The 102182-nt window shown below is 33.3% G+C and overlaps 2 protein-coding genes and 2 pseudogenes across 2 annotated transcripts; 2 read left to right on the forward strand and 2 right to left on the reverse strand.

Annotated features, from left to right (window-relative positions):
* The first annotated feature begins 19275 nt into the window (after positions 1-19275).
* On the forward strand, positions 19276-22242 carry LOC128189839 (uncharacterized; annotated as a pseudogene).
* A 244-nt stretch (positions 22243-22486) lies between these two features.
* LOC128186676 (ATP-dependent DNA helicase RecQ-like) lies at positions 22487-27115 on the reverse strand. Its single transcript, XM_052856519.1, has 5 exons — positions 26788-27115; positions 25731-25965; positions 25293-25636; positions 24945-25202; positions 22487-22605 (listed from the first exon to the last, which is right to left on the reverse strand). The coding sequence occupies exons 1-5, from the start codon at positions 27113-27115 to the stop codon at positions 22487-22489; spliced, it is 1284 nt and encodes a 427-aa protein (XP_052712479.1).
* A 14313-nt stretch (positions 27116-41428) lies between these two features.
* On the forward strand, positions 41429-42232 carry LOC128188210 (uncharacterized; annotated as a pseudogene).
* Positions 42233-44955: 2723 nt separating this feature from the next.
* Positions 44956-91340, reverse strand: LOC128186677 (uncharacterized). The gene is made up of 11 exons (XM_052856520.1): positions 91040-91340; positions 90167-90403; positions 88429-88551; positions 83514-83568; positions 80700-80771; positions 78653-78747; positions 71250-71405; positions 70819-70935; positions 68669-68785; positions 68210-68302; positions 44956-45579 (listed from the first exon to the last, which is right to left on the reverse strand). Exons 2-11 carry the CDS (start codon positions 90381-90383, stop codon positions 45008-45010), a joined length of 1617 nt encoding a protein of 538 aa, XP_052712480.1. The 5' UTR covers positions 90384-90403; positions 91040-91340; the 3' UTR covers positions 44956-45007.
* Positions 91341-102182: the final 10842 nt, after the last annotated feature.

A 102182-nucleotide genomic window follows, 5' to 3' on the forward strand; every position in this document is an offset into this window, starting at 1 on the left:
CGCAAATGTTGTTTCCATTGTTCAAATAGGGAGTATGAAAAATAACTTACAAGATCTTGCAATGAACATTTTTCAAATTTGTTTAGAATATAAGATTGGTATTGAAATTGAATGGATACCAAGAGAACGCAATGAGCAAGCAGATTATTTGAGCAGAATTGTCGACTTTGATGATTGGGGTATCGTGAAAACTGTTTTTGATGACCTATCACGGGAATGGGGTCCGTATGATATTGATTTATTTGCTTGTGATTACAATGCAAAGGTAGATAAATTTTGTTCCAGGTATTGGAATCCTTTTACGTATGCAGTTGATGCATTTACTATTAATTGGACAGGTTGGAATGCATGGCTCGTACCGCCATTTTATCTTATTCCAAGAGTTTTGGAGAATTTGAACGAATGCAAAGGATATGGAACATTAGTAGTTCCGCTATGGGAATCATCAGCCTTTTGGCCAATTTTAATTTCTGAAGTTTACAGGTCACATATTGTAGATTGGAAGGATCTTCCAGTAGCAAAGGAGTTTTACACACGTGGTAAACTCGGATCTGGTATTTTTGGTAAAGAAGATTTAAAGTTTAGAATGCTTGCATTTGTTTTTGATTTCAGAGTTTGATTTCAAAATTGTTTTTCGGCAGTTTTAAATTCTTCAAAATAAACAAATTTATTGATTAATTGGGAATTATTTCCCATAAACTTGTATGAGAAATATCAGGCAATTTGCGTTATGTTGTAATAGAGATAAATATTTTATCACTATTGATTTTACTGAAGTTTCTTTCACCACATTTGTGGTTTGCCATTTGGCAGGTTTGGTTTTTTATCAAACTGATATTTTCATTTCTGAAGAAAATGTGCTGAATATCTTAATTAAGCTGATATGTAGATATAAATATATGTATTTTTATACATATCCGGTAGATAATTTCAAAGCGAAAAAATATTTATTGGTTTACAAATTTGTTTTTTCAGGTATTTGAAAGAGATTTGATTCAGTTGCCTTCAAAGTTGCGTGAAAAGGTGTATGCACTTCCTGGGATTATGCAAGCGTCACGAGCGGATTCAACTATAAACAAATATTGTAACAGTTTCCTGAGATTTAAGAAGTGGGCAAAAGAACAAGGACTCAAGGAAAGTGAATTATTTCCTTCAAAACCTTTACATGTATCTATTTAGCATGCTTGGTTCAACGGGCAAACTCTCCATCCCCTATTGTTGACGCATTCTATGGAATCAAATGGGCTCATGATCGTGTGGGATTCAATTCTCCGACTGACAATCAGTTTGTTAAAAACATTATGGAAGGTGGGAAACGTATAGTGGCAAAACCTGTTCAAAAGAAAGAACCAATAACTGTTGAAAATTTACGTTGTATGTATTTGAAACTGTTTGAATGTAATAATCTTTATAATCAAAGAATCATTTGTATGGTCTTGTTGGCATTCGCTGGATTTTTACGTAGCAGCGAACTCATAAATATCAAGAGATCTGATATTCAATTTTTACCTGATCATATTGAAATATTCATCGAGTCTAGTAAGACTGATATCTACAGAGACGGTACAAAAGTTGTTATAGCAAGAACATTTTCATATATGTGTCCTGTTTCTAATTTTGAATGGTATCTTCGTTTAGCTGGGATTCAAGACGATTCAGAGGAATATGTATTTTGTGCTATTTCGAAATCGGGAAGTGGTTACCGGTTGCGTACTCGTGAAAAGCCTCTGTCTTACACCAGGGTTCGTGAATTATTCATCGAAGAATTTACAGGAATTGTAGATAACATAAAAGTTTATGGACTTCACAGTTTGCGGTCAGGTGGAGCGACTGCGTCGGCAGTGAGGGGGATTCCGGACAGGATATTCAAGAGACATGGACGTTGGCGTTCGGAATCTGCTAAGGATGGATATGTCCAGGATCCGCTTAGTGAACGTTTAAGTGTTTCCAAAGAACTTGGTTTATAATAGTTGTAATCATGTTGTTTATTGATTATATTGTATCTTTTTGTATTGATTTTTCTGAATATATATGAAGTTGGATTACGTTATATCATATACTATATTGATAGTAGCATTAGTTCCCCTTTCTTTATATTTACATAGCTGCAGCGTGTCGTTGCTAATTCCACACAATGTGTTGTTTTTTACTAGTATCATAGTATTCAGCTTTCATTTGGAAAGTAATGAATGGATTTAAAGGAGAAATATGATTTCTTTCGTTTGAGGGACGAATTAGACAGAAATCAATTTCTACTTGTTATAATAATGAATTAACTATCCGGATATATAAGGTTTTCATTCGAATACCTGTTTGTGTCACCTGGTTCTTAAGAACCGGTTTATTAGCAATGCTATATAAAGAATTGCTCAGGTGTTAAATACCAGTTTAGGACGACACGTATACAGCGGAAAGTTTAAATTTTCAGAATTGTTTTATTAAAATAAATAAATCATGTGATCCAGTTTTATGCCATAATTATGTGTGTGTACCTTTAATATGCCAAATATTAAATAGCTGCAGCGTGTCGTTGCTAATTCCACACAATGTGTTGTTTTTTACTAGTATCATAGTATTCAAATTCATTTGGAAAGTAATGAATGGATTTAAAGGAGAAATATACCGGTTGAGATATTTACGGTTGGTTGCTTCCCGAACGAGGCATTCAGGCTGCACGGACTTCAAACTGCATGAACTACATATTGTAATAAATTGTTTGTAGTAAGAAATATAAAAAAAACAATCAATGAAATACAAAGTATATTTATTCTTTGAAAGGATTTCCCAGGTTTACTGTATAATTTGCACAGACAGTAATGCTTTACTTCGCAAGCACATCGAACACGTGTATCGTTCATACAGAGTGAATAACGTCTGCATCTTTTTGAAATCCCCGGTTGCACTACATCCAATACAGTAGATAAATGATAATCACAGTAAATCCAAGAAAGTAACAACGTTTCTACAAAAACGCTCCGTTTCTAAAATCAATGCGATCATTGACATTGCTCGATCTGCCACAGTGTGTGGTTTGCGCATGTGCGATGTTATAGTATACACAGGAAAACGGTCCACAATTATCTAGGAATTTTATAAGTATCAGCGCCTGGATTTCAGTCTGTCTTGTTTCGTCGTTTATTGGATATATCTTGCCAGTGCAGTGGTTGTCATTTTATTTTTCTTCAAAACGCGTTTCTACACGTCTTTTCGTCCAAGGTAACGTGTTCGGGTGTATGAAATTCCTGAATGCGGTGAAGCATGAATAGTGCTCTCAGCTTTATATAGGGGGTGTGTAGCGATGAGTAGAACAATAGAAATCGACAACTAATATGGCGGTAGTCGGAGATAAAAGAGAAATAATGCGTATTTATGAATTCATGTCAGCTTTAACGTGTTTCACTTTCCCACCCGTTTGTTTATTCGGTCAGTCTCTGTTAATTCGTTCGCCACGTGCGACCGAAAATCTTGTGTTGCTTCAGTGCACACAGCTCAGAACATCGAAGGTTGCTTTTACTACAATGGCCAATTGTTAAACAATAAGACTATTATTCGAAGTCAGTCCAGGGGCGGATACAGGATTTGTAGTTAGGGAGGGGCGTGGATAAAATTACTGAGGCAGGGGGTCTAGGGGCCGCCTTGAGGCCCCCTATGGGTCCAGGGCAAAGCCCTGGTGGGGGCCCAGGGGGCAAAGCCCCCGGAAGCTCCTGGGTTTTCGTGTATTTTGAAGGTAAAACCAGACTTTAAAAAATGGTATTTTTTTTTAGTTATGTACACTTTTAAAGAGACAGTATGCGCATCTTATCGAAAAATCGACTTGAAAATTTTTTCCGATCGGGTTCGGTATTTTTGTACTACTCATGAATGTATAAACTTTCAGAAAATTACAAAGTTTTCCATTAAATAAATCTAATTATTTCATTGAAATTAATAATCACGTAAAACCTATCACATATTTCCCCTTGGTGCTTACTTCATTTACACAAAAGCCTATAACATATATATAACAATTTGACACATACATGTTTTGTTACTTATACCTAATACATGTACTGGATTAAAAACAAAATATTTTAGGCATTTATGAACTCCCAAAATTAACCAGGTTATCAAAGTTACAACAATCTAGTGATGTTACGGTATCCGACCCCCTATTAGCTGTTAGAAATATCTGATTCATCAAATCTTCAATATTCTTATATTAATAAAATAATCTAATATTTACCTAGAAAAAATTTCAAAATGCAATTATACATTTATCTTCGACCAGCTTTTAAATAATCAGTAATTTTTGCTTGCATCGCATCAGAGAAATGACAGCTCAGTCTACATTTGAAACAAAACTGCTGGGATTTCCAATCGACCCAAGTTCAGGGCATGGGGAATTTGATGCAGCCACCATAATGAAATGACCAGCACTGCTTGTTTTAAACAGTTTAATTGGTTTGTTATCAGAACCTGTCAACATGCATTAGGATCAGATTTTTATAGATGTTTATAGAGCAGCCGAATTACAGTCCGCATAGCACAGCTGGTGTATCAATGAGGTGCAACATTGGGTCAGGCATAATTATATATAAAGTGAAACACAAAATGCTTACTTTTCTATGTAAAATTTATCAAATCATCTACAGTCATGCATACTTTGAAAATTTTAGAGGGGGGGGGGCGTGCGCCCTCCACGCCCCCTCTTAAATCCGCCAGTGCAGTCATCTTCACATTAAAGGTGTGCGATCGTAATATAATCTGAGAATGTGAATAATAAATTAACCTGTTGAACACGCTAAACTTCTACAGTTATAAACAAAATGATTTATAATATTTTATAATTTAAAGTTTTAAAGTCAAAGGAAATCTGTTCTTTGGATTTGAAGTTATGAAATACGACTACATTATGCAATGCAGTCTGTCTTTGAAATCATAAAAGTACTGCAAGTGTCGACAGATTTTCTATTTCTTTGAAAGACCATGATAGTTTACTTGACTTACAGACTATAATATAGCGACATATATACTTCCCAAAAATATACGTGCTTCTCAAAGTTACACTTAAGTGAGATGGATGTGTGTTATTGGGGATTTTATTAATTGCTAATTGTATGAAAATTGATAAATATAAACTTTATATTGAAGTTGTGTAGTATTAGGTTTAAATGCAATTTAATTTACTTACAAGGTTAGCTACAACCAGTGGAATACTAATTTTAGGTAAACAATGATTACCAAATCTATTAAAATACAAGATAACTAGTTTCCAGAACTATATTAATATGCATGTGTACATGAAGGTTGCACCCTCATTTGTATGGCTGTAAATGAGGAGGTAAAGGTGTATCGATGTAGATACAATGTATGACTGTACATACGGATTCCGGACCGTGGCTACAGACGATAACCATTGACAGTTTTTCAATACATCTATGCGCAGTTTTATCTAGAAACTGACCAGTTTCATAACTTCAGATCTTCTAATTTCTCTAACAAGGACTGTTTAATTCCTTCCCAGAATTCCAATTTACGCAAGCGCAATTGAAGTTTGATTCAATTTAATTAGTCAACCAACTGACATATAGATAAGGATTTTGCATTTTATTGCATCGTCGAGAGAAGTATTACTAGTATTCATTTCTGTATTTAAGGTTATTAAATTCCATGTTACCTAGCGGTGTCTCTATGAAACGGCACCATTACATGTAAATGTTAGATGCTCACTTTTGCATAATTTCTGCCGCTCATCTTTGTTAGCTGATTATATTTTGGATGTCCAAGTCTACTCGTATCATTAAATAATATCAGATGACACACATTTCCCAAAAGCAAAGTTCAGAGATGCCATCAATTTTGACTAATTGCTAAATTTTGACAGCACGCAACAATTCAATTTCAAACTTGCACATAGTCTTAAAAAATTTAGAAAGATCTAAATGCAGACCGGTTCTTTTTTTTTTAATACAATTCCTGTCATGAATCATGAGTACATGCCGTATATAGCAATGCTTGCTACCCTTTAAAAAATTAACTCGCCATTAAATATCTCATTGTTTAAAGAATTTTTGAAACGATTACACAAACTGTGTTCGACAAATAGTTTTCCTAAAACATTTTCTTCTTGTTTTTTTATACAGGCTTTCAATCACAACACGTTTTTTTTAACAAAAGCAGAACTGAAAATGTTGGCATTATAACCGTTTGACACCAAATCATATATATATCGGCACCCATGTATCTTGCATGTTTCAAAGATTCCCTTCGCACGTGAACTGGTGCACAACAAATAGATTTATCTTTGTCAGATCGACCCGTTTATCATATGTCCAACATGGCTGCTTTAAACAAAGAACTTCGTCAAACTTCCGCCAGAGTTCGTTTGTACCAAACCAAACTCTTCCATGCAGGCATTGTGGGATATGTTATTCTCCCCAAATCTCGCGAACTACTTTTGTACGAGAAGAACGTGATGAAACAACAAAATAGGTAAACATAATGTTGGTGATGATAATGATGGTTAACATCTTTCATATGATAATTTTCTAATTTACAAGCAAGCTGCTGATTTAAAAAAAAAGTTAGCAATCTCTTTATTTTCAATCTGAACTGTCGATTGGGGATTCATTTCGAATTTCTTCTAAAACTAGTTTCGTTATTGCTTGTAACATATTAGAAGTAGACAGTGAAAGGCAAATTTCCAAAAGATAAAATGATTATGATACATGCAGTTGCATAAGAAACATTAATAGCAGATTTACAATTGCTTAAATTCTGCATTATCCTAATATTTTAATGAAAAAAAAAAACAAACCAATTTAACAAGAAAATATATATGTATTTCAGACTGACTCATGATACGTGATGGCAACAGCCCTCTCAAGATGGCCAACACCAACACTCCTCTCAAAACAATTTTCAGATGTGAAGGAAGTCAGTCTCTAAGAACGGAACCGCACTGCTTCATATGTCTACGTTCCCCATGAGGGAAATTAAGGAATATAGTAACTAATGTAGCTCTCCCAGATAATAACCCAATTTTGAAAGACATAAGAAAATGTTTAAGGTATCCGATGTACAATTGACCAAAAAATGATGCCTGGTAAGGTATATATTCAATGTACTCGTTTGATAGGTAAGGATATGTAGTTTCTAAAAATAGATGTTTTTCCCGCCAAATCACTATGGGGAAGTAACTCTAGCTCTGCAAATCACGCATGGTAAAATACTACTTTTCTTTGACGAAAACATGTGTAATTATTAATAATATTTATCAAATAAATATTGCTAACATATTTAAATAAAAATAAAGTTTTTAAATAAATTGATTATTTTTATCAATATCTTTTTTTATTTTTGCGAATTTTTTTTTTACAATGACCATGACGACTCACACGATTTTTAACCCCCCCCCCACGTTAGCCGTCGCATTCATAATCCAACGCATATTCCCGTTACCTGGTAATTTTCTTTTACGATTGAGAACTTGTAATTTTAGAATTAAATATCTAAATTGTTCATTTTTTTTTTCATTCAGCAAAATGTTTGCACAAAAAATATTGTTACTAATACAACGAAGTCGTGAATTTCGGGTCACATCAGGTGTGTAAAGCGTTACGAACAAAGCGTGCAAGAACCGTGTGAAATGTTTTATAAGAATTCATTCCAAACCTTTTACTCGTAGAAAACAATATATATTGTGTTATCTTATGTAATAGGGTGCATTTTATGATAATTACATTCAGGCATATTATTCATATTTCATCATCAACATCATCATCATCGTCCTATATTCCATATTTTACATGTACATATTTAGAAACAGAGTACTACCCCTATAACTCCCTGTCTTTTATGCATCTATCAAGTAATCATTACTTAATTACCTTTTCTAGTGGTTTCTAATATTTTATAGCCCTAAGTCATTTCACCTGTATGGTCACTTACACACATGTGGACAGGATCAGGTGGTTTACTTAGCCAATAGTATGTTTTTATGATTTTTTCCCGCTTTAACTGAGTAGCCTTTGTGACAGACCAAGGCTAGTATTCTTAGGAGTAAGACCTAATTTCTTCAAGAGACGATTTCACTTATTTATTTATTTCATCAACACATTTGAAGCAGTCAGTTATAGTAAGTGTTCTATTTTTTGGTATTCTTGAACTTTAATAAATAATTTAATAGATAATAATGATATTTTCTGTTAATTGGTACATTTGGCTAATTCTACTTTTTGAGGTTATAATACCTTATTTATGAAAGAATGTATTTTATAAATTATCCCAGTAATTCGTAGTTTTGATATCTAAACTATAGTATCTGATTTCTAATATATGTGAAAGGGTAGTTAATGTTGCCATATTTAATACTTGTAGTTAAAGAGTACCATTCTCAGAGTAATCAGGATTGTGCATGAAACCTTGTTCCATAAACAGGTGATCGTTGCAAAGTTATATTTTTATATTTATTATATGTATCTTGATAAAATGTAATCTACAAAGGAGTTACATTGAAAGTATATGTTTTTATTTAATTAAATATTGATATTGATAAAGATGTAGAGCATATTTCTATATTTTTGTAAATTGTGTTCAAGGGCAGTAACTCTTCTTGACACTGAAATTATGATCAGAGTTATCCTTCTTTACAAATAGTTTGATTAGTGAACTCTGAGCGTTAATGTATTTCATGAATATGTATTTGAATATGGTTGTATATTTTTATGCTGAAACTTATTGTAAACATTGATCCTTTTTATGCTGATATCTATGAATTATATTACAGGGTTTAAAGGTTTAAATCCTTTAATCCTATCCATGTATCCGAATAAATGATCGAAGAACCCTTAAGTGGACTTGTTTAATTCTTGGGACAACCCACTATCACATTTGGCGCCCACGTTGCATTCGGATACCAAGGAGATGGGGACCACACATGAAGCTGACTGATGTCTACAGATTCTTATGGTGGAAAGCCGAGGTCTATACAGATTGAACACTGGACTCATGTTTTGTGACTCTTGAATCCTGACCTGTTCCAGATTCCAGACTCCGGAGCCATTCAACACCTTGAGTTAACAGACAGCAGACAGTGCAACCTTTTTGATCATGTGAGTGACTAGAACATTAAGAAAGTGATTCATGCTTTGATGACTGTTTAACTGTCTGTCTGGGTGTCTGTAGTAACTTTCATTTAATCATTGACATTGCATTGAGCAATTGATTGATCTCTAGATCTATTTGATTATTATCAAATATAGACTTTTGGTATTTCATGTTTCTATGTAGATAGTATTTATTTTCAATATTTGAATTCTGCCAATCATCATCAGTTTTAAAATCATCATTCATTTTTCATTGCCATAAATACTTGCAATTTTTTTTATATGTAGAGTTATTGCCCTTTATACAGAGCAATTCATTATTGATTTTTGAAATATTTTGTTGAAATCAATTTGTGATTTAATTTTTTGAATTAGCTTTAATGTAGCAATCTAAAAGTAAGACATTTTTTCAATAATTTGATAAATTTTTATATTTTTTTCCATTGACAATTTATTTTTGACATTTAATTTTTTTTTCTCTCTCTGACTGCATTCATTTTTGACAATTGCATTTTGAATCGCATATCCATTTTGCATTTGAGTCCTACATAAATTTTTTTCTTTGGTTTAAACCTGATAAATTATTTTTTCAAACATTTTGATAATTACATCAACATTTTTCATTTACACACTCACCCATTCATTCTCCCTTTCATCCACTCATTTTATGCATGTAAAGCACATGCATCAAGGGCAGATAATCTTGAAATGAATACTATATGACTATTAACATTTACTTGAATCATTCATTTGAGTGAACTGTGAACACTATGCAGTGATTTTCAAGGAGACGCTGAAATTCAAAAGATATAACTGTGAAATTTAGTGAAAAACCACAAAATTTGTGATTTGCATATAAATATTGTGAATTGTGTACCAACTGAAAATTCAGCATGGGAGACAAAATTTCTGAGGAGGAAGGAAAGAAAATTATTGAAGCATTTGAAGCTTTGAAATTAAAACCAAAATGCGATACACCAGAAGATCTCAAGAAATGGCTGGAGGAGAAGTCGCAACTTGGAGCAACAGCGAAAATAAAAACTGAGAAAACTGAACAAACAGATGAGACAACTAAACAATATATGAACTTTCCAAGGATTTCAACATTTTCTGGATCGCCAAGAGGAGAAACAAGTTATGAACTATGGCGCTACGAAATCCAATGTTTACTCAACGAGAAAGTATATAGACATGATCAGATTCTACAAACCATCCGGAGATCAGTGAAAGGAGAAGCAGCCAACATCCTCATGAGACTCGGACCAGGAGCAACAATAGATAGCATCATTCAGAAAATGAACTCCATCTACGATACTATTGACAGATGTCAAAGAATACTTGGACAATTCTATAGTGCTCAACAAGAGGAAAATGAAAGTGTTTCTGACTGGGGATGTAGACTTGAACAGATCATAAATAAGACTGTGATGCATGGTGAAGTTCGACATTCTCAAGTTGACAATATGTTACGTCATGCATTCTGGGATGGACTATGATCTGACTTGAAGGATATATCTGGATACATCCATGATAAAATTCTGTCATTTGATGAACTTAGGTCAGAACTAAGAGCAATTGAACAGGACCATGAGAGAAGAAAAGTAAACAAAGGAAAGAAAACTGGACCAACCGTTATGAGTGTTACTCACGAAGAAGATGAAGCTTCCGGTATGGATGACATCAAAGGGATGCTACTCAAATTAACAGCTGATGTGCAACACCTGAAAAATGATCGTCTACAGCAACCTCAGACTCCATATCATAGAAACTTCTTCCCTAGAAACAATGGAGCATGCTTTCAACATCCAGTTGTACCTCGTCCACAAGTACCCATACAACAACAACAGTTTGGACAACAACAACAAAATTCATTCAGAGGTCAACAAGGAAATTACTTCCAAGCAAGACAACAAAGACCTGGACGAAGTTCAATGGGACCTAATGGACTAACTATATGTTACAGATGTGGACAGGAAGGTCACGTTCAGTATGGATGTCGAGTGAGAACAGATCATGTCAGCAGACCGTTAAACTACAGAGGACTAGCATCGAGAGGCAGACGCTAGGCCACGGTCAACCAATACAGAGCCTCACTGATTTACATCAACAAATACCAGGACTGATGGGAGAACAGAATATCATACACGTCAACATCAATGGTGTAGATACCGCAGCTTTACTTGACACTGGAGCTACAGTGTGTACCATCAACACTGACTTTTACAATTCTTACCTACAAGATGTTCCACTCCATTCGTTGGACGATATTATTAAAATCAAATGTGCAGACGGAGAGAACATGCCATACTTAGGATATATCAAAGTAACTGTCAGCACTGAAGATATTAGTTCACCAAATACGAATGACTGTCTTATGTTAGTTGTACCGACAACTGATTACAGTAAGAAAGTTCCAGCTTTAATTGGTACAAACTTTATTAAGAATATCATGAACTGTGTGAAACAACAAAATGGCGAAAGATTTCTGCAAAATACCCAAATGAAAACACCATGGTACTTAGCATTTAGATGTGTCGCTCTACGAGAGAAAGAACTTAACCGCAATAGAAACATTCTAGGCATTGTTAAATCAGCAGAGACTTGTAGTATAATCATACCACCAAACAAGGAAGTGACAATATCTGGATTCATAGATAGACAGATACCATACCAACCTGTTTGTGCAGTACTTCAGAAAACTAGTGGATCTGTTATACCAGATGACCTTGACATTTCTCCATCTTTAGTGTCGTACAAATACAAAGACAACTATGAAGTAGAAGTCAACATCAGCAACATCACTACAAGAACTGTCAAGATACCGCCTAAAGCGTTGTTGTGTGAGCTACATCCTGTACTTATTGAAGATGTTCAACCACAAACCACTATCCCTACAGATTCGGAAAATCAAGATGTAATGAATTTAGTGAAAATTTCATCAACCAATCTGACACAAAATCAACAGCAATATGGATACAGAATATTGGAACAAAACAAAGACATTTTCTCGACTAGTGATACAGACATTGGTCACAGTAATAGAGTACAACACAAGATAAACATAAATGATGAAGTTCCTTTCAAGCAAAGACACAGGAGAATCCCGCCATCAATGTTCCAAGAAGTTCGAGACCATCTACAGCAATTATTAACATCAGGAATCATAAGAAGATCAGAATCACCATGGACTAGTAACGTCGTACTGTGTAGAAAGAAAAACGGTGATCTGCGCATGTGTGTCGATTATAGACAGTTAAACGCAAGAACAATTAAAGATGCATATGCACTTCCTAGAATAGAAGAAATATTAGACTCTCTTGGTGGAAACTCATACTTTTCTGTACTCGATATGAAGAGCGGATATCATCAAGTTGAATTGTTTGAAGATCATAAACAAAGAACAGCATTCACAGTAGGACCTTTGGGATTTTTCGAGTATAATCGCATGCCATTTGGTTTAGCTAACGCCCCCGCAACCTATCAACGACTCATGGAAAACTGTCTAGGAGATCTAAATCTGAACATTTGTTTCATCTACCTTGATGATCTTATAGTATTTTCAAAAACTTTTGAAGAACACGTTAAAAGACTGCAAAGCATATTCCAATGTATCAGAGAGAACAATTTAAAACTTTCACCTAAAAAATGTCAATTTTTCATGGATAAAGTGAAATACGTAGGTCACGTAGTTTCTAAAAATGGAATCGAACCAGATCCAGACAAGATTGAAAAAGTTGTGAATTGGTCTAGACCAACCAAACCAGATGAAGTAAGACAGTTTGTTGGATTCGTTGGTTATTATCGACGTTTCATCAAAGACTTCACAAAGATTGCGAAACCATTAAATCAGTTGATGCCACCCACTTCACAGAAGAGCCGGAAGAATTCCAAAGCACCGCCATCTTGGGAATGGGGAGAAGATCAAGAAATATCATTTCAACAACTCAAGAAACATTTATCATCACCACCAATATTAGGATTTCCAAATTACAATGAACCATTTGAACTTCATACAGACGCCTCTTTGTTAGGACTTGGCGCAGTTCTCTATCAGCTACAAGACAACACAAAGAGAGTAATAGCTTATGCAAGTCGAGGTTTAAGCAAATCTGAAAAACGTTACCCTGTACATAAACTGGAATTTCTAGCCTTAAAATGGAGCGTTTGTGAAAAATTCAAGGACTATCTCTATGGACAAACTTTTAAAGTTTATACAGACAATAATCCTCTAACTTATGTTCTCTCAACAGCCCATCTTGATGCAACAAGCCAACGATGGATAGCAAATTTAGCATCATTTAACTTTGATATTATTTATCGACCAGGAAAATCTAACAACGATGCAGATAGCTTAAGCCGTTTACCTGGACTGACAAACCAAAACCATGAGAAAACTTGCAACATCTCAAGAGAAGCAATCCAATCCATTTGCAATGCCATTAATGTGTCACCTTACGCAGAATGTCTTGCCATAGATTGTGAATCTATAAAAGAAGATTTGACTCACCCAGAAGTTTATGAAGAAATAGACATCACTACAGCCCAATACAATGATTCAGTTTTGAAATTTTGGTTTCCATACATTAGGAGCAAAGTCAAACCATTCAGAAAAGAGATGCCAACATCTCCAGAACATATGACAATATACAGAAATTTTGAGAAGCTAAAAATCATCAATGAAATTATATACAGATAAACTCTTGTCCAGAAAAAGAAGAAGTATCAACTACTATTACCATCATCGTACATACCAACAATTCTGAAATCACTACATGATGATATGGGTCACCCTAGGAGAGATAAAACAACATCATTGATACAAGACCGATTCTTCTGGCATAGAATGACAGTTAACATAGAGGAATACATTAAAAAATGTCAAAGATGTATATTGAGAAAATCACCTGAAAACCACAGAGCACCTCTTGTAAACATCGAAACTTGTCAACCTTTGGAACTTTTGTGCTTAGATTTTCTTACCATAGAAACATGTAAAGGAGGTTACGAAAATGTACTTGTCATCACCGACCATTTTACCAGATATGCACAAACCATTCCAACAAGAAATCAAACCGCAAAAACAACAGCTGATGTTTTATTTAATAACTTCATAATCCATTATGGAATACCAAAGAAAATCCACACCGACCAAGGAGCAAATTTTGAAAGTAACCTTATCAAAGAACTATGTGAAATTACTGGTGTGATGAAATCAAGAACTACACCTTACCACCCGATGGGAAATGGACTCTGTGAAAGATTCAATCGAACTTTAATCAAGATGTTAGGAACTCTACACCCAGAACAGAAGAAAGACTGGAAGAAACATATTGGTCCGATAGTTCACTGTTACAACTGTAGGAAACAATCTTCAACAGGACAGACCCCATTCTATCTTATGTTCGGCAGAGAACCCCGACTACCTATTGACTTAGCTTTTAAAACAAATCCATATGAAGATAAACAGACAATGACTCATTACATAGAGAAACTTAAAGAAAGACTTGAAACATCCTACAATTTGGCACAACAGAATGTAAAACAATCTCAGATAAAACAGAAACATTTTTATGATAGAAAAGTAAGAGGGGCAACACTCAAAGCAGGAGATAGAATTCTCGTCAAAATAGTGTCTTTCACTGGAAAACACAAAATTGCCGACAAATGGGAGAGTGAACCGTACCTAGTACTTTCACAACCAAATCCTGATATTCCTGTTTATAGAGTTCAGCGAGAAGACAAATCAGGAAAAGTACGAACTTTGCATAGGAATTTATTACTTCCTTTGAATTTCATACCACCAGAAAGAATCGACATATTACCAAAGCCAGTACCAAGAAAGAGGAATTTGAAAAACAAATCAGAAGAGCCAACTCCAACCGACCCTGTTAAATCAGACACAGACAGTGATGAAGACATGGACTTCCCACATGACGTCATACATGTTCCTGACACTGATGCTGAGAAGATCTTGGGAGAAGATGTTGGTGACATGGATGCAGGTGATATTTTGGAACCTGTCCATGAACCACATATCGCAGAAGAGGACTTCTTACATGATGCAGATGCAGACGCAGATGCTGAAGAAGATGAAGAACAACAGCCGGCTGATCGAGACGCTATCCAGCATTTGGATACGAATGATGAGGAGGAAGATGCAGAATCCCAGGAACTTGAAGATTCACCAGAACCTCAAGTCCGTAGATCATCAAGAGTTAGAAGAAAACCAACATGGATGAACACAGACCAATTTCTCGTAAATCAACACGTAGCAGAAACAAGTTGGAGAGACAAAGCTGAATTTCTTCTGAAAGTAACTAAAGAACCAGCTTTGAAAGACCATCGTGATAAACTATTGGATGGACTTTTAAAAGTTATTGTGAAATAGACTTTCATATTCTTTTAAACCAGCAAAATGATGGGACATCATTTTCAAGCAGGGGGGAGAGTGTAATAGGGTGCATTTTATGATAATTACATTCATGCATATTATTCATATTTCATCATCAACATCACCATCATCATCCTATATTCCATATTTTACATGTACATATTTAGAAACAGAGTACTACCCCTATAACTCCCTGTCTTTTATGCAACTATCAAGTAATCATTACTTAATTACCTTTTCTAGTGGTTTCTAATATTTTATAGCCCTAAGTCATTTCACCTGTATGGTCACTTACACACATGTGGACAGGATCAGGTGGTTTACTTGGCCAATAGTATGTTTTTATGATTTTTTCCCGCTTTAACTGAGTAGCCTTTGTGACAGACCAAGGCTAGTATTCTTAGGAGTAAGACCTAATTTCTTCAAGAGACGATTTCACTTATTTATTTATTTCATCAACACATTTGAAGCAGTCAGTTATAGTAAGTGTTCTATTTTTTGGTATTCTTGAACTTTAATAAATAATTTAATAGATAATAATGATATTTTCTGTTAATTGGTACATTTGGCTAATTCTACTTTTTGAGGTTATAATACCTTATTTATGAAAGAATGTATTTTATAAATTAGTAATTCATAGTTTTGATATCTAAACTATAGTATCTGATTTCTAATATATGTGAAAGGGTAGTTATTGTTGCCATATTTAATACTTGTAGTTAAAGAGTACCATTCTCAGAGTAATCAGGATTGTGCATGAAACCTTGTTCCATAAACAGTTGATCGTTGCAAAGTTATATTTTTATATTTATTATATGTATCTTGATAAAATGTAATCTACAAAGGAGTTACATTGAAAGTATATGTTTTTATTTAATTAAATATTGATATCGATAAAGATGTAGAGCATATTTCTATATTTTTGTAAATTGTGTTCAAGGGCAGTAACTCTTCTTGACACTGAAATTATGATCAGAGTTATCCTTCTTTACAAATAGTTTGATTAGTGAACTCTGAGCGTTAATGTATTTCATGAATATGTATTTGAATATGGTTGTATATTTTTATGCTGAAACTTATTGTAAACATTGATCCTTTTTATGCTGATATCTATGAATTATATTACAGGGTTTAAAGGTTTAAATCCTTTAATCCTATCCATGTATCCGAATAAATGATCGAAGAACCCTTAAGTGGACTTGTTTAATTCTTGGGACAACCCACTATCACACTTATCCTTTTTTAACAAAAAAATTAAGTCAGTTTTAAAATGGAGACTGTCGATAAAGTCTGATTACGATGTTTCCGTATCGGTACAATTGTGGAATGCACAATACATCAACATGCTTTACGCAGTTATAACAAAATATGAATCAACCATAAATGACGCTGTGATGTTGTAATTAGCATGCATTTTTTACACGATAATATTGTGTACAAATACCACATACAACATGCATCGGACATCGGCTATCTGGCTGAACCTGTCAATCAAATCTCGAGTATTTGGTTTCATTGGATGGTGACGCGCCTCTTTTATGTAAACAGCAAAATGAAACGAATTGACTTTAAAGCAGTCAGAATCAGTATCTAATAGTATTATTTGAATGATATAAAATCCAGCGATTTTGAAAAAGTAAAAAATGTACCGTTCATGCGCATACATGTTATATGAAATGCGAGAGAAGAAAATTGTTTGGAATCCCGATTAAAAAATAAATCAATGATTAGAAATTTCATTATTTGACTCTTGTTAACTTGATTTACGGAAAATAACAAGGAGATGTTTTAACACAATAATTACAATAAACGTGTACAAGCATTTTAACCACGAAATCCGTATGCATGGTACTTATTAAAAATAGTTAGTAGGAAATACGCCGTTATACAAATGTTAGGTCCGAAACACTCTGTATGTATAATGAAATTAGGTATACAAAAAATTGAACAAATTGAATAGGGCCATACGATTAACAGACTACCCCAATGCAGGTTATGCACAGTCACAATATCTATGAAATCAATGTTTAAAACGACCTACTCAGTATTTTACGACGATATACGTGTCACTGACTTGTGTACTGCAACTTTTACTCTATAAATTAGGATTTTTTTCTTCACGTTATTGCAAGAGCGCCGCGGGAAAAAAATAACGTCATACAACGGCAAATGACGTTAAGCTGCTACAACGTCACAATCAGCGTAAGGGGGAAAAGTTAAAATAACTCGTTTTAAAATTAAGAAAAAAAATATTGCTTGACTTTATGCATCAATTGTTTATTCTTTATCGTTTATTATGTCAGATCAAAAATAGTGCGACTTTTTGAAAATTTATTTCAAGCTCCGTAATCTACCGAGCTCATCCCGGAAAATCCCGAGCTCTCTGGCTCAATTGTACAGCGGATACCTTAAACATGGATTCCAATTCACAGTTCTCAATTCATGAGTGTAAGATATGCTTGACATGTAAGAGACATTTAGAAAATTGTGTAGAATTTCAGAATAAATTGAATGAAGCCATTGATAGAAAATCAACCTCAACATGTTCAACAAAACGAATGGCGTTTTCTCAGACTCCTAGTTCTTCGAAAAAGAGAATGTCAGTGATGCCAGCAATATACCTGCCAGGAAAGTCAACTGTAAGAAGAAAAAGAAACTTTTTTTAGAACTGGATACTGATGTACAAAGTGATGTAAAGAAATCTGACATGTGTCAATCAGATCATAACTATGGAAGTTTTGCATCACCAGTTGATATGGCACATATAAACTCAGTAAGAGCTAAACAAGAACTCTTTTGCAAGAAAAACCACCAGGATCAGTGTTATTCCGCAGATGATTTTTTCAAGAATAAAATATTACTGTCTGAAGTTCAAAAACTGATTTTGCTAGAGACTGAAGTCGTTGCGGACAAGTTATGCTCTCTCAGCATTCAACCTGGTCCATCAGTCCTGAGAACATTACAACATCCATCTTCCTTAAAATCAGAGGATATTTTGCATAAATGTCTGCTTGAATTTCAAAACTGTTTTCCATTTGTTTTTAGAGTTTTTCAGACATTAGCATCTCCATTACATGCTGATCAACAGAGAACTAATACATGTACATGTAATTCCACAATTGCTATGATGTATGCTATGGCCATGAATAGGAGAAATAAAGATTTGTGTGCCATGCAGAAGATAAACACTTGCATTGCCCTTAGATTTCACGCAGGCAATGACCTCTTAGATATCTTCAACAAGACTAGTATTACCCTTTCTGCAGACAGTAAATATACATTTGTGGACAAAATGGGAGATTTAAACACTGAAGGCATTGTGCGAAGTGTTCAGATGGGAATAGGAGGGAAAGTCACAGTTGATAATATTGATGGAATGACCATAGCAAGAGATGTTAGACTTACTGGAGGTAATAAACATTATCATTACACTGCATCTACCTATTACCCTGATCGTGCAGATTTGACAGATCTTGAAGAAAGCACCACACCAACACCTCCAGAGGAAATTAATTTTGATGTATTCTATCTCAGTGCAGAAGAGGAGAGCAGGTTAAAAGAAATGTATGGTTATATGGTATTTAATACTCAATCCATTTTTAATGTGTGTAAGTCAGATGTTAATTTAAAAGTAAGAAAATGAAAATGATTTTCAATGTATTCATCTCATCTTTATCATACGAGTACAGTGTAACTAAAATTTATTACCGGTATTGCTTATTTTAATAATATTAGAGGGCAACATAGATTTACAATAATTTCCATTTAATTTTTGATCAAGGTGGGTCGAACCTTAGTTAAATATTTCCCAGCTATGGAATGGATGGAACCATGTATCCCTTCACACATTCCTCATCAGTATAGTCAGCAGATGGAAAGCAAGTCACAGATATTTCCCCTTAAGGTAATCTTTTTAAGATTTTCCAATACTATAATTATCAATTTGTCTTGAAGAAAAAGTTATTGTTTAAAAAAAACTATATACATGTATGTTACTTACATATACTTACATATGTGTATACATGATGTTGTTTAATGTTTCTTGTACACAAATGTTATGAGATAGCACATTTAAAATCAACAAGTGAACATGTAGTAAACCACTAAGTTTCATATCAAGCCGAGTATGAATCCTTCAGATAATTCTTCAAGATCCCAAATATTATGGTGGTTGCATTGAGGTATTAAACGAATTAAGTAGACAATTGATGAATTCTTATGAAAAAGCTGGAAGACGTAAACACCTTTTAATGATTTAATTCGTTTTTGGTTTTTTTTCTTTTATGGATTTATATTTTCTATAATATGTTTGTTGCTGTTTTAAGAGGTTGGTTTACATGATTATTACTGACACCGTTTGAACAAATGTTTACTAGATTCTCTGATCATTGTTCTTTTATAGTTATATGAGTTATTTTGTTCATTGTATTAATTGTATTGTTGAATGGTTATGTAAGAAAAAAAATTTAAACACATTTTGGAGATCTGTGGTACAAAATATCTAGTGCAATTGCTGGAAAATTTTCTTTGATGTGTGTATTGATGAATTCTTAATCAAATATGTTTTTATTTAGGAGATGAATTTGAAACAGTTAAAATAACACTTGGAGGAGACCAGCTTGTTAGAGTAAGGATGAGTGGGGCTAAAGATCTCCTTGCTGGGGCTCACACTGCAGCTGAAAGAATGGAAATATTTGATCCTGTTGTAGAAGAACTCTTCCATGTCGAACAGGATTATCTTGAGGTTAGTTCTACTGTTGTTTAAAAGGGCATGGTCATGATTTTGGTCAAAAATTATTTTTCCGATTTTAATGTTTACAGTGCTTCAGTAAGGCATTTTTAATAGGCAACCAAAATTTGAGTTATAAGCGAGTTACAGAGCTTACAATTCTTTGCTATGTAAACAAAGCTTTTGTTTACATTTTGAATGTTGGAGTAAAAATTCCAGTTTTAGACCTAAAATGAATGTGTTATAAAACGTTAGGAACTATTTATTTATGCTTAAAGTGAATATTAAGAAGATTCTAGACAAGTCAGCTTGAAAAAATTTTTTACTATGTAAGCAAAAACAGGGCACGAGCCTTGTTTACATGACAAATAATTGTGAGCCTTGTATCTTGCTTATAACTCTATGACTGACACTCAAATTTCATTTGATCGTTAGATATACATTTCTAAAGCATAGTAAATATTGATAACAGAAAAATTGACCAAAATCGTGACCATGCCCCTTTAAACACATATTTGCCTATTGTACTACAAAATTAACATTTTAAAAAGGATTAAATGTGAGAATTCTATCTGTAGAAATTGTTCAAACGATTCTTTTCACAAAAGACTTCACGACAGGAAGGAAGTTTGGCTTTCTTTAAATGTCAGCTGAGGAGGACCAACGTAAATGGTCAAGTAAAAGGAGGGTTCCAGGTAGGTATCATATGTTGTTTATTGACATCGACATTTGATTCTTTCAAGATTTTTCTCTTGAATCAATGAATAGCTAAAGATGAGCAAGTATTCTGAGTTTTATGATTCTTGCCTATCGAAAGCTCGAGTGGGACTAAAAGCTTAGTGGAACAGAATTTTCAAAGACCTCACTGATTAGTCTTTAATCAGGCATCTTATTTGCATGATTTATATAAGCAATGAGCCCTTATCAAATTGTGAAATTCATGAGTTCAAACTCTAGTGTGGGCAGAGTTTGTGATACATATATAATAATACTTTTGATATCTTTTTTAGGCACACAGCGACTTTATACACACAGTTGGTGAAGCCTTACTTATTCAGCTATGTATGAAGAAATTTTCAATGGACAGCCTAGAGAGTGAGCCTGTCATTCCAAATTTAAACCTGCCAGAAAACATCTGAAACACTCACGTTAAAACAAGAAAACCTCTCTTTTGGAAGGTTGTTCAAGAAGTTGTCAATGAAATATTCATGGAATTTCATAACCCAGGATGTTTGCCTCCTGTGCACTTGGATTTTGAGGATACTTCTGTGATTATTCCCAGAGAACAACTCTGCAAAAATGGCTATGTAGACCTGAAAATGTCAACTGGTGAAGTTTACAGAGTATTTAATTCACATGAAACCACAGATGACTTGCAGAACTACTCCATACAATTACTTATGTGGTATATCCATTTTTGTGAATTTCAAGATGGGATACGAGAAGGGGACCCTTTCAGAACCAACATTAACTTAAAAAGAATGATTCCCTTCTTTTACACTCATTCCGTTCGGTCCAAGTATGCAGTTGAGTGTATAGATTATATCCTCAAAACAGAAGCCATGCTGCCAAAACTCACAGCTATGAGAGTTAGACTTGGTAGTTTCGTTAACCCACATGGAAAGAAGGGGGGAAATAAGCCAGCTGACATGCAACAAGAAAATAACATTCTTGTTCTTAAAGATGTCATAAAAGGTTTAGGTGCAAACAAAACAACCAAAGCTATGGAACGTGCATCTGCAGCAGCCCCTGTTGTAGCAGAAACTGTAGAAAATTATATGAGCAATATTCGGTGCATATCAAGGAGTGGAAAACAAAGTACAAAAGACAATTTGGAAGATGTGACATTTCTTGTTCAAATATTAGGTGGAATAGACCCATTTAGTGTCATTGACAACCGTAAGATGAATTTTTACAATAGTTTCAGGAAAAATCCATTCTCATCTATATCTTCAGAATTTCATTCCCATCTATTCAAAATAGTTGAGCGCTTGAAAAGATGTCAGAACATTGACCTTGAATACTACAACCAGTAAGGATTATTTAGACCCATTGGCCTCTTGTATAAATACTTATTATGTTAACTTTAATCTGAAACTCTATAGCAAATAATTGAACTTATATTACCATATAACTTAAAAATCCTGTTAAATCTTCAATATGTTATATTTGCATCTTTGAGACATGAATGAATTAAGGTTATCAAGGCAAGCAGTACTGTAATTTGTACATTAATAAAGATTTAGTGGTAATCTTGTGTCACTTTAATATTGCATCATGTTACAGTTCACAATCAGAGCAACAGCACAAAATTTCACACACATTACAACATTTACATTTTTTGGTTCCCTCTACTGGCTTGTAGTCCAAATGCTGTAGTAGTTGAAAACGCAAACATGCACAGGGCGAAAAACCTTCTTTAAGCAAGTCCTTAAAGGTGGCTTAAAGGTGACTTAAAGGAGCTTAAAGGCTATACAACCTTTAAGCCGCCTTTAAGTCACCTTTAAGCGAGTGCTTATAGGTCCTTAATGTCCAAACTTCTTTAAGCTACCTTTAAGCCACCTTTAAGCATCTTTAAGTGGCATTTACGCTCTCTTTACACTGCCTTTACACTGTCTTTAAGTGGCCTTTAAGTCAATATTGATCAAGCTGAACATTAAAACATATATTAAATGCAAAAGCTCTTTTATAGAGATGGGAGGGGGTCATCCGAGTGATAATATAATTTCCAAGGAAGGGGGGGGGGTGTTCCAGGCGGTTTTAATCGTCGCTCCATTAAACACAGATCGCTATCATCAGCACCGCTCTGATGGACACAGATTGCCGTTATAAAATTCTTTATAATTTTGTGGGGGTTTCAAAATTATTGTAGGTATGAGCGCAGTCTCTGTATCTTAATATGTGCATAAAACTAAATAAAGTATGTTTGTTTCCTATTATAAATTAATCGGTGAAAAAAATCTCTCTCTCTCTCTCTCTCTCTCTCTCTCTCTCTCTCTCTCTCTCTCTCAGTTCATCCAGTTATTAAACAAAATAAAGATAATGAACCAAAAATGCATGATTTAATTTGTTACTCGGTTTAAGGTTTGTATTTTTTTTTCAATTTTCATTATTTCTAACTCTAGATCTGCTAGATACATGTTAAAGATGAAAAGACTCTCAACTGCCTTTGTTATATCGGGCAGGATATTACTGCTTTGTTTGTCTAGACATAGTTTTGTTCGTTTGTGTATATCTAATTAGAGTCTATTGTTTGTCCAACTTAAGAAAACCCCTGGAACTAACACAGAATATACAAGATATACACAGCAGTTGTGTCGTGTGCCCAGGTGCATGTTTGTGTATATCTAATTAAAGTCTATTGTTTGTCCAACTTAAGAAAACCCCTGGAACTAACACAGAATATACAAGATATACACAACAGGTGTGTCGTGTGCCCAGGTGCACGTCAGGGTTTCTAAAGGCGTTGAATCTTAGTATGTACGAGTATACGATAAGTCTAGTGAATAAAAGTTAATTTACATTTGTAATTCATTTTCAAAGTATTATTTCCTAGCTCTGGGTTTCAAAGATGTTACGTCTACAAATTAACGATACATGTATGTAAGAGTAAAATCTTGAGGCTAATTAATTAATGTACCGGTGATCATAAATAGGGGTTGATTATTTAAATATATGTATAAGGGTAAATATGTCAAATATACCCGGCCTGGCACATCATACAATTGTATGTACAAGTCATTTGCAATTGCCACATGCAGTAAATACATCACCGGTAATTGGTAATTTTGTTTGTTATAGAATTGATAGTTTAAAAATCATGTACATGTACATACAATTACATGTAAATATTTAAACATATTGGAACGGCGCCGCGATCATGAAAACAGGGAATTGCGGGAATTTGAACAAATACCCTAATAGTATCAATGCATTTAATAAAAGAAATGATTTCATTTTCTTTCTTACATTTTTATAGCTATAAATTAGATGAACGTATATCTACTCGGTTTAAATTTATTAACTAAGAAAGCCTACTATAGTGAACCTAACGGTTTCCATTTAGGTATAATATATTTTTGTTCACTGAAGACCAAGTTCTGTATTTCATTCTAAATACATGCATGCATGTAATTTATAAATTAGATATAATTGATTGTTACAAACTGAATGGTTTGTCAAAATCTTTTCAAGTAAACACATTCAATACAGTGATTCAATATCCACTGATATATAGGATATAAAAACACTCATGAATATGTAAGTTGCCGTGGCGCAGAGGATGTGTGGTGATGCTAGTAAACTTAGGGTCCCGGGATCAAATCTCGCCGTGGCCGGTTTTTTTGGTTTTTTTTTTTCATTTTTCTTTCTAGAACAAAAACCGTTTTAATACCTTTTCTTTCATAAAGTTAATACATTTTGTTGGAAATTAAGCACAATATTGAATTAAATTTTTTTTAATGGCTTAAAGGTGGCTTAAAGGTAGCTTAAAGGTGGCTTAAAGAAGTTTGGACATTAAGGACCTATAAGTTGTCCTTAAAGGTGGCTTAAAGGTGGCTTAAAGATAGTCTTTAAGCTGCCTTTAAGCCATCTTTACGCTTTCTTTAAGCCACCTTTAATCAATACTTATAGCTTAAAGGTAGCTTAAAGGTTGCTTAAAGATCGTCTTTAAGCTACCTTTAAACACCTTTAAGCTATCTTTAAGGAGGACTTAAAGTTGGTCATTCATCCTGTGATGTATCTGTACTTATGCAGTATTGGCGCATTGAGTTTTGCATGCCAGGCCTGTTGGTCCTTACATCTGTCTTATTGACAAACAAAATAGCATCCGCTGGCAGTCCATCTCGTCCCGCGCGGCCAGTTTCTTGTAAGTACTTTTCAATGCTGGTGGGACATTTAAAGTGTATGACCTTCCGTACAGCAGGAGCATGTAAACCAATGCCAAGGGCTACAGTGGCAAGTACTACACGAATAACTGGCTCGGATTTGCTGATTTCTGATATGATGAAATTTTTCATTTTATCAGGGTAATGAGTATGGTGTTGTGCATAACATCGATTCTCTGGAGACTCGACTCCTAACTTACTTTCCAAAAACCTATATCCATACCTAATTGATTCCAGATCAGTATAGATGAAGGTGAGAGGGTAATGTCTCCTGTCCTCTTGTAGACCAGTCACAATGTCTCCCAGAATTTTGTCCAGATCGTCCTCTTGTCTTACACTCGGGAGTCTGTCATACTTATAATACTTAATGTTTGGTCTGTCTGGGTTTTTAGAAATAAACAAAGGATCTCTTAAACCAAGGTTTTTAACTAAGTTCTCTTTAGTTGATTGGGAAGCAGTGGCTGTTAAAAGGGACACAGGTACCCTTGGGAAAATGCCCAGCAATTCTTGAATTCGGGCAAAATCCTTCCGAAAGTCCTCACCCCTTAAAGAAAATTAACGTTTACAATTTAGCATGTGTAGAGGCATTCCAAAGGAAAATAAGTTTCTGATTTGCAAATGCTTTCTTTATATCATACCATTCATGTATCATGTGGGCCTCATCTATACAGATGCCAAACACATGATCATGCAAAATTTTGCTGTGCAAAATTTTCCTTCCTTCTCTTGAAGAAAGGAAAGCCTCAGGATGTGCATATATGAGCTGGTATTTCCCCGCTGCCACATCATCTATTGAGACTTTCGTCTGTATATTCCCAACGTCTTCAGCAGTGTCATCATCATTGTCACCTTGCTCATCGTCATCCTCAATATCTACAGGATGACAACTTAATATGCTCCTATTTGTTTGCGTATCTGTATTGTGTACCAAAAAATTGTCTAATCTGGCAAAGTGTAATATTGCACTGCATAAGTTATATCAATCGTACTCTAATATTGTTGATAATAATTTGAGGCATATAGTTTTTGTCCTATGATGTCCTTTATCAATCTTTTCATCATGCATCCATCATACTTAAAAAAAATAATTTGAGAATATGGTGCTTAGCTGTTCAGTGGAACCCTCGGACATAAATAAAGTTTTATCGGACAACTGGGTGCATTAGCATTTACGGTTACACATGCAGGTTTAATTGATAGAATAAGTAAATATTTGGCCTCTTAGTTTAAGCAATTCTTGCTGTAAGTTGCACTTCAGACTGCCCCCAGGATTTGAACCTGGACTTCCTCAAAGCCAGCCAAAAGCAATTGCTAGGAGCATGAGGTGTGCTGACCAATTACACTAAGGCAGTCTGTAAAGTACATTTATTTACAACAAAGAATTAAGGTGTGAATAGGCATTATGCACTAATAAACTTTTTAGAAATGAATTACTTTAGAAATGGGAGTTGGTGATTTATTAATCTGTTAAAATTAATCTGTTAGAAATTAACAAAATGTAACATTCTTGCAACATTTGGCTGAAAAAATCTAGGCCTAATTCTTCTAATCTAATCTCATTCTTCTAAATTTGTCTGTATAATCTTCAATATTGATCAATACATATTTATATATAATGAATATGTAGATTTAAAAACATGACTATTTTGATACCAAGTCTGGACATTTATGAGAACAACATTGGTAATTACAAACCTGTCCCCAGTGCAGGTTTTAGCGTGTATGTTGAACCATCTCTCCCTGTGATATCTAAAAAACAGGCTGAAATCCCGTTTTCACAGAGTTTTCTGACCTGGTCCTTCATGATTGCGTTCAGAGGAGATTTTACAAGGTCACACGCCATAGGGTCGTCAGAAAGAAAGGGCATCAGCTGAAATGTGATACTTTTCCCAAATCCTGTTGGAAGAAGACACACAATGTCCTTTGACTCCATAAAAGCACGAAGTGCAGTTATTTGTTCTGGCTTTAACTCGTACGTGATCCCAATCTTTTGTTTAGCTTTTGTTAATCGGTTGAAATCCATGGTTTTCGTTGAAGTGAAAGTAGAAAAAACCCACGTGTTTTGTATAATATTAATGAAGTGAAGTAGATTAAAAACACTAATTTTGTATGATTGACCTGTCTTTTTTATAAAATATACTTATGTAAATAGTATTTTCTACCTTATTTATACAATCTTTTGAGTTTTAATACATGGAATTAAGACCGATATGTACGCACTTATTTTTTTCCGTAAATTGTCCGTGTTGTAATCGCGGACGTACATTATCTCTTTTCGGTATGCGTTATGCGGTACATGGTAGTGTCTCTGTGTGCAAAGACGCAGAGGACTATGGGTAGTTTGAGAACTTCGTTTTAGAAGGATGGAATACCGAACCCAAAGTTATAAACTGATTGAATCACGCATTTCCTTTATTATTATCTTCGTAATAACTCAGATTTGAATCAGAACTAGCTCATAATATTTGCAGTTTATATTTTCCTTTCGATAAGGATTATTTATGCACAATTACTTTGAATTTGACTCAGTAGTTCTTGAGAAGAAGTTTTTTAAAATGCAACCCTTTTTTTTTTTTTTTTTACAGTTTCGAGGTTTTCTCTGCTTTGAATAAAAATCGTAATTATTTCATTTTTTTTATTTTAAAAAATTGATTTAAATTTGCTTTTCCATAAGGATGCTTTGTGCCAAATGGTTGAAATCGGCTAAGCAGTTTCAGAAAAGAGAATCAAAATGTAAAAAGTTTAAAGACGGACGACGGACAAAATGTGATCAGAATAGCTCACTTGAGCATTCAGCTCAGGTGAGCTAAATATGACTAAAAATTCGTTTAGTTACATATATCAGGCACGGAGCAACAGGGGGGGGGGGGGGGGCTGGCCCCCTCCCCCACTTTTTCTCGCAGCAACACGTTTTCTGAAATTAACATATAAAAAAATCGGATTATCATGGAGTTGCCCCCCCCCACTACTTTTTAAGGAGTATGTAAGAAATTGGAATGAAAATGAAGAGTGAAATTGAAAACGACGGGTCACAGCCCGCTTCGGCGAATTTGTTCCTCCAGTAAATATTTCAGCTACATAAATACATATATATTTGTTTGAATTCAAAATGATAATTCGTTGTTAGTAATGATAATCCAACATCAATTATTACTTGCATTGTACATGCACCGTAATAGGTAATGTGTAACAACTTGTTCCGTTGCACCGTTCAAATACGGCAATCTTTTTTAAAATCAGGATTACATCATGTACACACGTGCATGGTGAACAGCCCTTTACTTGAAAACTCTTGCTCTTGCTTATTACATCCTATATAACATTTTCATCAATTGTAAATGTGAATGTTGACACATTAAACATGCATTTGTTTATCTTTTTGTGAAAAATCATGTAAACAAGACTCATGTCCTGTTTTGTTTACATAGGTGCAATATATAAGTTAAAACCTTTTTTAAAGCTGACATTTGTATCTTCTTATTCATTTTAAGCATATCAATTTAACAGTCCCAAACGTTTTTAAACACATTCATTTTAGGTCTAGAGCTGGGATTTTTACTACATCTTTCAAAATGTAAACAAAGTCTTTGTTTACATAGCTCTGTAACTCGCTTATTACAAATGTACTCAACAAACGCCACTCAAATTTTGGTTGCCTAATATGCTTTCTTTGGAAATTCTTTGGAGATGAAGGTGACGACATTGCAGAAACAAAAACAAACATGTAACCCGCGGGTTATGTCATTTTTTCTGCAATGGTCGCTACTTTCATAACCAGCATGAATCATCAAAGAAAGCATTGTTTATGTTTACAATTATAAATATTGAAGAAAACAGATACTTTGCTCTACAAATATATGTACAATATTGATACGAATATTATATCAATTGACTGAATGATACCTCCCCGGATAGTACTCTTATTATACTTTAATATTACTTGTATTACATGTACATTGTGTTATTTCATTTCTACGTCTATTTACGCTTAAAAAATACAATTATAAATACTGAAGGAAACAGATACTTTGTACATTATATATAGATGTATGATTCATTTATACCGCTGAATAGCATTACTGATCCAGGGGGCCCTGGCACCCCAGGTGATGTATATCTAGAGAGCCTCTGAGGAGGTATTATCTCGCATCCAAATGTATTGTTTAATAAATACAATTTTTTAAAAAGTTTACATTTCTTTAATATTAATGAATTAATTATTTGTATAAAGTAAGTAAAATTCACTAAATTACTGTTAATGTACATCAGTAAGTTACCTGAAAAAACCCAGCCAAATTGTTTCCTATGGGAATCATCATGATCATTTCGCGCAGTCCGGAATTTTACTTGGGTCGCTGTAGGTTTCGATCAATCGATAAACGGAGGCAGATTTCATTCTGGCTGTTTCTATAGAGCTATGAATTAAGGTGGCTCTATACACCACTTTTTGATGACACAGTACGCAAAAAAGTAAATCTGGAAGCATGCAATTCCGGTACTGGCTGATTTAAACTGAGGCGAATTGTATGGGAACCGCTCTATTGAAAAATGTGTTAAATGAATAGATTTAATTTGATAATTGGAAAATTCATTACTTACAAGTAATGTGGTATGTGACACCTTCACGTTGTGTGGTATTATTTATCGAAATAAACAATAAAATTAAGTATAATTTTTTAAAGAGTTTCTTAACCATCATCGATATGTTGCACCGTAGCGCAGTGGGTTAGTGGGTTCACTACAAACCAGTAGGTCATGAGTACGATTTCCGCTGAGAACAACAACTTTTTTTACTTTCCAAAAAATTCTAAAACGTATTTTTTTATTTAATATCGTGAAAGAAAATTCGTAACCGGTGAAAATATTTCAATCATAATATACATGTACTTTAATGCACATTAATATCGACACATAACGAGGATGAGAGTTTCTCTCAGGTCGGGATACATAAATCCTATTAGCCTAGTCAATGTTCCTTTTATTTAGTTGACTTAGTTTTGCATTAAAGCGAATATATTCACTTATACAGGGCAAATTCTATAATGAAATATGTATGTATTTATCATTCCAACATTATATTTAGGAAACTCAGAAATGAAAAGTCCTCAAGGTGTTTGGGCCTTCGGACTTAATAACGATAACCCTTACCTAATGAACCTAATGAACTTTTATACAAAATAAAATTTAAAATATATTTTGTGTTTATTTGCAATGGTTTTCATTTTTTACGTCACATTTATTAAAATACATTTTCTTATAACATCAAGCAACTTTTTCAGAAGATTTGTCAACAGAGTAAGAAAATATGAACAATTATGTTTTGGGGAAATACTAAAAAAAAATTGCAATAATAACATTTTTGAATGTCAAGAAGTGTAATAATTTTTTTATGTGTCCGAAGGAAATATCCATCATATAACAAACACATTTCTCTCAATTTGTTAATAGCTGTCTTTTTAAAAAATATTTTACAAAAACACGAAAAAACATTAAAAAATTCTTTTAAAATACCTATAGGGTCCCTTTTATCATTTTAATATTTGATAAGTATATGTTTTGTGGTCTTCTATTGAGATTTGGAATAAACTGTGGGTGTATAGAGCCACCTTAACTATAAGTTTCCGTAAGGATTGTTTGTCACGTAACACGAAACAGGGTGGACGTACTTTCCCGGCTCTCGTGTTTTTTGACAATTTTTGCCAACTATCGTTTTTCTGTGGGGTTTAAAATCTGCATGAACGACACAGGAGCGTTTTTGGAAAATGTATATATGTGTCTGACTTGCTGCACTTTTGTGATTTTCATTTTGTGTATTTCTTGTATTCATCTACCTGTGTACATGTACCTGGTGAACACTCTTTACCTGGCACAGGAATAGCCGACTGCTTTCTGTACGCAAGGAATCTAAATCCCGTCATGGGTGAACAGACAGAAGACCATACTATTTAACCGTTATATTTTTATAAGACTCCGAGTACCAATGCTCAGATAACGCTAGGATAACGGACTACGAGCTCATGGTATGTGTTTCAAACATAGTCGGAAATTCACTGCACTGTCTGCAGCTCGACCGAAACTTGTGGCGTGTCTACTTAAGGGACGGCGCAAGCCGAGAAAACTCCTAACAGAAGGGATCTGTATTCAAAACGTTTCAATATCGTTTTTGATACCAACCCCTACACTCGGGAAATCATAGCCCCACAGAAAAAACCTTAAACATTATGATATGTGGTCTCCCCCTCTCTGTAGATGATTCGGCTGTTTCTGAATTACTTGAAAAAATAATTTATGAAAAAATTCGCCACCCCATCACTAACAAGATGACGAGTGAATTAAACGGAAATCGTTTTTTCTATATTGAACCCTTTAATGATGGGAAATATCTACCCAGAAAAAATTACTGTGCTGGTTTGCGCTGTCAGATATTTCAGCGGATACTCACTTGCACCCGGTGCTGGGCTACAGACCACACCTTGAGATACTGCAAGAACGTCCCTCGTTGTAAAGTATGTAAACAGGAGGGTCACAAACCTGGAGACAAAAAGTGCCCCTCGTATGAGGCACAAAGTAATATGTCATCGCTTTTAATGGAGAAGACAACATCTTATCTAATTTCTCTCCCATTGAATTGATCATTTACGGGTCGCCTACAAATCAGCAGAACATACTTTCCACTATGCAAAGGCTGTTAGATGCGGAGACCTGGATGCGGCAAAACTGATCCAGGAAGCCAAAGATGCCATATCCGCTAAAAGAATAGGAGACAAAATAAGGCCCAATGAACAGTGGACCGATACCAAAGAATCAGTCATGACTGAGATAATAGAAAATAAATGTATACAGGTGCAGATGTTTCGCGAAAAGTTGAGATCAGTAAAAAAAAAGACACTATCTTCGCCGAATCAACTTTCAACGATACATGGGGCACAGGTATTAATAAAGAGGGTAAATAAAATACTAAGATTATCTCTTGGCCTGGAAAGAATCTTCTCGGGCAAATTATCAATAAAATAAGCAAAAAAAAAAATACGTAAACGCAAGAAAAGTGACCAGTGGAGTAAACCAAAGCAAAAACAGCAACCAAAAGTGAGCGCACGAAACAAAGGGACATTGCGCAGATGCTTCGTGACCTCTGTCAACAATCCAAATCCGAATCTTTGTCAGGAATCGACGCCTCCACGGAGTCTGATTTGGAGGATCCTGCAAAAGGCAAAGGTTAATCGAACTTTGTTGTGATCGGTGTTTTTGCAAATTTGGACATGTGCTGTCACAGAATTCTGAACGAACAATGGACTGGAATAAAATGATACGTTATATATATTTACATGTAGATAATCTATTTATACAAGAATAGAATTCCTGGGTCCCCCGCCGGTCAAGCAGTATACTAGTATCGAGTCTATCGACCAAGGCTGATTTAGGAACTTGACCAAGGTATTAGTGGTATAAACATTTGGTATACATTTAATGAAAATCCGTCAAAATTTGTAGGCATGAGAGCGCTTACAAGGTCAATTTTTTTTATAAAACGGAGTCATTATTGTGGTCAAAGTCCCATAACTCCAACAAAAAGTATCGACCAATGCTGATTTTCGAACTTGACCAAGGTAATAGTGGTATAATCATTTGGTATAAATTTAATGAAAATCCGTCAAAATTTGTAGGCATGAGAGCGCTTACAAAAGTGTGACGGACGGACGCACGGACACACGGACACATGGACGGACGCCCGGCATTTCTATGTCCCCGCACCGCGTTGCGGCGGGGGACAAAAATACGAAGATAATATTTGTTATGTAATACTGATTAGATGGAGAAATTAGAATTTATTTCGGTTAATGTAAGGGGGTTAAACACTCTCGAGAAACGGAGAAAATATACTGATGGCTTAAAGAATGTAATACTGAAATTATTTTGCTACAAGAGACACACTTTTTAGAAAAATACGAATCACAATATAACCTTAACTTGAAAGGTAAATCCTTCCATGCCTTTAGTGATTCAACATTTAGTAAGGGTGTGTCTAAAGAAAAGTTAAACACAAAAGTAATGAATGTTAGAAAATCAAATGATGGGAGGAGAATTTTGATTAATCTTGAACTCGATGGAAATGTGTTTACAATTGTTAATATATACGCACATAATGATGTTTCTGCAGGGTGTGAAGTTTTCAAAAAGCTAAAATACTTTATATCAATGTATCGTATGAATGAAAATATTATAATTTGCGGAGATTTTAATTGTAAAACGAATAACCTCGCTGATAAAAGTGTTCGTTATTTAAAAGATTTGATAGATCATTTTAATTTAGATGATATGTGGGAAAAGCTAAATCCAGAAATGGCAGGTTTTATTTGGTGTGATGCCAAAAACGATCCAAAGAGTCGAATTGATAACGTATTCATAAACACATCGTTTCATTATGAATTAACACGTGTTAAGGTTGGGAAAATCCCTGGAACTCACTCAAACGGAAACAGAATGAGGGATCACAGATTTTTAAAATTCTTATATGACATTGATAAAACAAAAAGAGGACCGGGATGTTGGAAATTAAATGCCTCTTATCTCGAAAATGAAATAACAAAAAAGGAATTATATTCAATATAATACATAGCATAAACACTTCTTTAAGTCCAACAGAAGCATGGGAATTTATTAAGAGAAAAGTTAAAGATTACTCTATTAATTTCGCAAAATATGAACAAAAATTTATCAAGTAAAAATGAAATCAATCGAGCTCGAAATAAGCGAAATCGAAAAAGAAATTCTGAATATTTTAACTATAAAAGGCTTAAGACATGAGAAGCAGATCTAAACGCTATATATGATAAAAAATCTAAAGGAGCTCAAATAAGATCAAATATTAAATGGATTGAAAAAGGAGAGACAAACTCCAAATACTTTTTAAGCTTAAAAAACGTAATCAATCGTCGAATAATATTAAAGAAATAAAAACAAAAGATGGTTTGAAAATAAATAAAGCAAATGCAATTTTAGGAGAAATGTATCGTACTAGAATTTTGCTCAATACGATATTTCAGTTAATTTGATCCTCGGGACCTTGTTCGTCCTTGACCAGACACCTGGCGTTATCTGTGCCACGTTATATAACCCAGAATTCTCTCCTCCTCAACCTGGGGAGTAGCCCTTTCCCTGTATAAAAAGAGGAGGCAAAAGACAGCTTCCAGTTGACTACTCCTTTTATTCAAGTTTACTAATAAAACATTCCAATCAAATTCCACAATATAATATTATTGAAAGTTAATTACAATAAACATTGATTACAAAAACTCTGAAAATAAGATATTATATTTACTTGAACCTTCTGAATCATTTTTGTTAACTTTTATTAAAACCGCGCAAGTATCTTAATATGATCTTACCTGTATAAAAAGAGGAGGCAAAAGACAGCTTCCAGTTGACTACTGGAGAGCTGCTTTCCCCGCACCTCTTTTTTATACGCACGGACACTACCTCCGATCTCCGGACCTTATAAGTAATTAAATGCGATTAAGTGCATACTAATGATCTGACGCACCGTGGTCAGTAGAAGCGTTTTATTTAGATTTCTGACCCGGCATCGACAGGCTCATCACTGGACTTAATAACACATTTCTCCATGAACATAAATAGACATACGTTATCTATTTACCGCATGTCCTTTAACCAATTTCGGTAGAATTTCCGTTATGATAAATTCCCCCTACTAACAAAAAAATCTTGTCCTAAAGATTCCGTAAATAGATTTTCCAAATAAAAATGATCAAGGTCAGGAAATTGAACAGTGTCCGGATGATATTTTAAAAACTCTGATTTGTGTAAAACAATCGTTGCCCTGAGCATTGCCCTTGGCACATGATAAATAAGGTGCCAGAAGGGTACCGTCCCACATAATGCACACGGCGTGTCTGCGTTAATTTTGTCGAGACACTGCCTGTGCACCCGTGCAAAACAGCATTCGGTTGTTGCACACAGCTGTGTTGCTGGACAACCAAACATACACACAGCACAATGAATGTTAAACCTATCATCAGTAGGTTGATCATACCAAGATGACCTTAATTGTTCTCTCACCGATTTTTTTTAATTTATTTTTTCTAAATCGCAGAGTTATATATCCATCATCCAAAATTAAGTCGAATACGAATTGCTTAGGTAATCGATATAAATGGGAAACTTTTACCAAATAATTATTTGCAATCGGTGAAAGGCCAAAATATTCAAAATATAAAACGAGTAAGTCAAAGGTTGTTCCTTTACTAAGTGTCAACGTATATTCCTCTAATAAGGTAAAAAGTAAATCAAAAAAAAAAAAAAAATCAGCGAATGTAATCAACTGTTGATAGATATATTCAGTTTCACATTCTAAGTGAACATCACAGTAATAAAGGAATTTAGTTAATTTCTTTATAGTAATATATTTTGGAATAAATCAAAAAGTCTTTGAATTATTACAGGGTGGGTGATTGAATCGGGGATAGATGTATGTAAAATATCCGATAACAAAATAATGCTAGTAAAAATATACAAAACGAAAAAATTGAGTCATATTAATCTGAAATAAATGAAATTTCTAAACTTTATAACGATGATGCACAATTATTAGAAGTATTTCCTTATGAAGAATGTAAAAAGGCTGAAAATAACATGAAAAAGGAAAAGTCCCCTGGGTTAGATGGTCTCCCAAGTGAATTTTATCAGTGTTTCTGGGATAAAATTGGTCCTATTTTAAAGCAAAGCAATTAAAGATTCCTTTTATAAAGGCGAATTATCATTTTCACAAAGACTTTCTTTCATATCACTTATTCATAAAAAAGGTGACAAAGATAGCTTAAAGAACTATAGACCGATTAGTTTAACAAATACTGACTATAAAATTATTGCGGTTTTTTTTTTGGGCAAAACGACTACAAAATATACCATTTAAGCTAATTAAAAAAATCAAACTGCATATATAAAAGGCAGATATATCGGGGAAACGCTAGGTTAATACTTGATGTTTTTGAATACCGTGAAACAGAAAATATCGACGGTTTATTACTTTCTTTAGACTTTGAAAAAGCATTCTACTCAGTTGAGTGGAATTTTCTGTTTAACGCTATACAAAAATTTAACATAAGTAATAATTTTATAAAGTGGGCAGATATCTTATACACAAATCCAATATTAAAGATGAAAAACAATGGCTGGCTTTCTAAAACATGCCCAATGACAAAAGGAATTCGACAAGGGTGTCCACTCTCTGCCCTATTGTATCTCTTCGTCGCGGAAATTCTATACATCAAGATAAACTCTAATCAACATATAAAAGGAATAGCAATTAGAAAAACTGTGAGATAAAAAACATTCAACATGCAGTTGATTTAAGTTTAGCTTTAAAAATTGAAACCTCAATGGAGCACGCTCTTAACATACTTGATGAATTTTGTGAAAACGCAGGATCAAAAATAAATATAAATAAAACAGAATGCATACTATTAGGAACTCTAAAAAAAAACCTATATAATGAGTTTTCGGTATTAAAATACAAACAAAGCAGTCAGGTGTCTAAGAACTTTTATTGGCCACGATAAAGAGGAATGCTATAATAACAATTGGATGAAAATTTACCACGATATCGAAAAATTATTTGAATCTTGGAAAAGAAGAAAACTGACTTTATTTGGTAAATCATGTATAGTTAATACACTTGCTATATCAAAACTTACATGTGCTGCTACAATATTTAATTTTCCTGATACAAATATTTACAGATGTAAACTTTTAGATATGTCTGATAAAAAACTTGCAGAATTTAATTAACTATAAGCTTTTGAACAATATTTTTTCTAATAATGTATATTTGAGTAAATGAAAAAAAAACCACAATCTCTCTGCAAGATATGCCATGTAAATGAAACATCAAAACACTTAATTTTTTAACGTGAAGTCCAAATATGGAATACATTGACTCATTATCTTAAGAAAGATATAAAATGGAAACATGTAATTATTTGATTTTTTCATGAACATAATAGAAAGGTTATATTTTTTCATACACTAATTTCATATGTGGCATACAGGATTTATCAATATAAAATGTACTGTCATCTAAGTTTCTTAGATGAAACAAACTGCATGTACAATATACTTCGTCATGTCAAATCCTCAATTGTATTTTATTCTTTTATTTTGAAAAATCTTAATTCCGATACACATTACAAGCTTTTCAAAATTTCATAAATATGATTTAGATATATCAATGTAGTAGTGATTTTTATTGTGTTGATGCCTTATAACTGTTAGTTGATTGGATGTATAGATTTGTGATATAAAAGGATGAAAATAGAGGTAAACGTACTCGGTAGATGTAAATATTTAAACAATAATGTGCTTTCTTTGGCCATTCTTTTGGGATATGAAGGTAGCAACATTGCAGAGAAAAAATACGCGGTTTATGTAATTTTTTTCTGCAATGAATGCTACCTTCATAACCCACATGGATCATTAAAGAAAGCATTTTATTGTTGATATTAACATCTTTCTTTTAACTTATTATATATTGATTATTAAAAGGAAGTAAAATTCACTAAATTACTGTTAATGTACATAAGTACATGTACATTATCTAAAAGAAACAGCCAAATCGTCTCCTGGGAGACTTTGAGTCTGATATCTCATGATTATTTCGTGCAGGCTGTGATATTTCGTAGGTCGCTGTAGGTTTAGACAAATCAATAAACAGAACGTGTCAATTCCAGTCCTGTCAATTTCTTGTCAGTTTCAGCCGCTGTAGATTTCGACAAATCGATAAACGATGCGTGTAGATTTCAGCCTGGCTATTTCTATAGAGCTAATAATTAACTTTTAGTATAAGGTTTCGTGAAAAAAGAGGGTATTATACTTGGTAGATGAAAATATTATCCAATGAACGACGAAACAAGACAAATTGAATTCCAGGCACACATATTTAAAAAATCCTTGATAATTGTAGGCCGTTTTCCTGTGTATGTTATAAAATGGCACACGCACAAACAACACTGATGCAGATCGAGCATTGTCAATGATCGCATGGATTTTAGAAACGGAGCAATTTTGTAGAAACCGATGGAAACGATGCTACATTGTTACTTTCTTGAATTTGTTATCATTTATCCACTGTGTTGGATGTAGTGCTGCCGGGATTTTCAAAAAAGATACAGACGTTATGCACTCAGTATGAACGACACACGTGTTCGATGTGCATGAGAAGTAAGGCAGCACTATCTGTGCAAAACAATACGAATACCTTGGACATTCTTTCAAAGAACAAATATATTTTGTAATTTATTGATTGAAGTTTACTTTATTCTTTATTACAAACATTTTACTACAATGTTTTGTTCATGCATTTAGAAGTCTGTGCAACCTGAATGCAACGATTGGAAAGCAACCGACCGTATCTTTCTCATCCGGCATATATACACCAATGGCAATAGAGGAGCGATCGAAACTACATGTAATATGGCTACCATGCAAATCTGTTATAAATTTATGTCAGCTTTAAAGGTGTAATATCCATCTGCTATTAATTTTACCATATCTTTTTTAAAAAAAATTCATATTGATTTTCATGAAAGTCAATATCAATAGATTCAGATGAAACAAAATTGAAGTGATGAAGCGCTGCTAGATTTTTAAATCAAAGTACTGAAGAATTGACGGGAGTTGATTTTGTCGATGTTTTCAATGATATGTTATTTTGCATGACAAGTACATGTATACGTAGTTTCTAATTTGAATTACGCATATTTTTATAATATGAATTTTTGAACTTTTTCGACTAGAATGTCGAGAAACCTCCATATGAATCATGTTAAATAATATTTAAAGATAAAATTAATTCAATCAAACTATGTATCAGTGGTAGAAATATTTCTCGAAAATTGTATGGATCCAAGCAATATTGAACTCAAGTCTCGTTCAACCAAACGCTCGGCTGACACCGTAAATCTCCGACAAGGGTTTACGGAGACAGCCGAGCGTCGAGTTGAACGAGACTATATTGAACTCTGGCGTAGGAATACATACGACTACAAAAAATATTTAAAATGTTCGTACCATCTAAAATCTGACTATTTTTAAGGTATTTGTAAATAAGTTTCCTTCAAAAACAATGCTTTAGAGAATTCATCAATTATTTTCAAGAACTAAGTCTTGTCAGGAGCAATGATTTGTGCTGAGGTCCAAACACTGTTTCACTTTCGGTTTGTCCGAGTGACTGCATAGGAGAGTTGATTAAAAATAATTGTGAGTTAACAGACACAAAGTGAGATTATTTTCTACAGAAGTTATCTCTCTTATCAGAGGGATATTCCACCTACCTCACTGGCTATTTAGTTAGCACAACATTTACAAAAGTCGCACATACGTACTATTCTTTGTCGATATATCAACTAGTTTCGTCCTCGATCGTGTCTCCTTTCATCATAGTTATACCCAGTTTCATATTCTAGCGATCTAACTCATATTAAAGCCAGTTTTAACGAATCCTGCTGCACAGTGAATGGTATCACAAGCAATCGCATGTATATCCTTTTCGTTTTAAATTTAGCTGGTTTAGATTTCAACTTTCTGTTCGTGTTTTACAGCATTATTGTAAATAATAGTATTTTTGTAAATTGTGATGTTATTTTTATGCCAGTACCGAAAATAATAGTCTAGTCCTAATATCATTGTAATTCTAATTTTTGAGTATTTATGAGTACTTAGCTGATCTTTTTTTTGTCTACTTTAGCCAATCAAAGTTCGTTTAGTCGCACGATGTTTTGACTACGTCATTTTAATTGTCAGCTGTCAACAAGTTTGTAAATACCACAATCACTGACATTTTGTCATATATGCGGAATACCTCAAGGAGGGGGTTGGTATCCCAACAGCTATCATAGGGCATCTACTTAGACGTCAACCATGGCCCTCTCGGACATCCTTCAATGATGATGTCGTGACTGTGAACAAGCAGCTCAAGTCAGAGACTGAAAAGCTTCAGGGAATTCATTTTTGGTCTCAACGTGGTTCCTGGGCGGACCTGACCTACCTGGAGAGAGATGGGGTCCACATTGAATCTGGTTCTCGCCACATGAAGAAATACCTCCACAACATTAGAATAGCTGTCCTTCAAAATTCAAGATAAGCAGTCTGACATATTTTTATTATTCTATGAGCTAAATTGCATTCATAGTGTTCAATATATTCACAGGCATATGCATAGAATCTATAATTAGCTGGTAGGTGTATAAAGAATGTTCATAGTTAAAGCTGTTGAGTCAAAAACAATGTCCTGTAAAAAATAATGTGCAACCTCATGGTTATTTTATTTAATTTTTTAGGAGTAAATTGTTATTTTATCTAATTTTTCTAGAAAGGTAATTGTTTAAAGTTATTCTAAATATGCACATGCTTAGTCATATGCAGAGCCACTGTCATGTTTTTTCTCTTTCCATATGCAGAGTCGCATGTACCGGTACTATTTTTTCCTGTTCAAATGCAGAGTCATGTGTACTATTTTACTGGTTGACATGCAGATACGTGTGTACTATTTTTCTGATGCACATGCAGAGTTGTGTGTTCTATTTTTCTGGTTCACATGCAGAGTCATGTGTACTACAGTATATTTCTGGTTCACATGCAGAGTCGTGTGTACTAATTTTGGTTCACATGCAGAGTCGTGTGTACTAATTTTGATTCACATGCAGAGTCGTGTGTACTGTACTAATTTTGATTCACATGCAGAGTCGTGTGTTATAATTTTGATTCACTTGCACAGTCGTGTGCAATATTTTTTCTGGTTGACATGCAGACTCGTGTGTACTAATTTTGATTCACATGCAAAGTCGTGTGTACTGTACTAATTTTGATTGCACATGCAGAGTCGTGTGTACTGTACTAATTTTGATTCACATGCAGAGTCGAGTGTACTAATTTTGATTCACTTACACTGTCGTGTGCAATATTTTTTCTGGTTCACATGCAGAGTCATGTGCACTATTTTTCTGGTCAGCATGCAGAGTCGTTTGGACTAATTTTCTGTTCCTCATTCGTGGTCATGTGGACTATTACTAATGCACATGCAGAGATTCAATTTTTATATGCTCATGCAGATTCATGCACACATGCTTAATGTGTGTTGTTACATGTATGTAAGTTTACATGTGAATCTAAAGATATACACTGTTTTTGCGCAGTTCAGTCTTGATAATTGCAATTTCCTATTTAATGTTTGTGTGTCAAAATTGCAATTTATCAAATAACAATTAGCTCATGTGCGTATATCTGCATGATTTTAACAGTTTTAAAATATCTTGTAGGCGTTACCATGCCAAAACGCAAACATCCTGTGGAGACAAGTGAAAATACTAGTGCAAAACATAAACCTCAGGCTGAACCAATCGATTACTAGATTAGCGCAAGATTACTAGATTAGCGCAAGAAATTGTTAAATTGCAAAAACACGAATCTGATGCATCAAGTAGTACAGTTGTACCCCTAGAAAATGCTGCATCTGCTACATATGCAAACACCGTCAATGAGTTACCTGCACAAACGACTGCTTCTTCCTCTACGCAAGATAACCCTATACTGTCAGTAGTATCTCAACTTTAAGAAAACACAGGTGAGCCAGTGGGCACAAACAAAGGTTTCTTCAATTCTGATAATCTTATCCCTGTAACAGAAGGTGCGACAATACCACAAAAGATAAAGGCAAACATTTGGTCGAATGATTTTTTTAATTTAAAAGTATTATTGTCCCACCAAGATGAAGAACCTCTTATGCTGTGCATTACTCCGGGGGTCATTAATGTGCAGCATAGTTTAAAATCAAAAACCTCCATATTCATGAGTCAGTGGACTGAAGCCTTTCTTATCTTTATTAACATTAGAATTCCGAAACACCCACAGAAACTCCATAATTATTAAAATACCTGAGCTTTATTAGAGAAATGCAAGGACAGCATGAGGATGTTGCTTGGAGAACAAATGATGAATCTTTCAGAAAGCTTAGGGAGTCTTTGGCTGTAGTTTGGCAAAAACCTATTGAAGAATTAAGAGGTAAATGTATTGCCATGTCCAACATTTGTAGTGAAAAATCTTTCTAATATCATTGATTTTGTTGGTTTGAACCCTGCTCTATACAAGGGTCACAGCTTCAGGATAGGGCGCCACTCATGCTCTTCTGCAAACTGCATTCAAATAATGGAAGATAAAAATCTGATGCTATTCACAGATACATACGTTTGTCAAGCTTTACATTTTAAATACGTATAGCAAATGCTCTGTATGTGTGTATATATATATATATATATATATATATATATATATATATATATATATATATATATATATATATATATATATATATATATATATATATTTCTTGAAAGATTTTCACAGTTCAGAAGTTAACTGCTGTGCATTATAATTGTATCTGATATGCATTGTTTGTGTTTTTAATTCAATGTATAGATTAGTTGTATGTCACAATTCAATTCTCATCACAATTCCCTATCATTTGTCTTATATTGGACATAATTCAAATTGTGATTCATGTATAACATTTATCTATACTATGTGCATGATGTGGTTACACATAACATAACACAAGACAGAAGTAAACTGATGTGTTTATGTGCTGTATAGTTTTTTAACCATTGTTTCTGTCGTTTGATTTTGTCATTTGAGTAACATGTGCCTACTGGTTCATCTGAAAATGTTTGATTACATGTATATCTGTCTTTAAAACATGTTTGATAGTATAAAAACTTTTAACATGTTTACTATACTGTTATATTAACACAGTACAGAAATCAACTGATGTTTTTATGCTTGCAAGGTTAAAAATAAGATGTTCCTAGTGGTATTCAAATTTTTAACTGGTTGGGTTATATAGATAATCTGTGCCTTCATGATATGTTAATATTTATATCTCCATATAAAGCAGGGGTTAGTCATTGCCGTATGTGTTGTATGTACTGTTATCTTTCATATTGTTGATCATATGATCTGGCTAGTCCACCTGGAATGGGGTCTTTTTGTGCAAACCTGCTGTTTGCTTTTGGTGGCTGTTTTTGTTCAACAATATTTTTGTTGTATGTATATTTGGTACATGTTGATATTGTACATGTATACATCTTTCTTAAATATGGGGGAGGTCATTTGCTCACCTTTTATAACTTACATTCAATGTCTGGTAATTGATATCATGACTTTTTGAAGACCTCCCTAATTTTTCTGATTAGCAAAAAATAAATGGCAGTATATACACACAACCATGTTTTATGTTTTTCTATCAATCCTAGCCATATCAACAATATTACATAATACATCATTATTGTAAATAATAGCATTTATGTAAATTGTGATATGTTATTTTTATGCCAGTACCAAAAATAATAGTCGTCATAATATGATTGTAATTCTAATTTTTTTGTTTTTTTTTAGTATTTAGCTGATATTCTTTTTTGTTTGCTTTAACCAATCAGAGTGCGGCGTTTAGTCGCGCGATGTTTTGACTACGTCATTTAACTGACAGCTGTCAACAAGTTTGTAAATACCACAACCAACCCACCCTCCTTCCTCTTCATCACCTTTGTAGTTGAGGATTTATTTTGCAATGTATTACACACGTATGTTGCTATTGATGTGTGAAATGCTGTTTTTGTTCAACAATATTTTTGTTGTATGTATATTTGGTACAAGTTAATATTGTATACATCTTTGTTTAATATGGGGGAGGTCATTTGCTCACCTTTTATAACTTACATTCAATGTATGGTAATTGATATTATGACTGTTTGAAGACCTTCCCTTATTGCCTAATTTTTCTTTTTAGCAAAAATGAATGGCAATATATACACACAACCATATTTTATGGTTTTTCTATCAATCATAGCCAGATCAACAATATTACATAAAAACCATTATAATTCAGCTTAAAAACTCTGCATCACCTAAAGGCACATCCATTTTGAATATTGTTGCTGTTATCATTGTGTATTCATGTAGTTAAATATAAGCAAAGGTATCGTGACGAGATGTAAATACAAATGATTCAACGATCTAAAATAACAGAAAGAAAAAAGGTCAGTTTAAAACGTTTCAAACTGACAACAAATTAAAAGAACTTAACACTGGACTAATTGGTGATTTATGCACAGCTAAATTTATTAAAACCAGAACGTGCATGTAATACTGAACGACATTATATATATATATATATATATATATATATATATATATATATATATATATATATATATATATATATATATATATATATATATATAAACAAAAACTGAATTGCACTGGAATTAAAACGTTTAAAATGCAATTAAAATTGAAAGTGTGTTATGGGTGCCTTATCAAACATATGTAATGGCGATGTATTTACGAATTAATCCAATCTGATAACTAACAAATTTAAATCAGCTCATTTTAAGATACAAAATTTTCAATATACATTTTATATCAATGTCCTTTTAAATCTTATGTAGTATAGTACGAGTTGTTTGTTTCAAACATAGGCATTTTTTGAGTTTGTACAATCTTACTTTAATTAAGTTTTATGATTCATTCCGGTAAGTGTTCCCACTAGTCTAACATAACCACTGTCTTTGGTTATTTCCTAACTGGATTACACAATTCTGATTTTCGGTGATTTTCTTTACAAAAACAGATGAAGTAAATTGTAAGATAGATAGATCGATTTTTCACTGTTCCTATTGTTTGCAGGAAGTCAATTAAATTTTACAACCAACACTATCAATTTCTTATTTATTTCTTGTTTAAATACAAAAAACTTTAAATTTCCTCGGCAGTAACAGAGTCCGTAAACTTCGTTAAAAAGCTTCTGACTTCATTTTGCCTCTTCTTCACAACATTGGTTACTTTTTGTCTTTTACCATGGTTTAGATATTTCAGTTATTTGTTTTAATATGATTTGGGTCAGACTCTGATTTTTAATATGTTTTAACTTTTGAGCAACTGCTTTACAATCCTCTTTCGAATCAACATCATGATCTAGCCTAATGAGTGTTTTATACATGATGTCTAACAGTCTATTGTAACCTTTGACTGAAATTTTGGTAGGATCCGATATCTCCCGAAAAATGGTATGAATCCTATATAATCTTTCAATGTCATCTCCAATACCAAGGTTTTCCCCCCCGACGGGATTACCCCAACCTGATTTTGGACAGAGCTCTTCATCAAGGAAAAGTGTGTGTAATCTGTATAATACATGGACTGACTTTTTACGTTCTTCTTTTGATTCAAAAATGTGATTAAATTCTTTAGACAATGTTTCCTTTAGATAGCTTTTTTCTTGGTCCGTTAAATCGTTAAATAACGTTTCCACTGATTTCCCAGTAAGTCTACTGATGGTCGCTGCCATAACTTCCTGTATCAGTTTCAGACCTTCTTTACCCAACAGGTTGTACAGCCCTGTACACAGTTCTTTACTATCCTCATCTGCAAAAATAAAATTTTCACATTTACTCGATTTCTTTGTTTCTCTGTTTACCTTTGGATAGTGATTTTTTACTGTTTAGTTTTTTGTAAAATGATTTTATAACATAATCTAATAAATAAAAAAAAAAATTTGGCAGCAAAAACCCCTTCTTATACCCGCACTTTCTAAAGAAAAATCGGGTATATTGTTGTTACTCTGTTCCGTCCGTCCGTCTGTCCGTCCGTCCGTCCGTCCGTCTGTCACGTTTTACTTTCTCAAACTGCTCTTACATCTTATAAACCAGCAAACTGAACTCTTGGAGTTTGATTTCGGGTATCATGTTGTTTTGTAAAAAGGTTTCAAAAAGTCTCTGTTAGTCCTGGGGGTCAAATAATTGGTAAAAAATGACGTTTGTTCACAAAAAAACCTTCTTCCTCGAACTCCTCCTACATTTTCAACAGTAGGTAAATCATCTTTTGGAATATGTTTTAGGGTATCCTATAGATGCGCATTAAGGTTTCGGAATTTTCAATTTTGTCCTGGGGGTCATTTAATGGCTGAAAAATGACGTTTTTTTAACCCCAAAAATGGTTTCAAAAACGTCATTTTTTTGGCAGTAGCCAAATGATCTTCTAGAATATGATTGGGGGGGGGGTCATATTGAAGTGTGATCAGGTTCCAGAATTATGTTTTTTATTAAGGGGATCAGTGGGCAACAAAAAATGACGTTTTTTGCAAAAAAAGTATGGTTCCCAGAACTCCTCTTACAACTTTTGGAGTAGCTACGTCATCTCTTGGGATATAATTGGGGCTGTCCTATAGATGTGCAATAAGGTTTTAAGAATTTAAATTTCATCCAGGGAGTCAAATAGTAGCAGAAAATTGACATTTATCACTAAAAAATGGACCCAAGAGCTCCTCTTATGCTTTAATGGATAGACACATCATTTCTTGGGATATGATAGGGACTGTTCTATAGATGTGCAGTAAGGTTTTAAAAAATTAAATCCCATCCAGGGAGTCAAAAAGTAGCAGCAAATTGGCGTTTATCACTTCAAAAAAACATAGATCCTAGACCTCCTTTTATGATTTAATGGATAGACACATCATATCTTGGGATATGATAGGAACTGTTCCATAGATGCGCATTACGGTTTTGAAATATTAAATTTAACTCTGAGGCTCGTTTGATGCCCTTTAAGGATCAAGAATATATATGGTTAAGGGGTGGGGATTTCAACCGTTTTCGAGATATTCGTGCACTTCCTGTTCGAGGGGGGTCATGACCACCCCCGGGGCCCATGACCCACATACCGTTTGAAGCCCCTTGACACAAGAATGTATATGGTTTAAGTGTGGGGATCTCAACTGTTTTGAAGATATTAAGGGACTTGCTGTTTGAGGGGGTCAGGACCATCCACAGGGTCCATGACCTACATAACATTTGATGCTGATGCCCATTGACATCAGAAACATGAATATATATGGTTAAGGGGTCATGATTATTACAGTTTCTGAGATATATGGTATTTTCAAATTCCTGGGGGTGGGGATAACCCCAGGGGTCAGATCTAACAAGATATTTGTGAGCCAATGCTCACTAGTGATACCCCCGCTCTGATGTGAATATGCAAAATAAGCAAGGTCGACATTTAACAGAAAGCTGGCATCCGATTGGTACAGAAATATTTCCCACAATATGGCATGCCAAAACAAATAGTGTGTTAAAATTTCAAGCATCTGCGATAAATAGCTGCTAAGAAATCTTTGACGAAAATTTGTTTGAAAATTTTGGCTAAAAATAAACAAAGTCGTCATTTAACAGGAAGTTGACACCCGATTGGTACAGAAATACATCCCACGATATGGCATGCCTATACAAATATTGTGTAAAAATTTCAAGCATCTGCGATACGCGGGTAGGTTAAGGCAACTCCGAGTTTAATGACCGTCAAAATTATGATCAATTTAAAAACTGTTAATTTCAATGAAAACAGTGCTGAATATGAATACCAAGTGAATGTGTTCCCAAAGGTATTATTTTTCTACTTCGGAATCGACTCGATCTTTGAAGCTGCCGAGCCATGGTATCACGTGACAGTTAAAAATATATCACTTTTTTACCTTAACAAATAACGAAAAAGTGTAACACTACCCCGAAGTTTATTTGTATGTTTGCTACTATAATTCGATTGGCAATTAGTTTATGTTTATTGGTATTACTGCTAGAATCCTATTGTTAATCGCATAAAAAAGATATTGTAAATATTTATCGGAAACCCTCTCAACTTCTATAATTTCATTGAAAATACTACGTATTTTTCATTTAAAACAACGAAGCACAGGATTCTAGCAGCACTTTTCAAGTAGTTTAGGTCATATACAGTTGATATTTACTAAAGTCATCTTTCATAATATCAGGGGTAGTGTTACACTTTTGCCTTTTTTGTACACATTGACAGAGGAAAGGATGGTCAAGCCATATAAATGTCGATCTGCTTACCTTAAAACACTCGCTGATAAAACAAAATATCCATGCCTGTATTATCCTGAATAAATCCTAACTGACACTCATCTAAATCTTAGATATCTGTATTAAATAAGTCTTATTTCGGCATTATTTACACTGCATTCCGATGATTTGTCTCCCGACATGATCTTCTCTATTAAACATGCTTGTGATGTCATCAATGATAATTATACGCAATAGAGAGAAATCGAAGCTATATTAAGTTAGAAGAGTTTCTAGTGATATTTTATGCCTGTAGTTTTTATAATTTAAACCAGAGATAAAGTTAAAATCGACATATTTCTGAGTAAAATATGACATCATGCTGCTTATTGTGACGTCATATCGATCAGAGGAATTTATTCGCATTTGTTGCCTTATCATACCCGCGTAAATAGTTGCTGAGAAATCTTTGAGGAAAATTTGTTTGAAAATTTTGGTTTAAAAATACGCAAAGTCGTCATTTAACAGGAAGTTGACGTCCGATTGATACAAAAATATATCCCCCAATATGGCATGCCTAAACAAATAGTGTGTTAAAATTTCAAGCATCTGCGATAAATAGTTGCTGAGAAATCTTTGACGAAAATTTGTTTGAAAATGTTGGTTAAAAAATAAGCAAAGTCGTCATTTAACAGGAAGTTTACGTCCGATTGGTACAAAAATAAATCCCACGATATGGCTTGCCTTAACAAACACTGTGTTAAAATTTCAAGCATCTGCAATAAAAAGTTGCTGAGATAAATGCGACAGAAATTTTTGTTACGGACGGACGGACGGACAGACAGACAGACAGACGGACAGACAGACGGACAGACGGACGGACAGACAGACGGACGGACGGATGGACAGACAGACACACAAGGGTAAAACACTATACCCCCTCTCCTTCGGAGCGGGGGTATAATAAACCCTACATATTGCCAGTAACAGTCAAAATATGATTATGAAAACCCTATATTATTATCTTTGTCCTTTTTGAAGTTACCATTTACAATAGAGTCTTCGATTCTTCATACAAGGTTCAATGTTAGACCCCACACCCTGTTGACACCCCCCCCCCCCAAAAAAAAAAGTGGTTGTCAAAACCAAAATGAGAAAAATCAAACCAGGGTGCACAACTAGATATGCAGGCCTATCATATCCTAGAGTTTTGTACAATTCTGTTCAGCCATCTCTGAGAAATAAGTTCAGAGCGGGAAAGAAGAAAAAGAAGACACAGAATAATAATACATGTATTAAGAACCATACAAAAACAATAAGTCTCCAAATTTCATTCGGGAGACTTAGTAATAAAGATTAAATAGAGAAAGGATCATCAAACATCAATAATTTAAAGATAATTGACAATTTCTGATTCTTAGGGGGTCAGGATGACCCCTTAGGGTCATCACTTACATGCCATAATGATCTGATGGGCCATGACCTAAGGAGGAATAATATCTTTGGATTAAGGTGGGGATCTCAATGGTTTTTATGATATTTGATAATTTCAGGAAGAGCACTTGGGATCATGACCTACATACCATCTGAAATGCCTTGAACAAAGAAACAATGATATAATATGTACATTATATATGATTCAATTTAAGAACCCAGATATAGATCAATCATCTATGTTTCGTAATACTTTCTATGTATACATGTATTAGTTTATTTTTAAGGTTTTCCGCTGGGAGCGGAAAACCTTACTATTATTCTGAAAAATTTTCAAATTTCTTATTATTTTTTTTTTTCTTCTAGACGCCAACTTTGATCCTTAATATCTCGCTCGTTTGTTCATCAATTGTTTTGAAATTTTCAGGACTGATAACATGCCGCGTGATGTTGTCGTTGCATATTTTAGTTGAGGAAAATCCATATCCGGTTTTGAGTTATTCCCCTTTTAGTAAAATTTAACGACTTCTTTTGTCCAGGGGGGTTTAGCTTTACCGAGGACTGGCAGAGTCTCAAAGATGGGCTGGTTTGGAAGCTAATACATTGAATTTGTGCGAGATATATTTTATTTATTATTTAAATGCAAATAAAAGGGGTGGTATAGATGTTGAAACAAAGGTAAGAAAAAAAATCCAAAAAATTCGCGTATTTTCCGTGTTAGTTTTCTACCTGATAAAAATTTGTTATAACATGTATTTTAAAAGTTATTGGTCTTACCCAGACCTTTCATTCGGTATACCGAAAAAGGGGCTGGCCCCTATAATTAGGGAGTTAGAGGCGTCCAAAGTTTCTTGTCAATAACTTAAAAAGGAATAAAAATTTCTAATGCATTATTGAAGCAAAGTTGTAAAGAAATTAATTTTGAATCCTTCCATGGTATTCAATTTAATGTTTTCGTAATTTATAGTCAGTATTTGCAGAAACAATTGTTGTCAGTTCGGTCCATTTTTGTGGGGGTGCGCACGTTTATGAGGTTATGAAAGGGCTTCTTGTAAGGCACTAACTGATACATGTAGCGCGCAAAAATAATTCCACATAAAATTCCCAAATGTTTTTATTCATATGTACATTTTCATTTCATAAAGATGAACCTCTTTGACCTTATTTTTGTTGTTTGTTTTATTACTGTACCCCTGTCTATATTTAGATGCATTGCGAGACTCAGGTAACCGATCGATAGGCGAGTCGCTAGCTGTATTCAGGCCGTCGCCTAGACGACAGACTGGTGCACGTGCTTGTAGAGCTGGACGTACACGTTAAACGCCCCACTGTGTTACTGTAACACTAAACAGAGACATTTTGAATTGTTTCAGTACTGGGAGATGTGTTAATAAAATGGTTCCAATGCATGGTAATTAAACTCAACTTTTCTACAATACGTATACACGGCCGTCTTACAAAGCACAATGTGTATTACTGGCATGACAAATGTACGCTAGCAATTGAAACGAACGAGGGATAGCTCCCGATAAAAGCAAAAAAAAAATACTGATTTGCGAAGGATATAATATAATTATCATCGTGGAGATGATTTTAAAAAGTGAACTTGATATTCGTATACGATAATATTTGAATCCAAAGCCGCTAGTTTTAAGTTACGGTTATTAGGGATATTAATTATGACTTGCCCCGCGTTTCACGTTTTTTATATCTACAAACGAAAATACAAAACAACCTTCAGCAGCAACTTATAAATTATTTATTCCATACACAATTCTAAAGAGGTAATTAAATAAATTTTACAAAAGCTTTATACTTGTACTCGCTATATCTTCCATGGAAAAAAGTGGCATGGAAAAAATGTTGTTCAATGTTCATCAAATACGCTGTAGCCTTAGCAATCGAAAATAATTAACAAACTGTATATTGATAGATTGACATATCAACAAACATTCAGACCCGCAATGTGTTTTGTTACAAGTTCTATAAAATGTAGACTCAATGACTGATTTATTTACCGTGTTCCGTCTGGGTTATTTTGAATCACGTGTGTACGTTATGTGTAGCCATATAGATGAACTCTTTAAGTGTTTAATTTTTAAAAGAAATTGTGTACATGCAGAGCAATGCAATGCTAGGACAATTAAATTCCAACAATGTATATGGTGAGGCCGGTCGGACTGATACTGGTTCTGCTTGTTCTAGAAATAGCGAATGTAAGACGAAGTATTGGAGTGTTATATTTTAAACAAATATAAGTATTGCTTTCTTAAAAGCTTTCATTACTCAACAAAGTATTTTATTGGAAGCATTCTTAGTTACCTTAGCTGATTATATGTACCGCTCGGCCTGTATCCCGGAAAAATTGACTACCAGCCGAAATTTTTCATACAAGGTCTACAGACTTGCAGCTAACATTACCTTTAAAAATAAATTTTAGAATTTGCCGCTGTTTATAAATTCATTAAAAAGACGCGCAGAATCAAGTGGTAATATGTCGTTTGATTTGGGATTTATGACGTCTATTTATATTGTTTTCATTAAAATTATTTTATTATTTCAAGCTTGTGGGTGGAATGATATCAGTTTCGCATGTTATATTACATAAACATGTCCTCTCACCACTTTTTCTCGCAGCAACTATTTTTTTAAAATTTACATAAAAAATTGAATTATCATGGAGTTGCCCCCCCCCCCCCCCCGTTTTTGGTAGCATATAAAAACAATGGTATAAAAATCATGAAATTATGAGTGAAATTTTGAAAATTTTGGAAAATTCAAAATCCTTCTTTTTTCTTTTTCTTTTTTTGCTTGTCAAGATTTGTTGGATGAATTTGCCCCCCCCCCCTTTCAAAAACGCTGCTACGTGCCTGGAAATTACTCATTTCTTTATTCCCCTCTTTAATAAACAAAACAAACCAACAGACATAACCGATCCAGATAAATATAATTACATGTATCAAAAATAAACTTAAAAAACAAACTACATATTCATCCTTCACCCACAATATTGCCTTTTCGATATTTGTCATCGTTGTAGACCCGTGTAACAATCTGTTAAGTAGGTGCTTGCACGACAAAGAACCCCTTGCTGATCTACATATTCATTAACGCATACAAAGAAAAAAATATATTTTTATTTATTTTTGAATTTCTTTTGATGTAAAAAAGAGAAGAAATTGGTTCCCAGTCTCTCTTTATGCCTGTTTGTTAGCGGTTAATCCAAGTTAATTTTGAATATCCTTTTGTAATTTGAAAAAATGCGATGTAAATTTTTTTTCCATGCAATATTTCGGATAAAGCAATGAAGAGTTGTTTCTTGAAATTTTATTAGACCATAAAATTGTAAAATGCTAACATTGAAAATTGTGCCCGATTTCTTTCTCTTCTTTAAGGTAAAACTTTAATGATTTAAAAAATGATTCTTTGAGACAAACAAATTGACATAATCAATAAGAGTTTGACAATCTCTAACTGCAGGTCTGTAGCTTTTAGTCTGAAAAAGAATCGTATGGACGACCTAGGACACATATCGTCCATCCGAATTTCTTGAAAATTGCCATTTCTTTCGTACGCGGATGCAATACTCACCGAGACTAAATTGTTCGAATTTTAAGTTTTAACTGCTTTGAAAGGTAATATTGGTTTTCTGATAATTATGAACATGACTAATTAAATAAAAATGGTTAAAATTACAGTAAAATTACCGGCATCGGTCTTCTCCATGCGCGGATCTAGAAGTGGAAGGGTTCCAGACCCCCCCCCCCCCCCTGCGAAATTTCTTTCAATTACGTGTACATTATAAACTTACCAAATATGCATCGGACATCCCTTGGCAAACTCAAATAACCGTCTGACTTTTCAACCCCCACCCCGTAAAAAATTTTTGGTCCGCGCATGTTCCCCTCCTCGAAATACAAAATTATTCTTCAAAACCCCCTGTAAAATTTCCAGGATCTCCGCATATATACTAAGAGATTCATCTTTTTACCTTCGTACCGAACATAACCACAGTCCCACTCTGTGAATAAAATGCGGCGAATCAAACTAGAGACAACGTGTTAAGATCTGTATTTGCTTATAAACATGTAGTATCATCGTGCAAAATGCACTGTTCAATTATATTTTTTTTTTGGACTTTACTTGTAAAATTCAACATCTGTTTCGTAATTTTATCTCACAGTTTATTTCTTACAAAGTTACTATTTATTTAGTGATTGACACTTTTCAGACTTTATATGTGATTTCAAAGAGACAAAGTGTCATGTATCAAGGTCTGTTAATATTGTGCAATTATCAGATTTTCATTTCTTGGACATCAAAGACTCATTGAGTTTATTTAATTATTTTATATCTGTGTACCTCCTTTCACTCAGCTTACTTATATCATTACCTGTCAATTTATACTCATTGTTAAGATTCTTATAAATAGTTATGTACAATTGTCAATGCAAGTCTGGAATACGGCGGCCAGCCCCGGTCACGTCCGACTCTCCCAGAGTCTTGAGTCCGGAGGCCACTACTGGCCATATCCGACTTGTTTGTAACATGTCTGTCTGTTAAATTGTTATAATGTTGCCATCGGTGAGTCTCGTCCAATTTATGTGGAATCCTGCATCAATTGCCTGTTTATTTCTCTGGAACTGTATACTGGTGGACCTTCGGGAATACGGCAAACCTACCCTTCGTTTTAGCTTACGGCCCACAGCGCGCCACAACCTTATACCTTATACATTTTACGCCAACATTCCCTCACCCGGTTCGTACTGCACACGACCGATGCAGATCCAGACGAATTCTCTAGCACCGAATATAATAATTTGTTTCTCAGTGTTTATACATCTAATTTTGTACTATGGTTAGCTATCATTTTTTTGTAATACGTCACAAGTATGACGCAGCTACGACGGAAAACCTAATCGTTGCTTGCAACGAGCTCGTCTCTAGTTTGTTCTATACTATTCATGTTCATGACTGTAGTATGGCTAAGTCTTATTTTAATTACATTAAAAAATTGTCAAATATATGACTTGGAACCCCCACCCCCTAACAGACACAAATATAAACTGCCCCCCCACCTTAATTGTCTAATGATCTATTAAAATCAATATATAATTTGGGTGTCTAAAAATTTTTATAAACTGGTAAAAAATGTTATTCTTAAAAAAATTACATTACACCTTGCATAATTCACAAATGATCTATTGAAATATGATCAGAGGTCATTTTTCTACCTTGGGATCAATAAGTACATGTAATTAATAACAATAAATGATTCAAATTATAAATGTTTATACTCCACATTCACCCCCCCCCCCCCCAAGTTAACCTGGTTCTAAAGATTCAGTCTTCTTAACACATTCTTACTTTGTGTGCAGTAGCAAATTTTAAATCATTTCTTGATTGCTTTTTCTCTCCTGATGCACATTAACACTTTGGAAATTGCTTAATTCAATTTTTAAGATTTATAAACAAAATGTTATACATGTATGCATGTGTATTCGCCTATTTGGGGCAATTGTAATTAAAGTCTCCTAGGAATTACCCACATGGATCAAACACTATTGTAACATATGAATAAGATACAATACTTTATTATTTCTAGATCTAGAATGTCAGGGTGTCTCCAAGGGGGCATACTCTATATACAATTTTACGCGCAATGACACAAAGAGCAAGAATAAATTATATGGTTTAGGGATGAGGATCTCAGATCTCAGATATAAGTTAACAAAAAATACAGTGTATCATCATTTCCTATTTCATAAAGGCAGGGGGAGGGGTGGGGGTTAAAGACACCACCTGGGGATCATTAATGTTCTCTACACCATTTGATGCATCATAATGACATTAGAAGATATTTTGTATTTTCCTGATCGCTTCATGACCAAAACAGTCCCATAAGGTCATGACCTACATTGTATTTGATGCATTATAATACATTAAGAAAGAAATACTCCTTCCTTCCTATAATAACTCATATAAAAATGATAAGTGTCAAGTACACTTACTTACATGTAATACACAAATTTAATAAGAAATTGTTTATACAGGGTCAATATGGGGTCAACTCAATAGTGCAAGTCTGACAAATGAAAACAATAACTTTTGCAACTAAAATGACAGAAACTTTACAAATGCGATAGGATAGGTAACGATGATAAGCTTATTTAAATATTAAAAGATGATGATACCGTATGCTGTCAAAGGGAGATCACATTTAGAAAGTGAAAGTAGAACTTATGTATGCTGGCATCTCAATATATTGTGCTTCTGCTACTACATGTATTATGCTTACCTATATTTGTCAACATCATAATGATAATCCAATTAAAACACAATAATGAATTCGATTAGCTGATCTTAACTAATCCTTTTCTGCATATGGAAAACACAGACATGTATGTATACACGTGAACCCATCTAATCGAAGAGCTGGGTAAAACTAGTACACGCTAATGAGACCTGCAGACCTGTGTTGTGTACGTAACTTCAGACAAAGATCAGTTATTTGTAACATGCATGTATTTTTATGACATATTCTTCAAATCCACTTGCACTATTGTATTAGATAAATAACAGCTTTAAGGTGGTGCAGGACACCTGCATATTGTGATGTATACTTTCTATTGAGATAAACAATTAAGTATATAAAAAATTAATTAAATATTTACCCCCCAAATAATGTTACCTAACATTGAGGCACAATGGGTTAGAGCGTTTACATGTCTGTATAAGAGCATTGGGGTCCAAGGTGTATTTTTGGTAATTTTACAATTGATATAAATGATTTTTCATGGGGGGGGGGGAATCTGGACCCCTCACTCCCACCCCTTCTCTAAATCTTTGCACACGATGATGTACATGTAGGCATACAGAAGCAAATCTAAAACCGGCAACCGCCACGGGGAGGGGGCGTTTAATTTCATTTTGTTTTTGTAATAATTATATAGACTGTTATACTTTCTATGACATGAAATGTTAAGATTATTGATTAACTGAAAATTCACTGCAAACAGTTCAACCCCAAATTGCACATAAAGTGTTGCTCATGTGTATTATCATATGGGAAGGGATCACATCCTTCAGTTATGAAAATTATAAATTTTAAATGTATTACCAAAGCTTGCATGTGGCCTTTATTTTTAATTAAACTGGTACAAAATAGTGTTATTTAGGGGCAAACACTTGGTGCGGGTATTACTGTCTAATGACAGCATCTAGTTTCTTTTTACTCGTACATTTTTGATGGAAAAATAATTTTCATTCTGACTCCATATATATATATATATATATATATATATATATATATATATATATATATATATATATATATATATATATATATATATATATATATATATATATATATATATACTGTCATTCTTCAGAAATGCAATTTTTTTTCATGATTTTCTGTATTATATATTCATTCATAATTCTAATTAATATTTCTGTTCCATAAAAATGCAATATAAACTTTTGATTAAGGTATACAGCATGTTAGTTTAAACAATATTTATTTAGTAAATTTCATCATACATATTATAATGACAGTACACAGAAGATTGCGAAACAAGCCAAAAGGCTTATGTTAATCTCGCTCTCGTCATTTTACCAATGAAAGGTGGGTTAAATTTTCAATTACAATAACATTGCACATAAACATGTAGGGGGAAGAAAAAAGAAAATGAAAGGCGAGAAAAGAATAGCTGGAATTGAGTATTGGGACAATTGTATTAAACCAATAGATAATGTCTATACTTATAGACTAAGGTTACTTAAACATGTATTAATATTGAACCATAATGTTGCTTAGTAGCTCTAAATAAGCATTATATATCTGTGAACATACAGGTACTTACAAATATGGTATTTAATGTAATACAGTAGTTATAGTAAAACAACAGGTGAACTCAGAACCTTTTACTTTCAACAAGAAATTTCTGGACAAGGTAAAAAATATTGTTGTTTTCACTTTCAGATAAATTAGCGTTACCATATAACAATAATTCAACATTAAGAAAATATGGAAGTGTCAGGATTGTATTGATCCTAAATTTGGAATATGCATTACAGTGTAATAAAAAATGGCCAGTACTTTCAACCTCGCCGCAAATACAAAGTGGCGAGTTGATTAACTTTCTTTGAAACAAATGAAGATTAAGACCACTACATTCTAGTCTTAGTTTGGAGTGAAGAGTTTGGGATATTCTGGTACCTAAATAAAAATAATTTGGGATTTTAATCCTACTGTAAGTATGTCTTAAAGCAATGCAATGAAGGATTTGATTGCACATTTTGGGGTTAAGCATTCCATTGTCTTATTGTAGCTGGGAAGAATGAATTAAAATAAAGCTTAGTTCTTGTATTGATTTCTCGCAGTGGGTGCATTGTTCTTGTGTTGTAGTTATGTCCTTGAGTTTTTTGTGATTGGATGATAGTAGATAAGTAATTGGGAGCCATATTGTGAAATATTTTGTGAAGTTGAATAAGACGTTGATTTTTCCTACGTTTCGATTATGGTTCCCATCCCGTTTCTTTATATAGCAGATGTCTGTATGCCAGTCTATAACTGTTTCATCTACATGTAAATTTCAAGACAAATTACTACTAAGAATAACTCCTAAGTGTTTATGTGTTTCTACTTCTTTCAGGTGAACATCATTAAATATTAGGGAGGGATGAAAGGGTTTCTTGAGTTTATTAGATATGGTTAGACATGCCGTTTTGGTTGGGTTAAAAGACACACGCCACTGTTTTGACCATTTATGTATTTTTTCAAGGTCTGTATTTAATAAACATGCTGAAGTATCAGCATTATCAACAACAATATAATGAGATGTATCGTCAGCAAATAATTTGACCATACATTTAATATTTGTCATTTATATATATATAAGGAAAAGTAAAGGACAAAGTATGCTAACTTTGGGTACCCGAGCCTTAATATGGCCAATGTTTGATTTACTACCATTGATTACGACATAATGTTTTCTATCATGTAAGTAATTTCTAAACCATTCGAGTAATTCTCCTCGAACGCCAAATTTTTCAAGCTTGTACAGTAGACCAATGTGCCATACTTTGTCAAAAGCCTTGCTTATATCGAAAAATACAACTCTAACTTCTTTTCTCTGATCGACTGCTTTGTAAAAATCACTAGTTATACTTAATAACTGATTGACCGTAGAATCATTTGGTCTAAAGCCAGATTGGTGCGGTGTAAGAATATCGTTGGTGAGAATGAAGTTGTATAAATGTTTGAAAATACACTTTTCCATACATTTACCAAGAACACTTACTAATGATATCGGCCTATAATTGCTAACGATATTGCTGGCGCCTTTTTGAATACAGGGATAACGTTTGCAATTTTCCATTGGGCTGGAACTGTAGACTTACGAAGCGATAAATTGAAAAACTTGCTTAGTGGTTCGGCAATAGCTGGCGAAGCTTGCTTTAGTAATGTTGGGTTGATGCAATCCGGCCCGGTAGCCTAGCTCGTGTCTAGTGTTTCTAAGACATCTTAAACGTCTTGTGTTGAGATCACTATGTTCGAAATGGTACATGTATCACTAAAACTATCGTAGTTTGGTAACTCAGTATTTTCGTCGTTAACTTCTGATTGTGTCAGAAGTAATTGTTAAAAAAAATTTGCTTTCATTTTATTGTCATTTATTGGCAGGCTGTGTTCCTCGCTTTTAATCGGAGGATAAGAACTTGAGTTTTTAGAACCGATGATTTTTCTTGATATTATCCAAAATTGTTTAGAGCTTAAGTTACCTGTTTTTAATCAATCTCTACCCAGAGTTATCGTTCCTGCTTCGCTCCACTTATACCTCTGTTTACGTCTAAAAAGTAGTGCCACGAAAACATTGGTAATGGAGTATTACTCCGAGAAATAGTTCTTTGTTTGTTACAGTGATTTACCAATAAAAATCTTTTTATCTCAATATTTTTAGCAAGGCTTTAACATCGAAATGTAGACTGAATACATATAAAACTATAATTTATAATATCATGAGAATTGGTTTTGCCAGGATTCTTGGCATTTAGACGTTAACAAAGGTGTTGTAGCGCAGCGTAATACGCCCTCTGGTGAGAGATTGGTTTTTAATGTGTTCGAAATCTCATCGTAATATGCTTGTTTTGCATTCCTTATTTTATTTACACCAGAGTTGGGGTCAATTACTTTGAAAAGTAAATAATTACTCTCAAATACATTGACAATTTTATCAATTACTTGCAATTACAATTACATTGAATTTTTAAAATGTAATTAATTACTCTCAATTACTTTGATAAATGTAATTAATTACATTTCAAATACTTTAGTTTTATTTTTTTAAATTTTGAGAACATATACATATATTAACAGCATTAAGATATACAGAGCTTTATGTACGGTTATGTTTTTAAAGGTTGTATACTGCTAGTTCAGTTCAGATCAGATTTCTTGAAAATTTCTAGAAAAATTTTCTTTAACATTAAATTCATTAAGTACCATTGAGTTAATTTTTGGTTCTGAATAATATTTTCACTATAGTGAATTTTTATTCACATATTAAAACTATGTTTATTCAGAAAGTACAACTTTTGGCAGTACAGCATATCAGTATATAAACAATAATTGCTATAATTCACAAGAATGAGGTATTTTGACTCCCTTAAGTCTAAAATCAATTGGGGTATTAGAGGAGTTCACACCTCCACAAAATTAGATCTTTACCTATTGCCCTGGGCAGTGTGTTATGCTGTATAAACATATGAAACATTGTGGGACATTTAATTATTGTATAAACAAAAGTCCATGCCAAACATGTATAAAATCTATTTATCATTATAAAACACCTTTTTTATATTTTAAACTTGGAAAAAAAGTAATTGAGATGTAATTGAAAAGTAATTGAAAATACACAATATTTTTGGAATGTATTTAAATACATTCAATTACTTGTAATTGAAGACAGACTCAATTACAAATTACTTTCAATTACTTTGAAAAATGTAATTAATTACACTCCATTACAAATACTTTTTTCAAGTACCCCATCCCCGATTTACACATACATTTCTTATTTTTCTATACTTTGCCCAGTCATAGGGAGAATTTGTTGTTTAAAGGTTGAAGCAGTCGGTCGCCATATTAGTTTCGATCGCTCCTCTACTGTCACTGGGGGTATATATACCGGTTGAGAAAGTTACAGTCAGTTGCTTTTCGATCGAGGCATTGACAATGCATGAACTACACATTGTAGTAAAATGTAGTAATAAAGAATAAAGAAAACAACAATCAATGAAATACAAATATATTTATTCTTTGAAAGGACGTCCAAGGTATCCGTATTTTTTTGCACAGACAGTGCTGCCTTACTTTGCATGCATATCGAACACGTGTGTCGTTCATACAGAGTGCATAACGTCTGCCTCTTCTTGAAAACCCCGGCGACACTACATCCAACACAGTAGATAAATGATAGTAAAACCAAGAAAGTAACAACGTTTCTATCCGTTCCTACAAAAACTCCCCGTTTATAAAATCCATGCGATAATTGACGTTGCTCTATCTGCCACAGTGTGTGGTTTGCGCATGTGCGATGTTATAACATATACAGGGAAACGGTCTACAATCATCGAGGAATTTTTGAAGTATCTGCGCCTGGATTTCAGTCTGTCTTGTTAGGTCGTTTATTGGATATATCTTGCCAGTGAAATGGTTGTCTTATTATTTTTGTTCAAATCGCGTTTTTATAAGTCTTTTCGTCCAAGGTAACGTGTTCGGTTTATGAAATTCCTGAATGCGGTGAAGCAAGACGAGGGCTCTCGGCCTTATATAGGGGGTATGTAGCGATGAGCAGAACAATAGAAATCGACAACTAATATAGCGGTAGTCGGAGATAAAAGGGAAACAATGCGTATTTATGAATTCATGTCAGCTTTAATGCCCCAGTCACACATTCACTGATTAAATGCCGGATTAGCTACGAAAGCGATCCGGAATCATTCTTGGCGATATGTAGTGACCCGTGACTTTTCTGTCTGTTATCATATCCAAACGTAGCAATTCTTGTATAGCTGCGACAATTTTTAAACATGTTCAAAATTCCACTATGGATAAAACCACCGTAATACTTCCTTAAAAAAACTTACTAAACCGTTTTAGAACGTAGAAGTCCGTTTTAACTCCGTATAAATCTGACAGTAATTCGTATGTATCAATTTGTATCCATTCCGTAGTGCATCCGTACTTATTTAAACTCCGTATCATTAGATTTTCCGGTGTCAACCGTGGAAAATAATCTGTAGTAGGACCTAGGAGTTGATCGGTGAATGTGTGACTGGGGCATTAACGATTATTTGATTTTCTGGTGTCAACCGTGGAAAATATTCCGTAGTAGAACCATGGAGTTGATCCGTGAATGTGTGACTGGGGCATTAGCAATGTAACGAAGGCGTTTTCTAGCTCTAATAGATTTCCTTATATTATTATGCATCCATGGCGGATTATTGGGGCGTAAAGTAATAATTTTTAATTAAAAAGAATTGTTTTTGTGGCTGAGTTAATAATGCAGTTTGTAATACTGTCACAAGTTTGATCAATATCATTATTGTGCAGACTATCCCAGTCTTGATTCTTAATAAGGAATTGATAATCTTGGAAATCGGTATTTGAAAAGGACCAACTTTTTCTCTTATATGTTCTTGTATGATATTTCGGTAGTTTTAGTACACAAAAGATTGGACAATGGTTTTTTATATTGCTTGGAAGAATATTATCTCCAACACCTAGAATTCAATGACGTCTTTATTATTAACAACTAATAGGTCCAGTAAGGTTGCAGAATTTTCAGTGCGTGCATTCAGATATAAGTTGAGACATACGCTGATCCCATATGATATCAACTAATTTTGAATCGCGTGTATTGGTTAAATTGCAGTTAAAGTCCCCAGTGATGATAATATTATTGATTTTTGTGTCTTTGGCTTTTTCCATCGAGTAAGCGATGTAGACCCTTTTACTAGACTCTGAGTTAGGTGGTCGGTTAAAAGTTCCTATTAGAAATTTCATTTTGTATATAAAACACTCTACCCAAATGCATTCTATTTGTTGGACTTCGAAATCTTGTCTATACAGCATGTTATATTGTTCACCAAGATATAAACTTGGTTAGTCACGTGATCAAATCCTGTGAAGCCCAAAGGGCTTCTCAACAGATCTGATCACCTACCAACCAAGTTCATATTTCGGTGAACTTTGTAACAATTCTGTGTATTTCTTATAGAGTGAAACATCTCAAAATCGGACAAACCACACTCTTAACCAACTGTCGGGCCGGAAAAATTGCCGGTTTATAGGGGTGAAGGTTTACCAAGGTTCGATAAAACCTGGCCAATGTCAAGGAAAATACATCTCTGTTTAACGTATTTATAAGAATAATATGGATGTATAATGCATCAGATTTAGTTACAAAGTAGACTAAAGTAGTTATTATCAAACTACTGAAGGTACAAAATTCAAGAGGTCTAGGGGCCACATTGCTCACCTGAACAACAATAGCCTTAACTCTGATCAAATTAGCGTTACAGTATCAAAATCCCTTGTCAACTAAGTACAGTAGATCTTGCTCAAATTATTTTTAAAATCTACCGATTTTTATACACATATCTTTATGGTAAATACCAAGCCCCTTATGTTGTTGTACCTGTCAGAAGAATTTTTTCTATTCCGATATAACCCCAACCCCCACTTTGTGGCCCAACTTTTCTCTAGGGAATCATGGTTTGATCAAAGTTTAATCTGCACAACCCGTTCTTGCTGCTTTTTGGACTAAGAACTTTCCCAGTATATTCCTATGTAAAAATTCATCCCCAGTGTGGCCTTAAATCTACACTATTTGAGAATGCCTCCACAAAAGTTCGAGCTTTTCTTGCATAATAGTTTTTGAGAAGAAGATTTTTAAAGAATATCTCTATATATTCCTATGTAAAATTTATCCCCCTCCCCTCCACTGTGACCCCACCCTACCACCGGGGACCATGACTTATAAAATTTGAATCTTCACGATCTGATAATGGTTCCACCCAAAATTGAGCTTTTCTGGCCTAATAGTTTTTTAGAAGATATTTTAAGATTTTCTCTATATATTCCTATGTAGTAATCCCCCCCCCCCCATTGTGGCTCCAAACTACCACTGGGGACCATGATTTGAACAAACTTGAATCTACACTACCTGAGGATGCCTCAACACAAGTTAAAGCTTTTCCCGCCACGTAGCTTTTGAGGAGAAGATTTTAAAAAATTTTCTCTATATAATCTTGTTTAAAAATCTATCCCCAATTGTGGCCCACCCTACTCCCAGGGACCATGATTTGAACATACTTAAATCTACACTACCTGAAGATTCTTACATACAAGTTACAACTTTTCTGGCCTGAAAGTTTTTAAAAGAAGATGTTTTTTTAAATACCAACAATTTTTCAATAATTCTAAATTATCTCCCATTTAAAAAGGATGTGGCCCTTCATTTGAACAAACTTAAATCCTCTACACCTAGTGACGTTTTGTGCCAAGCTTGGTTGAAATCTGCCCAGTGGTTCTTGAGAAGAAGATAAAAATGTGAAAAGTTTACATCAACGACAACACCACCAACGCCAACGCCGACAGACAGAGACAATGATTTGCGTTTCTTTTTTTTATTACATTTTACGACACTTAGTTTTCTGGCTCGTTCGACTCGTCTTGAAACGCTGTAAGAAAATCAACGCTTTATGATTTGTTAAGTTTTGCATTTTTGTGTGGAGTTGTGCTGCGATTATGGTCTGAGATTGCTTTCTTTTGCGAGTTTCATTGAGGAGAGTGTAGATCTTGCAAATTTGCCATCTAGTTCTTTCTTCAAAAATCGCCGTGCTTGCGATGTCGTTCGGGCGGCATGTTCAGGGACATTGGAATCGAATATTGACATAGCAGCGACAGATAAAAAAGTATATTCACATTCTACTGTGTTATTCATTAAATTCTTTAAATGCCTCTAAATGCAACAACTGATCACTGCGTATGAATTCACATGTAACTGACATAAGTAATTTTTAAACATTGATTTCTATGTTTTCGGATTACGCAGCACTGTTAAGGTCTACTTTGTAGTCCCGCCGACCAGAAAGTACGGAAAATGTTTACTATAGCATCACACGAAACAACAAGTCATTACAAATGCTCATAAAAGAAGTAATTCGCGATTGTTATCAGTACGAACACATTAAACTACATTAAAATTACCTCTGTGTGCAACTTTGAAGTCTAATAAGTCCAACAACGTTAAATGAAAAATGACAATAACAAACCGTGAACCATCTCAAAAATCCATTAAACGAAATATATCCTTAGGGACAATCCGAGGGACACCAAGTGAACTCATAGAGTCTGTGTCCCTTATAGACTCTTAGGAATGACGCCTAATTATACTGGGCGACGCGTCTGCCAGTATGGTAGTGTTATATATCGTACTGCTCATGAAATAGGAAGTGCCGAACGACAAGTATCCTCAGGGACAGACCGTCCACCAGCAGAGATACATGTTCGGTGGTTAAAATATAAACAACTGACTGATCGCGATGCACTTGTCGGTGTGAGGTCATACTGTAAATTTTGACGCATTATTATGTGTAGAGAGAGGCAGATCGATCATTTTTTGACATGGGAAAATGCATTTTTTTATATTTTCTTTTATTTGACCTATTTAAGAGTATGTTGATATATTTTGGTATATTTTTACACAAGCAAATGCAGAATTGCTTGAAAGGTTCATGTAGAAACCGCTAGAAATATTACTGGGCTCAGAGTTAATTCATGTGAACTAGGCTGAGAACCTCAACATCTAAGAAATACAAACCATAAACTGCATCTAATGCATAAGATGATCTTAATGGTATAGCGCCAAATTATTTGTATGAAGTTATCCTAGATCGATTTAAAACAACAGTGGACAAGAACCTACCAGACCAAAAAACAGGGTTCAGAAGAGAAAGATCGTACATTGACCAAATAGCCACATTGGGCATGATGATAGAACAGTCAATTGAATGGAACAGATCCCTCTATTTCAAATTTATAGACTTTGAAAAAGCATTTGACAGTTTAGATAGAAAAATTTTATGGAATCTACTTCACCACTATGGCATACCAACCAAACGTATACATTTGTAACCTTAATAAAAAATATGTATAGTGGCATGAAATGCCAGGTAATACATGGAGGAGATACAAGTGAAGATTTTGAAATCAAAACAGGTGTACGACAAGGTTGCTTGCTTTCCCACTTTTTGTTCCTTTTGGCCATTGACTGGATTATGAGAGAACAGCAGCAGGGAAAAGAAATGGAATCCAGTGGAACCTTATGAATCAACTTGAAGACCAAGATTTTCCAATGACTTGGTTCTTTTATCCCATACATACGACCAAATGCAAGAAAAAACATCTATCTTAGTCAAAAATGCATCAAAGACTGGGCTCCGAATCAACAAGGGAAAAACAAAGCTAATGAGAATAAACACAAACAACATCAACAGCATAGAAATTGATAACACTCAACTGGAAAATGTTACATCATTCATATATTTAGGAAGTGTTGTTACATGTAACCAGAGTGGAGAAACAGAGGAAGATGTCAAATCACGCCTAGCAAAGGCATGTACTGCATTTGGTATGCTAAGAAACGTATGGAAGTCCAAGTACATAACAATCAAGTCCAACTCAGGATATTTAATAGCAACGTAAAATCAGTGCTACTTTACGGGTCGGAAACATGGAGCCTCACAATGGCGGACAGGAAAAAACTCCAATCCTTTGTAAACAGATGTCTTAGAAACATCCTTCAGATATGGTGGCCAAACAAAATAACAAATGAAGACCTTTGGAGAAAAACAAACCAAATCCCTAGTCCACAAGATATCAAAAAAGAGAAAAAGGAATTGGATTGGTCATACACTAAGAAAAGGCAGATCTAACATCACATGTCAAGCCCTCCAATGGACACCACAAGGGAAGAGGAAAAGGGGAAGACCAAGACTAACCTGGAGAAGAGTCCTTGAAAAAGAAATGACCTAGAAAGGACACAGTTTGAACACCATCCATCAACTAGCAAAGGACAGAGAGAAGTTGAGAAGAATTGTCTGTGGCCGATGCTCCACAGGAGAGTGAGAAAGGCTTAAGTCATAGTAAGTCAATCCATTTATGATTATGCTAATTTCATAAACTTTCTCTTCCGGTAATCTGATTTGCACTTTGTTGGTATCAATTTCTATACCGAGAAAAGTTATCACTTGTTGGGAGCCCTCACTATTTTCCCATACTATTGGAACCCCAAATTATCTGCATATCTGTACAATCGTCCTACATTTATCTGCGGAATTATCACCGAACAAAAAATCATATTAATAATGTAAGACTTCGCTAGAGTCCGCGCGCTTGCACACTGGCCACACTAGAAAGGAAGAAAATTTCTCAAATGTGGAACAGGATATCGAACACCCAAAGGAAAGCCACTTGTCGAAATAAAAACCATAAAATTTAAAACCTGGAAGCTCAAAATCACCCGGTTAGATTGGCAATAGTCTGAATGCACGTTTAATATCCGAATAGCTAAATGCGATCCGCGCCCACAACGTTAATCCATGCTAATCCCCTCGTCAAATTTGGTTTAGTTCACGGAACAGAGCGCGTCGTCAATAAAGTCATTGACGGAATCTTGGGTGGGGTATTCTCGGAAGTGAATTACCCTGAATTCACCCTCCACTTTCTTGGGTACTACTCCCAGCGGCGAAACTCGGAGAGTTGACATAGATTTAAAAGGACCGACCATACGTCCTTTAAGCTATTTCCTTTATAATATTATCTGAATGTTAATAAAATGACGCAAAATTAAAGGCCTCCATTTAACTCGTAAAACTTGATAGTGCAAATGAAAATCAAACTGAAAACCATTCATAAGCTCTTCTGCTATATGTAAATTCGGATGGATAAACTATAAGAAATTTTCCTTATTAAGCCATTTTGGTAATTTGGGAATATGCCAGTGTAGATTTTTGGATTTTTTTAGGTTGCATTGGCGTTAAGAGAGGTTTCTGAGGCTCGAAAATTATCATTAGATAGAACATAGTTGCGAATGTCTGCAGTTGGCTGTATTGCAACATGCCTTGTTATAGCTAAAACGAACACCTGTTTTGGTTAACACTTGCGTTGCTGCGAAGCTAGATTATCGGCTTGGGTGCGGCTATCAAACTCAGCCATAAATCAGAATTTAATTTTGACCAACTCTGGCAAGAAATTGCTTGACGTATTCTAAACTGCTTGTCTAATTTTTTTCTCCTGCACATGCCCGGCAATCTCCTTGCATGATCGCGAATACCCGTCTCCTTTTGCACATCCTTATCATTTCTCCTTAGGTTGTATCGATTATTGAAATGAAAAAAATACCTATCTTTATATTAGAATTGCCCGTACTTCTCCGTTTAACTTTTTTGGCTAAAGAAAGATTCTATGGAAATTTGCATTGCTAATGGTACAAAAATATGTCTGGATGATAATATTTGAAAATTATGCTAGGTATTCGAAAAGACTTTCTAATGAAAAGACCAGACACTGTTATACAGACGGACGGACAGACAGACAAGGTGATTTCTTTATATCTCTCCAAACTGAGTTTCCAGAAGGGATAATAATTATTGAAATTCATCTAGAAAAAAATGTTTTGTAATATACAAACCTGTTGGATGTGCTATGCTTTGTAAACTTTCCACAGTGTCATCAAACAGATCAGTCAGTTTCTGTGTGTCTCCTTCTTCATTGTCTGAATTGTCTAACACAATACATAAACCTGATGCATTTTCTGCTGATGTTTCCTTATCAGGTTTTTTTTTTACATCTTAACGAAGGAAAAGAATGCATTTTAAGTATTTCATTCAGATTTATAGAAATAAAATGAGTAGCTTTATTGATATAACAAAAATCTACTTAAACAGAGATTTGTTTAAAATCATTAGTTGAAACCTGATGAAATTAATGCCTTTCCTTTTTCACTACCTTGGATTTGTACTCGTTTGATTAGGTAACTAATGATAAAACCCTTACGATGCGGAAATCATCTTCAACATAGCATTACTTTTAAAAACCTATAATTGACTCATATAACATTACATAAAATATACATGTAAGTTGCGCTCACCTGCTGTTGTTCCTCCTTCTTTTAAATCCTTTGATATGTCAACTTCTGCTGGTTTACTTGTATTTGACTCCACTTCATTTGTCCTGAATTCATCGTTATCGCCTTTTTGATGTTCATCTTAATGTACAAATCGGTCTTATATAATTCTATGGAAATCCATCATGCTAATTGTAAAGAATATAGGTTTCATATCCAGAAACGAATGTTACACATGAGTTGGGTATGGGTTTAGGATCGTGTTGTTTGTTTTAAGTTGTAAATTGTCAAATTCAGATTTTTATAAAGTTCAATTTCCTGAGTAAAAATAACACATAAAGGCTCTATTTTAAACAATAGATGCCTGATTTCATTAATATCATCAGTGGAATTATTTCGCATTTTTAGTAAAGGTCATCCTTGAGAAAATATAAGGCTTAGATTTATTGTAGTTGTTTAACCAAGTAGGGAAAAGTTGTTAGTTTATTAAGGTATATATGTACGTTTACTCAGAATAAAAAATACCCACTGATGATTGTGAAAAGCCATCTATTGTTGGTTATAGACCTTTTAATGGAAGTTGGGTTTTTTTTACTTAAGAAAAATCCCTAAATATTTTGCACTATGAATGAGATTTTCTTAATTGTGATAATATTACAAATAGCTAAGCTCTTTTAAAAATGAAATACAGTTTATGAATGGCAGTGACACAAAATAAATACAAAGCATTAAGATTTCATTCACATTTTTATAAATATGTTATGTCAATAATAATTTATTTCATAAATTTGAGAACTCAAACCATGAGTAAACAACGTCCTTCAAGAGACTGTTTAAACTATTCAAAAAGAATTACGGAAGAAATTGGTGATGGTACAATGTATATTCAACACTTCTTAGTGTCCACTTTACACAAGCTTCTTTTAACACAAAAGTACGGCAATAGGATACATATACTAACAACCTAAAGTTTGTAAAAAACACCTTTCCTGCTTTGTACCAGATTAATACATGACATTACGTAATATTTTCTTCATGCAATAGAATCTTAGAATTCAGCTCTATGAAACAAAGCAGAATACTTAGCACAGCTTAGATTATAGACTGCACACAAAATCCTACAATAACGGTAATTTCTCCGTTGACAATGCCACTCTCTTATTATGTTTTATCTTTCTGTGATCACAAATTCGAACTTACAAATACTTATGTTGTGATATGTTGGCCACCCTTAAAGTACCTTACATATATCACTTTTTACAATCTTAAATTATGTGATAATTTTCAACAAAAATTCCAGAATTATCTGCCTTATGTGTTTTTCGGTGGACAGAAATGGCTTTAAAACTAAACTCTTGAAAAATTAATTCGTTCGTTCTCAGGCTCGCCTACAGTTGATTTAACATTTCTAATTTTTATCTGTAAATGTTTAAAGTAAAATGCCTTAAGTGCGCTTGTAAATTCTAAAAAGAAAAATTTCGTATTAAGGACCACATTTAAAATACATATGTACTTAAGTTAGGAAAACGCTAGACTTAAATAAAAAAAACCATTATTGCAAACGAACTGGTGGTTCAGACTAGATTCCAATAAATTGCAAATGACTGTCCAATGTGGTTCGGCACATTGTGTTCGGTTATGCTCGCGACAGCAATGATTTAAGTTAAGATATGAAGGAGAGTTCTTGCAGTTTGTATTATTTTAAATATCCAATGATATTTTAACACAGGGCTCTCTCAAACCTCGTATAAACATGAAGCTGTGATGCTTTCAGAAGAACATGTCAATTTTATAATTCCATTTACTTTGAGCTAATAAATCTAAAACAGATACATTTATTGCCATGTAGCCCTTTATTTTATATAAAACATCACTTTATTTGGAGTATGAGAAGAAATGCACCTTTTAAAATAAAAGAAAATCCAGCACCCATTTTTATGGGGAAAAATGCCCGACTGCATCTTTTTTTTTTAAATATTATTTTAAATACTGTGAACCAAGTAATTAATTTTTCATTGCCGAACAAACATTTTTTGCGGGGGTGGGGAGGGGAAGACTACTTGAACATGTACCATTTGATCAATAGTGATACAACTGTTCATGCTATATTTATCTATAACCACACAAAATGATGATTGATAAACACAACAATGATATTACAATGAACTTGTTACCTTTTGATGCTTCAGAGTTCTTTTGTTTTATAATTGTCGGAGAAGAGGGGGCTTCTTCAAAGTGCTCTGATGAATCTGATTCATTCATATATGCAGGATCATTAGCATCAGAATTAACTAAATGAAAATAGAAACTTTATTTATTAGCTTTTATCACAGATTTCTCGAATTTGCACATTTATAACAAAATGGATGTAAGTGGAAATGACATGATAATTTTATGTCATATTTTAACAAGGATATTTTTAAATACTTTTATTAATGTTTTAACATTCTCTTGCTTGATGTAAAAGAAATCAAAAAGTGAAGAAGATAAAAGCACTTTTCTTTTTCTAAACACAAATCTGGAAAGTAATCAGGTTCTGTTAGATTTAATAACTTCATGACTATAAAAAAACAATTACAAAGAAATCTACTAATAACAATCTAACCAATCTTTCTTGTTTCAGTTATATTTTCATCTTCATGCCTCAATGTTGGGGGACTTTCTGAAGTATCTTTCACCTCATTTCTCAAAAATGGTTGTTGTTCTAAATTCTCCTCATCCCTCACTGTGTCACTCAATTCTTGATTTTCTACAGGATAAACTATCATTTGAAAGATAAAACATAAGGTAATCAGAGGTTACAAAGCTCACCGAGACAAAGCATCACCTTTATGAGATCATGGTGTATATATAAATTACCAACCTATCAAGGAGTACGCGGGTATGTTAAGGCAACTCCGAGTTTAACGACCGTCAAAATTATGATCAATTTAAAAATATGTTTATTTTTATGAAAACAGCGCGGGATGTTAATACCAAGTGAAAGAGTTCACCAAGATATTATTTTTCTACTTCGGAATCGACTCAATCTTTGAAGCTGCCGTGCCATGGTATCACGTGACAGTAAAAAATAGATCACTTTTTTACCTTAAGGAAGGAGTCTTTTCTGGTTTTCGACTTGTCAAACGTAAATTTGAATAATTGTTCATTAAATCAAGATGATAGGAAATTAAAATAGTATATTTTTCTTTCTTTTTTACTATCATACAACTTGGCATAGAAAAAAGTAATCAATGTTTAGAATGGAACAAGGACTATATTTTTGGCGTAATATTGGCGTAGGAAAATATCACATGTAGCGCAATTCAGAATTGCTGCAGATTATATATATATAATGAGTCTGTTTTATACGAAAGCCGAGAAGGATCATTCGAGATTCGAGATTCAAAATACGAGATTCGAAATACGAGATTCGAAACTCGAAATTCGAGATTCAATATCTAAATTGACCAATCAAATCAAGGATCTGAACATATGTATCCCAGCGACATCAAACTGTTCTAAACAAAGATCATTCGTACATGCTCTTATATATATACAAATTGAAATAAATGCTATGTTCACTTCTCCCTGGCTAACTAAATAATTATTTGTATTTATTTTTACACAGAATATTTAAGTTGACTAGTAATAATGCAGTGTGCTTCGCGGATCTAAGTGATTTTGTTTGCCCTGGTGCATTTCCACCAGATGCGTTTGAACCCTGGGTTATTTCACGACCAATAATAGTTTAAACCCCGGGTTTATTCACCCCTTTTGTGTAAAAATGCGGTTATGGTAGAGAACTTCATAAGCGGAGCTAATTTTTTTGGTAGGGGTGTCCTAGGCCAATTTTAAATAATTTTACTATGTAAATTTAATAAGCTCCAATTTTCCCGAGGAGGGGGCCCAGACCCCCTAACCCCCTCCTTTCTAGATCCCCTCATGAAGATTAGTATATAAATAATCTAAATATAAATAATCAGTCCGGTTTCACCAATAAATATAAGCATTACTTATCGTTTTTATGTATGTAGACAGGCATACACTAGTACTATGATTATAAATTAATCATTGAAATATTATCACATCATAAGGAATTATTAATTGATACAAATTGTTTTCCTTTTCTTCAGTAAACAACATATTATGATTCTTACTTTTGGCATTGTTTTTAATATAGAAGGATACATACTCTCTACAATTAAAGGTAGGGAAGATAGGGTGCCAATTTGTTCACATTGCCGATTTCTTGTGCGGAGAACAGTAAAACTTTTTTTAAAATTTGATTGTGCATGAATTTTTCAAAATTAATTGTTGTATTTTGTTATAATTCATTCATTGATATATCAACAGGAAAGAATAGAAGGTATAGACAATAATTACATATAAATCATACAAATGTTTACTTTGTATGTAAGTACATGTAACTCTCTAAAGATGTAAAGAAGCACTGCAAAGATGTGTGTAGTTAATAAACTACTACATTTCACTTAGCCAGATAAAATGTAATCAGGGTGAAGCTACAAGGGGCGAGTGGTGCAAAGAACTAGGTACAGTTTCAATCATATCTTGCCCTGTTTTAGAGTGATTTTAAAGATATCACAAGAAATTGAAATGTAACGTTTATTTACAAAAGAATACCAATAAATTAAGAATCTATATATAGTTACCAGACTAGACTTCCTTAAGTTTAATTGTGACGTCACAAACAGTGCATTTTCACGTACAATGTAATTTTCATTAAAGTGAGCAGAAGACACCAATTTCTTAGTAGTTTTTTTTAATAGAAAAATATATCCGCAGCTGTCGCCCACAATGAAACTCGCATTATAACTTGATATCACATAAAATATATTGATTTCGTTTGGGGCGACGGCTGCGGACACATTTTCTTCTTTAAAAAAACTATGAGAAAATGTGCCATTTTTCATCATTTTTTACCAAATATTAGAAATATGCCAAAATGTTTAAATCATAACAATTTATTGAAACAAGATAAAAGTGTTGAACTTGGTACTTTATATACACACATGTCCAAAACGGTACATGTGTATTTTTATGAGATTTAAACAACTTTTGAATTTTAGGGAAAATATTGAAAGAAACTGTACATAGCCGTTTAAGTTAATGTGTACATAAGGTCAACGTACATGTAATTCTAATATACAAGGAGGCGAATGTATCAGGCGGGGATCCAGAATATAAATTCAAAAAATGATCGGTTGAAATACATTAAATGCTTTGAAAATTGTTTTAAACTATCGCACGGGTCAAAATGAATGATAGAAGCTATGTACAGTGTAATTGGAAACTTTCATCAATATGGAGTATTACCTATTATTACAAATGCGAGTATAGCCCTACTGCCGCAAGCAATACATGTCCGTTACCGGCACCACCTCCCTCCCCATAAAAATGAAACAATTGTCGTTTTATTTGCTAAACATGTGTGTTGTTCAAGATTTTTCTAAAGAACATACCGGATTAGAATTGAAAAATGAGTCATTTAAAACTAATTTTGTCAAAATTTTTAGATTCATTTGGTTATATTTTGGTCCATTTGGGTAAATAGATGCATCAGCGCAGCTCTAATTTATATATAATCAGGCCATAAATTCGAAATATTTCGTCAAAATTTAATAGCTTTAAAACCAGTGGATAAAAAAAGGGAAGCAAGTCGAACTCGATGAGTGCTAATACATGTGTTGAATGAATGGTACAGTAGGATATGCGCAAAAAAGCCCCGTCCTTTCCTACCCTACATGTATATTTTTGGAACATTAAATCCGATTATAAGAATCAAATTTAAAATCAAGTACGGACTATACCTGTTTATCAAAAGTAAAACTACTCATAATTTATTTATAGTGCATCATTATGGAGCTACACAGAAAGTTTTAAATTTATAATGCCGAGCCAAATAAAAAAAAGCCTGGAAAACGAAAAGAAAACGAAGTGGGGACAGAATAACTGACAAATTATATAAATTAGGAATATAGCCCCCCCCCCCCTCCCCCGAAATTTATATACTGAAAACAGATTATTGAGTACAACATCCGCACACAATTTAAAGAAAATTTCATGTTTTTTTTTTTATCCTTTTCGCTAGCTAACGTAAGACATCACAAATACCCCAAACCCCCTCACGGAAAAGGAAATGCTAGGTGATTGGTACCTTACAATACACTATTCCTATCTGGATTGGTGTCGTTGAGGCTGTAAATCATTATATCTTCTATGGTTTAAAACTTGATCATAACCTATATTTGGACATGTCGATTATTTCGTTGAATTTCGTTTCATAGGTACAACCACACTCAGTTTTAATTATTTAGATCGAACAGGTCTTCTTTACACAGTTGTGGCGAATACACAACGGGTTAAAATGGTTCGGGGGGAAAATACATACAGGACAAACAAAATCACATAGATTCGCAAAGCCCACAGTGTTATCACTAATTTAATTGTTTATACTGTGTGGGGTTAATTTATCAATGTTAATTTAACCGTTTTATAACCACTATATAAGAGCGATTAAGTCATTTATTTGTAGGAAAGAGCATGTACGAATGATCTTTATTTAAAACAGTTTGATGTTGCTAGGATACAGCTTTCAGATCCATGATTTGATTGATTAATTTAGATATTGAATCTCGAATTTCAAATCTTGAATCTCGTATTTCGAATCTCGTATTTTGAATCTCGAATCTCGAATGATCCTTCTCGGCTTTCGTAGTTTTAGCATTTTAAAAACAATAACAATAACGTTGGACTTTTTTTTTTTACTAATGTGAACTGATAAAATGATACTTGGGTTTCAGAATATGTTTTTAAAATATGATTGCCTATCAAGTAACATTTTTATAAGCTTTTTAAAGCGCCAATTCTATACATTGATTTTTGTGAAAAAATCACTAAAATCAGTTTTTCTCTCCTATGAAACGGTCAATATATTAGCTTTTCTGTCAATTTATATCTTTATATAAAGTCTTCATAATGCCAAAAAATTAGAAATATTTTATTATTGGAAGCATAAAAAAATAATCAAAATTTCTTAAAAATTTAAGAAAATTAGAGGAAATGCGGGCTAAGCAATATCAGTTTTAGTATAAATATTTATTCCAATGTAGTAGTATAAGCTGATAGACACTCTCATGGTCTATGATTTCATTGAAGATTTGAATCTTCAAATCTTAAACAAATGTCTACAGAACTATAAAGAGCTACAATTATTTTTATCACTCTTTACGTTGAGGAAAAAGGTAGTGACCTTGACCTGACCTTTATCCGGAAACTAAAAGGTCAAGTTTAATTAAACTGATAGAATCATTAAGTAATATGATCCGTTTGACTGTCTCAAAATTTCATGCATTTCTTATTATAAGAAGTATGTTTGATAATAAAAAGACTCCTTCCTTAACAACAAATTAAAAAGTGGAACACTACCCTGAAGTTCATTTGTATGTTTGCTACAATAATTCAATTGGCAATTAGTTCATGTTTATTAGTATTAATGCTAGAATCCTATTGTACATCGCATAAAATTAATATTGTAAATATTTATCGGAAACCCTCTCAACTTCTAAAATTTCATTGAAAATACTACGTATTTTTCGTTTAAAACAACAAAGCACAGGATTCTAGCAGCACTTTTCAGGTAGTTTAGGTCATATACCGTCGACATTTACCAAAGTCATCTTTCCTAATATCCGGGGTAGTGTTACACTTTTGCTATTTTTTATACACACTGACAGGGGAAAGGCTGGTCAAGCCATATGAATGTCGCTCCGCTCACCTTATAACACTCGCTGATTAAACAAAATATCCATGCCTGTATTATCCTGATTATATTCTAACTGACACTCATCTAAATCTTAGGTATCTGTATTAAATACGTCTTATTTTGGCATTGTTTACACTGCATTCCGATAATTTGTCTCCCGACATGATCTTCTCTTTTAAACATGCTTGTGACATCATCAATGATAATTATACGTAATAGAGAGAAATCGAGGATATATTCAGTTAGAAGAGTTTCTAGTGATATTTTATGTCTGTAGTTTTTATAATTTAAACCAGAGATAAAGTTAAAATCGACATGTTTCTGAGTAAAATATGACATCATGCTGCTTATTGTGACGTCATATTGATCAGAGGAATTTGATCGCTGTTAGTTGCCTTATCATACCCGCGTAGCGTTCCTACTCTTTAACGCATACTCCTCCCCCCTCCCAAAACGGATAAGGATTTTTATGATTTGCGAATTAATCTTTCTTTTTTTAACAATTTTTTTCTTCTCATGCTATTGTTTTTCGAATGAGCCTGCCCCCCCCCCACCTCCCCAAACTTACGAAGACGATGCTACGAGCCAGTATTGTGAATTCTTTTCTGAAAATCAGAATCTGTGGTAATATATCACAAAATTTATGTAAAACCCGTATAGAAAACATTCAATAGTCCATGATTGAATCAGTTTTTGTTACAAACCTATACAACAAAGTGCTATTCTGAACTAAAAAGAAGTGCTTCACTTTGTTTTGTAAGATGATTTGACATTGTATATAACTTTTTATCTCATACGTGTGGTGTATATTACCCGTGTCATAAACCTTTGCTATATCAAACGGGTGATGCTTTATCAAATACTTTCGGGCCGAACTTTTTTTGACACAGTCCTCGCTTCAACTCTTCAGTGACCTATTTTCGAAGATTTGCTTGTTCTTTCAACATAACAATATCTACTGCAAAAATTGGTTGAAATGGATTTTGTCAAAGACTTAAATTAAAAATATGAGGGAAAACACATAACTGCGTAGCATAGGCGTCGGAGCACGGGCTATTGGGTTAGGGATGGCCCCCCCCCCCCACCCCCACCGCCATTTGCAAAGTTATATATAACTGTAACCAAAAGACCTTTTTTCTTGTTTGTCAAGATTTTTTTTATAAGTTTTGCCCCCTTCAAACTTTCAATTTGCTTTGTATAGTTTATAAAACTGCAGATTACGTTAAATATGAAGGATTGACGACGCGATGATAACAGAGCGTACTGGTTGTGTTTATATACAAGAACTTACCGAAATAATGTTTCATAAGACTAAGCATCCTTTTTTACTATTTTCAATCTCGAATCATTAGGCTAGTGTTTGTGTTATAAAACATCAACAACTGTTCCTCGTTCGAGTCAATTCAAACTAACAAGCATTTGCAACTTTGTGTATGTCAACAAACTTGATTTTTCAAGTCTTCTGATCAGTATTTCCATTTAAACAAATGAAAAAGCTCTAAGAAAAATTATTGAAACCTAAAAAATTATTTCAAAGTTTATTTTAGTGAAACTTTACATTAAAACAATAAAATTTATCTCAGAAACGACGTACTAAATTGTATTCCGCAAGGTCACAATAACTGCATAACACAACGTTGCAGCATCGTTTTAAATCTTTGAAAAAAAATCAATTCGGGTCATATAAGGGACTGTCTCAAATGCTTCATAATATAAATCAAATTGTATGAGATAAATAGAACATCTATAATTGTGTGATTTTATAGTTGCTTTATCCAACTCGTTGAAATGGTTATATACACCATTTCAACTCGTTGGATAAAGCAAATATAAAATCACACAATATAGATATCCTCTTTATATCATTTTCATATTCATTTAATATTTTTAATTTTAAGCTGCGATGGTAAAATGTTAGCTTCTATTAAATCACTATGTCTAATTTTCTTCATATCATAATCACACACATTATCATTTTTTTTTAAATCTAGCAACGCTTCATTACTTTAACTTTGTTTCGGAAATGCTGATAAGAATCTTCTAAGAAGATTAAGAACATTAATTATACATGAACATTTGATTTCATTTTAAAAAAAATTGTTGGAGGTTTTTTTTTAAATATATAAATTCTTTTCATATACTACGATAACAACTATTACTGCATGATATAGCATCTCTTCAAAGGTAACAATTTTAGCTCATTCTAGCTGATAACTGTATGGACAAAGACAAAATAATTTTACCTATTTTGCACACTTGATTATCCATATACCCACGGATGAATAAAATCGCAGCAATAGACAGGAAAACAGCAATGCCAGTAAAAAGAGATAAAATCCTTAAATAAATAAAAAAAACACTACTAAGTCTCAAGTTACTTTTCACAGTTTAGGATTTTCTACCAATAAAGTCATTAGAATGAGAATCAAAACGAGACCACAAGGTTTTTAAGTAGCCTGAGTTCGGGAGAGGTAACATGTCAATATATATATACATTATCAAAATCTTTGCCATGATTTTAAATGAATGATGGAAACTTGCCTCAAGACATCTCGTCCCCAAGACAACTCGCAATCAGTCGAGGGCAACCAGCATCAAGTCAAGACAACTTCTGATTTTTGATAACATGTTTTATATTCATTTAACTTTGGCAAATGTTGTTACTTCTGTGATATTGTGAAAATCACAGCATAAATTATGCATATAGTTTCTTGATTGAGAAATACTACTTAAACGTCTAAAACCTATTTACTTTAAACATTGGAATGTTTCGTTTTATAAAGAAGCACTAAAAGAGATATTGTTTACACTTTAGTTTGGTATTCATAGTACTTTTAAGATAATCATGTTATTAAAAATGGTTTACTTGTACATTCGTGTACAACTTCAAGATTTTTTTTGTCCTTTAATTTTATCATCTTGACCGATAAACATTTTGTTTCTTATCTTCATTGCTTTTAGTGATTTAAGATCTTAATTTGATTTTGTATTTCAATTATCATCATTATTACATGAAAAGCAAAACGCTATCATTTGATCGTTGAAGGCAAAACTATATTGGTTATACAACATTACAAGTGTAAGGTTTTTTAAATTTTAAATAGTAATTTCCTCTATATGCTCTATCAGTTAAAAAAATGTATCAGGAACAATATTTTATAAATAATAGAAAACAGATTGATCAATCATTATACATACACTGCATTTGCCGATTACAATGTGAATTTAATTCTTAAAAAATAATAAATGAATTAAAGTTGTGATCGAAAGCTTTGTTAATGAAAAGAGTTTAAAGAAAAACATAAAAAAAACAAAAACTGAATGTAACAAATCATAGAAAAATATCTAAAATAAAATATTGGGATGAGATTTCTGCATTGGGGGTTAGTGGTCCTTAATTGAGGGCAGGTTGTCTTCGGTTGTATGAGTAGCGGTTAGTCTTGAGGGCAAATTGTCCTGACTCTATTTAATTTGAGCAGTTTAAAGTTGAATAAAATGACTTAATCACTTTGAAAGAGTTACTATTCTTACAAATCTTGCTTTAAATTTGATTTAATTTTTTATCAAATATTTTCCATAATAATAAATGTTATAGTAAATAAAAATAATTTCAATCAGCGAGACAATGTCGAAATCTTAACCAAAAAATGTGTTTATATCTAAATTGAAAAAGACTAAATACTCAATGTAAATTTAACTCATAATAAAAATCATCACTTACAATCCTATACATAAGAATTGTTTTCTATAAATTTTGTAAACAATGTTTAAAGCAATATGAGCTGCAATTTTCATGCCGAATTTTTTTTTCGAAAATCTTATTTTCTACTATAATGACGAAAAATATCATTTTATTTTAATCTCAGTTAGCCTTAGTTTTGTTGGAAACGCTGTTAAGAAGCCTTATTGGAAGCGAAATTGAATTATTTTCGTCCTGTACAAAAATTAAATTGCTATATACTCCTTAGAAGAGAAATCTTTCTTCTGACAAAAAATCATGATTTTTTCAAATCTTATTTATCATAAAAATTAAGTTAGATGTAGACTTTGCATACTAACAGGTTTTTCTAGTAAAATAAAATTTTTAAAAATACAGCTGATATGGCTTTAAGTACTGCTAAAACCATGAATTTCTTATGCTGTCGTGTACATGAATAATTACAAACTGGACCATCCCGTCATGAAACTAATTTTGGGTAAATACATATACAATGACCGCTAAATCTGTATAATAAACTAAATTATTAGTTCATTGGTAAATTGTTTTTACGCATAAGCAAAGAAATTTACCAGGCTTTTGAAGTTGATGATTTTTCAATATCTCCATTTGATGTCAAATTGTTTGATGTAACTAGAGCTGGACTGAAATAAAAATAAAAAATATTCAATATCCATTTCCAACACAGACAAATTTGCACTTAAATAATTTCTGAATCTTTAAAAGTATACCTCATATGTCATAATTAATTTTACAAACAATAACCTCAAAGATATTTTGAATAGATGTGAAATAGCATATAGTCAATGCACTAATCTCTATTTATACATCTGTTTATGCTTTCATTAAAACATCTGACAACTTACAAATTATTCAAGGTACCTTAAATTTAATCTAATTCTATTAAGATAGATTTCAGAAGAACAATGTTCTAAAAACTGAACATTTGCCAAAACTTCATTATATATTGAATTCCTTGACGTTTGTGATACAATAAGGTTAATTTCTGAAAGACGTCATATATTTAACGTTTTTATGCTTTGATTATACGTATTTGTATCTTTGAATATTACTATTTAACTATATAATTCATAAAATTGGCCCTAATTGGCACGTGGCACTTAGTAGATATCAGTATTATTTTTATGTTATTGAGTAGTATCTGAGTTAAATATATTTCATTGTTTTTTGACAAAATTATCATCATGTCTTGTAACCAGTGTATTATATAATTAAGGGAAATGAAAGATTTATGAATGCAACGACTTCCTTTAGAACATATTGCTTAAAGTTCATGGGCGTTAGACGTGTATTCCAAAGCTCACTTATTCGACCACCACTGTTGCCTTGATACTAGGGGTTTTCTGTTTTATCTACATTGTCCTAATCCACCCTGCTGCAAATGTGTACGAGCTTTCTTTCGATGTTTAGATAGTACTTAACAGGTAAGCTGAATTTTCCTTTATTTTTTAAAAATATTTTGCTATTTGGAATGAAATCCATAAATGTGTAAAATTTGGGGGGAAAATCCAACTTGGCAATTTTTGCCAACATCAGACTGGTTCAAACCTACCATTTGAATCTCCTTTCAGTGGAGTATAAAATGAAATAGTTATAGTTAGAATTTGCAACGTGAATTAGTTACTTTAAAGATATTACAAATGTTTGTACTGCTATCAGCTCAGAAGACCTTTTTGTTGTTTACAGACACTGAAATAAATTCTAACAGGTAACTTAAGGTAATTTCTGATGTAAGATAATGTAAAAAAGCACTTGTATATGATGTTTTTAATAAAACTTTGCAACACTTCATAGTCTTGAAAAAAATTGTATACTGTAGTTCAAATTTGATTAAAATTTAGCAGTATGATTGTCAAGGCCCGAAAATAAATATATTAAAATAATGAACATTTGACCGTGGGTTTTAGATGAATTGAGGTTTATGTACTGTAAATCAACTTTATTCGAGACGACTTTATTTCGCGATTTACTTCTGATAAACTGATTTGCGACGACAAAAAATTGTCACCAAGCCTTATCCAAACCCGTCTTGTTATAAAAAGCGTATGACAAAAACTGGTTTCGGCGAAGAAAACCTCTCGTAAATTTCTTGCAAGTGAAAAAAAAGTTGGTTTACTGTATATTTTACGGGTTTGAAAATTGATAAATATCCTAAATGACGTCATCATACTTTAACTTTTACCTTTTAATATGACCTTAAAATTTTAAAGGAATAAAGTCTGAACAATTGTGATAGATAAAATCGAAAATTTAAGGGTTTTACTATGAATGGAACATGAGTTACACAATTTTAAAAGACACAACGCTCAATTGCATTTAAACAAACGAACACCACCCAAGGGTAGGTTTCGAAATTGTCAAAACACACTCAAAATACACCTCAACGTTTGTGTCTTGAGATTTATAGGTATGATTTATATTATTTCCATAAGATGATAGATTTAAAATAATTTCTTTCACATAATATTAAGCTATTATTTTACGTGTTTATGGAATATTTCAACTATTTAATTTCACAGGTGTTTCGTACTACCTTAATATGTGATGGAATTACATTGTAAGTATTCACGGAGAGTACTAGGCTTTGATGACTCTTACCACCTTAGCATCATTGGAGCAAGAGTAAAAAGTAAAACACCAGCCCAATACGCCTTGTGAGTCAAAAAGTATTCAACTGATTAACGGTTACCTTAATGGTGATCCAGCAAAACAGGTTTGGTAGGAAACAGTGACTTTTTCAGCAAAAGCAGGAGGTATGAAAAAGTATTAAAGCAATGGTCTTCCACATAAAGCTGTAGGGTTAGCATGTACGCATTTAAATTATTGGGACATACTTTGACTCTTTTAAGTCTTTGCATCTTTGTACGTAATCATAGACTACATTGTAACTGAAACTTTGTTTAAGCTCTGCGTCAAAACATATAAACATCATGTCATAGCCAAGCTTTTAAGTTCAAGATGCATGATTTGTTACAGCTGTAAATTTGTTTTATCTTTTTGTTATATTTAAGTTTTGTTTTAGATATTAGTTGAGCACAATTGTTTATGATATTTTAATATAAACAGTGCCAAATTCTATAAGGATGTTTTAAAACTTAATGCAAAAACTGTGTCAAAATCAACCGATAAGCAAGAAAGGTTTGCCATCAACAGAAAGCCATGAATTTCACAAATTACGGAATCATCCTTTCTTTTAATGATTATACACTATTTTAATCAAAAATTACACAATTAATTTGCTTGTTCTACCTAGTGAAAATGCTGTAAAGCTTATGCACTTCAACTGATAAACTGGGAGGGCAGTTAGCTGGATAATGTGAATTTAACAATTTATTACAGTTCACATTCAGTAAAAGATCATTTACCTTGTAGAAGTATATAAAGATGTACTACTGTCTCTTTTCGCATAACATGCAGTAACTGAAAGAGAAAATGAACAAAAATAATTCATTCAATTTCGAATCAAATCAACAGTTAAGCCTGTATCCTAAATAATTCTAATCTCTGTCAATCATTTAATGGCATGCAAAGAACTTTAAATGATATTAGTCAAATTTGGCCCCCAAAATTCGCTATTTTTAAAATGATTCAGGTACATTAACTTGTTGTGTTATTTTATAAAATAGCTGACATGAAATATGTTTTTCACCCATTTATTTGATTTATATGCACTCACTGGCAGTATATGACGTCAGAAAGGACGCTATTTTTATAATTCAATCAAAATTAACCAAAAATTGACATTTTTCTTATCTTTTTTCAAATGGGAAATATAGAGCGACTCTTTGAACAAGAACGAATTTTTTGTCACTTATAAGTATTGGAAAGATACATCTTTGGTGAAAATATTTTGTTTGTTCAAGTAGTCGCTCAATGTTTTTTTAAAGAAAAACTGCCTCAAAACAAGCCGTTCTAAGCTAAAAATGAGAAAATGGCGGGAAAAGGTAAACTTTATGATGTCATATATTTAAATTGTGGGCACTAAAATCAAAATGAAAATTATGAAAAAACTTCAAAAGTATATTTGTACAAATAAAACAAAGAATTACAGTAAAATGACAATGTTCATTTTAGGGGGCCATTTTAGGCTCAACCATATATAGTCCTTTGTATTATGACTGGTAAACCAATACCCCAGATGCATCATCTTTTCTTTGGTTGTCAGGTATCTTTTTTGAAATATTGATTTTAAGAATTTTAAATAATATATGTATTTGCTCATGTAATGTTATTCCTACAAGTTAAGTTCAGATTAAAGTTTTACACAGGTATTATTTCTGCACATTTAGATCAGTTATTAGAATTAAACAGGTATCATTCCTTAAGAGTCACTAAGATATAGTTTAAGTTATATTGAGATACATAATCTGCTAATCAATGCAAGAATGGTATCATAATTTAGGCAAATACCGGTAATTTCAAGAAAAATGGATAAACTCAATCTAAAATCATTGTGTTTCGATGTTAGACTTAAAGCTCACCAACTTTGTTGCAATGAGTTTCATGAAATGTATCGAATCAATCAGTATTACTTTGAAATTCATAATTGCCATTTTTTAAATAACATCAATTTTTAACTGTCCTTTTGGGACATATATATATATAATATATATATATATATATATATATATATATATATATATATATATATATATATCATTTTTTTTTGAGGAAGCTATCTTGAGGCCTTTATTGCGGCGGCATTTCAATATTTTTGCCCTCTTCAAAAATCATTTTGAAAAATTTCAATCCCTCAGCAAATGTTTCTCTTGAATCTTAATAATTTATTTAATCTTATTTGTGTTTAATGTATACGTTATATGCAGAATATTTGTTATAGCGGGTAAAGCAACATCCTCGTTTATCCACCATGTGTCGAACTTATCCCGTCATCAAAATATCTTCCATACAATTTTTTTCATTGTTCTTAATAAAATAAATGACATTAACAATTTCTCATGATAATTTATGTATTTATCATTAAAACTATTTATAAACCATATTTTCATGCATTGTTTTCTGAACGCATTTTTTTACGATTTTCACGATATAAGTTGACATTGCAAATAAACAACAAACTGCCTGCACAAAAGTAACTACTTACACTTTTCGTATTTCAATACATGAGCGATGATGTCGGTAAGCCATAATTAATTAAAACTAATAAGTGATTATTGTGGTCAGGTCAGGGGTAGTTTGTATCAATATATATTCTTGCATTGAAATTTTCAACCCAGAAGCTACAAAAAGAATTTAAGCCACGCATATGCATATATAATCAATTTCAGTTAAAATTTTCATCTGTTCCCGTTCTTCAAACGCACGATGCTGTTGCATTTTAATTTCATTCAGTTTTAAAGTGTTTAGTCTAAGAAAGCAAAGTAAGAAAAAGTCGGACGCAGAAAATACAAAAAAACTAACCTGGTTTAATGTATTAAACAGTGTATTATATTAATATGTAAAGTGTAAATTCCAACGCTTGTGCCCGATTTCATCTCATAAGAGTAATAAAAACATGCATCTTAACTAATGCAAGTATCAAATTAGTAAATAAACTATATTTTTATGGTATCAAATACAAACTTTTTTGACATTAAAGAAATAAATCTTGTTGGAATAAAAGAAACGAAAATCAAATAATCTTCACATATTCTTGCGTTAAACATTTAAACCCATTTGCTTTGGGGGTTTTCACTTTGTTTTGTTTTATTTTGTTTTTGGCTTTTTTTTCTTTGGTGTTCTTTTTTGGGGGGAATTTTTTGGGGGCTATTCATTGCTATGAACTTTGACAAAACTTAAAATCAACATTACTCGATGTTTCAACAAGTTACAGCTTTTCGATCTAACGGTTTTTGGGATTTAATTTTTAATCAACTCTCCTATGCAGTCACTCGGACAAACCGAAAGTGAAACAGTGTTTGGACCTCAGCACAAATCATTGCTCCTGACAAGACTTAGTTCTTGAAAATAATCGATGAATTCGATGTAATGTATGCTAAAGCATTCTTTTTCAAGGAAACTTATTTACAAATACCTTAAAAATAGTCAGATTTTAAATGGTACGAACAATTTAAATATTTTTTGTAGTCGTATGTATTCCTACGCCAGAGTTCAATATAGTCTCGTTCGACTCGACGCTCGGCAGTCTCCGTAAACCCTTGTCGGAGATTTACGGTGTCAGCCGTGCGTTTGGTTGAACGAGACTAGAGTTCAATATTGCTTGGATCCATACAATTTTCGAGAAATATTTCTACCACTGATACATAGTTTGATTGAATTAATGTTATCTTTAAATATTATTTAGCATGATTCATATGGAGGTTTCTCGACATTCTAGTCGAAAAAGTTCAAAAATTCATATTATAAAAATATGCGTAATTCAAATTACAAACTACGTATACATGTTCTTGTCATGCAAAATATAACATATCATTGATTTTAAAATAAATAAACATCGACAAAATCAACTCCCGTCAGTTCTTCAGTACTTTGATTAATTAGAAGATTTTATTCAATTCCAATGCCAAACAAGTTTCAAGTATTTTAAATTAATATCCTCTTGAAAAGGGATCTGAGACTTTGTTTTGAATAGCTTGAACCCATTTACCTAAGAGCGTTTTTGCCAAGTTTGGTCGACAGTGACCCAGTAGTTCTGCAGAAGTAATAAAAATGTGACAAGTTTACAACAACAACGAAGAGATACAACGGACAAATTTTGATCAAGAAAGGTCAACTAGAGTCTCTTGCTTAGGAGAGCTATAATATTAATTTACCCGTATCGATATATCAATATTCAAAATCAAAAGACACATCTTGCTAAACTCTCCAAGAATATTTTTAAAGATTTTCTCTATATATTCCTATGTAGAAATTCATCCACCATTGTGGCCCCGCACTTCCCCCGGGGACCATGATTTAAAAAACTAGAATCTACACAATCTGAGGATGCTTCCACTTCAATTTGAGTTTTTCTGGCCTAATAGTTTTTTTTTTTTTTAAAAATGATCTTTAAAGATTTTCTCTATACATCCCTATGTTAAAATTCATCTCCCATTGATGCCCGTCCTACCCCCCCCCCCCTCCCCCCCAAAGACAATGATTTTAACAAACTTGAATCTTCACTACCTGAGGATGCTTCCATTCAAATTTGAGCTTTTCCAGTCAAATACTTTTTGAGAAGAAGATTTTGAAAAATTTTCTCTAAACATTCCCATGTAAAATTTGATCCCCCCATTGTGGCCCCACCCTACCCCCGGGGACCATGATTTCATCAAATCTGGATTTACACTACCTGAGGATGCTTCCATTGAAGTTACAGCTTTCCTGGTCTGATAGTTTTTAAGAAAAAGATTTTTTTTAAATTTCTTTTTATGTTCCTGTGTAAGACTTACATGTAACACTACCCCCCCCCCCCTGCACCACCCCTGGGGAATATTATTTAGACAAACTGGTATCTACAATGTCTAAGGATTCTTCCACACAAGTTTGAGCTTCTCTGGCCTAATTGTTTCCGAGAAGAAGATTTTAAATAAAAGTTCTCTATATATTCCTATGTAAAACTTGATCCCTCATTGTGACCCCATCCCCGGGGACCATGATTTGAACAGACATGAATCTAAACTATCTGAGGATGCTTCCACTTCAATTTTAGCTTTTCGGTTCAAATACTTTTTGAGAAGAGGATTGTTAAAACTTTTCTCTATATATTCCATTATGGCACAACCATACCCCCGGGGACCATGATTTGAATAAACTTGAATCTACATTACCTGAGGATGCCTCCACACAAGTTTAAGCTTTTCTGGCCAAAAAGTTTTTGAGAAGAAGATTTTTATAGATTGTCTCTATACATTTTAATGTAAAAATCCATCCCCCATTGTGGCCCCACCCTACCATGGGGACTATGATTTGAACAAACTTCAATCAACACTACCTGAGGATACTTCCATACAAGTTACTGATTTTCTGGCCTAATAGTTTTTGAAAAGAAGATTTTTGAAAAAAGCCAATAATTCTGAATTATCTCTCCTTTAAAGAGGGTGTGGCCCTTTATTTAAACAAACTTGAATCCCCTTCACCAAGTGATGCTTTGTGCCAAGTTTGGTTGAAATCTCTCCAGTGGTTCTGGAGTAGATGAAAATGTGAATAGTTTACAACAACGACAACGCCAACGACGACAGTTAACGAACAAATTTTAATCAGAAAAGCTCACTTGAGCTTTCAGCTCAGATGAGTAATAAACGTTTCAAATATGGACGAGAGGAACAGCATTTTACTTACATTGTATATTTGAGTTGGACTCGAACTGACTAATGCGTTCCGAACAAGTCAGATTGATTCCTGGTTCGCACTGCCTTTCATCAATATTGCCACTTCCATATGTGTTGAAAAATGCACATTTCCCTTAAGTGAAAAAATAATTATGATTGTACATTACCTTATTGGACAGACATGCATTAAATTCTATTTTTTCATTGTTTTCAAATACTGAAGTATTTTATCCGGTACAACATAAACTATTATTTATTGATAGTCATCTATTCGTGAACATATAACAGCAAAACATTTGGTAGTTACATCAAAACATTAAAATGGAATTTGCATTGGTGATAACCTCTTTCCCTTTAGTATGGAACATGGACTGTGTTGATGTTTCATATACACCGTGGTAATCAAAAGATTTTTTTGAGAGAGAGAGAGAGAGAGAGAGAGAGAGAGAACTTCGGCCTTCTTCTGAACATGAATGCGATTATCAGAATAAATATTACAATAGGGCTGATGAAGCCTTTTAGTATATGTTTCGTCAGATGATTCCTGGTTCAAATTGCGCTTGAGACAAAGCCTTGTTAGAGATTCTTAGGCCAGCAGCTTTAGTTAGGCAAGTTGCCCGTGGAAAGAGGTCCTAGACTAATAAGGTCGGTAGCCTTAATCAGTAGAATTTTAAAAGGGTAGTGATTTTGATAAAGGTAACGTTGAATCCCTGTTGAATTGACGTTTAATTCAAATGTAAAACTTGAAGTAAACATTTTGTATTAGATATTTTCATAAATCAAGTGCACTGCAGGATCTTTGGTGTAACTGGATATGTGTCAACAGATGAACTTTATAACCGCTCGGCTGGGCACATGTTAAACATGTTACCGTTTCATTTATGCACAATTCACTTTTAGTTCAATTTTGAAAAACATTAAACTCAAAGTTTTAAATTTTCATGGATATAGTAGAAGGTCGCATGGAAGTGAATATGCATATGAATTGTTATATAACCTTTAAAATGTAGACTTTCAACATTTTATAGAACTTGAAGTTATTCAATGACCAATCCTAACCTTAAAAATTAACATAAAATTGACTGAGGTATTTTTATGCAATAATCATGATTTTTTCCCAAATGGGGGTGGGAATAGAAGTCTTATTTTACTGAATTTCCGAGGATCTTTGGTGTAACTGGATATGTGTCAACAGATGAACATTATAACCGCTCGGCTGGGCACATGTTAAACATGTTACCGTTTCATTTATGCACAATTCACTTTTAGTTTAATTTTAAAAAAAACATCAAACTCAAAGTTTTAAATTTACATGGATATAGTAGAAGGTCGCATGGAAGTGAATATGCATATGAATTGTTATATAACCTTTAAAATGTAGACTTTCAACATTTTATAGAACTTGAAGTTATTCAATGACCAATCATAACCTTAAAAATTAACATAAAATTGACTGAGGTGTTTTTATGCAATAATCATGATTTTTTCCCAAATGGGGGTGGGAATGGAAGTCTTATTTTACTGAATTTCCGTGGCATAATATCGGTAATTTGACAAGTTTGAGAAATTTGAATTTTTCGGGGGGGGGGGGGGGAAGGGGGGATCCATTGTAATACTGCAATGTAAAAATATCATATTGTTGAAAAACATTACGTTGTGTTTTTATTGACAAATGGCAATGAATAGGGTTCACTGTGCTAAAAGGAAAACAAGAGCTACACAATGATTAGAAACGTGGTTGCCCGTACCTCGAGGTATCCACTTCCACTCCCTACAGACCTCAAACTCTTGGGTATAACTCTCATCAAGGAGACAGTGATAATCATGGTGACTACAGATCAGTCGGTACTGTTTGTTTGATTGTTTAGCCAACTCCAGACAAGTTGTGTTTACAACAGGCCTTGACTGTGCCTGGACATTTTGAATGACAACACATAATATGAACACTTTCATCCAAATATCCATTCGTCAATCGTGTAAATTTTCTGCAAAATATACGTAAAAATGATATAAATAAAATGTACACATTCACAACACGACAAGCTGTATATTGCAAGTAACTGTATTTGTTTGACCACTGTTGGTTTGGGAAATCGTTGGGTTTTTTTAATATAAGCAAAAAGAAAGACTTACAAGACAATTGTTTCATAATTCAACAAAGTAAGTTCGTAAATTACACGTAGTTTCCGTCATCAACTATCAACATAAGCAATTTCTACTTTCGTTTCAGAAAGTGGAAATGCCATTTGTTTCACTGTACTTTCATTTTGAAAGAGGTATGGTCACGAATCTTTTAAATTAATTTGAACAGGTAAGGTATAATAATTAAAAATAATAATTATAACTTTCAGGTAGAAAATTCTAAGGCAAATGAAGCGTTTACAAGTGTATACAACTGATGGGTGTAAAATTAAAAAATAAAATTACAAATGCTTCGTTTACTTAAAACAAAGTTGTGACATCCGTACTCTGTTTATAATTTATTTCAGCTGGCAATTAAATAGAGGGAAGAAACCCTGACCATGCCATATTGAATCACGAAGAAAATTATGAATACCTTTAAAATAGTTAAACCATTTAATCTTTCTTTCATATTAAGACGGAATACGTGTACCACCTACCCATACTTCATTCTTCTTGCATCATTTTACCAAGCTGTTGTCCTAAGTCAACACTTATACAGCTTCCTTTGAGAAAGAAAAACAAGACACAGTCCTTAATGGCCACCTGATTATTATAGCCCTACCTTAGTATACCTGTTTGACATACCTACTTAGAGGCCCGACAGAAATATCCCCTTACCTCCCCCGGGTATTTAGAATGAAGCAATCAACAATTATAAACCACAATTTAAAAACTAATCGAACTGAATGCATGGTACCAAGTGACTCCAACAGAGACGCTCGAGTCCTCTAGCTGATATTCAATATCCGCCAGTGTGAACAATTTCTATCAACATCGGACTTTACATATATCGTTTGGCGTGTTTCTAAGTTTAAAGTGTACTGTCAAGACAATTATGTTTCACTTCATTTATACATCATATCATTTGTATTAAGAAATGTGTACCATGATTGCTGAAATCAGTTAAAGTGAAAATGATTTCTAACCTTCTAAATACATCAATTCATCGTCAAAGAATAGCTTATTAATATTAAAACTCTATTTTATTTTTTATAATTTTTTTTTTTATTTTCATTTTCACAATCATATATGATTTCATAAAAGAAGGTAATATATATAAGAATTTTGTGGCATTCTCACTTTCACACTTTCTCTCACTAACATACTACATTCATAAAGGATAGATATATACACATGCATATACACACACATATATAAATAGAACAGTTGTTTACCATGTTTAAAATTATATCTCAAATATGTTTTTCCAATTTACCCAGAGTTAATTAAATTTTGTGATTTAAATGATAAATGATGTAACATTCCAACAATGTCAGGTTCTTTGTCTTGTTTTGAACAATTAAAAATGTATTGCTTGGAGTACAGAATTATAAAATTAACTACTTTGTTGTAACCACTGAATGGAGGTTCACCAAATAGTACATTTTTAACATTAAAGCCAACTCTATTTGAAGTTTTTCTATAAATATACATACTAAGATTATTCCATATAGGAAGTATTTCTGAACATGTCATAAATAAGTGCTGAATTGTTTGCACATTTTCCTTACAAAAAGCACATACATCATATGAAATAACATTAATCTTTTTCAAATAATAGTTTGTTGGAAGAATTCTGTGAAGAATTCTGTATTGTAGCCATTGTTATGAAGTATCAGTAGTTGTCTTAAAACAAACTTTAAAAACATTTTTCACAAAATCATTTATATTTAAGTGAAGTGATAGTTCAGTGTTAAAACTCTATTGTCACTGTTGCATATATTATGTACAATTAGTTTAAGTTTCAATTAAGGAGCATAAATACCTCTTATAATCACTTACATCTCCAATGCACACCTTTTTTAAGGTGCAGATGGATTTCTTTCATCATTGACAAATTAAACAAGATTACAAAAATTAAAACAAAATACCTACAAACAACATAAAAGTGAATATTTGGTTTGACATCATTTAGTTTTACTTTCAATGTACAATTTCAATATTGTTCATTAAACAAGAGTCCAATAGGCCTTAAAGCTGACATGAATTCATAAAAGCATTTGGTCGCCATATTAGTTTCGATCGCTCCTCTACTGCCACTGGGGTATATACATGTATACCGGATGAGAAAGTTACGGTCGGTTGCTTTCCGATCTAGGCATTTACGTTGCAAGGACTTCTAAATGCATGAAAAAAACATTATAGTAAAATGTCATAATAAAGAATAAAGAAAACAACAATCAATGAAATACAAAATGTATTTATTCTTAGAAAGGATGTCCAAGGTATCCTTATTATTTTGCACAGACAGTGCTGCCTTACTTCGCAGGCACATCGAACACGCGTGTCGTTCATACAGAGTGCATAACGTCTGCATCTTCTAGAAAACCCCGGCGACACTACATCCAACACAGTAGCTAAATGATAGTAAATCCAAGAAAGTAACAACATTTAAATCCGTTCCTACATGTACAAAACTCCCCGTTTATAAAATCAATGTGATAATTGACATTCCTTAATCTGCCAGAGTCTGTGGTTTGCGCATGTGCGATGTCATAACATTCATACACAGGAAAACAGTCTACAATTATCGAGGAATTTTTGAAGTATCTGCGCCTTGATTACAGTCTCTCTTGTTTCGTCGTTTATTAGATGTATCAAGCCAGTGAAGTGTTGTCATATTTTTTTGTTGTTCAAAACCCGTTTTAACAAGTCTTTTCGTCCAAGGTAACGTGTTCTGGTGTATCCTCGAGTATGAAATTCCTGAATGCGGTGAAGCACAACAAGGGCTCTCGGTCTTATATAGGGGTGTGTAGCGATGAGCAGAACAATAGAAATAGACAACTAATATGGCGTCATCAATGCATTTAATCGAGTTTCATTACGGAGTTAAAGATTATAATTTTCTAATGTCATCCAGTTCCCTACCTGAAAACTTTCGAAGAGGTTTCTTTACCCTATAGTTTACCAAAAGACAGAGCTCGTAACAGAGTGTATGGCATATTGTAGAAAAGGTGCACACTCTCCTTTCAAATTGTTAATCCCAGGTATGTCAACTTATAAGTTAGGTTTTATGCTTAAATGTTCTCATAGATAAACTAAAACAAGGTGGCAAGTATACTACTTAATATTTTACTATTAACAAGTCTACTTGTTTATTTGAAAAAAAAAATGAAAAAACTGCTTTTGTTTCGAATGATAAATATACCTGCGTAACTATATTTTGATCATACTACTTGTTAATTACATTATATTTAATGATTATTTACTAAATATGAAGATAACTCCATTATGAAGAAACAAGAGAAGATAACTCCATTAACTATAAATATCCTCCTCCCTGAACTCTTTTTAAATGCATTTACAAAATCTTAGCGCTTACTTTGATGGACAGCTTCATTATTATTCTTTTCTTAACATAAGAATTAACTCATTTCTTTCATTGAAATTCCTGAGCAGAATAAAATAATGAGACAAATACATCTCCCTTCCCAGATACATGTATAACCCTTGCCTTACATGCAGGTGACATGGAATATTATTAGAAAATTTTTTCCAAATATGCAGTTAGTTTTTAGTCTGTGTCCTGTGTCCGTAGAGAAGATGTTTAAACATTATAGGCATTAACACTATTTGGCCATATCCCACCCCATCATTACGACCTGAACCCCTGACCAAAGGGCCATGAATTTCACAATTTCGGTAGAGGAGTTTTTGGACATCATAACCATACATTCAGTTTTTCCCCACATGTGTGGGAGTAAAAAAGAAAATGTTCTTAAGATGTATTACATTTTTACTATATGGCTAAATTGGTCCCGCCCTAAGGCCTAAAGCCCTGTCCCAGAGGTAATGAATTTCACAGTTTAGGTAGAGGAGTCCGTTGACATCACACCCATGCACTCAGTTTTATTCAAATATATATGGGAGAAGAAAAGAAGATTTTCTAAGATTTAATACACGACGACGGACAAAGACTAATTGCATTAGGTCACTTTAGTTGACTCAGGTGACCTAAAAAATATGAAAAAGAGTTGCACGCTATTAAGTGTTTACATGCAATACATGCTGGTAATTGTTTCCCCCAAAAGTACATATGCGTATTGTACGGTATGTTCGTTCTTCATCTAAAGTACACTTCATCAAAATCTTTGTTCGGTTTGAGTATAATTGATTTTAATATTTATTCTCATTACTTTAATAATTATTGCACAATTTTATGAGTCATTGGATACATGTATGTTGTACACATATGATATTGTATAGTACAATGCACACCACTTACATCTTTTCTTATGCATACATCTTTTTTATTCGCATACGTTGTCATTCATAACATTATTCAATACAGAAGACGCGTATCTTCAATTGACAAGCAAGAGATTTGTGAAAATGAATACAGCATCAAGATCTAGCCTATTGAATTCTATTAAAAAGTGTAACTGTCTAAAGTAGCTTATTTTAAATCACAGGAACATGTAGAAATTTCACAAACAATTAAAGGAACACTGCATTTTTACACATACCAATGAAATTGTCCTTGACTGGAGTACCGACGCATGCATTCGATACTTTTCTTTATCATCAAAAATCATTTAACCGGTTAATGCATAGAATGACAGAATATATTCTGCTCTTCATACACATATACATTGGAACTATTCAGTTAATACATCTTTCAGTTTGTTTTCCACTAAATCTGTTAAATTCATTATCGTTGTGTTCAATGATTCTCCAATCTTGTATGATCGCAACACTATTTTCTGTTGCTCCTCAACTGCTATTTGGGTTTAAATGCCGGTTGAGAAAGTTACGGTAGGTTACTTTTCAATCAATGCTTTCAGGTTTTATATGTATGAACTGCACTATGGACTAATATGTTAAAAAAGAGAAACAAAACAAACAACAATAAAAAATTCTTTGAAAGAGCAGCAGTAGTATCCGCATTATATTGCACCTACAGCGTTGTCTTATTTCGCGTGCACATCAACCATATGTTTCGTTCATACGGAGTGCATAACGTATGCATCATATTGTAGACCCCAGCCGAAGTACATCCAGCATAGGATATATTATTTATAAGCACTAGTCAACTCAAGAAAGTAACAACGTCTTGTTGTTTTAACCAGTTTCTAAAAAAATCCCTTTTCTGACATCCATGTTGTCACTGCACGTTCTTCTACAGTGTGTGTTTTGCGCAAGTGCGATGCTTTAACTGCACGACACATGGAATCGTTCTATAATGATCAAGGATTTTATTATATTTGTGCCTGGATTATTAGTCTGGTTTGTTTCGTCTTTTATTGGATATTCAATGCCTGTGCAGTATTTATTTCGTCCAATGTAACGTGTTAGGTTGAATGAAATACCTGCGATGTAGCACGAATAGTGCTCTCGGCCTTATATAGAGATTGTGTAGGAATAAAAGTACATAATAAGGTAACAATAGAAATCGAAACTAATATGGCGGTAGTCGGAGATAAAAGGGAAATGTCACTTTTAATGCTGACTGCTGTCATAAATTTTTATTTCTGACTCTCTGTATCCAGCTGTGTGGCTGCATTTGCTTTATTCAAACCTTAATGACTGAAATATTTTTTTTTATAGATTTATTCATTATATCAGTTTAACATCAAATAAAACAAAGATAACATCAACAAAATATAGAATATACATATGCTCTAAATTGATTTTACAAAATTTTGGAAAATTCTATAGTCTACGAATGAATTGTGACTTTTTAAAACAGAAGCATAGAATACAGTAGATACCTTTACATGGTTCAAAATATTGTAATTTGTTTCTTCTAAGGAATGTACCCGACAATACATCTCATATATATAAATTTTGTATGCTATAAATAAAATGAGGGTATTCAGTGTTACAATTTTTCTATTTTGCTCATGAAAAAAAACCTAAAAGTACATGTTTCCACTTAATATCAATTTTAGTGTAAGCATTTAAAGCATTCCATATTTATACCCCGCTCCGAAGGAGAGGGGGTATACTGTTTTACCCTTGTGTGTCTGTCTGTCCGTCTGTCCGTCCGTAACAAAAATTTCTGTCGCATTTATCTCGGCAACTATTTATCGCAGATGCTTGAAATTTTTACACAGTGTTTGTTAAGGCATGCCATATCGTGGGATATATATTTGTACTAATCGGACGTCAACTTCCTGGTAAATGACGACATTGCTTAATTTTTAACCAAAATTTTCAAACAAATTTTCGTCAAAGATTTTTCAGCAACTATTTATTGCAGATGCTTGAAATTTTTACACAGTGTTTGTTAAGGCATGCCATATCGTGGGATATATTTTTGTACCAATCGGACGTCAACTTCCTGTTAAATGAGTACTTTGTTTATTTTAGCCAAAATTTTCAAACAAATTTTCCTCAAAGATTTCTCAGCAGCTATTTATCGCAGATGCTTGAAATTTTAACACACTATTTGTTTAGGCATACCATATTGTGGGATATATTTCTGTACCAATCGGATGCCAGCTTTCTGTTAAATGTCGACTTTGCTTATTTTGCATATTCACATCAGAGCGGGGGTATCACTAGTGAGCATTGGCTCACGGATATCTTGTTCAAGTACATTATCACATTCAAAAATAATATGCTTTGTATTTTCATTCTCCTGGCATATTTTACATTCACTGTGGATATCTTTATTCCATTTACTCAAATAAACATTGTTACAAAGAATATTATTTAATACTTTGTAATTGAATTCTGCTAGACGTTTATCAGAAATATCTAAAAATTTACATTTGTATATATATTTCCAATGAACAGAATCAAAATTATATTCCTTTTGTAAAACAGTCTGATAACTTCTTAGTTACTAAATTCTCATAGAAAAAAACTACATCTTTGCCCTAATACATTCTCATAACCTGAATAAAAATTAAAATAATTATTATTTTGAATATTAGTAAACTTACAATTTGAAAATCAAGTGTCCTACATAGTGGCTTAAAACAGAGGAAAGAACTTGAAATCACATATCCAGTTTGATTTATTATTTATACAGCCTTTGAAGTCTGAAAGCGACTTGAAATTTCCTTCATCATTTACAAATCGTTCACATATAGAATTCCACATGTAATCCAATTTTTAAAAAATAAGGCGTTTCCCTTATACAAAAAATTGCAGTTGTACCATATTGGTTGTTGTACAATTTTAATTGATGAAATATTTTCTAAGTTTTTAGGCCTACATTCATTGAATGAACATAACACTTGTTGATAAAACATTGGTAATTTTCCCAATTTTTGCATATTTTCTATCTTTTTTTCTGAAAATTGTAATGCGTAATTTACATCTATGTTTATATGTTTACAGTAAGAGTCAAAAATGTTGCACAGAATGTTTTTGTTTTTTAAAAGCCGAGGAACCCATGAGGCTTTTAATGCCTTTATTTTGCATTCAATATCAACAACTGCAAACCCACCTTTTAAAACATTACCTAGTAAAGTATTACGTTGAATTCTTTCGGTTTTATCCCAAATAAAGTTATAGATTAAGCGTTGAATTTTTTTTATAAAGACATTTTTGGGAGAATTAAGTATTGAAGCAACGTATGTGAGTTTAGATAAAGCAAGTGTGTTAATAATGCATGATTTACCAAATAAAGTTAATTTTCTTCTTCTCCAAGACTCAAAAAGCTTTTCAATATCATAATAAATTTTCATCCAGTTATTATAACATTCTACTTTATCGTGACCAATGAAGATTCCCAGACATCTTACTGCTTTGTTTGTAGTTTTGATACGATAGAGCTCGTCATAAAGATTTTTAAGAGTTCCTAATAGAATACATTCTGTTTTGTTTATGTTTATTTTAGATCCAGCGTGTTTACAAAATTCGTTTAGCACTTCTAAAGCATGTTTCATTGACATTTCATCTCTTAGGGCTATACTTAGATCATCTGCATGTTAAATGTTTTTTATTTCATTGTTGTTTATTGGTATTCCTTTTATGTTCTGATTACTGTTTATCTTAATGGCTAGAATTTCAGCTACAAAAAGATATAGCAAGGCAGAAAGCGGACAACCCTGTCTTATTCAACGAGTCATTGTGCATGTTTTTGACAACCAGTCGTTATTTTTCATCTTAAATATTGGATTGGTATAAAGTATATTGGCCCATTTTATGAAGTTATTGCTAATGTTAAATTTTTCTAGAACTTTAAACAAAAAATTCCACTCCACGAAATCGAATGCTTTTTCAAAGTCCAAGAAGAGTAATATGCCATCAAGATTTTCTGTTTCACAGTATTCAAAAACATCTAGAATTAATCGAGCGTTTTCTCCGATATACCGCCCTTTAATGTATGCAGCTTGCTGTTCGCTAATTAGTTTAGTTAATATAGTTTGTAATCTTTTCGCAAAAATGAAATTGGTCGGTAATTTTTTAAGCTATCCTTTTCCCCTTTTTTGTAAATTAAAGATATCACAGAAAGTCTTTGAGAGTATGCCATTTTACCTCTTTGAAATATTTCATTAAGAGCTTTGTAGAAAAAAGGACCGATTACGTCACAAAAACATTGATAAAACTCACTAGGTAAGCCATCTAAACCAGGTGATTTTTCTTTTTTCATGTTATTTACTGCCTCTCTACATTCTTCATATGAGGGAAAATTATCTTAAAAATTTCTATCATCGTTATTTAGCGTAGGATTTTCGCTTATTTCCTACAGATATGTATTAATATTTTCAATTGGAATGTTTTTACTTGTATAAAGATTTTGATAAAACATAAGCATTTCCCCCAATATTGCATTGAATTCGTTTTGTTTATTTTTAATCCTTCCTCTGATTTTATTTCTTTAATTACATTTGACGCCTGATTATGTTTTTCTAGGCCCAAAAAATATTAAGAATTTTTCTCCCCTTCTTCTATCCATTTGAATTTAGATCTTTTTTGAGCCCCTTTGGCTTTTTTATCGTACAAGAAATCTAATTCCACTTCTAATGTTTTTAGTTTTTTGTAATTGAAACTGTCAGCGTGTTCTTTTTCTAATTCACCTATTTCATGCTCTACATGTATTGTCTTTATTTTCTGTTTAAATGATTTTTGCTCAGTTTCTGCTTTAATGGAAAATTCTCTAACATTTCTTTTAATTAATTCCCACGTAGGAAGTGGGCTTAAGGATGGATCTATGTTATGAACGATATCGCTAATTCCCTTTTTGTAGTTATCATTGTCGAGATAAGAAACATTTAGCTTCCAATATCCGGGTCCCTTTTTTGTTTTATCTATATCATAATAGAGTTTTAGAAATCTGTGATCAGTCATTCGAGTCCCATTTGAATGAGTACCCGGAATTTTCCCAACTTTGAAATCTGTTGGAATATAATAGATAGAGTTATTAATAAATATGTAATCAATTCGGCTTTTATGGACATTTTTTGCATCACACCAAGTATTTCCTGTCTTTTCCGGATTAAGATTTGTCCACATATCATCTAAATTAAAGTATTCTTTCAAATCTTGTAGATGGCGTAAACTTTAATCAGCATTGTTAGACATGTTACAGTTGAAATCACCGCATAATATAATATTTTCATTTATGCGGTTTTTTGATATAAACACTTTTAGCTTTTTAAAGAATTCACATCTTTTATTTGCATCATTCGGAGCATAAATATTTAGCAATGTAAAACTTTTACTGTCGATTTCAAGATTGATTAAAATTCTTCTCCCATCAATAGATTTTCTAACATTCATTATATTTGTTTTAATTTTATCGTTGAATAATACGGACACACTTTTACTAAAAGCTGAGTCGCTAAAAGCGTGAAAAAAATCGCCTTTCCAGTTAAAGTTGCATAAGTTTTCATTCTTTTCTATATAATGTGTTTCTTGCAATAAAACAATATCAGTGTTACTTTCTTTTAACCAAGAGTAAACTTTTTTCCGCTTTTCGGGGGTATTTAACCCCCTTACGTTAACTGAAATAATTTCTAATTTTTCCATTCAACTACTTAATTAAATACATTTCATTAAAGTACTTTCATATATATATATATATATATATATATATATATATATATATATATATATATATATGTATCGTGCATACCAATCCATTCCATAGTTCATGATCAAAGTCCTGAAACAGTCCGTGTCCTGATTGACCGAGTTGCTGGCCTTAACAACGTGCGATTAGCCCTTGTTTTTAGCAGAAGTTGACTCGTCTGAGTCGGACTCCGTGGAGGCATCGAATCCCGAAATAGACTCCGATTCCGACTGGTAGCGTAATTCGCGAAGCATCTGCGCGGTGTCTCTTTGTTTGGTGTTGACTTTCGACTGCTGTTTATGGCTGGGCTTGCTCCATTGGTCGCTCTTTTTCCGTTTACGGATTTGTTTGCTTATCTTGCTGATGATCTGACCAAGAAGATTTTTCCCTGGCCATGCCTCGATCTTTGTATTTTCCGTGGCTTCCTTGTTCAGTGCCCCAGGTGTCGTTATAAGTGGATTCAGCAAAGATAGTGTCTTTTTTAACCGATCTTAACTTTTCCCTGAATCTTTGAACCTGTACGCATTTGTTTTCAATGATTTCCGTCATGACGGATTCCCTGGTGTCGGCCCACTGTTCATTGGGCCGTATTTTGTCTCCCAATCGTTTTGCAGATGAAGCATCCTTGGCCTCTAGGATCGTTTTCGCCGTGTCCAGATCTCCACACCTTACCGCTTTCGTATACTGAAAAGCATGCTCTGCTGATTTGTGCGTGAAACCATATATGTTAAGCTCACACGGACAAAACTTGGATGGGATGTTGTCCTCTCCATTGAATGCAATGACGTTGCTTTGCGATTCGTAAGAGGGGCACGTTTTATCCCCGGGTTTGTGCCCTTCTAGCTTGCAAACTTTGCAGCGCGGGTTTTTTTTGCAAAATTTCATAGTGTGGTCTGTGGCCCAACATTAATGACTGAAATATTGAAAGAACATAGCATCTTTTTAATTAAATATTCTTCTTAATTAAGACTATCTTATGTGAAAAATGTTTTTTTATAACATTTAATTTATATAACAAGTGCTTCCAACCGCTGCTCAAATTTAGCATCAGAATCCAGCCTTTTGAGGGCTATTACCATTATATCCAACAGTCTAATGTAGTTTTCTACAGATATATTCTCGGGGTTTGATATTTTACTATTAATGGTCTGAATCCTATTTTATCTCTCCATATCATCTCCAATACCAATATCTTTTCCCTTAACTGGGATACCCCAACCGGATTTTGGAGACTGTGCTTTGTCAAGGTACAAATGTAGATCTGATGTAAACCGTATGATACATGGAATGACGTGCCACACTCATTTTCTGATTCAAGAATACGACGGTGTTCTTCAGACAATACTTCTTTTAAGTTGTTTTTTTCTTGACCCGTTAGTGTTTTCGTCGATTTTCCTGTCTTTCTAAAGATGATAGCTGCCATAACTTCCTGTGACAGTTTTAGACCATCTGTACCAAGCAGGTTGTACAACTCAGTATACGGTGTTTTTTTTTTTTATCTATTTCGCCTGTAAAAGTTAATATATTTAACATAAAGTTCAATTTCTTTGAAAAATAGTAACATGTATTTAGAATAAATATTTTGTTTCAAATGATCTAATTTATTTCTA

The sequence above is a fragment of the Crassostrea angulata genome, chromosome 6, assembly GCF_025612915.1.
Source record: "Crassostrea angulata isolate pt1a10 chromosome 6, ASM2561291v2, whole genome shotgun sequence".
Taxonomy (NCBI): Eukaryota; Metazoa; Mollusca; class Bivalvia; order Ostreida; family Ostreidae; genus Magallana; species Magallana angulata.

Coding starts and splice junctions, on each gene's coding strand:
- LOC128186676 (XM_052856519.1), bottom strand. CDS start 27,115: ATGGATTTCAACCGATTAACAAAAGCTAAACAAAAGATTGGGATCACG. Junction 25,203..25,292: donor TGGATATAGGTTTTTGGAAA/GTAAGTTAGGAG, acceptor TCATCATATCAG/AAATCAGCAAATCCGAGCCA. Junction 22,606..24,944: donor ATACTGCATAAGTACAGATA/CATCACAGGATG, acceptor TTTCGCCCTGTG/CATGTTTGCGTTTTCAACTA.
- LOC128186677 (XM_052856520.1), bottom strand. CDS start 90,383: ATGGATATTTGGATGAAAGTGTTCATATTATGTGTTGTCATTCAAAAT. Junction 88,552..90,166: donor GTGGAAGTGGATACCTCGAG/GTACGGGCAACC, acceptor TTTTCACTTAAG/GGAAATGTGCATTTTTCAAC. Junction 45,580..68,209: donor AAGCATAGCACATCCAACAG/GTTTGTATATTA, acceptor TTATTTTTGCAG/ATGAGGATAGTAAAGAACTG.